Consider the following 144,179-nt stretch of genomic DNA (forward strand, 5'->3'; position numbering starts at 1 on the left):
CGAAGTATGAAGATAGGTTTAGCAAATTGAGGTCCGCTTACTAGATAGTAGGAAGACAGAAAAGGGAACTTCACGGTCAGCTGAAAACCCTTTCAAAATACCATCCTGAAATTACTTTAAGACTCTAATATCAACTCATGACACCAGAGTGGCAATTTCAGCTCACAAGAGCTTCCAGCCTCAGAAATATTCAATCACAGAGAACTGGAACAAAAATGCAAAACAAACTTAGGACTACAAGTCCAACTTAGCTGATAGTAGTCTAGGAGCAGGAACATGCAACAGAAAGGCTTCTGGTAACATTGTTGGCCGGCATAGAAATGACTGAGGAGCAAGGCTAAATAGAAAACTCCCACATCCTGATGGAAACAGGTGAACAGAGGAGATGAAGCACACAAGTGCAGTACCACCAGAAACCACCGGGGGAGCCCAGAAACCAAATTCACAACAGTATCCCCCCCTCAAGGAGGGGGCACCGAACCCTCACCAGAACCACCAGGGCGATCAGGATGAGCCCTATGAAAGGCACGGACCAAATCGGAGGCATGAACATCAGAGGCTGTCACCCAAGAGTTATCCTCCTGACCGTAGCCCTTCCACTTGACCAGATACTGAAGTCTCCGTCTGGAAACACGGGAGTCCAAGATCTTCTCGACAACGTACTCCAACTCACCCTCAACCAACACCGGAGCAGGAGGCTCAACGGAAGGCACAACCGGTACCTCATACCTGCGCAACAATGACCGATGGAAGACATTATGAATAGAAAAAGATGCAGGGAGGTCCAAACGAAAGGACACAGGGTTAAGAATCTCCAATATCTTGTACGGGCCGATGAACCGAGGCTTAAACTTAGGAGAAGAAACCTTCATAGGGACAAAACGAGAAGATAACCACACCAAGTCCCCAACACAAAGACGAGGACCAACACGACGACGGCGGTTGGCAAAATGCTGAGTCTTCTCCTGGGACAACTTCAAATTGTCCACCACATGCCCCCAAATCTGATGCAACCTCTCCACCACAGCATCCACTCCAGGACAATCCGAAGACTCCACCTGACCGGAAGAGAAACGAGGATGAAACCCCGAATTACAGAAGAAAGGAGAAACCAAGGTGGCAGAACTAGCCCGATTATTGAGGGCAAACTCCGCCAAGGGCAAAAAGGCAACCCAATCATCCTGATCCGCAGACACAAAACACCTCAAATAAGTCTCCAAGGTCTGATTAGTTCGCTCGGTCTGGCCATTAGTCTGAGGGTGGAAAGCAGACGAAAAAGACAAATCAATGCCCATCCTAGCACAGAACGCTCGCCAAAATCTAGACACGAATTGGGTTCCCCTGTCAGAAACGATATTCTCCGGAATACCATGCAAGCGCACCACATTTTGAAAAAACAGAGGAACCAGCTCGGATGAGGAAGGCAATTTAGGCAAGGGAACCAAATGGACCATCTTAGAGAAACGGTCACACACCACCCAGATGACAGACATCTTCTGAGAAACAGGGAGATCAGAAATAAAATCCATGGAGATGTGAGTCCAAGGCCTCTTCGGAATAGGCAAGGATAACAACAATCCACTAGCCCGAGAACAACAAGGCTTGGCCCGAGCACAAACATCACAAGACTGCACAAAACCTCGCACATCTCGCGACAGGGAAGGCCACCAGAAGGACCTAGCCACCAAATCCCTGGTACCAAAGATTCCAGGATGACCTGCTAACGCAGAAGAATGGACCTCCGAGATGACTCTACTGGTCCAATCATCAGGAACAAACAATCTACCAGGCGGGCAACGATCAGGTCTATCCGCCTGAAACTCCTGCAAGACCCGTCGCAAGTCTGGGGAAACAGCAGATATCACTCCATCCTTAAGGATACCTGTAGGTTCAGAATTACCAGGGGAATCAGGCTCAAAACTCCTAGAAAGGGCATCCGCCTTCACATTTTTAGAACCCGGTAGGTAAGAAACCACAAAATTAAACCGAGAGAAAAATAACGACCAGCGCGCCTGTCTAGGATTCAGGCGCCTGGCGGACTCAAGATAAATCAAATTCTTGTGGTCGGTCAATACCACCACCTGATGTCTAGCCCCCTCAAGCCAATGATGCCACTCCTCAAAAGCCCACTTCATAGCCAAGAGCTCCCGATTACCAATATCATAATTTCGCTCAGCGGGCGAAAACTTACGAGAAAAGAACGCACAAGGTCTCATCACGGAGCAGTCGGAACTTTTCTGCGACAAAACCGCCCCAGCTCCGATTTCTGAAGCGTCGACCTCAACCTGAAAAGGAAGAGTAACATCAGGCTGACGCAATACAGGGGTGGAAGAAAAGCGGCGCTTAAGCTCCCGAAAGGCCTCCACAGCAGCAGGGGACCACTCAGCAACATCAGCACCCTTCTTAGTCAAATCAGTCAACGGTTTAGCGACATCAGAAAAACCAGTTATAAATTGACGATAAAAATTAGCAAAGCCCAAAAACTTCTGAAGGCTCTTAAGAGAAGAGGGTTGCGTCCAATCACAAATAGCCTGAACCTTGAGAGGGTCCATCTCAATGGAAGAGGGGGAAAAAATGTACCCCAAAAATGAAATCTTTTGAACCCCAAAAACGCACTTAGAACCCTTTACACACAAGGAATTAGAGCGCAAAACCTGAAAAACCCTCCTGACCTGTTGGACATGAGAGTCCCAGTCATCCGAAAAAATCAAAATATCATCCAGATACACAATCAAAAATTTATCCAAATATTCACGGAAAATGTCATGCATAAAGGACTGAAAGACTGAAGGGGCATTTGAAAGACCAAAAGGCATTACTAAATACTCAAAATGGCCCTCAGGCGTATTAAATGCGGTTTTCCACTCATCCCCCTGCTTAATTCGCACTAAATTATACGCCCCACGAAGATCAATCTTAGAGAACCACTTGGCCCCCTTTATTCGAGCAAACAAATCAGTAAGCAGTGGCAAAGGATACTGATATTTAACCGTGATTTTATTCAAAAGCCGATAATCAATACACGGTCTCAAAGAGCCATCTTTTTTAGATACAAAGAAAAAACCGGCTCCTAAGGGAGATGACGAAGGACGAATATGTCCCTTTTCCAAGGACTCCTTAATATATTCCCGCATAGCAGCATGTTCAGGCACAGATAGATTAAATAAACGACCCTTTGGAAACTTACTGCCTGGAATCAGATCTATAGTACAATCGCACTCTCTGTGCGGAGTGTTGTGAATTTGCTTTTTGCTCCCTCTAGTGGTTACTAGTTTTTTGACTCTGGTTTTTCTGTCATTCCTTTTATCCGCACCTGGGTCGTTAGTTAGGGGTGTTGCTATATAAGCTCCCTGGACCTTCAGTTCTATGCCTGGCAACGTAGTTATCAGAGCTAGTCTGCTGTGCTCTTGTCTACTATCCTGGTTCCAGTTATATCAGCTAAGTCTGCCTTTTGCTTTTTGCTATTTGTTTTGGTTTTGTATTTTTGTCCAGCTTGTTCCAAAACTATATCCTGACCTTTGCTGGAAGCTCTAGGGGGGCTGGTGTTCTCCCCCCGGACCGTTAGACGGTTCGGGGGTTCTTGAATTTCCAGTGTGGATTTTGATAGGGTTTTTGTTGACCATATAAGTTACCTTTCTTTATTCTGCTATCAGTAAGCGGGCCTCTCTGTGCTAAACCTGGTTCATTTCTGTGTTTGTCATTTCCTCTTACCTCACCGTCATTATTTGTGGGGGGCTTCTATCCAGCTTTGGGGTCCCCTTCTCTGGAGGCAAGAAAGGTCTTTGTTTTCCTCTACTAGGGGTAGCTAGATTCTCCGGCTGGCGCGTGTCATCTAGAATCAACGTAGGAATGATCCCCGGCTACTTCTAGTGTTGGCGTTAGGAGTAGATATATGGTCAACCCAGTTACCACTGCCCTATGAGCTGGATTTTTGTATTCTGCAGACTTCCACGTTCCTCTGAGACCCTCGCCATTGGGGTCATAACAGCGGAGGTAGTGAACCAATTTTAGGCTCCTCAAAAACGTCACGATAATCAGATAAAAATTCCGGAATCTCAGAGGGAATAGATGATGAAATGGAAACCAAAGGTACGTCCCCATGAGTCCCCTGACATCCCCAGCTTAACACAGACATTGCTTTCCAGTCGAGGACTGGGTTATGAGATTGCAGCCATGGCAATCCAAGCACCAACACATCATGTAGATTATACAACACAAGGAAGCGAATAATCTCCTGGTGATCCGGATTAATACGCATAGTTACTTGTGTCCAGTATTGTGGTTTATTACTAGCCAATGGCGTGGAGTCAATACCCTTCAGAGGGATAGGAACTTCCAGAGGCTCTAAATCAAACCCACAGCGTTTGGCAAAGGACCAATCCATAAGACTCAAAGCGGCGCCAGAGTCGACATAGGCGTCCGCGGTAATAGACGATAAAGAGCAAATCAGGGTCACAGATAGAATAAACTTGGACTGTAAAGTGCCAATTGAAACAGACTTATCAACCTTCTTAGTACGTTTAGAGCATGCTGATATAACATGAGTTGAATCACCACAATAGAAGCATAACCCATTTTTTCGCCTAAAATTCTGTCGTTCGCTTCTGGACAGAATTCTATCACATTGCATAATCTCTGGCGCCTTCTCAGTAGACACCGCCAAATGGTGCACAGGTTTGCGCTCCCGCAAACGCCGATCAATCTGAATAGCCATTGTCATGGACTCATTCAGACCTGTAGGCACAGGGAACCCCACCATAACATCCTTAATGGCATCAGAGAGACCCTCTCTGAAATTCGCCGCCAGGGCGCACTCATTCCACTGAGTAAGCACAGACCACTTACGAAATTTTTGGCAGTATATTTCAGCCTCATCTTGCCCTTGAGACAGGGCCATTAAGGCTTTTTCAGCCTGAATCTCTAAATGAGGTTCCTCATAAAGCAACCCCAAAGCCAGGAAAAACGCATCCACATTGAGCAACGCAGGATCCCCTGGTGCCAAAGCAAATGCCCAATCCTGAGGGTCGCCCCGGAGCAAGGAAATTACAATCCTGACCTGCTGTGCAGGATCTCCAGCGGAGCGAGATCTCAGAGACAAAAATAATTTACAATTATGTTTGAAATTCTGGAAGCGAGATCTATCCCCGGAGAAAAATTCAGGTAAAGGAATTCTAGGTTCAGATATAGGAGCATGAATAACAAAATCCTGTAAACTTTGAACCTTCACAGCGAGATTATCCAAACCTGTAGCTAAACTCTGAGGATCCATATTAATCAGGTGAAATCAGAACCATTCAAGGATTAGAAGGAGAGAGAGACGAAAACTGCAGTAAGCAGAGATGCTAGTGAATCAACTAATGAGCAAACTCAGGAAAAAAAAAAAAAAAAATTCTCTGCAGACTTCTTTTCTCTCCTTTCTTCTGCCAATTATTTTAACCCTTGGCCGGCCAAACTGTCATGGTTCTCAATGGCAAGAGAACGTAGTAAAGCATACAAAAGGACTAGCTCTTGGAAGATGGGAACTCGAGCTGACCATGAGCTAAACCTACCGCACAACTAACAGTGGCCGGGTAGCGTGCCTACGTTTTATCCCTAGACGCCCAGCGCCAGCCGGAGAACTGACTGACCCTAGCAGAGGAAAATACAGACCTGGCTTACCTCTAGAGAAATTTTCCCCAAAAGGCAGACAGTAGCCCCCACATATATTGGCGGTGATTTAGAGGAAATTGACATACGAAGTATGAAGATAGGTTTAGCAAATTGAGGTCCGCTTACTAGATAGTAGGAAGACAGAAAAGGGAACTTCACGGTCAGCTGAAAACCCTTTCAAAATACCATCCTGAAATTACTTTAAGACTCTAATATCAACTCATGACACCAGAGTGGCAATTTCAGCTCACAAGAGCTTCCAGCCTCAGAAATATTCAATGACAGAGAACTGGAACAAAAATGCAAAACAAACTTAGGACTACAAGTCCAACTTAGCTGATAGTAGTCTAGGAGCAGGAACATGCAACAGAAAGGCTTCTGGTAACATTGTTGGCCGGCATAGAAATGACTGAGGAGCAAGGCTAAATAGAAAACTCCCACATCCTGATGGAAACAGGTGAACAGAGGAGATGAAGCACACAAGTGCAGTACCACCAGAAACCACCGGGGGAGCCCAGAAACCAAATTCACAACAACTTTCTAAATTTCTGGCAGTATACTTCTGCTGCTTCCTGACCCTGACACAGAGCCAGCAAGGTTTTTTCTGCCTGATCCACAGAATTAGGCTTGTCATACAGCAATCCGAGCACTTGAAAAAATGCGTCTACATTGAGCAATGCAGGATTTCCTGGCTCAAGGGAGAATGCCCAGTCCTGCGGGTCGCTAAGCAGCAGAGAAATGACAATCTTCACCTGCTGAATGGGGTCACCAGAGGAACGGGGTCTCAGAGCAAAAAACAATCTGCAGTTATTTTTAAAGTTCAAAAATTTAGATCTATCCCCAGAAAACAAATCAGGAATAGGAATTCTAGGCTCTAAAACCGGAGTCTGGACAACATAATCTTGGATACTCTGTACCCTTGCAGCGAGTTGATCCACACGCAAGGACAGACCCTGAACCTCCATATCAGCACCAGAATCCTGAACCACCCAGAGATTAAGGGGAAAAAAAGACAAAACAGACTACAAAGGAAAAAAAAAATGACTCAGAACTTTCTTTTCCCTCTTTTGAGATGCATTCAACACATTGCGGGCCAGCTGTACTGTTATGACCTGGTGGTTAAGGAGCAACACTGATATGACCTGGTGGTTAAAAAGCAACATGGGACGAGCTCTGAGGAGGTGGTATCTTTACTGACCGCAGTTCCTAATCCTAACACCAACACTAGTAATAGCCGTGGGATGTTCCTGACTGTTATGATCCTTAGTGGCTTAGGATCACAAATCTGACCAGCTAAGAATGCGAACATAGGACGAGCTCTGGGGATGTGGTAACTAGACTGACCGCAAACCTGATCCTAACCGCACACACTATAGGCAGCCGTGGAACGTTCCTAAAATCCTAGACGTCTCTTCACAGCCTGAGAAACTGGCTACCCCTAGAGAGAAATAAAAGCCTCACTTGCCTCAGAGAAATAACCCCAAAGTATAGAACAGCCCCCCACAAATAATAACGGTGAGCAAAGAGGAAAGCACGAATGTAGGAATGAAAACAGGTTCAGCAAAGGAGGCCCGTTAATCACTAAACAGAAAGAGGGTAGCAAAGAATCTATGCGGTCAGTAAAAAACCCTATCCAAAAATATCCACGCAGAGAATGCAAGAACCCCCACACCAACTAACGATGTGAGGGGAGAAACTCTGCACCCCAGAGCTACCAGCAAGCAAAAGATCACATACTAGCAAGCTGGGCAGAACTCATTGTATACTGAGAAACATATAGAACACAGATGAGCAAAATGAACGAGCAAAAAACTTAGCTTCTCTTGGAGAGACTGAAAACGACTGAAGTCAGGAGAGATCAGAACAGCACTGAATACAACGCCAGCAGGCAAAAAATGAAGGTCCAGGTGAGTTAAATAGGAAACCTGACTAGCAGGTAACGAGGCAGCTGATCCCAGCCACAGACCCGCAGAATGACAAAAGAGCCACCAGAGGGAGCCCAAAGATATAACTCACACAGTACCACTCACAACCACAGGAGGGAGTCCGAGAACAGTGTTCACAACACCTGACTCTCCCTAGACACCTCGTCACAGCCTAAGAACTAACTACCCCTAAAGGTGGAAATAGTAAGCTATCTTGCCTCAGAGAAAACCCCAAAAGGAAAGATAGCCACCCACAAATATTGACTGTGAGTGGAGAGGGAAAAGACGTACACAGAAATGAAATCAGATTTTAGCAAAGGAGGCCAATACTAATCTAGATAGACAGAATAGAAAAGGATACTGTGCGGTCAGTATTAAAAACTAAAAAATCCACGCAGAGTTTACAAAAATGATCTCCACACCGACTCACGGTGTGGAGGGGCAAATCTGCTTCCCCAGGGCTTCCAGCTAGCCTGAATATATCATAATGACAAGCTGGACAAAAAGAAACATAACATGAGCTGAGCAATAAAGTCCACAGCAAATGCACAACAAAAGAACTAGCAAGAACTTATCTTTTGCTGAAATGGACAGGCCATCAGAGAAATCCAAGGAGAGATCTGAATCCAACCCAGAACATTGACAGCTGGCCTGAACTAAAGCCCAGAGCCAGGTTAAATAGCAAATCCAGGAAAGACGATTAGTGAAGGCAGGTGCTACAGCTAACCTCAAGGAGCAGCAGTTCCACTCGAAACCACCAGAGGGGGCCCAAGGGCAGAACTAACAAAAGTACCATTCACAACCACAGGAGGGAGCCCCAGAACGGAATTCACAACAGAGAGCATCCCAATCCCTCCCGTCCTTATCTACCACCCTTTTCAACATTCCCTTCAGGGTTTTATTAAATCGCTCCACCAATCCGTCAGTCTGAGGGTGATATACTGAAGTACGCAAGTGGGAGATTTTTAGTAGTTTACATAAGTCCCTAAGTATACAAGACATAAAGGGGGTTGTCATGCAGCTGCAGTGCAGTACAGCGCAACCTCCACCAGGGGGAGCTTGGTAGAGAAGCGAGACTGCACACACAGAGCAGCTGAACAGATGCCACCTAGTGGCGAGAAAGAGGTCAGGATAGCCGAGTCAGAACACAAGATAGCACTGCAGTACAAAATGATTTAGACAGAATGGATAGTCAGGACATAGCAAGGGATCAGTAAACCAGGACGGGCAAAATACGGTACAATAGGGACAAACTGAAATGGAGTCAAAACGCCAAGCCAGGAGGTCAGAACCAGGGAGTCAAGCAGATCTACAGACAGACAAAGAGACACTGGGAAGGGGCAGGCAGGGGGAGATAACAGACACAGGGCAAGTCAGGGTTCACAGCAGGACAAATCAAGAGCTTCCAGAGTCAGGTTCACACGCCAAAGACAGAGCTATAGCTGACACCACCCTCAGGATACCTGGGAGCTAAATAGCAAACCCGAGCCCAGAATGAGGCAGAGCAAAGTTAACCCTAGACATGATCCACCCAGAGAAAGATCAGACAGGACTAAACTCCGGAATGGATCATGACAGGGGTCCCCTGATCCATTAGTATTTCCTTCGGAATGCCGGTGCGAGAAAACATATTAACAAGCTCCTTTGAAATTGCTTTCGCATTGGCATTCCGCAGGGGTACTGCTTCAGGGTAACGAGTGGCATAATCTAGTACTACCAAAATGTACTGATGACCCCTGGCAGATTTAACTAATGGATCAACTATATCCATTGCTATCCTCTCGAAGGGCACCTCTATTATTGCTAAGGGCACAAGGGGGCTTCTAAAATGTGACATAGGTGCGGTCAATTGAAACGTAGGACTGGACTGACAATACTGGTCACGTCTCCCCCTAGACCCGGCCAAAAGAAACGTTGCAGAATACGGTGTTTTGTTTTTTCTCCGGCCAGGTGTCCCCCCAAGGGATGTTTATGGGCCAGTTCCAAAACTACCTGGCAGAAGAACTTGGGCACCACTAGTTGCTCTACCACCACTCCTCGTACTTTGTCTATGAGATACAGCATACCCTGTTGCACCGCCACATGTGGGAACTCATTTTGAGCCCCTGGGTACAATGGTCTTCCCTCAGAGACCTTTATATTTTCCCATGCCCTTGCCAGAGTAGGATCTTGGTGCTGAGCGGTCCCGAACTTACCACGGGCCACCTCAAGACCTGGCATTTCTATAGCTTCCTCTAGTTCATCTGCCTCGCCTGCATATACAGCCAGAGGAGAGTCTACAGATCTGGGAGTTTCCTCTGAGATGGTCCCCCCTTCATCTTACTGCAATGGCTCAGGGGCTAGCCCCACGGCACCGTCCTCAACTAGAGTGTCCATGCCATTTTTAAGGCTCCACAAGTCCCAAAATAAGGGGAAGTCTCTCCCTAATATTATGTCATGTCCCATAGACTTTTGTTGTGAATTCCGTTCTCGGGCTCCCTCCTGTGGTCATGAGTGGTACTTTGTTGAGTTCTGTTCTTGGGCTCCCTCTGGTGGCTTTGAGTGACACGGCTGGTCTTTAGCTGGGCTCCCAGCTGCCTCGTTTTCTGCTATGCTGGCTGCCTATTTAACTCCACCTGGATCTTTACTTGTTGCCAGCTGTCGTTGTATTCAGTATTGGTTCAGATCTCTCTGGGACTTCTCTTGTGACCCCTCTCCTCCAGGAGAAGCTAAGCTCATGCTAGTTCATTTTTGCTCATTGGTTTTGGAAAATGTTTCTCTGTATATGATTAGTTCAGTCCAGCTTGCTTATATGCTATTTCCTTGTTGCTGGAAGCTCTAGAGTGCAGAGTTGCGCCCCTCACATCGTGAGTCAGTGTGGGGGTCTTTTTGTATTCTCTGCGTGGATAATTTTGTAGTATTTTATACTGACCGCACAGTTCCCTTGCTATCTTCTGACTATTTCGTTATTAGCGGGCCTCATTTGCTAAAACCTGTTTTCATTTCTATGTTTGTGTTTTCCCCTTAACTCACCGTTATTATTTGTGGGGGGCTGCCTATACTTTGGGGAAATTTCTCTGAGGCAAGTGAGGCTTTGTTTCTCTCTAGGGGTAGCTAGCTCTCAGGCTCTGAAGAGGCGTCTAGGCAGAGTCAGGAACGCTCCACGGCTGCCTATAGTGTGTGTCGATAGGATCAGGGTTGCGGTCAGTAAAGTTCCCACATTCCCAGAGCTTGTCCGATATTTCTGGTTTACCTATCAGGTAATTTGAAGTGTTCCTAACCACCAGGTCCATAACAGTACAGCTGGCCGAAAGGGTTAATGCATCGCAAAAGAGGGATAAGAGAAGTTCTGAGCTCATTTTTTTTCTCTGCAGTGTTTAGCCTCTCTCCTCCCCTTAATCTCTGGGTGGTTCAGGACTCAGCTGCAGATATGGGCATTCAAAGCCTGTCCTCTAGTGTGGATCATCTCACTGCAAGGGTACAAAGCATTCAGGATTATGTCGTTCGCAGTCCTATGTTAGAGCCTAAAATACCAATTCCTGATTTGTTCTCTGGAGATAGATCTAAGTTTTTGAATTTCAAAAATAATTGCAATTTGTTTCTTGGTCTCAGACCCCGCTCCTCTGGTGACCCTACTCAGCAAGTTAAAATTATTATTTCTTTGTTATGTGGTGACCCTCAAGATTGGGCATTCTCCCTGGCGCCGGGAGATCCTGCATTGCTAAATGTGGATGTGTTTTTTCTGGCGCTTGGATTGCTTTATGAGGAACCTAATTTAGTAGACCAGGCAGAAAAGATCTTCCTGGCTCTGTCTCAGGGTCAGGATGTAGGGGAGGTTTACTGTCAGAGGTTTAGGAAGTGGTCTGTGCTCACTCAATGGAATGAGTGTGCCCTGGCAGCGATTTTCAGAAAGGGTCTTTCTGAAGCCCTTAAGGATGTTATGGTGGGGTTCCCCATGCCTGCGGGTCTGAATGAGTCAATGTCTTTGGACATTCAGATTGATCGGCGTTTGCAGGAGCACACACCTGTGCACCATCTGGCGGTGTCTTCTGAGCAGAAGCCTGAGTATATGCAATGTGACAGGATTCTGACCAGAATTGAACGGCAAAATCACAGACATCAGAATGGGTTGTGCTTTTACTGTGGTGACGCCACTCATGTTATCTCTGATTGTTCTAAGCGCACAAAAAGGTTCACTAGGTCTGTCACCATTGGTACTGTACAGCCTAAATTAATTTTGTCTGTTACCTTTATTTGCTCTCTGTCATCCTACTCAGTTATGGCTTTTGTGGATTCAGGCGCTGCCCTGAATTTGATGGATTTGGCATTTGCCAGGCGCTGTGGTTTTATCTTGGAGCCTTTGCAATTCCCTATTCCACTTAAGGGAATTGATGCTACGCCATTGGCCAAGAATAAGCCTCAGTACTGGACTCAAGTGACCATGTGCATGACTCCTGCACATCAGGTTATTCGCTTTCTGGTGTAATAATAATTTGCATGATGTTGTCGTGTTGGGTTTGCCATGGCTGCAGGTTCATGATCCAGTCCTGGATTGGAAAGCAATGTCTGTATCTAGTTGGGGTTGTCAAGGGGTACATGGCGATGTTCCTTTGGTGTCAATTGCTTCTTCTACTCCTTCTGAAGTCCCTGAATTTTTGTCGGATTACCAGGATGTATTTGATGAGCCCAAATCCAGTGCCCTACCTCCTCATAGGGATTGTGATTGTGCTATAAATTTGATTCCTGGTAGTAAGTTCCCTAAGGGTCGACTTTTTAATTTATCTGTGCCAGAACATGCCGCTATGCGGAGTTATATAAAGGAGTCTTTGGAGAAAGGGCATATTCGCCCGTCCTCGTCACCCTTGGGTGCAGGGTTCTTTTTTGTGGCCAAGAAGGATGGTTCTCTGAGACCCTGTATAGATTATCGCCTTCTAAATAAAATCACGGTCAAATTTCAGTACCCTTTGCCTCTGCTGTCCGATCTGTTTGCTCGGATTAAGGGGGCTAGTTGGTTCACCAAGATAGATCTTCGAGGAGCTTATAATCTTGTGCGTATAAAACAGGGCGATGAATGGAAAACAGCATTTAATACGCCCGAAGGCCATTTTGAGTACTTGGTGATGTCATTTGGGCTTTCTAATGCCCCTTCCGTGTTTCAGTCCTTTATGCACAACATCTTCCGAGAGTATCTGGATAGATTTATGATTGTGTACCTGGATGATATTTTGGTCTTTTCTGATGATTGGGAATCTCATGTGAAGCAGGTCAGGATGGTATTTCAGGTCCTGCGTGCCAATGCCTTGTTTGTGAAGGGCTCTAAATGTCTCTTCGGAGTCCAGAAGGTTTCCTTTTTGGGCTTTATTTTTTCCCCTTCTACTATCGAGATGGATCCAGTTAAAGTCCAGGCCATTTATGACTGGACTCAACCTACATCGATGAAGAGTCTTCAGAAGTTCTTGTTAATTTCTACCGTCTCTTCATCACTAATTTTTCTAGTGTGGTTAAGCCTTTGACGGATCTGACCAAAAAGGGTGCTGATGTGACGAATTGGTCTTCTGCGGCCGTTGAGGCCTTTCAGGAGCTGAAACGTCGGTTTTCTTCGGCTCCTGTCTTGCGTCAGCCGGATGTTTCCCTTCCTTTTCAGGTCGAGGTTGATGCTTCTGAGATTGGAGCAGGGGCTGTCTTGTCGCAGAGAAGCTCTGATGGCTCTGTGATGAGGCCATGTGCTTTCTTTTCTAGAAAGTTTTCGCCTGCCGAGCGGAATTATGATGTTGGTAATCGGGAGTTGTTGGCAATGAAATGGGCATTCGAGGAGTGGCGACATTGGCTTGAGGGAGCCAAACATCGCGTGGTGGTCTTGACGGATCACAAGAATTTGATTTATCTCGAGTCTGCCAAGCGGTTAAATCCTAGACAAGCTCGATGGTCGCTGTTTTTCTCCCATTTCGATTTCGTGGTTTCGTACCTTCCGGGCTCGAAGAATGTGAAGGCTGATGCCCTTTCTAGGAGTTTTGTGCCTGACTCTCTGGGAGTTTCTGAACCGGCTGGTATCCTCAGAGAGGGGGTGATTTTGTCTGCCATCTCTCCTGATTTGCGGCGGGTGCTGCAGGAATTTCAGGCCGATAGACCTGACCGTTGTCCACCGGAGAGACTGTTTGTCCCGGATAGATGGACCAGTAGAGTTATTTCCGAGGTTCATTGTTCGGTGTTGGTGGGTCATCCTGGGATTTTTGGTACCAGGGATTTGGTGGCTAGGTCCTTTTGGTGGCCTTCCTTGTCGCGGGATGTGCGTTCCTTTGTGCAGTCCTGTGGGATTTGTGCTCAGGCCAAGCCTTGCTGTTCTCGTGCCAGTGGATTGCTTTTGCCTTTGCCTGTCCCAAAGAGGCCCTGGACGCATATTTCCATGGATTTTATTTCGGATCTTCCAGTCTCTCAGAGGATGTCTGTCATCTGGGTGGTTTGTGATCGTTTTTCTAAGATGGTCCATTTGGTGCCCTTGCCTAAGTTGCCTTCCTCCTCTGATATGGTTCCGCTGTTTTTTCAGAATATGGTTCGTTTGCATGGTATTCCGGAGAACATTGTGTCTGACAGAGGGTCCCAGTTTGTGTCCAGATTTTGGCGGTCCTTTTGTGCCAAGATGGGCATTGATTTGTCTTTTTCTTCGGCCTTCCATCCTCAGACGAATGGCCAAACCGAACTAACTAATCAGACCTTGGAAACTTATCTGAGATGTTTTGTTTCTGCTGATCAGGATGATTGGGTGACTTTTTTGCCATTGGCTGAGTTCGCACTTAATAATCGGGCTAGTTCTGCTACTTTGGTTTCGCCTTTTTTTTGTAATTCTGGTTTTCATCCTCGTTTTTCCTCAGGTCAGGTTGAGCCTTCTGACTGTCCTGGGGTGGATTCTGTGGTGGATAGGTTGCAGCAGATTTGGAACCACGTAGTGGACAATTTGACGTTGTCACAGGAGAAGGCTCAGCGCTTTGCTAACCGCCGTCGCTGTGTGGGTCCCCGACTTCGTGTGGGGGATTTGGTTTGGTTGTCTTCTCGTTATGTTCCTTTGAAGGTTTCCTCTCCTAAGTTTAAGCCTCGTTTCATCGGTCCTTATAAGATTTGGGAAATCCTCAATCCTGTGTCATTTCGTTTGGACCTCCCAGCATCTTTTACCATCCATAATGTGTTCCACAGGTCATTGTTGCGGAGGTATGTGGTGCCTGTGGTTCCTTCTGTTGATCCTCCTGCTCCGGTGTTGGTCGAGGGAGAATTGGAGTATGTGGTGGAGAAGATCTTGGATTCTCGTATTTCGAGCCGGAAGCTTCAGTACTTGGTTAAATGGAAGGGCTATGGTCAGGAGGATAATTCCTGGGTTGTTACCTCTGATGTCCATGCTGCCGATTTGGTTCGTGCCTTTCATTTGGCTCGTCCTGATCGGCCTGGGGGCTCTGGTGAGGGTTCGGTGACCCCTCCTCAAGGGGGGGTACTGTTGTGAATTCCGTTCTCGGGCTCCCTCCTGTGGTCATGAGTGGTACTTTGTTGAGTTCTGTTCGTGGGCTCCCTCTGGTGGGTTTGAGTGATATGGCTGGTCTTTAGCTGGCTCCCAGCTGCCTTGTTTTCTGCTATGCTGGCTGCCTATTTAACTCCACCTGGATCTTTACTTGTTGCCAGCTGTCGTTGTATTCAGTATTGGTTCAGATCTCTCTGGGACTTCTCTTGTGACCCCTCTCCTCCAGGAGAAGCTAAGTTCATGCTAGTTCATTTTTGCTCATTGCTTTTGGAAAATGTTTCTCTGTATATGATTAGTTCAGTCCAGCTTGCTTATATGCTATTTCCTTGCTAGCTGGAAGCTCTGGGGTGCAGAGTTGCGCCCCTCACATCGTGAGTCGGTGTGGGGGTCTTTTTGTATTCTCTGCGTGGATAATTTTGTAGTATTTTATACTGACCGCACAGTCCCCTTGCTATCTTCTGACTATTTCGTTATTAGCGGGCCTCATTTGCTAAAACCTGTTTTCATTTCTATATTTGTGTTTTCCCCTTAACTCACCGTTATTATTTGTGGGGGGCTGCCTATACTTTGGGGAAATTTCTCTGAGGCAAGTGAGGCTTTGTTTCTCTCTAGGGGTAGCTAGCTCTCAGGCTGTGAAGAGGCGTCTAGGCAGAGTCAGGAACGCTCCACGGCTGCCTATAGTGTGTGTCGATAGGATCAGGGTTGCGGTCAGTAAAGTTCCCACATTCCCAGAGCTTGTCCGATATTTCTGGTTTACCTATCAGGTCATTTGAAGTGTTCCTAACCACCAGGTCCATAACAGACTTTAGGACTGCCGCTTGATGTCTTTTGGTTCCTACTGGCGTGGCAAGGGTGACCCAGGCAGTGGGGTAGTTTTTTATATCGCCATAGATGCAACTAATGCCCACGGTTAAGTTCGTTAGGGCTCTAGGGTCCACCAAACTGGCATGTACCAGAGTTACTTGACTGCCGGCATCCAAGACGGCATTCACACTATGGCCGTCGACCTCAAGGCAACATGCGTGTCGTTCATTTCCTGTGAGGACCTCTGCAACACAGACTGACTGTACATATAACGAAAGTCACCTCATAGCGTTACAGTCCATTGGCTCTGTAGTCATTGGGCAGTTAGCTGCTACATGGCCAAGCCCGCGACATCGCCAACACTGTATAGGTCCTTGCCTCCTCGCCGGGGACCCCAGATTGGGTCTGCTGGCTTGCTGTGAGACCGTACCACCTACATAGTCCTTTATGGGTCTGCTAGCCTTCATTGCAACATTCTCTTCTTTTGAAGACGAAGTAGGTTTCGCAGGATTTTCTGGCAATTTCTTGGGAGCCCAGCGAGGTGATAATGTCCCTTGGAGTAGGCTTTCAGAAGCATTGTAGCGTTCGACCATATTCACCAACTGGTCGGCTGTAGATGGGTCACCCTGTCCAACCCACCTCTGTATCTTAGCGGGTAAGGACCGCAGGTACTTGTCTAGAACAACACGTTCCACCATCTGTGCGGATGTCAAAGTCTCTGGTTGCAGCCATTTTTTTACTAGATGGACGAGACCATGCATTTATGAGCGGGCTGGCTGATGCTCCACAAAAGTCCATAAATGTACCCTCTGTGCTTGTACATATGTGCTTACTCCCAGCCTCCCCAGGATTTCGCCTTTTAATTTGGTATAGTCCATAGCATCCACTCCACTTAGATCGTAGTAGGCCTTTTGTGGATCTCCGCTCAGAAATGGAGCAACCACTTCAGCCCATCTGTCCTCCGGTAAATGCTCACGTTCTGAAATACGTTCAAATACGGTGAGATACGCTTCTACATCATCATCAGCAGTCGTTTTAAGCAGAGTCTTTTGTACAGCTTTCCGCGCACTAGCAACACTTTGTGCACGATCCCCCTCATCTCGGGGCTGTCGAACCAAAGCCTGCTTTATTGCATTCAACTGCTCTTGCTGAATCTGGTTTTGCTGGTCCAGCGCTTGCTGGAAGTACGCATTGGTCTGCTGTTGTTGAACATTTGCCTGCAATAACTGTTTCACTAGTTCCTCCATATTACTGGACTCTTGGCTTTTCAAAAGCACAGGAGCTTTCAGCCAGGACATATACAGAGCGCTTTCTCTGCAGTCACAGTCCAATAGCCACAATTGCCCGCATTCGAACCACCATTTGTGGGAATATAGCTCAGCAGGGATCTTTGCTTTGACCCAAGCAGGTGGCTATGGAGTCACAATGGACAATAGCAGGCTGGTGAGTTCCACACAGACATGTGCCAGGCGTATTTATTGTGCACATTTGTCATACAAAACATGAAATAAAATGTCTAAGGCCGTCTGGCCGCTAACTAACAACAAGGTTCTAACTACAAAATAAACCTACACAACAATAAAGAAGTTCATGCAGCCTTACTGTGTCAGCTCCCAGACCAGCAGATGAGAGAGTGAGATCCCAGCAGCTCCTGATTATCAGCTGAAGCAGTCAGGAGACCAAAACCTGGACTGCATGTGTGGAGGGGAAGCACCAGTCCTTTCCACATTGATCACTAAAGAAACCAGGACCGGATTACAGTGAAATAAACAGCTTCACAATCAATACTGGGAGACATATGAAATAAAACTGGGAGAAACATATCTGTTTTCTAGTACTTCTCTCCTTGGCACCTCACAGTACTTTGAAACATAATTTTTGCAAATATAAAGATGCAGAATCTTTTGTGCCAATTTTCTGATAATTATTTAGCGGAAACTTAGCAATTTCAATAAGTAAAAAGTCTAAACACTATTGTGAACTATAAGCAGTTACAGAAATTGCTCTACAACATTTGCTCCGCATTCAGTGATGACCATTTCTTTTCTCTTGTGCTCCTGCATTGGATCATCTCTTACAATCGTCCAACAGTGATCTGCAGCATTGATGGATTCCATTTTCCCGGATATCTTTTCTCCATAGCCGCAATATGACGGAGAAATCTCTCACCATGCCCATCTCACTGCTCAAGTTTGGTGAAAAAAGGTCTAGGTGCGAAAATAAAGTGTCAGAATTCCCCCTCACTGTGTCTGAGATGCAGTTAATGTCAGCTCAGCCATCCTACCTGCTGAAGCCATCAGTACTTTGATTGACAGCTCAATGTCCTGTCTGGTACAGGGGCATGCTGAGCTATTATTTTTTTGATTGACAGCTTGGCCATCCAATCTGAGATTGGGAGGTGCTGGCTGTCCACAGGTGTTCACTGTCCCAGGTAATTGCCCGGCTACTTAACTGGGTTGTTAGTCCCAGACCTCTGCAAAATGTACATTAAGCTTTTGTGTGTTCTGTATGTTGATCTTCTGTTGCCTGACCTTGGATCTCATTCTGATCATCCATCTGTGTTGTGGATTCTGTTTGTGGGCTCCCTCTGGTGGTTACTGCTGGTACTGGGTGACTTTGGTGGGTTGCGGCCTTTGGTTTCCACCTGTCCATCAGTGGCTGGGTGTTTCCTATTTTACCTGGCCTTTCTGTCATTTCCCTTGCCGGCTATCAATGTGTTCAGATGTGCTCTGTTTGGTTCCTGCCTACCTGCTCCCAGATCTTTCAGGATAAGCTAAGTGCTGATTTTCAGTTGTTTGGTTTTTGGTCCAGCTTGCTTAGAATGTCTCTATGCTAGCTGGTTGCTCTAGTGGACTGAGGTTCTCCCCATGTGCCATGAGTTGGCACATGGGTTCTTGTAATCTCAGGATGGTTTTTTTGATTAGGGTTTTTTGCTGACCGCTCAGTCCCCTTTTGTATCATTCTGCTTTCTAGTTTTCAGCGGGCCTCTATTTGCTAAAGCTATATACATCATCTCTATGTGTGTGCCTTCCTCTCATTTCACCGTCAATACATGTGGGGGGCAACTATACCTTTGGGGTTAATTCCTCTGGAGGCAAGTGAGGTCTTTGTTTTCTCTGCAGTACTAGTTAGCTCTTAGGCTGGTGCGTGGCGTCTAGAACCAACGTAGGCACGCTCCCTGGCTATCTCTAGTTGCGTTTGTCAGGCGTAGGGCAGCGGTCAGCCCAGGTTCCATCACCCTAGAGCTCTTCCGATATTTGTTATACTTTGCTTGTCCTGTGCTATCCCTCGCCATTGGGGATTCATGACAGTATAGCCGGCCCACAAAGTGTTAATTGTTTGGGCTGAAGCAGGAGAAAAAGAAGTGTCTCAGGGAAATTTTTTTTTTTTTTTTTCCTTCAGAGTTTTGCTGCCTAGCCCTTAATTGCTGTCTAGCTGCTTCTTACCTCCTCTTAACCCTTGAATGGCTCTGATCTTAGCTGTTTATCATGGATGTCCAGAGTTTGGCTTCCAGCCTGAGTAATCTCGCGGCTAAGGTTCAAAACATACAGGATTTCGTTGTTCACACTCCCATGTCTGAACCTAGAATTCCTATTTCAGAGTTTTTTTCTGGAGATAGATCTACCTTCCTGAATTTCAGGAACAATTGTAAATTGTTTCTCTCTTTGAAATCTCGCTCCTCTGGAGACCCTGCTCAACAGGTCAAGATTGTTATATCGTTCCTACGGGGCGACCCTCAGAATTGGGCATTTGCATTGGCACCAGGGGATCCTGCATTGCTCAGTGTGGATGCGTTTTTTCTGGCATTGGGATTGCTCTATGAGGAACCTAACCTAGAGATTCAGGCTGAAAAGGCTTTATTAGCCCTCTCTCAGGGGCATGATGAAGCGGAAATATATTGTCAGAAATTTCGGAAATGGTCGGTGCTTACTCAGTGGAATGAGTGCGCCCTGGCTGCAAACTTCAGAAATGGTCTCTCTGAGGCCATTAAGGATATTATGGTGGGGTTCCCTGCGCCTACAGGTCTGAATGAGTCTATGGCTATGGCCATTCAGATTGATCGGCGTTTACGGGAGCGCAAACCCGTGCACCAGTTGGCGGTGTCTTCTGAACAGGCACCTGAGACTATGCAATGTGATAGAATTCAGTCCAGAAGTGAACGGCAAAATTATAGGCGGAAAAATGGTTTGTGTTTTTATTGTGGTGATTCAGCTCATGTTATATCAGCATGCTCTAAACGCACAAAAAGGGTTGATAAATCTTTTGCCATTGATACTCTGCAGTCTAAGTTCATTTTGTCTGTGACTCTGATTTTTTTCACTGTCTTCCATTTCCGTCGATGCCTATGTGGATTCAGGCGCTGCCCTGAGTCTTATGGATTGGTCATTTGCTAAACGCTGCGGTTTTAGTCTAGAGCCTCTGGAAGTTCCTATTCCTCTGAAGGGAATTGATTCTACACCATTGGCTATGAATAAACCGCAGTATTGGACACAAGTGACCATGCGCATGACTCCCGTTCATCAGGAGGTGATTCGCTTCCTTGTACTGTATAATTTACATGATATACTAGTGCTTGGTCTGCCATGGTTACAAACTCATAATCCTGTCCTGGACTGGAAAACAATGTCTGTGCTAAGCTGGGGATGTCAGGGGGTTCATGATGATGCACCTCCGATTTCTATCACTTCATCTACTCCTTCGGAGATCCCTGCGTTTTTGTCGGATTATAGGGATGTTTTTGAGGAGCCTAAGCTCAATTCGCTCCCTCCTCATAGAGAGTTTGACTGTGCTATAGAATTGATTCCTGGCAGTAAGTTCCCTAAGGGTCGTTTATTTAATCTGTCACTGCCAGAGCATACTGCTATGCGGAATTATATTAAGGAGTCCTTGGAAAAGGGACATATTCGTCCATCTTCGTCCCCTCTGGGAGCAGGTTTTTTTTTCGTGGCAAAAAAAGATGGTTCCCTGAGGCCTTGTATAGATTATCGCCTTCTGAATAAGATTACAGTCAAATACCAGTATCCATTGCCTTTATTTACTGATTTGTTTGCTCGCATTAAGGGGGCTAGGTGGTTCACTAAAATAGATCTTCGTGGTGCGTATAATCTGGTGCGGATAAAACAGGGTGATGAGTGGAAAACCGCATTTAATACGCCTGAGGGCCATTTTGAGTATTTGGTAATGCCTTTTGGACTCTCCAATGCTCCGTCAGTCTTTCAGTCCTTTATGCACAATATTTTCCGTGAATATCTGGATAAGTTTATGATTGTGTATTTGGATGATATTTTGGTGTTTTCTGATGACTGGGAGTCTCATGTTCTACAGGTCAGGAAGGTGTTTCAGGTTTTGCGGGCCAATTCTCTGTTTGTGAAGGGCTCAAAGTGTCTCTTCGGAGTCCAGAAGATTTCTTTTTTGGGGTACATTTTTTCTCCTTCTACTATTGAGATGGATCCCGTTAAGGTTCAGGCTATTTGTGACTGGACACAACCTACATCTGTTAAGAGCCTTCAGAAGTTCTTGGGGTTTGCTAATTTTTATCGTCGGTTCATTGCTAATTTTTCCAGTATTGTTAAACCTTTGACTGATTTGACTAAAAAGGGTGCTGATGTTGCTGATTGGTCTCCTGCGGCCGTGGAGGCCTTTCGGGAACTTAAGCGCCGGTTTTCTTCTGCTCCTGTGTTGTGTCAACCAGATGTTTCACTTCCTTTTCAGGTGGAGGTTGATGCTTCTGAGATTGGAGCGGGGGCGGTTTTGTCACAGAGAAGTTCTAATGGCTCGGTGATGAAGCCATGTGCTTTCTTCTCTAGAAAATTCTCGCCCGCCGAGCGCAATTATGATGTGGGTAATCGGGAGCTTTTGGCCATGAAGTGGGCATTTGAGGAGTGGCGTCATTGGCTTGAGGGTGCTAAACATCGCGTGGTGGTCTTGACTGATCACAAGAATCTCATTTACCTTGAGTCTGCCAGGCGTTTGAATCCTAGACAGGCTCGTTGGTCGTTATTTTTTTCTCGTTTCAATTTTGTGGTTTCATACCTGCCAGGTTCAAAGAATGTGAAGGCAGATGCTCTTTCCAGGAGTTTTGTGCCTGACTCTCCTGGAGACACTGGGCCTGCTGGTATCCTTAGGGATGGGGTAATATTGTCCGCCGTATCCCCAGACTTGCGACGCGCATTGCAGGAGTTTCAGGTGGATAAACCGGATCGATGTCCACCAGAAAGACTGTTTGTTCCGGATGATTGGACCAGTAGAGTCATCTCCGAGGTCCATTCTTCTGTGTTGGCTGGTCATCCTGGAATATTTGGTACAAGAGACTTGGTGGCCAGGTCTTTTTGGTGGCCTTCCTTGTCTAGGGATGTGCGTACCTTTGTGCAGTCTTGTGAAGTGTGTGCTCGAGCTAAGCCTTGCTGTTCACGGGCTAGTGGGTTGTTGTTATCATTGCCAATCCCGAAGAGGCCTTGGACGCACATTTCCATGGATTTTATTTCTGATCTCCCGGTTTCACAGAAAATGTCCGTTATCTGGGTTGTGTGTGACCGCTTTTCTAAGATGGTTCATTTGGTGCCCTTGCCTAAGTTGCCCTCCTCCTCTGAGTTGGTTCCTTTGTTTTTTCAGAACGTGGTTCGTTTGCATGGGATTCCGGAGAATATCGTTTCTGACAGGGGATCCCAGTTTGTGTCTAGATTTTGGCGGACGTTTTGTGCCAAGATGGGCATTGATTTGTCTTTCTCGTCTGCATTCCATCCTCAGACGAATGGCCAGACGGAGCGAACTAATCAGACCTTGGAAACTTATTTGAGGTGTTTTGTTTCTGCTGATCAGGATGACTGGGTTGCTTTTTTGCCACTGGCCGAATTTGCTCTTAATAATCGGGGTAGTTCTGCCACGTTGGTCTCTCCTTTTTTTTGTAATTCGGGGTTTCATCCTCGTTTTTCCTCTGGTCAGGGGGAATCTTCGGATTGTCCTGGAGTGGACGTGGTGGTGGACAGGCTACATCAGATTTGGAATCAGGTGGTGGACAATTTGAAGTTATCTCAGGAGAAGACTCAGCAGTTTGCTAATCGCCGTCGCCGCGTGGGTCCCCGACTTCTTGTTGGGGACTTGGTGTGGTTGTCTTCTCGTTTTGTCCCTATGAAGGTCTCTTCTCCTAAGTTCAAGCCTCGGTTCATCGGTCCTTATAGGATCTCGGAGATTCTTAACCCTGTATCTTTTCGTTTGGATCTCCCAGCATCGTTTGCTATTCATAATGTGTTCCATCGGTCGTTGTTGCGGAGGTATGAGGTGCCCGTTGTTCCTTCGGTCGAGCCTCCTGCTCCGGTGCTGGTGGAGGGAGAATTGGAGTATGTTGTTGAAAAGATCTTGGATTCTCGTGTTTCCAGACGCAAACTCCAGTATTTGGTTAAGTGGAAGGGTTATGGTCAGGAGGATAATTCCTGGGTGGTCGCCTCCGATGTTCATGCGACTGATTTGGTCCGCGCCTTCCATAGAGCTCACCCTGATCGCCCTGGGGGTTCTCGTGAGGGTTCGGTGACCCCTCCTCAAGGGGGGGGTACTGTTGTGGATTCTGTTTGTGGGCTCCCTCTGGTGGTTACTGCTGGTACTGGGTGACTTTGGTGGGTTGCGGCCTTTGGTTTCCACCTGTCCATCAGAGGCTGGGTGTTTCCTATTTTACCTGGCCTTTCTGTCATTTCCCTTGCCGGCTATCAATGTGTTCAGATGTGCTCTGTTTGGTTCCTGCCTACCTGCTCCCAGATCTTTCAGGATAAGCTAAGTGCTGATTTTCAGTTGTTTGGTTTTTGGTCCAGCTTGCTTAGAATGTCTCTATGCTAGCTGGTTGCTCTAGTGGACTGAGGTTCTCCCCATGTGCCATGAGTTGGCACATGGGTTCTTGTAATCTCAGGATGGTATTTTTGATTAGGGTTTTTTGCTGACCGCTCAGTCCCCTTTTGTATCATTCTGCTTTCTAGTTTTCAGCGGGCCTCTATTTGCTAAAGCTATATACATCATCTCTATGTGTGTGCCTTCCTCTCATTTCACCGTCAATACATGTGGGGGGCAACTATACCTTTGGGGTTAATTCCTCTGGAGGCAAGTGAGGTCTTTGTTTTCTCTGCAGTACTAGTTAGCTCTTAGGCTGGTGCGTGGCGTCTAGAACCAACGTAGGCACGCTCCCTGGCTATCTTTAGTTGCGTTTGTCAGGCGTAGGGCAGCGGTCAGCCCAGGTTCCATCACCCTAGAGCTCGTCCGATATTTGTTATACTTTGCTTGTCCTGTGCTATCCCTCGCCATTGGGGAATCATGACAGTGCAGTTCCCTGACTGACCTGAGGGTGAGGGGGGTGCCAGAGAGTTGCAAGTTCCAAACCGGAACTGGGAAGTGGAATATAATAAAATCCCTGAAGAAAGAACTGAGGCAACCAAACACCCCGGTTCATAACAGCGGTCCACAGTAAATCTGGGCACAAAACCTGCAACAAAGTAAGCAGCCACTTCCCACTGATCTGTTACTGATGTTATGATGTTGGTTCTCGCCAATGAGAACCAGTGCCCTGTCATCCCAGAGCTGTACCAGGTGACCAGTGCCCTGTACAGAGGAGAGGCTCTATTGCCCTGTGCTGTACTGATGAGAGGCACAATTCTTGCACAATGGTTTACAGATGCTCCTCCGCTGTCAGACGCTTTTCATTTTTCTCTCAGCATTTGAATAGATGATAAGTGTCAATAGTTGTGTCCCTACCATATGAGCTGGTTCCCCAATGCCCCAAGTTGTGGTACATCGGAAGAGCTAAAGGCCATTTTCTCAGACTCGTGATTTTTTTTTTCCACCACTGCAGCCGCGTCATTGCTTGTTGATAGTATGAAGCCATCGGGTTGCTGGTCTTAATCTTCTCCTTGTTCCTTCTATTATTCTGACCAGGATGTCCTTCTCCAGTGATTTGCTATCTTTACACGATGTGTCCAAAGTAGGCACAATATACCTCAGATGTGGAAAAAATGTAATTGTTTACACAGTCCAATGTTATAAAAGTGAATCACCTGTGGGTTTAAAATACTGACTACACCCCTAGATCAATTCAATGAGGGGTGTAATTTCTAAAATGGGGTCACTTGGGGGATTCTGTTCTTTTGGCTTCTCAGGGTATCTCTTAATGTAACTTGGCATCTGCAACTTAATTTATCGAAAATGTGCTACAAAAGTCACATAGCACTCATTCCCTTCTGAGTCCTGACATTTGCCCAAACAGTAGTCTACTGAACACATATCAAATATCAGCATAGTCAGGAGAAATTTCACAATAAGTGTAGAGTCCATTTTTACTTGATACACTTGAAAAAATGTGAAATTTGATGCGAAAACATTTTTTGTGGAAAAAAAATGAAATACTTAAGGCCCAATATTATACAATACTTATCAAGATGCTCATTACACACTTAGATGAATTCCATGAGGGATGCAGTTTCCAAAATGGGATCACTTGTGGGAAGTTTCTGCTGTTTTGGTAACTTGGAGGCTCTGTAAATGCGACATGGAATTCACAATTTATTCCAGACAACTTGGCACTCTAAAAATCAAATAACGCTACTTCTCTTACACACCCCGCCGTGTGCCCAAAAGGTAGTTTTCCACCACATATGGGGTATTGGTATACTCAGAAGAAATTGCACAACATAAAGTGAGGTCAAATTATTTCCTGTTACCCCTATCATAATGAGAAATCTTGAGCGAAAACATTTTTTGTACAAAAATCATAATATTTCAGTTACAGATATTATGAACTTGCAGAAATCAACTGTGGGTTACAAATACAAAATTATTTACCGGTAGTGTGTTTTTTTCAGAACCCATTAGAGCACCCTTATGTTCCCTCACAATAATAAGTTGTTCTTCTAGATGGTGGGTCTCACTCTTTGGGGGGTTTGTATATAATGTTGTGTAATTAACTATTGGAGGGCCTCTCATGCTCGGTATTCCAGCTGATGTGGAGAAAGGTGTCGTCCTTTTTATCCTGAAGGTTTCCTGTCCTTGAGGGGTGGATTCCCTCTATCATGGTGCGGTCATGGGTGACTGAGAAATGCTCACTACTAACCAGATACATTTCTGAAGGGGTGCAGTTTTGAAAATGAGGTTACTTGTTGGGGGATTATGCTGTTTTTGGCTCTCCAAATGAGGCATGGCATCTGTAATTTCTTCAATTAAAAATTGCACTCCAAAAGTTATAGCTCCATTTCCCTTCTGAGGCCTGCGGCTTGCTCAAACAGTAGTTTTTGACCACATGTGGGGTAGTACTCGGGAGATAATGGACCACAAAAGCCATTGTGCAATTTCTCCTGTTGCTCTTCTAAAAATGAGAAATTTTGGGATAAATCAGCACTTTAGTGGAAAACAATTCAATATTTAATTTTACGCCCCAATATCATAGCATTCTGTGAAGCACCTGTGGGTTCAAGATGGTCATCCGTCCTGTGAATGAATTCTTTGAGTGGAGTAATTTCCAAAATGGGGTAACATGTGGAGGCTTGTGATGTTTTGGCACTGAGGTGCTCTGAAAATGCAACATGGCATCTGGAGTCCATTTCAGTTACATATGAGCTCCAAAAATCAAGTAGTGCTTCTTTTCTTCTGAGCCCTACCGTGCCCCATCAGTAGTTTCTGAAACTATATGGTGTATCTGCATATTCAGGAGAAATTGCTTTTACCCTTGTGAAAATGAAAAATTTGGGGCTAAAGCAACATTTTAGCAAAAATAAGTAATTTTTCATTTTTTTCTTCCATTTGTATTAAGTCCTGGAAAGCACCTGAAGGGTTAAACTTTAGGAATGGAGCTTTGAATACATTGGGGGTGCAGATTTGAAATGGTGTTTTGTTTGCAGTTTTCTGACATATAAAGCTCTGGCAAAACTTAAGAGACCACTGCAAAATTTTCAGTTTGTCTGATTTTTCTCTTTATAGGTATATTTTTGAGTAAAATGTAAATTGTTCTTTTATTCTATAAACTACTGACAACATGTCTCCGAAGTTCCAAGCAATAAATTTTGTTTTTATTTTCTGAAAATGAGAAATGGTCAAAATAACCAAAAAAATGCTTTGCTCGCAGACCTCAAATAATGCAAAAAAAAACAAGTTCATAATCATTTAGATACAACAATGCTAATTTTTTACCTCAGGAAGAGTTCAGAAATCATGACTTTTAATCCCAGCTTTCATGCGTCTTGGCAGCTTTCCACCAGTCTTTCACACTGCTTTTGGGTGACCTTATGCCACTCCTGGTACAAAAATGTAAGCAGTTCTTTGTTTGATGGCTTGTGACTATCCATCTTCCCCTTGATTACATCCAAGAGGTTTTCAATGGGGTTCAGGGCTGGAGATTGTGCTGGCCATGACAGGGCTTTGATGTGGTGGTCCTTCATCCACACCTTGATTGACCAGCTGGGTGGCATGGCACATTGTCCTGCTGGAAAAAACAGTCCTCATAATTGGGGAACATTGCCTGAGCATAAGGAATCAACTGTTTTTTTCCAGGATAACCTTATATGTGGCTTCATTCATACGTCCATCGCAAAGATTAACCTTCCCAATCACCAATCCTCCACCAAATTTCACAGTGGGTGCAAGACCCTGTGTGTTGTGAATTCTGCTCTTGGGCTCCCTCTGGTGGTTTTAAGTGGTAGCGCTGCTGTCTTCGATCGAAGCATTTCATCAGGTGTGTCCACTTAATGTAATCCACTGGGCTATTTAGTTTTGCTTGACCCTTTAGTCAGTGCCAGTTGTCCATTGTTCCTGGAGGATTCACATCTCTGCCTGGTCTCTCCTGCTTTGCTGTTCATTTCAACAAAGATAAGTTCTGGCTTTGTTTTTGCAGTCCACATGCTGTGGGCCTTGTAGTTCAGTGCATTTCTATGTTTTGTCTTGTCCAGCTTAGTCTGTATAAGGACTTGCTCATCCAAGCTGGTATCTCTGGAGATGCAGATATACCCTCTATATCTATAGTTAGATGTGGAGATTTTGCATTTTCTGTGGTGGATATTTTCTAGTGTTTTAATTCTGACCGCATAGTACTCTGTCCTATCCTTTCTATTTAGCTAGAATGGCCTCCTTTGCTAAATCCTGATTTCAGTCTGTGTATGTTAATTCCCTCTCCTCTCACAGTCAATATTTGTGGGGGGCTGTCTATCCTTTGGGGATTTTCTCTGAGGCAAGATAGTTTTTCTGTTTCTTTCTCTAGGGGTATTTAGTCCTCCGGCTGCGTCGAAGTGTCTAGGGAGTGTCAGGTACATCCGACGGCTACTTCTAGTTGCGGTGTTAAGTACAGGGTCCGTGGTCAGTACAGGTACCACCTTCTCCAGAGTACGTCTCATGCTGCTCCTAGGCCACCAGATCATAACACCTGTGGCTTGTACGCCTTGCCAGGTCTTCATCTAACCATTAGATAACCAGGTGTTGAGCAAAGCTGAAAATTAGACTCATCAGAGAAGATTACATTGCCCCAGTCATCTTTGGTCCAATCCTCATGGTCTTTTGCAAACTTCAGCCTGGCTCTCCTTTTGCTTCTCATTGATGAAAGGCTTTTTTTCTAGCTTTACATACTTGATTCCTGCCTCTAGGAGCCTGTAACAAACTGTTCTTCCCGTGCACTTCACCCCAGCTGCCATTCCTTTTGTAGGTCACTTGATGTCATCCTGCGGTTGCTGCGTGACATTCGAATAAGATGATGGTCATCCCGGTCAGTGGAGAGTCGTTTTCACCCTCTGCAGGTCTGTAGCTTCGTTGTCCGCAATGTCTACTGCTTGACCTTGTTGTAATGGACTGCCATCTTGGAAATTTTAAGGATGGAGGCAACATGACGCTCACTGTGTCTCTCTGCTAGTAAAGCCAGAATTAAGCCCTTCTTTTCCTCACTCAAGACTTTTCTTTTCAACTCCTTTGGCATGGTTAAAAGTTATTTTATTCATTCCTATTACTTTTGGGATATTACTAGCACTTGTTTTGCCATGCAGCTTGTCCTCTTGCAAGAGGATTGTGAACACCACAGCGGTGTTTTTTATACTTTCCTTCGTTAAATAAGATTTGGTTCAGGTGATCACCTAATCAGAAGCACATTAAGTAGAATGAGGTGTACTCTGGTTGGAATTCAACTGACACTGGAATGGAATGTCTGTCAGATATGTAGAGAAGCGGATTTTTATAAAATTGTGCAGTGGTCTCTTAATTTTTGCCAGAGCTGTGTGTCCCCTCAAATTTACTTCAAAAGTGTAGTGGTCTATAGACATACAAGTTTTGTAAATGTAACCGAAAAAAAAAAAAGAAAGATCGCTGCTAAGCTTTTAGCCCTTCTAACATCATAAAAAGTAATTAAAAAAAAATTATGATGTAAAGTAGGCTCAAAAGTAAATACTAACTATTGTGTGGACTGTTTTAAGGGCATAAAAACTCAAAGCTTGAAAATTGCATTTTTATTTTTTTTTATTTTTTTAAGTCTGACAATTTTAAGATCTTTTCAAATATAAATGCAAACTCCATCAACATAAATTTTGCGAAACAACATTTCAACCTTTCTGGGGAGATCTAAAACAAATTATCTAAATTACAAGGAAATGGAGGCTCATGTTACACGATTCTACCAAGTATGGGATGCATTAAACTAGAAAATGTGTTCAGTGCACGGTCACCCTGAACGATAACGGATTAGCGGGTTATACCGCCATTCAATATAGTGCAGACTATAAGAGCATTGTCGGGAGAGGGAACGTGTGTGGGGTTGGGGAGGAGTAAGAGTGACAAGATGTACCCCAAAAAAGCAACAAGGGGGCAGCAGAAATCTTTATTCGGTCACCATGTTGTACATGTGTGTGTCCATTTCCGGAAAGACCTTCCCGACCATGATGTCTATGTACGAATGGGTAACGGTAGAAAATCAACTTAAGAAATTGACTTGGCAACAATTGAAAGAAATTTCGTACATGCTTTCATTAGGTTTAGTCTTTTTATGTTTCATATTCAAATATTAATGTTAACATACAATACAAAGTCTAGATAAAGTTTCACAACTTCTGACTCTCCTGCGCTGTATGTGATAATCTGAATACATTAACAAACAAAGTTCATGGTGACAATTCAGCTTTACAGCATTAAAAGTAAATAAGGTTCCTCTGCTCCTCCCTGTATTGCTTTTTTCTACAAATTTCAGATTATTGTAGATAAATAAACTTTTGATGTTTTGCAGATCCAGATTAATTCTACTCAAAAGACAATATTATTGGCAGATAGGGCTCATGCATATGGCCTTATTCTCGATCAGAGTGCAGTCTGAGAAAACATCAGATCGCGCTTGGACAAATGTTTTATTAGGAGTACGTGCAGAAGTTAAATTTGATCCATGAACTGAGCTGCTTGAAAAAAAAAAATCACTATAAGCAGAGTTTGATCCAATCTTTGGAGTCAATGAGTCTGTGTATGCTAATGGGCTCCATTAGGATGATATCTGAGTGCAGTCTGATTTCCACAGCCTAACAGAATAGAGATATTTATTTGTCCATCTTCTCCTCTTCCGAGGCAATCGAATCACACTATGTTCACACTCTGATCAGAGTTTGGATTGCATAATCGCACTGATTCTCCCGGATGAGAGAATACATAGTTTTCTGCACCTGCCCTTAGTGTTATGTTTATTCTTTGGGAATAACCTGATACATTAATCTTTTTTTTTGGTGCATTCACAACATTTTTCGCATTCTAAATAAGAATATGGTTTACTAGTAATGTAAATTCTTTAATAAGTTTAAAATTTTGATTTCCTTGTAAAACATTTTTCACATACAGAACATCAAAATGGCATCTCTCTTGTGTGACTTTTTTGATGATTCAGAAGATCTGCTTGCTGAGTAAAACATTTCCCACATTCTGAACATAAAAACGGTTTCTCTTCCTTGTGAATTTTCTGATGTTTAACAAGATCTGATTTATATGTAAAGCACTTTGCACATTCTGGACATGAAAACGGCTTCTCTCCTGTGTGGCTTCGCTCATGTGTAAGAAGATTTGATTTATTCACAAAGCATTTTCCACATAGTGAACATGGAAATGGCTTCTCTCCTGTGTGACTTCGATGATGATCTTTAAGTTTGGTTTTTGTCATATAATATTTCCCACATTCGGAACATGAATACGGTTTCTCCCCAGTGTGACTTTTCTGATGTTTAACAAGACTTGATTTATCTGTAAAACATTTCTTGCATTCTGAACATGAATATGGTTTTTCTCCTGTGTGAATTCGCCGATGTTTTGCAAGATCTGATTGATGTGTAAAACATTTCCCACATTCTGAACATGAATACGGCTTCTCTCCTGTGTGACTTCTCTGATGTTTAACAAGACTTGATTTATCAATAAATGACTTCCCACATTCTGAACAGGAATATGGTTTCTCTCCTGTGTGACTTCGCTGATGTCTAACAAAATTTACTTTCCAGATAAAGCATTTCCCACATTCTGAACATGAAAAAGTCTCTCCAGTGTGAGTCTGTTGATGTTTAACAAGATATGATTTATCTGTAAAACATTTCCCACATTCTGAACATGAATATGGCTTCTCTCCTGTGTGACTTCTCTCGTGTGTAAGAAGATTTGATTTATTCTTAAAGCATTTTCCACATAGTGAACATGGAAACGGTTTCTCTCCTGTGTGACTTCGATGATGAACCCGAAGTTGGGTTTTTGTAATAAAACATTTCCCACACTGGGAACATAAAAATGGCTTTTCTCCAGTGTGAATTTTCTGATGTCTTGCAAGACCAGATGAATGTGTAAAGCATTTCCCACATTCTGAACATGAAAACGGCTTCTCTCCTGTGTGAATTCTCTGATGTTTAACTAAATCTGATTTACCTGTAAAGAATTTTCCACAGTCTGAACATATATACAGATTCTCACCTGTATGAATTCTCTGATGTTTAACACAATCTGGTTGACAAGTAAAACATTTTCCACATTCGGAACAAGAATACGGTTTCTCCCCTGTGTGACTTTTTTCATGTCTAATGAGACCTGATTTTACTGTAAAACACTTACCACATACTGAACATGAAAATGGTTTCTCCTTCGTGTGACTTCTTTCATGTCTAACAAGACTTGATTTATCCGTGAATGACTTCCCACATACTGAACATGAAAATGGCTTCTCTCCAGTGTGACTTTGCTGATGTCTAATAAAATCTATTTTCCAGGTATAAGACTTCCCACATTCTGAACATGAAAACGGCTTCTCACCTGTATGAGTTTTCTGATGTTTATCAAAATGTGATTTACGTAGAAAACATTTCCCACATTCTGAACATGAATATGATTTCTCTTTTGCATGATTTCTCTGATGTTTAACAAGACCTGATTTATCTATAAATGACTTGTCACATAGAGAACATGAAAATGGCTTCTCTCCTTTGTGAATCCTTTCATGCACAACAAGAATTGATTTACCTTTAAAAGTTTTCCCACATTGCAAACAGGAGTATGGTTTCTCCCCTGTGTGAATTCTTCTATGTGTATGAAGACTTGATCTTCTTTTAAAGTATTTTCCATACTGACCACATTGAAACTTGTTGCCCACTTTCTGATCTGGACTTGTGGCAACAATCTGAGATTGGTGAGGAGAAGATTCCTCATGATTAGTGGGTTTATGTGTTACATCTGTACTGTAGAGTCCTAGATTTACATCAGGGGTAATTAGATTTTCTTCTGAAGAGTGCTGCTTCATGTAGTCATCTTCTAGCTTATAATTTAGCAGGAAAATGATGTTTCCCTCAGAATTCCTAATGAGATTTTCTGTTAAAATTAAAGGGAGATTTTGTAGGTGTCTTTAACCAAAGTAGATGTAACATTGCTATAAAGCTGGACAAACAATGGTAGTTTTTGATGCAGTCAGAGTTACAATTTTTGACCCGGCATGAAGGAGAAGTACACACCATTCTTTTTTAATACAATCCTAACTTTAAAACTACCCAAAAAAACCTGCATGTGTGATTTTATCCCTATAAAACCTTGTTTAGCATATTACAATGTATCAATGACAAAGGTTAAGATTCTGATCTATATCCAGCAACACCTTCATTACATAAATCTATAAACAATAAAACTCAAGGAATTGAGAAGTGCTTCACGAGACAGACTCAAAGATGTTGAACTTATTGTCATTTTATTTTTCTCTACAATAAAAACAATTGCACAAATCAACATTATTCATGCATGTTTTTAGATTTCATTTCTTTGTTGTTTCTTTCTAATGTGACAAAATTTAGATGGGCCGATTTTTTTCTTAAATACTCTCCTTTTAAAAGCCATAGCACTATTATTTTTCTATTTGCTTGGCTGAAGATTTATTATTTAGCTTTTATCATTTTAGGAGGAAAAGGAAGAGAATATGCAAAAAAAATGTAATGCTACCAATGTTTCTTACACTTTTAATTATTTTACTGCTTACAGTATTGTTAGGTTTTTGGACTATAGTTTTTTTTAAAATGCTTTTTACCTTCACAAAAAGAGGTTTTATTTTCAGGATTGTTATAAGTAAATAATCCACTTTCCATTTTTTCTTTATATTTTATTTTTTATATATATTTATAATTTCACAATTTTTTTCTGTCCTACTAGAGGATTTAAAGGGAAGCCATCATCAGAAAATGATCTATTGTTTAAATACTTTTTTGTGTTAAATGTATTTTTAGCAATTGTTTTTTTCCCGTATCATAATTCTGTAGTGAAAGAAAAAGAAGAAATCTTGCATTTTTCACACTGACCACTGGGGCTTTTAAGACTGTAACTTCCTGTTGCTTCAGCAAACACTACACGTACATTAGCCACAATGGTCGGATCCTGACCCTATCTTTTATATATCTAAGGATAGTGTTATTGTTAAAGGAGTGACACTGTGACGTCACCTAAGTAATAGGTCATTTTACATACCTGTGGAAACAACGACTGGAACTTCCTCTCTCTCGACAGTCAGACATGATTGATCTCCCTTACTCCTCTCTTCTTCATCCTCCACATTAATATTTGTCAGGTCTTTCCCCTGATATATCAGATGTAACATTCAGTACAATACAGGAGACAGGTAGGAAAAAAGAAAAAAAAGGAAGAGATCAAGATAAGAAATCAACAAACTTCCCCCTGCTTTATACAGATGCGGTACAGGGCTCAGCGCCGTCTACCTCATGATCCTCCGGGATGTTGTGATTCTCCTCTGGACAGTCCAGGGAATACAGAGGACGGGGACATCTCTCTGGTGGATTTATTTCCACTAGTCCATCTGTATGGGACACACAGTGATGGAATAGGTTGTGTCATGTGGTGATGAGATGATAGGAGTAGTAGCAGATGACCACAGCTCAGACATGACAGTCTCCCCTCCTCACCCTGCTGACCGGCCCATATTGTGATCGCCTCTTGTGTTCCATGTATAACCTCAACCCTAATATCAATCAGATCTTCACCCTAAAAAGAAAAATGTAAGATGAGCTCAGGTCCCATCACTTCATGGTCAGATGTTGTGGAGGCTTCAGTGTCATCTACCTGATGATCCTCCGGGATGTTGTGATTCTCCTCTGGACAGTCCTGGGGATACAGACGACGGGGACATCTCTCTGGTGGATTTCTCCTCCTGGATCCATCTGTGGAGACACACAGTGATGGAATAGATGACCTTCCATATATCTATATACCCGACACAGTGATCGAATACTTGACCTGCCGTGTATATATCAGACACGGCTCTAAACACCATTAACTCCTTGTTTCTATGATAGGGTTCTCTCCTCCTGTGTCTGAAAAACCTCCAAAGGTGTCACAGAAAGCAGCACATTAATATAACTCAACTTTCTTTTTCCTGTGAGTTATTCCCTTCTTCTAAGAAGGTGCTGTTATGGCAAATATATATATATATATATATATATATATTCAGAACGATGCAAAAACGTCAGGTGTGGAAAAAAATGCAGAGTAAGAAGCTTTCAAAGAAGTGATCAATTAGTTTTAGCAATTAATAGAATGCAAAGTGAATGAAGAAAAGAGAAATGTAAATCCGACCAATATTTGTTGACCGCCCGTCGCCTTCATTACTTCTCGGTCACTTGTACGGTTGGAGATTTTGTAGGATTACAGTCAAGTGTACAAGTAACCAATTGTACCAGATAGATGATTATGATCATTATTTTCATATGAGGGTTGAAGCCCAGTCATTAACTGAAAGAGACACAGCTGTGTGGGAGGCTTAATGCTGAATGAAGCACAAACCACTGCTACAAAAGGTGAGGATGTGGAAGACAGTTTCAGGACATACCTCATGACGAAATTGAGCACCGAAAGAAGATGCACAGTAGTTATACAACATCAGCAAGGTCTCTCCCAGTTAAAGAATTCACAGCAGAGTTTCAAAATGTGTTTCTCAACACATTTTGAAGAAACATCAAAAAATATAAAACGGTAAGAACCGTAGACGCAGTGGTCAGCCAAGGGAACTTAGTGCAGCAGATGAAAGATACATAATGAAGATGACCAGCAGTGCCATCAGCTCAGAACTGGCAGCAACCAGTGGAACCAGCTACTACTGTAGTAGTCTGCCCAGAATTGGTCTTCATGGAAAAATTGTGACCAAAAGAGCAAATCCTTCCACACTGAGGCAAGGCTAAGCTAAACTATGCAAAAGAACATAGGAATCGGTGACGCGGGGGTTGGGCAAGGCAGAAAAATAACAGATCTCAGGAATGAGGTGTAAAATGTGAAATATTCAGATGTAACATAAGGTCTGGAGAGCAGCACTATAATAATGATATAAGAATGAGGGTCTGCAGGAACAGTGACGCACAGTGGAGGACTTGTCTGCGGCTCCATCTCAGCACATGGAGTTGTGGATTTGGTCAGGATTAGTGGTGTCCTCAACGCTGAGAAATCCAAGAGATACTTCTCCATCATGTGATCCCATCAGAGAGGCGTCTGATCGGCTCCAAATTTATTCTCATCAAAAATAACAGGCAGAAGTCCTGAGACTGCTAACACAGCCTCAGCGAATGCACTCAGGCAAACATTCACGGTGGACTACCAGATATAGTGGTGCTCAGCGTGAGGTAAGATAGTAGAAAACTGTGAGGAAAAAGCATGAAAAGCTAAGTAACAGCATCACTCACCACCGCTACGTAAAAAAGCAGCACTTCGTCATGGTCGTCACATGAGGAGTCAAAGAGGTGAGTAAGCTACAGCTGTTCCAAGTAAACTACTAAAAGCTGAAGAAGAGCAGTTCACGTGAAACAGCTGTCGCTTACTTACCTCTTCATGTCTCCTCTCCTCATGTGACCACCACAATACAATGCGGCCAAATTTATTCTGCAGCCGGGCAATGACCCCCAACATCCAGCCAATGTCATTAAGAATGAAGAGTCCTATCTGTGATCCCGTCTGTCTGGGATCACATGAAGAGACAGAAGGATCTGCACAAGCCTCTTACACAGAAGATCTGGAGTCAGGTCTCCAAGATGTTTGGAGCAACCTTGATGCCTTGTTCACCAGATACAGAGGCAACTAGGGAGATCACCAAAAACTGATTATGGAGGCAGTGTCAGTCACCAGAAAATGATGATGGAGGCAACGGACAGTCACAATGTACGGATGATGGAGGTGAAGGGCAGCCACCAGATACTGATGATGGATGCGATGGGCAGTGATCACATAGCGATGATGGAGGCGACGAGCGGTCATTGGATACGGATGACGGAGGCAACAGGGGGTCACCAGATATCGATGATGGAGGTGACGGGCGGTCATTGGATACGGATGACGGAGGCAACAGGGGGTCACCAGATATCGATGATGGAGGTGACGGGCGGTCTCGAGATACTGATGGAGGTGACGGGCAGTCTCCATATACTGATGGAGGTGACGGGCATTCTCCATATACTGATGGAGGTGACGGGCAGTCTCCAGATACTGATAATGGAGGCGACGAGCGGTGACCAGATCCTGATGGGATTTACATTTCTCTTTTGTTCACTCACTTTGCATTTTGTTCCTTGAATGTAAGGCTTTTCCAGCAGAACAGCTTCATCACAAACACAGATGTCCATAATCACCAGACCGCATACTACTGATAATGCCGCCCGATCCTAGAGAACAGATTTCCACATGATCGTGGTGCTGCGCATAGTCCCACATGGAAAATCTATCTCACAAATTTCTGTGACTGCTCCACTCATATCAGACCGACAAATGCTAAAGGGACCGTCATACAGCGAATGGAAACATTTCACATGAATGGCAAAATTAGGGCTCTGATTTATTATAAAAGATACATTTTAAGTGTTTCTACATCACATGAAACTGCACATCGGCCTGTGCCCACAGTAATGGGAAACAACACACTACTAACTTATAAGTCACATGTCTCACCTCGTGGTGTAAGAGGCCGGAGCTCCTCCATCATCACGTCCTGGTACCGATCCTGGTGTCCTTCTAGATACTCCCACTCCTCCATGGAGAGATAGACAGCGACGTCCTGACACCTTATAGGAACCTGACAACAACCACACCATCATCACCCAGAATCCTCCAGTGCTGCATAATGTCCCAGCAGTCACCTCTCCGCTCATCACCCAGAATCCTCCAGTGCCGTCCTGTATAATCTCCCAGCAGTCACCTCTCTGCTCATCACCCAAAATCCTCCAGTGCTGTATACTGTCCCAGCAGTCACCTCTCCGCTCATCACCCAGAATCCTCCAGTGCTGCATAATGTCCCAGCAGTCACCTCTCCGCTCATCACCCAGAATCCTCCAGTCCTGTATAATGTCCCAGCAGTCACCTCTCCGCTCATCACCCAGAATCCTCCAGTGCTGTCCTGTATAATGTCCCAGCAGTCACCTCTCTGCTCATAACCCAGAATCCTCCAGTGCTGTCCTGTATAATGTCCCAGCAGTCACCTCTCTGCTCATCACCCAGAATCCTTCAGTGCCGTCCAGTATAATGTCCCAGCAGTCACCTCTCCGCTCATCACCCAGAATCCTCCAGTGCTGTCCTGTATAATGTCCCAGCAGTCACCTCTCCGCTCATTACCCAGAATTCTCCAGTGCCATCCTGTATAATGTCCCAGCAGTCACCTCTCCGCTCATCACCCAGAATCCTCCAGTGCAGTCCTGTGTAATGTACCAGCACTCACCTCTCCGCTCATCACCCAGAATCCTCCAGTGCCGTCCTGTGTAATGTCCCAGCAGTCACCTCTCTGCCTATCACCCAGAATCCTCCAGTACTGTCCTGTATAAGGTCCCAGCAGTCACCTCTCCGCTCATCACCCAGAATCCTCCAGTGCAGTCCTGTATAATGTCCCAGCACTCACCTCTCCGCTCATCACCCAGAATCCTCCAGTGCCATCCTGTATAATGTCCCAGCAGTCACCTCTCCGCTCATCACCCAGAATCCTCCAGTGCCATCCTGTACAATGTCCCAGAAGTCACCTCTCCGGTCATCACCCAGAATCCTTCAGTGCCGTCCTGTATGTCCCAGCAGTCACCTCTCCGCTCATCACCCAGAATCCTCCAGTGCTGTCCTGTATAATGTAACAGCAGTCACCTCACCACTCATTACCCAGAATCCTTCAGTGCCATCCTGTATAATGTCCCAGCAGCCACCTCTCCGGTTATCGCCCAGAATCTTCCAGTGCCCTCCTATATAATGTCCCAGCAGTCACCTCTCCGCTCATCACCCAGAATCCTCCAGTGCCATCCTGTGTAATGTCCCAGCAGTCACCTCTTTGCTTATCACCCAGAATCCTCCAGTACTGTCCTGTATAATGTCCTCGCAGTCACCTCTCTCGTCATCACCCAGAATCCTCCAGTGCCGTCCTGTATAATGTCCCAGCAGTCACCTCTCCGCTCATCACCCAGAATCCTTCAGTGCCGTCCTGTATAATGTCCCAGCAGTCACCTCTCCGCTCATCACCCAGAATACTCCAGTGCTGTATAATGTCCCAGCAGTCACCTCTCCGCTCATCACCCAGAATCCTCCAGTCCTGTATAATGTCCCAGCAGTCACCTTTTCGCCCATCACCCAGAATCCTCCAGTCCTGTATAATGACCCAGCAGTCACCTCTCCGCTCATCACCCAGAATCCTCCAGTGCTGTATGAACCAGCAGTCACCTCTCCGCTCATCACCCAGAATCCTCCAGTGCTGTATAATGTCCCAGCAGTCACCTATCCGCTCATCACCCAGAATCCTCCAGTCCCGTCCTGTATAATGTCCCAGCAGTCACCTCTCCGGTCATCACCCAGAATCCTCCAGTGCCGTCCTGTACAATGTCCCAGAAGTCACCTCTCCGGTAATCACCCAGAATCCTTCAGTGCCGTCCTGTATGTCCCAGCAGTCACCTCTCCGCTCATCACCCAGAATCCTCCAGTGCTGTCCTGTATAATGTAACAGCAGTCACCTCACCACTCATTACCCAGAATCCTCCAGTGCCATCCTGTATAATGTCCCAGCAGTCACCTCTCCGCTCATCACCCAGAATCCTCCAGTGCCGTCCTGTATAATGTCCCAGCACTCACCTCTCCGCTCATCACCCAGAATCCTCCAGTGCCGTCCTGTATAATGTCCCAGCACTCACCTCTACGCTCATCACCTAGAATCCTCCAGTGCCTACCTGTGTAATGTCCCAGCAGTCACCTCTCCGCTCATCACCCAGAATCCTTCGGTGCTATCCTGTATAATGTCCCAGCAGCCTCCTCCCCGCTCATCACCCAGAATACTTCAGTGCCATCCTGTATAATGTCCCAGCAGTCACCTCTCCGCTCATCACCCAGAATCCTCCAGTGCTGTATAATGTCCCAGCAGTCACCTCTCCGCTCATCACCCAGAATCCTCCAGTCCTGTATAATGTCCCAGCAGTCACCTTTTCGCCCATCACCCAGAATCCTCCAGTCCTGTATAATGTCTCAGCTGTAACCTCTCCGCTCATCACCCAGAATCCTCCAGTGCTGTATAATGTCCCAGCAGTCACCTCTCCGCTCATCACCCAGAATCCTCCAGTGCTGTATAATGTCCCAGCAGTCACCTGTCCGCTCATCACCCAGAGACCTCCAGTCCCGTCCTGTTTAATGTCCCAGCAGTCACCTCTCCGCTCATCACCCAGAATCCTCCATTGCTGTATAATGTCCCAGCAGTCACCTCTCCAGTCATCACCCAGAATCCTCCAGTGCTGTATAATGTCCCAGCAGTCACCTCTCCGCTCAGCAGCTCAATCATCTTGTTGCTGAGCTCCAGGATCTTCTTGTTCCTCTCATGTAGCAGGGAGTGTGGGGGAGGCTCTGTGATGGGGCCCGGGCTCCGCCCTCCTGACTCCTGGAGATGGATGATGGGAGTCACACCGTCCCCCGGTGTCTTCCTCACTATTGTGTAATCCTGTGTATGGAGAGAGACACTTAGGGAGAAGAATTCCTTCCCGACTCCAGATCTGACAATCAGCAGAAATCCCGGGATCAATAACCGTCTCCAGTAATCTGGGGCCATAACCGAGAATATTATTCCCCTCCGGACAGACATCCCGGCCCCTCTACAGCTCTTATAGGGAATCCCCATGACAACTCCTCCGGGCAGAGAGCTCCACACAATCACTGCTCTTACAGGAAAGAATCCTTCTCTCTATTCTGGATTTCCTCCTCCCGATGTCGGACTTGTCACAGAACACAATAAAGCTGATAGAAATGTAGAGGAGTTACCTCTCCGCTCAGCAGGGAGACGATCTCCAGGGCCAAGTGGAATAATCTTCTGGTGGTCTCATCCCTGTCCTCGTCCATCCTCGGGGTCATTCAGGAGGAGGAGGGATGAGCACTGGATCAGCTGGAGGGATCTCGTCCTGCCGGCGTCTTCATGATGAAGGAGAAGATGGAAATCACAGGGGACGAGAGAACGTGAGATACAGAACCGCGGTCACTGAGCAGCGAGAGGATCAGGTTCTCCGAGCCGTCACCACATGGATTATAGGAGGATTCACAATACGGACATTTATGTCATAGTAAAAGGATAATGAATAATGGACAGATGCAGAACCCCTCCACGGGATAACCCATAACTACCTGACAGACGTGGGTAGCACCGCTAGGTGGTGAGGCTCGGCTGTGGGGAGACTCCTATAGTGAATGGACAGATGCGCACACATGCAGCAATCTCTCTACTCATTCTCTGCTCGGATGCACCAACTTGCTCACAAGGAGCGCTGAGGACTCTGTTCTCCACATAGGTGCGGGTCTAATAACTATACATATACGGTATTGACAAAGTTTAGGCATTTTTATTTAGTGTGGTGAACTCCATTAAAAATGAATAATAAAGACACCGCCAAAATTGTTCCTGCCATTGTGCTTTGCAATGTTCGGAAGATCCATACAAATGAAGGGAGAAGAATGCGCAAACACCTCTTGTTTCTAGAGGCAGGTGACATGGACAGTTCTGGAGATAGAGGAGGGCTCCGCAGACTTAGGTAATATCCTGTGCATATGGCATCAATGTCCTAGATTGGAAAAACCTTATAGAAACTTATGAGTGACCTGAATGTAGTCGACCTCTAGAGAGTTTACTAGTCGCTGGAAGACACTAAGTCACAACAGTTACTCCGCAATCATATTATCCTGCCATACCATCTGCCCATGGTCAGCTAACTTCTCCAGAGAAATTTCTGAATTTCCCATCATACTCGATTCTACAATGCTGAGGACACATGGAAGGACATAAAATGTACCCTTGGGGGAATCATTACAGAGCGTAGGTCTTGCCTTAAACAGTTGAGGTCGGAGAAGCCTTTGGGGAAGAGGGTAATTATCAAATTTATAGGGCATCAACAATAGAGCCCCTTCTGACACATCGGCAGGGGAAAGGTGAGAGATAAAATCCCAATCATTTTGGATCAGAAAATACAGAGAAAACCTGAAAAATGCTTTACTGAATAAGGAGGCAAAAGCAAAGCTGGCTCAGTCAGTAGAGTCACTCTTGGCCGACATCTTGGGTCATATATTCGGTCTCTCATTTTCTCCGCAAACATGAACATCCATGATTAACAACATCCTAATCAAAATCATGTCTCAAACACATTACAATAATAAAATTCACTAACTATCTAACAGAACCTCTGCATAAGAAATTGGTCTCCTCTTTAACCCCTTCAAGACCTTGCCCTTTTTCGTTTTTGCGCTTCTGTTTTTCGCTCCTCTTCTTCCCAGAGCCATAACTTTATTCTTTTTCCATCAATATAGCCATGTGAGGGCTTGTTTTTTGTGGGACGAGTTGTACCTTTGAACGACACCATTAGTTTTACCATATCATGTACTCAAAAATGGGAAAAAAATTCCAACTGCGGTAAAATTGCCAAAAAAAAGTGCAATTGCACAACGTTTTTTTGGATTTTTTTTGTACCATGTTCACCAAATGCTAAAACTGACCTGCCACTATGATTTCCCAAGTTATTACAAGTTCACAGACACCAAACATGTCTAGATTCTTTTTTATTTAAATGGTGAAAAAAAAAATCCAAAGTTTGTTCAGAAAGATTTAAAAAATGCGCCATTTTCCGATACCCGTAGCGTCTCCATTTATCGTGATCTCGAGTTGGGTGAGGGCTTATTTTTTTGCGTGCTGAGCTGACGGTTTTGAGGATACCATTTTGGTGCAGATACGATCTTTTGTATCTTTTTATGTGTATGTTTGATTTTTTATTATTATTTTATTTTGAATGCGGCTAAAGGGGGGTGATTTAATCCTTTATGGTTTTTTTTAAAGCAATTTTTTTTTTACTTTTGCCATAATTCAATAGCCTCCATGGGAGACTATAACCTGCCATAACCCGATCGGCTCTGGTACATAGAAGCGATGATCAGATCGCCTGTATGTAGCAGAATTGCTGACTTGCTATGAGCGCCGAACAACAGGCGGCGCTCAGAGCAATCCGGCAGTGACAAGCATAGAGGCCTCCAGGAGACCGCTGGTTGTCAAGGCAACCCATCGGTAACCCACAATCACATGACGGTGGTCACTGATGGGCGGATTTCTGGCCCGATGGTCAGAAGCACGCATTAAATGCTGCTGTCAGAGTTTGACAGTGGCATTTAATGGGTTAATCGGCATCTACCCGTGGCTGTTCCGGGCATGTCGGCTGTTGCGGGCACGTCGGCTGTTCAAAGCAACTGACATGTGCCAGGAAAGATGTGGGCTCACCGCCAGAACACACATCAAAGGGAGAAAAGTGACATGCGCAATAATGTCACAAAGGGGTTAAAGGTGGATTTCATATCTGAAGGACTGGATACTATTGTGAAAAACGAGTAAAGGAATCCATCGGTCATACATTTTGCAAAGTTCTTTTCTGAGGCTTTGGCCCCATATTGAGCAAGGTCTCTGAAGAACTTCCTTTCCCAGAGTCAAGCCAACTAAGCTCAAATATTAGTTTTGCCAAAACCTGTCAAAAACCCTTATTTTCCAGCAATGTTAGGCCCATCTCTCTCTCAAGTGCGAATTTAAAATTCTACTTTACAAAATTTATCTTAGGCCACATATTTCTGTAAAAAGTAACGCCGGGCATAATAGAATTACAATAATGTTTGCTCTTGTCACGATAATGTAAAAAATGTCATATTGTGAGTTTAGTTTCAGAAGGTTGCATGGCTTTTCCAGCAACGCTGCGGGCCATTCCGACCCCACTCTTCTCTCTCTTCCTGCTGCTTGTAAGTGTGTAATTCAAAACCCTCACTAGAATCACTGAAGTTCTGTGGCTTAGCTGCAAATATCATTCTCTGTGAAAACTACTCATTTCCTCCTCCCAACCAATACCAGCCAAAACTGGCATAGCCACTTCCAACTGAAGGCATTTCTTTGTTCTATTAATGTGATATATATGGGCACCGATACTGGCTAGAAATATAAGAATTATATATTCCGGATGTCCATCGATAGCTCTATCACTCACTGAAAGCGCTAGAACCTAAACGCAACGAGTGCAAATGCGGATTTCTCAGTAAGCGGTTTACATAATTACTCCGCGTTCACACTTAAAAGAATGCCCCTGACGTCAGGAACATCATGAGCATGGTGTCGTACTTATGCAAGGTTCACACAGCAAGTTATGCATAATAGCTAACATAGCTCTAAGTAAAGGTGAGGTGTCAGCCTCTAAGTGATGTCACCAGAGGGGGAGTGCCTGGGTTTTGGGCTAGAACAGTGTTCCCCAACTCCAGTCCTCAAGAGCCACCAACAGGTCATGTTTTCAAGATTTCCTTAGTATTGCCCAGGTGATAATTGCATCACCTTCACAGGCAATAATTTCATCACATGTGTAATGCTAAGGAAATCCTGAAAACATGACCTGTTGGTGGCTCTTGAGGACTGGAGTTGGGGAACACTGGGCTAGAATAACTTAGTGAGACAGCATTCTTTCAATGTCCTTGTGTCCGGGGTCCTGCTGCTATATAGATGTGATATGCATCTAGATGTGTGTATACTCCTCAGCCTACTGCCAGCCATGATATGAAATGATCAGAATGCTATGTAAGTGTTTTTTCAATTTGAATCCTTCTTTTATTTGTAATTGCATTGTACATATATTTGCTCTGCCCTCAGATATTATAAAGAAGACAAAGTACTGCAGTGCGCAGTGTCGGGCTGCTCTGACCTTTCCCGGCGTCTGCGCACTGCAGTACTTTGCTCTGCCCTCAACAGGGAGATAAAGTACATCTGCACCACAGCTGCAGCATGAAGAGAAGAAGAGGACATCATCCTATGAAGATGGGAGGCCTTGGACCGGACTGCAACTCCCATCGGACCAGAACAGAACCGGGACCACCCCTGGGTGAGTAAAATTTAACCTCTTTTTCTTACCTTTCAGGTTGCATCGGGGGCTTATCTACAGCATTCCAGAATGCTGTAGATAAGCCCCTGATGCTGGTGGGCTTAGCTTATCCTCCATTTTGGGGGTGACAGGTTCCCTTTAATACTTGGTAAACACTGCCTACCTTTTTATGCAGTAAAATATAAAATTACTAGCTTGTCTCTTCATGCTATAAACGAACTGTCGCGTCCTCTGAAGTGAATTACGCTACTGATTTGGGTTGGCTCTGGACCCGTTAATCCTTAGGAAATCGGCGCTGGTGGCAGCATACTTTGTTCTGTGCGCTTGGGAATCTCTGTAGCGACCGGCGACGTTGATAATTATTGTTCCCACCTGTGTGGGAGTAGTTATATCGCCCTCGCTACACGGTGCCCAATAGCCAGTACATAGCGGGCAGCCTTGCTGGTGACTAATTACCCTAGGCGCAGTATCTGATCTGACCTGAGGGAAAAGGGGGCGCCAGAGAGCTGCTAGTTCCAATCCGGAACTGGGAAGTGGGATATAGATAAATCCCCTTCAGAAGGAACCAGGGGCAACCAAACCACCCCGGTTCATGATAAATTGGTGTGAGTAGTGGGGATGATAAAAGTATCCTCCACGGGATCCCTGACATATAGGTGGGATCCGTGACATATTGCTGTCAACATGGTGGGATCCATGACAGCTCTTGATGAATCCTCCAAGTTCTGATATCCAGTGATGTCAAAAAAAGTTTTTGAGAAAGCTAGTTGGGGATTTCTCGAGGAGACAATGAGAAGTATAGGACTGGGCTCCAAACTCCTACCCAGGACCGTAGTCTAATGCAGCTCCCACTACGCCCTGGTATGGAGCAATGGTCTCTGGTTTGACACATTGTCGTCGTGTGGATGCGGAGATTTTTTACTATTGTTGATTCACAGATCCTACATTCCAGGCACCTTTTTGTTACATCACCCTTATAGCATATGGACTAACCATTCATACAGATGGTTATAATATCATCGTAACCACATACAGTGTAAGTCAGACCCGTGATCACAGGGATATAACTACAGTGGGTATGGAAAGTATTCAGACCCCTTTAAATTTTTCACTCTTTCATTGCAGCCATTTGGTAAATTCAAAAAAGTTCATTTTTTTTTCTCTTTAACCCCTTTCCGACATGCCCCGTACTAGTACGGCGCATGTCGGGTCCCCTGCTTTGATGTGGGCTCCGGCGGTGAGCCCACATTAAAGTCGCAACATGTCAGCTGTTTTGTACAGCTGACATGTGCGCACAATAGCGGCGGGTGAAATCGTGATTCACCCGCCGCTAATAACCTGTTAAATGCTGCTGTCAAACACTGACAGCGGCATTTAACCGGCGCTTCCGGACGCGCGGCCGGAAATGAGCGCATCGTCGACCCCTGTCACATGATCGGGGGTCGGCGATGCGTCAGGATGGTAACCATAGAGGTCCTTGAGACCTCTATGGTTACTGATGCTGGCCTGCTGTGAGCGCCCCCCTGTGGTCGGCGCTCACAGCACACCTGCATTTCAGCTACATAGCAGCGATCTGATGACCGCTGCTATGTAGCGGAGCCGATCAGGCTATGCCAGCTTCTAGCCTCCCATGGAGGCTATTGAAGAACGGCAAAAGTAAAAAAAAAAAAAGTTTTTAAAAATATGAAAAAAAAAATAAAAATATAAATATATGTATATGTATATATATATATAAATATATATATATATATATATATATATATATATATATATATATATATATGTATGTATATGTATATAAATAAAAGTTTAAATCACCCCCTTTCGCCCCATCCAAAATAAAACAATAATAAAAAAAAAAAATCAAACCTACAGATATTTGGTATCGCAGAGTTCAGAATTGTCCGATCAATTAAAAAAAAAAAAAAAAGAATTAACCCGATCGCTAAACGGCAGAGCGAGAAAAAAATTTGAAATGCCAGAATTACGTTTTTTTGGTCGCCGCGACATTGCATTAAAATGCAATAACAGGCGATCAAAAGAACGTATCGGCACAAAAGTGGTATCATTAAAAATGTCAGCTCGGTACCCAAAAAATAAGCCCTCACCTGACCCCAGATCACAAAAAAACGGAGACGCTACGGGTATCGGAAAATGGCGCATTTTTTTTTTTTTAGCAAAGTTTTGATTTTTTTTTCACCACATAGATAAAAAAAACCTACACATGTTAGGTGTCTATGAACTCGTAATGACCTGGAGAATCATAATAACAGGTCAGTTTTAGCATTTAGTGAAGCTAGCACTAAAGCCAAACAAAAAACAAGTGTGGGATTGCACTATTTTTGCAATTTCATCGCACTTGGAATTTTTTTCCCGTTTTTTACTACAAGACATGGTAAAACCAATGGTGTCGTTCAAAAGTACAACTAGTCCCGTGTTATGATCCTAGTGGCTGAGGATCACAAAACGGACTAGCTAAGTTTATGAACATAAACACGAGCTCTAGGGAGGAGGTAACTGAACTGACCGCAAACCTGAACCTAACCAACACACTAAAGATAGCCGGTGAACGTGCCTAAAATCCTGGACGTCTCGACGCAGCCTGAGAAACTATCTACTCCTGGAGGGAAAGTAAGACCTCACTTGCCTCAAGAGAAATCACCCCAAAGATATAGGAAGCCCCCAACAAATAATAACGGTGAAGTAAGGAGAAAAGACACACGTAGAAATGAAAACAGATTCAGCAAATGAGGCCCGCTAATACTAGATAGCAGAAGACAGATAGGGAACTGTGCGGTCAGTAAAAAACCCTATGCAAAATATCCACGCTGAGAATACAAGAACCCCCACACCAACTAACGGTGTGAGGGGAGTAACTCAGCCCCCTAGAGCTACCAGCAAGCAAGGAAATCACATATTAGCAAGCTGGACAAGAAACAAAAATAAACCAAGAAACATATGACCACTGATGGTCAAAAAATGAACAAAGCAAAACTTAGCTTCTCTTGAAGAGACTGATAACGTAGGATTGCAGGAGAGCTCCAAAATAGCACTGAAGACATTGACAGCAGGCATCAACTGAGAGTCCAAGCTTAAATAGGAAACCAGCTAACAGATAACGAGACAGCTGATGCCAGTCAAAAACATGCAGAAAGACAGCACTCAAACAGTACCACTTGTGACCAGAAATAGAGTTCACAACAGTCCCGCAAAAAATAAGCCCTTATATGACCATATTGACAGAAAAATAAAAAAAAGTTATGGCTCTGGGAAGGAGGGGATCGAAAAACGAAAACACAAAAACTAAAAAGGGCCGCGGTGGGAAGGGGTTAATGTACACTTTGCACCCCATCTTGACTGAAAACAAAAAACAGAAATGAAGAAATTTTTGCATATTTATTAAAAAAGAAAAACTGAAATATCCCATGGTCATAAATATTCAGACCCTTTGCTTAGACACTTATATTTAAGTCAAAACCTGTCCATTTTCTTGTGATCCTCCTTGAGATGGTTCTACTCCTTCATTGCAGTCCAGTAGTGATGAGCGAGTATACTCGTTGCTCGGGTGATCTCCGAGTATTTGTTAGTGTTCGGAAATTTAGTTTTTGTTGATTCAGCTGCATGATTTACAGCTTCTAGCCAGCCTGAGTACATGTGGGGGTTGCCTGGTTGCTAGGGAATCCCACATGTAATCAAGCTGTTTAACCGTCATAAATCATGCAGCTGCGGCTAGGAAAATGAAATCTCCGAGCACTAACAAATACTCGGAGACCACCCGAGCAACGAGTACACTCGCTCATCACTACAGTCCAGCTGTGTATAATTAAACGGATAGGACTTGATTGCAGTAGGGAGATGGGAGAAAGTTCCACAAAGTCAACTATTACTGCAGACCTCCACCAGTCTGGCCTTTGTGGCAGAGTGGCCCAACGGAAGCCTCTCCTCAGTGCAAGACATATGAAAGCCCGCATAGAGTATACTAAAAAAGGTCTCTCAGTCTATGAGAAATAAGATTCTATGGTCTAATAAGAAGAAGATAGACCTTTTTGGTGATAATTCTAAGCGGTATGTGTGGAGAAAACCAGGAACTGCTTATCACCTGCCCAATATAATCCCAACAGTGAGACATGGTGGTGGCAGCATCATGCTATGGGGGTGGTTTTCAGCTGCAGGGACAGGAGAACTGGTTGCCATTGAAGGAAATATGAATGCGGACAAGTACAGAGATAGCCTGGATGAAAACCTCTTTCAGAGTGCTCTGGACCTCGGACTTGGCCAAAGGTTCACCTTCCAACAAGACAATGACCCCAAGCACACAGGTAAAATAACAAAGGAGTGTCTTCAGAACAACTCTGTGACCATTCTTGACTGGCCCAGCCAGAGCTCTGACCTAAACCCTATTATGCATCTCTGGAGACCTGAAAATGGCTGTCCACCAACATTCACCATCCAACCTGATGGAACTGGAGGGGATCTGCAAGGAAGAATGGCCGAGGATCCCCAAATCCAGGGGTCCTGTAACTAAGGCTCCGATCACATCTACAGACGTCACCGACCACGACCGATAGATCCTGTAACTAAGGCTCCGATCACATCTACAAGACGTCACCGACCACGACCGATGGATCCTGTAGATAAGGCTCCGATCACATCTACAAGACATCACCGACCACGACCGATAGATCCTGTAACTAAGGCTCCGATCACATCTACAAGACGTCACCGACCAAGACCGATGGATCCTGTAACTAAGGCTCCGATCACATCTACAAGACGTCACCGACCACGACCGATGGATCCTGTAACTAAGGCTCCGATCACATCTACAAGACATCATCGACAACGACCGATGGATCCTGTAACTAAGGCTCCGATCACATCTACAAGACGTCACCGACCAAGACCGATGGATCCTGTAACTAAGGCTCCGATCACATCTACAAGACGTCACCGACCACGACCGATGGATCCTGTAACTAAGGCTCCGATCACATCTACAAGACATCATCGACCACGACCGATGGATCCTGTAACTAAGGCTCCGATCACCTCTACAAGATGTCACCGACCACGACCGATGGCTCCTGTAACTAAGGACCGATCACCTCTACAAGATGTCACCGACCACGACCGATGGATCCTGATACTAAAACTGTAAAAATACAAATTCGGTCCTATAAAAATATATTTCAGTCTATGATAGTGCCCTATTTAGGGACATCTATCCTATCTGCCACTGATGCTAAACAGTTAGGATAATTTAATCAAACCTAATAATGGCTGTGGTCCATGAGTCGGCATGAAGTTATCAGGGTAAGTAGTACATTCACTGAGCTATAGGGACTCACAAGCTGTAAAATAGCTCATAGCCTCTCTAGGGGCTATAGGATAATGCACAATACCTGAAATAGGGGGATTTAATACGTAGTTGTTCATTCCTATAATTGTCTATTAATGACATCTCTGATAACCCCTGGCACAATCGTCAGCAGAGGACGGTCACCGTGGTAACTACACCGCCAGCAGAGGACGGTCACCGTGGTAATTACACCCCCAGCGGGGCCGTGAGATGAGGAGCAGACGCTGCACATCCCCCATACAATGCTGCCCGTCCCCAACACTGAGGAGCCGCAGTCACATGGAGCAGGAGCCTCCACAGGAACAGCTCTGATCTCACCCCACACTCTCCTCTCACAGATTTACCACAAGCACCAAAACTCCACCAAACCCTCCTGTAATCTCACCGGAATGGCGGGAAATCTGCTGCTGGCTGACACCAGAGAACACGAGCTGCACACAACCAGGACGGAGCTGCTGCACTGAGAGCTGAAGGACCTGTGGTGACGTCACCGTCATGTGATCAGGAGGCGGGGCTCAGGACGGAAGTGGTGAAGGACCTGTGGTGACGTCACCGTCATGTGATCAGGGGGTGGAGCTCTGGACGGAAGTGGTGAAGGACCTGTGGTGATGTCACCGTCATGTGATCAGGGGGCGGGGCTCAGGACGGAAGTGGTGAAGGCCCTGTGGTGATGTCACGGTCATGTGACCAGTAGTCATCAGCCATCCTTGTAGCCAGCCGTGTGGTAACAGCCCCTCTGTTCGGAGTCTCAGGGGTAACGTTTCTCCTTATGGACAGTGACACCGAGAGTGTCTCAGTTCGCAGACTCGGTGTTTTGGGCTGTTGGCCCTCGTCAGTGTGAAGCATGAGAACTGATTTGGCGAGGTGAGAGGCTCTGGACTGGGATCTGTGAACTGAGACACTGATTTGGCTTTTATCCTAAGTCCTATTACAAGACTCGTTACAGGGTTGATTGTGACTTGTAGGATCGCTACTTCCCACAGGTGGCGCTATAGAGGTAAGTCCTCTTTTTCTCTGAAGAGGCAATTTGCATCTTACATCTGTCAGGACACATTTTCCTCTCTCGGTCTGTGATGTTTTTCAGCTGGAGAGAAATGTTCGGATTATAAGGGTATGTGCACACGTCAGGATTTTGTCAGGATTTTGTCAGGATTTTTCCTCAGGTTTTGTAGCCAAAACCAGGAGTGGGTGATAAATGCAGAAGTGGTGCATATGTTTCTATTATACTTTTCCTCTAATTGTTCCACTCCTGGTTTTGGCTACAAAACCTGAGGAAAAATCCTGACAAAATCCTGACGTGTGCACATACCCTAAGGCAAGAAATCCCATTTATTAAACCTGACAGGGCACACCTGTGAAGTGAAGACCATTCCCGGTGACTACCTCTTGAAGCTCAGCAAGAGAATGCCAAGAGTGTGCAAAGCAGTCATCAAAGCAAAAGGTGGCTACTGTGAAGAACCTAGAATATAAGACATAATTTCAGTTGTTTCACACTTTTTTGCTAAGTATATAATTCCACATGTATTAATTCATAGTTTTGATGCCTTCAGTGTGAATGTACAATTCTCATAGTCATGAAAATACAGAAAAATCTTTAAATGAGAAGTTGTGTCCAAACCTTTGGTCTGTACTGTACATCATCATCCATCAGTCATCCATCATCATCCTCATCCATCATCATAATCTTCATACATCACCATCCTCATACATCATTATCCTCATCCATCATCATCATCCATCATCATCTATCATACATCAGTCACCCATCATCATCCTCATCCATCATCACCCATCCTCATCCACCATCAGTCATCCATCATCAGTCACCCATCATCTTCATCCATCATCATCCTCATCCATCATCTTCATCCATTCTCAAACATCATCATCCAGTCATCATCATCATCCTCATTATCTTCCATCATCTTTATCCATCATCTTCATCCATCATCATCCTCATCCATCCGTCATCCATCATGATCTTCCATCATCCTCATCCATCAGTCATCCATCATCATCTTCCTCCATCATCATCATCACTTCTCCCCCACCCTGATCACATGATGGTGACAACACTGATCCTTCTGGTCTCGCAGTGCAGCAGAGGGCAGATCCCATTTTTTGTTTCGTTCTCGCTCTTTATTTTAAAAAAAATCATTTTCATTGGAATTTTCCTAAAACATATTAACAATCCCGAGTGTAGAAGATAACGACGGCCGCACACAGACCGGGCCAGGAAGAACCACTCTCCCGAATCTCGCTGGTATTATAATAAAACCTTCTTCATCTTCCCCCTGAGCAGGTGAGCGAGCTGCCATTCTACACAGAAACCCACTGATTTCACCCCCCCTTTCTTTTAGTGTAAGGGTCCCAGGTTGTTTTTGGGGTCCTCTAGTATACACCAGGCTGTAGAAGGAAAGCGATCAAACATGTTCTTTTTTTTCCCTGAAGAGCAACAATTCACAATAAATTGCTTCCATGTCATAAGGGATGTGGCTGCTTGTGTTTCTGACATAGGACATCCGGCTGCTCCACCTCCATGAAATGCTTCACTTGTGCCATCAGCTCTGCGGTGGGGGTTCTAGCCGATATGTAAGAAGCAGTGCTTTGGCTAATATAACCAAGGTACGCAGCAGTTTGGGAGGACGGCCCGTCTACTTGCTAGGATTATCTGCGTTACTCCAGACGTGTAATAAGCGCTGAGATCTCATCTCCCGAGATCTTGGTAGAGAGATCTCCATCTGCACATGGCTACCCCCAGCAGCGATTTTCCCGGAGTCCACCGCATAGGAAACCATGTCACTGTGGGGGCTCTGGGCTTTCACAAAATGTCAGCAGAGCCCCCCAGAGCACCGGACACCCGCAATGGTGTGCTGCACCGCACATCCGAACACCCGCAGCATCAGTCACCCGCAGCACCAGACACCCACAGCAGCAGACACCCGCAAAACCGCACCGCACATCCAGACACCCGCAGCACCAGACACCCGCAGCACCGCACACCCGCAGCACCGCACATCCGAACACTCACAGCACCGCACCACACATCCGAACACCCGCAGCACCACACATCCGAACACTCGCAGCACTGCACCACACATCCGAACACCCGCAGCACCGGACACCCACAGCACCGGACACCCGCAGCACCAGACACCCGCAGCACCAGACACCCGCAGCACCACACCGCACATCCGAACATCCCCTCCTCCCAGCCTGCAGCCGGTAAGGTTTATCTGCATTGTAAGATGCACCCCGATTTTTCCCCCAAATTTGGTGGAGAAAAGTGCGTCTTATAATCCAAAAAAAGGCATATTGAAAGCACAGATGGCCCCGGGCATGATTTTATACGGAGTTTCTCTCCACTCTTCGTTTATAATCTGTCTCCTAAACAAGCTCCAACCTGCTCTGATCTTACAAGGAATCTCCACATCGTCCAACCGCTGCTTCCGATATTTAAAGAAGATGTCTGGGCGGACCCCCAATAGATTAGACTTCATTACAGAGTACAGGACCAATAATGAGGGGGCACCCATAGGAGATAACATCCAACTCATTCTCGACAACCTCAAAGTTACGTCTTTTAAGTTGGCCATAATGCAGAGTTTGATCTGTTCATATTGAAAGCAGTGCTGGGGAGGTGGTTATACTTATACTAGAGGGTCCTTATCTGGTTTCAGTAATAATTTAATGTAGGCCACATTCGCAGCAGGAAATACGGGAGATATTTTATTAAAAATTGATTTGAAAAAGGGGACTCAATACAAGCCGTCCATATAGGCAAGTATTATGTCAAGGTCACCATTAGCTTGGTGTCAGTTTTAAAGACAACGAGGAAGCAAAAATCAGAAGTTAGATGGCTACATGATATGAACGGGGTAGAACATAAGCGATAATTGGGATTCACATGGTCGGTGCCTAAGACTCACGGTCTCATATTTTGCAGCGGTGATTATCTTATGTTAAAGGAAATGAATATTACCAGAGCAGTCCACCTATTAGCCAGCGAAGAGCTCTGGCTGTAATACCGGTCACGGACACCAGGTGGCAGCAGAGTCCCAGGCCGAGATCATCAGGATCATGAAAGCAAAGACTGGAATATGCTCTATATGCAAATCGCTTCTTCAGAGAAAAAGAGGACTTGAGCTCTATAGCGCCACCTGATGGAATATGCTCTGAAACATGTAATGGAGAAAGATTCTCCAGGTGCACCAATGTGGACACAAACAACAGAATCTCCAACTGAGGGATATATTGATCAGATTGCAGTGTCGGAGTCACCTCCAGGCTTTGGCATCGCACAAGTGTTGGATTCAGAGCACATTGGCAGCCCCACCATTCTTATTTACACTGCGCAGATCTTCCCATGGTGATAGCTCCTAAGGGGAGAGGGACAGAGACTGAGCGCCGATCTTCAGCAAGTCTCCCCCCGCTCCTGGTGAGCAGAGACATATCAGGGCTCTCACTAGCATCGCACTGCCGTGTACAAGGTGGGAGACCCCGTTTATCTGCGCTGCAGGAGCTCGCAGGGGCCGCGGCACTCACACCACCACTCTTCTCACCGCCTCCGGTCCACAGTGAAGAAGAGGTAAGTGCCTCCGGTGAAGTGCCGACAAGTATCTTCGGCCGTGGAGCCAGACAGGAGCAGAGGTAGGAGTCGGGAAGCGCTCCCGCAAGTCTAAAATGGTGTCTACTAACAGTCTAAGCCTCGGTCCTCAGTCCGATCCTCCTCAACAAAGGGGTCCGGAGACCAAAGGCTCTCTGGGTGGGCAGCAGTCAGCGGAAGCAGTTTGGGAGGTGAAATCCTTTGCATTAAATCTCAAAATCTCCCGTAATTGTGTATTATCCAGGAGCTTTCGCTAGCACGTCCTGCTCCTTCAGCTTCCGGAGGGCAGGCCCATGTTGTGCTTTCTTGTTCTCTCTGTTGTCAGCCACTATGTAGCGTACACGATTGTGAGGAGTCCCTGACAAGTCTCACTGCGTAGCCAGCGAGTTATTCAGGACAGCCTTTATTTTTTCCCTTCGTGTCTCCCCTATTTCCTCACACACTGCAGCTTGCGAGCAGCGGGGCCCTCACTGCCCCTGTGACTGCTGCAGTAGGTGTTTAGTCGGTGATGTCCTTATTGTCTGACATGTAAAGTGCTACAGAATATGTTGGCGCCATAGAAAGGAAAATTACAATAATTACACTGTCCCGCGCATTTTCAGAATTTATCAGGTTCAGTTATGAATGAGCCATAAATGATTTCACCTCCTGAATTCAGATCGGACAATGACAATGTTTAGTTGCTCTGGTTTCTATGAGTTTTCTTTTTCCTGCTACATATCATCAACGTATGAAAGTGTCAGTACTTTGAAACATCATTTTTGCAAATATAAAGATGCAGAATCTTTTGTGCCAATTTTCTGATAATTATTTAGCGGAAACTTAGCAATTTCAATAAGTAAAAAGTCTAAACACTATTGTGAACTATAAGCAGTTACATAAATTGCTCTACAACATTTGCTCCGCATTCAGTGATGACTATTTCTTTTCTCTTGTGCTCCTGCATTGGATCATCTCTTACAATCGTCCAACAGTGATCTGCAGCATTGAGGGATTCCATTTTCTCCTGGTATCTTTTCTCCATAGCCGCAATATGACGGAGAAATCTCTCACCATGCCCATCTCACTGCTCCAGGTCTAGATGCGAATATAAGGTGTCAGAATTCCCCCTCACTGTGTCTGAGATGCAGTTAATGTCAGCTCAGCCGTCCTACCTGCTGAAGCCATCAGTACTTTGATTGACAGCTCAATGTCCTGTCTGGTACAGGGGCGTGCTGAGCTATTATTTTTTGATTGACAGATTGGCCATCCAATCTGAGATTGGGAGGTGCTGGCTGTCCACAGGTGTTCACTGTCCCAGGTAATTGCCCAGCTACTTAACTGGGCTGTTAGTCCTAGACCTCTGCAAAATGTACATTAAGCTTTTGTGTGTTCTGTATGTTGATCTTCTGTTGCCTGACCTTGGACCTCATTCTGATCATCCATCTGTTTAACCCCTTCTGCTCTGATCCACCATCTTCCTTGTATTTTGACCTTGGAAAGTAACCTGACTACACCTTTCTCTTTTCCTTCTGTTTATGACTTACCCTCTTAGATTTTGACCTCGGACTCCTTGACTATCCCGACTCATGGTTTATCCATGATAAGTGACTCAGCATCAAACAAGAAATAAAGGACATGTTATAGCCAATATCTTTTTAGATTGAGATTTCCCACCAACTCTTCATAGTTATCAGCTCTTGAGTTTCCCAAAAAATTAGTTACCACTAAGGTAAATGATACCCATGCAGCCTTTTCCTTGACATGCAACAAACGGAGAACCTCCTCACCTTGAATAAGGTTACGAATCTGATGTCCAATGGAGACTCCTTCCTTTGTCTTGGCTTCGTTCAACCTTGGAAATTTATCAATGAGATACTTGATGCTTTTGCATTTTTATCCATGACTGTACAAAGTTCTTCACTAGGCCCAACTTAATATGCAATGGTCTCTTTTACTGTTGTAATATTCTCTTGCACAACTATCACACACACACAAAAAGCAGCAGTACTTTGTGTGTCCACGCTGGTAACCAAGTAAGACGGAATCCACCTTTAAACCATCACAGAGTGGCCAAAAATGTTGGTCATAGTTGTCAGCTGTTTCCTGTTGTCATAGGTTTCTTTCATGTGGATGGTATAACCAGGTAATACATTGCCATTATGCAGCAAGATGGCTTTTAGGCTTGTTTAGACAAATCGATGAAGAGCTTCCATTCCTCTGGATTATGACTTCTCTTCAAAGGTTCCATTAAACTGTTGATGTTGCATGCCACAAGATCTCCCTCAGTGAAGAAGTTTGGAGATTCCACAGGTGTAGCCTGGAACCCAAGAGCTCAGCCTTATTCTTGGGCAGCTCAAAGCTCTAACAAGATCATTTAGTTCGCTTTGTGTTATAAGATGTGGTTCAGTTGAGGTTGCTGACAGAAAGTCTGGGTCAGAGAGGAAACACGATAGGTAAAGGTAAAATAATCATTCCAATGCTCTCATTAGTGTCTCAGGGGGCCTCAATTAAGCCATTGTTCTCTCAGTCACTAATCCCATTGTGTGGATGGGGGTAGCAGACCCAATGGATCCGTCATGACAGGGTGTGTCCAGATTTGCGGCTTGGTATATTTAGGACACTGACAAGAGATTGGGGTGTTGTTTCTGGCTGGAGCAGGATACATGTGCTACGGTTGTGTTATCCCTCATCTGGAGGAGCATGGACTGTGACTACTACTAGACTAGCTACTAACAATGCAATAACAAAGAGGAAATAATAAAGACTCAATTTTTCAATGAGCCTGCATGAAAGGTGTCATAAGTAATTACAACCTCCTCGATATTGAAAATTAGAGCCAATAAGCAAATTGAACCATCATATTCGTTTTCAGCACCATAAAATTAGTTGAGTTCAACTGTTTTAGTCTCTGAACCAATTTGGCTGTAGAACAGTGTTATTATTATTATACCGAACAGTTTGGGCCACTGATCTCTTGCCGCCGACCTAAATCTGTGATTGTAAAGGGCAGACGGACAATGTGCACTTAGCTGGATAAGTTATTATGGGAAGGGGAAGTCCAAAATAAAGGCAAATAGTCTTTAGCTCCTAAGTCCAGAGTCAGCTGCATCGCTGCTTTGGTAACAGTGATTAGCTGCAGCTGTGACGTTACATCAACAGCTCACATCACTGCTGCAGCCAAATACTGAAACCAAAGCAACAGTGTAGTTGGCCCTGGACCCAGGAGCTGAGGACCTTTGCTGTGAAACATTTGGGGTCCACAGCAGGTCCCCGCAGTAATACAACTCGCATGTAGTGGGGGCGCCATGGATAGACATGTTCATAGTGGTCACACCGAACCCAAAGGCTGACAGTAATGCGGCCGCCAATTATTCACTTCTGATTGGCAGAAATTGACTTTAATGGGTAATTTTCCTTAGACCTGTGACCTTACACTCTGCCTCATGGAAAGCAGGTGAGGTCGGTTATGAGGAAATATGACGTAATGTCTTATTGTTCGATCGCACACTGAGCTCTGCTATATCGTTTGGTTTTGCAGACACATGCTGCAGCTTTGATCCCCCTCACCACCCCTCCTCCTCTCTCTCTGCCTGCGTGTGTAATCCTATACTCCTTTCCCCCTCCCTCAAGAATCTGTTAATTAGCAGAACCCAGCTCTTTGTCTGCAACCATGTGCTCCATGTGTGTATGAGAAAGTTATTCAAGATGAAATATCTCGACCCCAAGTAGCGATATAGGTGTGAAAGTTACATGTTTGGGATGTGCGACAATAGGGCTACACACCAGTGTTTTTCTAAGCTCAGCGTCTGGCAGAATTTGAGAAACGCATTGCTGCTTATCCGAGTCACATAGCCAAGTCATGTTTGGACTCAAATGAAAGCCAATGTTTTGCTGAGAAAAATGATAATTTTGTCATCCGCCTATGAGCCTCACAGACCGTTAGGATGGCTATGAGCAATTAGAAAGTTTTACATACCTTTCCAAGGGGGGCATATCCAGTCCCTCAGTCATGTCACTAGAAGAGGGTATAAAATATGGGACCTCATTTTAAGAGTAGCTTTTTTCCAGGAGGTCAGGTAACAGAAACTCTGCAATCTGCCTGATGCATTGGGACTTATGCTCCTCCTCCTCTCTGCTGCATGGCTTACCATGGAATGACATAAGACAAATGTAAGTTTATTTTCATCTTTAATCCCTTTTATTTAGTAATCGTTCTGTACATACATAATTGTCTTATCTTGTAATATCGTTTTTATACCTTTTGTAAACACTGCCTATGACTTTTTGGAGTAAAAGTTATATTTACTAGCTTCGTTTCCTTGCTCTAAAACGTACCTCCAATGTTCTCTGTAAATTAAATTAAATTATGCTACGGATAGGGTTGTCTCCTGACCCGCTATTAATCATAGGAATAGGAGCTGGTGGCAGCGCAGCGTGCTGAGCTTGTGGGGCAAAGCTGGCGGTGACAGAAAGGGTTTTATAAGTGTATTGCCTGTCTGCGGCTGGGAATAATTATATCCCCCTTACTGAAGCGTGCCGGCTAGCCAGTACACGAGAAGGCAGCCTTTCTGGCGACTAATAATCCTAGGTGCAGTTCCCTGACTGACCTGAGGGTAAGGGGGGCACCAGAGAGTTGCAAGTTCCAAACCGGAACTGGGAAGTGGGATATAAAAAAATCCCTGAAGAACTGAGGCAACCAAACACCCCCGGTTCATAACAGCGGTCCACAGTAAATCTGGGCACAAAACCGGCAACAAAGCAGCCACTTCTCACTGATCTGTTACTGATGTTATGTTGGTTCTTGCCAATGAGAACCAGTGCCCTGTCATCCCAGAGCTGTACCAGGAGACCAGTGCCCTGTACAGAGGAGGCCCTATTGCCCTGTGCTGTACTGATGAGAGGCACAATTCTTGCACACTGGTTTACAGATGCTCCTCCGCTATGTCAGGCGCTTTGCAGTTTTCTCTCTCTGAGCATTTGAATAGACAATAAGTCTGTCAATAGTTGTGTCCCTACCATATGAGCTGGTTCCCCAATGCCCCAAGTTGTGGTACATCGGAAGGGCTAAAGGACACGTTTCTGTAGCCATTTTCTCAGACTCGTGATTTTTTTTTATTTTTCCATCACTGCAACCGAGTTATTGCTTGTTGATAGTATGAAGCCATCGGGTTGCTGGTCTTTATCTTCTCCTTGTTCCTTCTATTCTTCTGACCAGGATGTCCTTCTCCAGTGATTTGCTGTCTTTGCACGATGTGTCCAAAGTAGGCACAACATACCTCAGGTGTGGGAAAAAATGTAATTATTGACACAGTCCAATGTTATAAAAGTGAATCACCTGTGGGTTTAAAATACTCACTACACCCCTAGATCAATTCATTGAGGGGTGCATTTTCTAAAATGGGGCTACTTGTGTGGGGAGGTTTGTATATAATGTTGTGTAATTAACTATTGGAGGGCCTCTCCTGCACGGTATTCCAGCTGATGTGGAGAAAGGTGTCGTCCTTTTTATCCTGAAGGTTTCCTGTCCTTGTAGGGTGGATTCCCTCTATCATGGTGCGGTCATGGGTGACTGAGAAATGCTCACTGCTAACCAGATACATTTCTGAAGGGGTGCAGTTTCGAAAATGAGGTCACTTGTTGGGGCATTATGCTGTTTTTGGCTCTCCAAACGAGGCATGGCATCTGTAATTCCTTCAATTAAAAATTGCACTCCAAAAGTTATAGCTTCATTTTCCTTCTGAGGCCTGTGGCTTGCTCAAAGAATAGTTTGACCATATGTGGGGTATCAGAGTACTCGGGAGATAATGGACCACAAAAGCTATTGTGCAATTTCTCCTGTTACTCTTATAAAAATGAGAAATTTGGGATAAATCAGCACTTTAGTGGAAAACAATTCAATATTTAATTTTATGTCCCAATATCATAGCATTCAATGAAGCACCTGTGGGTTCAAGATGGTCATCCGTCCTGTGAATGAATTCTTTGAGTGGAATAATTTCCAAAATGGGGTAACATGTGGAGGCTTTTGATGTTTTGGCACTGAGGGGCTCTGAAAATGCAACATGACATCTGGAGTCCATTTCAGTCACATTTGAGCTCCAAAAATCAAATAGTGCTTCTTTTCTTCTGAGCCCTACCGTGCCCAATCAGTAGTTTCTGAAGATATATGGTGTATCTGCATATTCAGGAGAAATTGCACAAGTTATATATTTCATTTTTCTCCTTTTACCCTTGCGAAAATGAAAATTTGGGGTTAAAGCAACATTTTAGCAAAAATAAGTAAATTTAAATTTGTTTTTTACATTTGTATTAAGTCCTGGAAAGCACTTGAAGGGTTAATCTTTAGGAATGGAGCTTTGAATACATTGGGGGTGCAGATTTGAAATGATGTTTTGTTTGCAGTTTTCTGACATATAAAGCTCTGGCAAAAATTAAGAGACCACTGCAAAATGTTCAGCTTCTCTGATTTTTCTCTTTATAGGTATATATATATATTTTTTTTTTTTTCTTTTTCAAATTGTTTTTATTGGATTTTGTAAAATTTTTAATGGTAGGGTTAAAACGGGAAAATAAAAAGGTAGGAGAAGTTAAGTAAAAGCTACAGGAACAAATATAACTAGGAAAGGAAGGAAAAAGGAAAGGAGAGAAAAAGAGCAAAAACCCTATAAACAGAGGGGAGAGAAAAGCAAATATACAGTACCGTAAGTATACACATAATTAACTGCTGCTTAATATTACAGTCATGTAAATTCTCTGTATGTATAAACAAGAAACAACATTGGTGAGTAAACATATATATATAGGTTGAAAAAATAAAGAAATTATTGTTCGAAATGTATGAGTGCTTGTCAGGTCTGGGAATACACTCAAGTAACCCTAGAACTTAGTGGAGGGAAAGTTCGGCTCAAATATTGATAGGCTCGCTTCAGGGTCCTGACTGTCAGATGTGCCCAGCTGCTGCGGTGTTTTCCTGGTCTTGTTAATTATAATCCTGGGTGCTTTAATTTCCTCAAGCTTAGAGCCTCTCATTCCAGAAGTAAAGGATCCTCTGTGGGAAATCTTCTTCAAGCCTGGATAAGTAGCCATATTAGCTGAAGTCCTCCTCATGGCAAACGAAGATGATGAGTCACCATTCCTCACACATTCCTTTCTCCTAAGAGAGGCTTTTTCTTGAATATATCAGTTTCTTTCTTCATATTTCTCGGTCCTGAGATCTTCTAATAAGTTTCCTGAAACTTTAAATCCAAAAAATCCACTTTTTTAGTAGGCTAAAATAAGCTTTTTTAGGGGATTTACAGGAGCTCCTGTGGAACAGGACTGCTCAATCCCCTGCAAACCACGCCTCCCTATAGGTATATTTTTGAGTAAAATGTAAACAACAATACTAATGTTTTACCTCAGGAAGAGTTCAGAAATCAATATTTTGTGGAATAACCACGATTGTTAATTCCAGCTTTCATGCGTCTTGGCATGCTTTCCACCAGTCTTTCACACTGCTTTCGGGTGACCTTATGCGACTCCTGGTACAAAAATGTAAGCAGTTCTTCGTTTGATGGCTTGTGACTATCCATCTTCCTCTTGATTACATTCAAGAGGTTTTCAATGGGGTTCAGGGCTGGAGATTGTGCTGGCCATGACAGGGCTTTGATGTGGTGGTCCTTCATCCACACCTTGATTGACCTAGCTGGGTGGCATGGCACATTGTCCTGCAGGAAAAAACAGTCCTCAAAGTTGGGGAACATTGCCTGAGCATAAGGAATCAACTGTTTTTTTTCCAGGATAACCTTATATGTGGCTTGATTCATACTTCCTTCGCAAAGATTAACCTTCCCAATTCTAGCCTTGCTGAAGCATCCCCAGATCATCACCAGTCCTCCACCAAATTTCACAGTGGGTGCAAGACACTGTGGCTTGTATGCCTTGCCAGGTCTCCATCTAACCATTAGATGACCAGGTGTTGAGCAAAGCTGAAAATTAGACTCATCAGAGAAGATTACATTACTCCAGTCGTCTTTGGTCCAATCCTCATGGTCTTTGGCAAACTTCAGCCTGGCTCTCCTTTGCTTCTCATTGATGAAAGGCTTTTTTTCTAGCTTTACATACTTGAGTCCTGCCTCTAGGAGCCTGATACGAACTGTTCTTGCCGTGCACTTCACCCCAGCTACAATTTGCCATTCCTTTTGTAGGTCACTTGATGTCATCCTGCGGTTGCTGTGTGACATTCGAATAAGATGATGTCATCCCGGTCAGTGGAGAGTCGTTTTCGCCCTCTGCAGGTCTGTTGCTTTGTTGTCCCCAATGTCTGCTGCTTGACCTTGTTGTAATGGACTGCCATCTTAGAAATTTTAAGGATGGAAGCAACATGATGCTCACCGTCTCTCTGCTAGTAAAGCCAGAACTGAGCCCTTCTTTTCCTCACTCAAGACTTTTCTTTTCAACTCCTTTGGCATGGTTAAAAGTTATTTTATTCATTCCTATTACTTTTGGGATATTACTAGCACTTGTTTTGCCATGCAGCTTGTCCTCTTGCAAGAGGATTGTGAACACCACAGCAGTGTTTTTTATACTTTCCTTCATTAAATAAGATTTGGTTCAGGTGATCACCTAATCAGAAGCACATTAAATAGAATGAGGTGTACTCTGGTTGGAATTCTACGGACACTGGAATGGAATGGCTGTCAGATATGTAGAGAAGCGGATTTTTAGAAAACTGTGCAGTGGTCTCTTAATTTTTGCCAGAGCTGTGTGTCCCCTCAAATTTACTTCAAAAGTGTAGTGGTCTAGAGACATACAGGTTTTGTGAATTTAACTAAAAAAAAAAGAAAGATAGCTGTTAAGCTTTCAGCCCTTCTAACATCATAAAAAGTAATTAAAAAAATAGCTTCCCTGAGACCCCCGGAGCAACGCGATGTGATCGCGTTGCTGCGAGGGTCTCTTACCTCCTATCCCTGCAGGCCCTGGATCCAAAATGGCCACGGGGCTGCATCCGGGTCCTGCAGGGATTACTTCCGGGTGCAGACCAGGCTCTGGTAAGCCTGCAGCGCTGGAACTCAGATCGGTGATCTGACAGAGTGCTGTGCAAACTGTCAGATCAGCGATCTGTGATGTCCCCCCTGGGACAAAGTAAACAAGTTAAAAAAAAAATTTCCACATGTGTAAAAAAAAAAAAAATCCTAAATAAAGAAAAAAAAAAAAATATATATATATTATTCCCATAAATAAATTTCTTTATCTAAATAAAAAAAAATCAAACAATAAAAGTACACATATTTAGAATCGCCGCGTCCGTAACGACCCCACCTATAAAACTATATCACTAGTTAACCCCTTCAGTGAACACCGTAAAAAAACAAAACGAGGCAAAAAATGCTTTATTCTCATACCGCCAAACAAAAAGTGGAATAACAAGCGATCAAAAAGATGGATATAAATAACCATGGTACCGCTGAAAACGTCATCTTGTCCCGCAAAAAACAAGCCATCATACAGCATCATCAGCGAAAAAATAAAAAAGTTATAGTCCTCATCAGAATAAAGCGATGCCAAAATAATTATTTTTTCAATAAAAGTTTTTATCGTATAAAAGCGCCAAAACATAAAAAAATTATATAAATGAGGTATCGCTGTAATCGTACTGACCCGAAGAATAAAACTGCTTTATCAATTTTACCAAACGTGGAACGGTATAAACGCCTCCCCCAAAAGAAATTCATGAATAGCTGGTTTTTGGTCATTCTGCCTCACAAAAATCGGAATAAAAAGCGATCAAAAAATCTCCCGTGCCCGAACATGTTACCAATAAAAACGTCAACTCGTCCCGCAAAAAACAAGACCTCACATGACTCTGTGGACTCAAATATGGAAAAATTATAGCTCTCAAAATGTGGGAACGCAAAAAATATTTTTTGCAAAAAAAAAGCGTCTTTCAGTGTGTGACAGCTGCCAATCATAAAAATCCGCTAAAAAACCCGCTATAAAAGTAAATCAAACCCCCCTTCATCACCCGCTTAATTAGGGAAAAATTAAAAAATTTAAAAAATGTATTTATTTCCATTTTCGGTTAGGGTTAGGGCTAGGGTTAAGGCTACAGTTAGGGTTGGGGCTAAAGTTAGGGTTAGGGCTAAAGTTAGGGTTTGGATATTTACGGTTGGGAATAGGGTTGGGATTAGGGGTGTGTCTGGGTTAGAGGTGTGGTTAGGGTTACCGTTGCGATTAGGGTTAGGAGTGTGTTTGGATTAGGGTTTCAGTTATAATTGGGGGGTTTCCACTGTTTAGGCACATCAGGGGCTCTCCAAACGCGACATGGCGTCCGATCTCAATTCCAGCCAATTCTGCGTTGAAAAAGTAAAACAGTGCTCCTTCCCTTCAGAGCTCTCCTGTGCACCCAAACAGGGGTTTACCCCAACATATGGGGTATCAGCATACTCGGAACACATTGGAGAACAACTTTTGGGGTCCAATTTCTCCTGTTACCCTTGGGAAAATACAAAACTGGGGGCTAAAATATAATTTGTGTAAAAAATTTTTTATTTGCACGGCTCTGCATTATAAACTGTAGAGAAACACTTGGGTGTTCAAAGCTCTCACAAGACATCTAGATGAGTTCCTTAGGGGGTCTACTTTCCAAAATGGTGTCACTTGTGGGGGGTTTCTACTGTTTAGGTACATTAGGGGCTCTGTAAATGCAATGTGACGCCTGCAGACCATTCCATCTAAGTCTGCATTTCAAATGGCGCTACTTCCCTTCCGAGCCCTCCCATGGGCCCAAACGGTAGTTCTCCCCCACATATGGGGTATCAGCATACTCAAGATAAATTGGACAACAACTTTTGGGGTCCAATTTCTCCTGTTACCCTCGGGAAAATAAAAAACTGGGGGCTAAAAAATAATTTTTGTGGGAAAAAATTTTTGTTTTATTTTTACGGCTCTGCATTATAAACTTCTGTGAAGCACTTGCTGGGTCAAAGTGCTCACCACACCTCTAGATAAGTTCCTTAGGGGGTCTACTTTCCAAAATGGTGTCACTTGTGGGGGGATTCAATGTTTAGGCACATCAGGGGCTCTCCAAACACAACATGGAGTCCCATCTCAATTCCAGTCAATTTTGCATTGAAAAGTCAAATGGCGCTCCTTCGCTTCCGAGCTCTGTCATGCGCCCAAACAGTGGTTTACCCCCACAAATGGGGTATCGGCGTACTCAGGACAAATTGTTCAACATCTTTTGGGGTCCACTTTTTCCTGTTACCCTTGGTAAAATAAAACAAATTGGAGCTGAATTAAATTTTGTGTGAAAAAAAGTTAAATGTTCATTTTTATTTAAACAATTCAAAAATTCCTGTGAAACACCTGAAGGGTTAATAAACTTCTTGAATGTGGTTTTGAGCACCTTGAGGGGTGCAGTTTTTAGAATGGTGTCACACTTGGGTATTTTCTATCATATAGACCCCTCAAAATGACTTCAAATGAGATGTGGTCCCTAAAAAAAAAAGGTGTTGTAAAAATGAGAAATTGCTGGTCAACTTTTAACCCTTATAACTCCCTAACAAAAAAAAATGTTGGTTCCAAAATTGTGCTGATGTAAAGTAGACATGTGGGAAATGTTACTTATTAATTATTTTGTGTGACATATCACTGTGATTTGATTGCATAAAAATTGAAAGTTGGAAAATTGCGAAATTTTCAACATTTTGGCCAAATTTCCGTTTTTTTCACAAATAAACTCAGGTAATATCAAAGAAATGTTACCACTATAATGAAGCACAATATGTCACTAGAAAACAATGTCAGAATCACCAGGATCCGTTGAAGTGTTCCAGAGTTATAACCTCATAAAGGGACAGTGGTCAGAACTGTAAAAATTGGCCTGGTCATTAAAGTGCAAACCACCCTTGGGGGGTGAAGGGGTTAAGGGCAAAAAAATTCAAAGCTTGAAAATTGCATTTTTTTATTTTTTTTTAAGTCTGACACTTTTAAGATCTTTTCAAATATAAATGCAAACCCCATCAACATAAATTTTGTAAAACAACATTTCAACCTTTCAGGGGAGATCTAAAACAAAGTATCTAAATTACAAGGAAATGGAGCTCATATTACAAGATTCTACCAAGTATGGGATGCATTAAACTAGAAAATGTGTTCAGTGCACGGTCACCCTGAACGATAACGAAGAGGGAGACCAAGGGGTTATACTGCCATTCAACACAGTGCAGACCATAAGAGCATTGTCGGGAGAGGGAACGTGTGTGGGGTTGGGGAGGAGTAAGAATGACAAGATGTACCCAGAAATGCAACAAGGGGAGAGCAGAAATCTTTATTCCGTCACCATGTTGTTCGTGTGTGTCCATTTCCGGAAAGACCTTCCCGACCGTGATGTCTATGTACGAATGGATAAAAGGTAGAAGATCAACTTAAGAAATTGACTTGGCAACAATTGAAAGACATTTCGTACATGCTTTCATTAAGTTTAGTCTTTCTATGTTTCATATTCAAATATTAATGTTAACGATACAAAGTCTAGATAGTTTCACAACTTCTGACTCTCCTTCGCTGTATGTGATATTCTGAATACAGTAACAAACAAGGTTCATGGTGACAATTCAGCTTTACTGCTTTAAAAGCAAATAAGGTTCCTCTGCTCCTCCCTGTATTGCTTTTTTCTACAAATTTCAGGTAGGTAAATAAACTTCTGATGTTTTGCAGATCCAGGTTAATTCTACTCAAAAGACAATATTATTGGCAGGTAGGCCATGCGTATGGCCTTATTTTCGATCAGAGTGCAGTCTGACAAAACATCGGATCGCGCCTTGGACAAATGTTTAATTATGAGTACAAGCACAAGTTAAATTTGATCCGTGAACTGAGCTGCTTGAAAAAAAAAATAACTACAAGCAGAGTTTGATCCAACCTTTTGAGCCAATGAGTCTGTGTAAGCGAATGGGCTCCATTCGGATGATATCTGAGTGCAGTCCGATTTCCACAGCCTAACAGAATGGAGAACTGTATTTCTCCATCTTCTCCTCTTCCGAGGCAATCAAATCACACTATGTTCACACTCTGATCAAACTCTGATCAGAGTTTGATTTGCATAATCGCACTGATTCTCTCGGGTGAGCGAATACATAGTTTTCTGCACCTGCCCTTAGTGTTATGTTTATTCTTTGGGAATAACCTGATACATTAATCTTTTTTTTTTTTGGTACATTCACAAAATTTTTCGCATTCTAAACAAGAATATGGTTTACTATCAATGTAAATTCTTTAATGAGCTTCAAAATTTGATTTCCTTGAACAACATTTTTCACATACAGAACATCAAAATGGCATCTCTCTTGTGTGACTTTCTTGATGATTCAGAACTTAGATCTGCTTGCTGAGTAAAACATTTCCCACATTCTGAACATAAAAACGGTTGCTCTTCCTTGTGAATTTTCTGATGTTTAACAAGATCTGATTTATATGTAAAGCACTTTGCACATTCTGGACATGAAACCGGCTTCTCTCCTGTGTGACTTCTCTCATGTGTAAGAAGATTTGATTTATTCACAAAGCATTTTCCACATAGTGAACATGGAAATGGCTTCTCTCCTGTGTGACTTCGATGATGATCTTTAAGTTTGGTTTTTGTCATAAAATATTTCCCACATTCGGAACATGAATACGGTTTCTCCCCAGTGTGACTTTTCTGATGTTTAACCCCTTCCCGACCTGTGACACAGCGTATGCGTCATGAAAGTCGGTGCCAATCCGACCTGTGACGCATATGCTGTGTCACAGAATGATCGCGTCCCTGCACATCGGGTGAAAGGGTTAACTCAAATTTCACCCAACCTACAGGGACAGGGGGACTGGTACTCCAGCCCAGGGGGGGTGGCTTCACCCCCCCCCCCCGTGGCTACGATCACTCTGATTGGCTGTTTCACTTTCAACAGCCAATCAGAGCAATTTGTAATATTTCACCTATGAAAAGTGGTGAAATATTACAATCCAGCCATGGCCGATGCTGCAATATCATTGGCCATGGCTGGAAACCCTGATGTGCCCCCCTACCACCGATCTCCCCAGTCCTCCGTTCTGTCCCGTACTCCCCTCCGTCCACCTGTCCGCTCACCCGTCCTCCTGTCCGCTCCCCCGTGCTCCGATCTACCCCCCGTGCTCCGAACCACCCCCTCATACTTACAGAGCCTCCCGATGTCTGTCCGTCTTCTCCATGGGCGCCGCCATCTTCCAAAATGGTGGGCGCATGCGCAGTGCGCCTGCCGAATCTGCCGACCGGCTGATTCGTTCCAGGTACATTTTGAACACTGTGATAAAACTTATCACAGTGATCAAAATAAAAAAAATAGTAAATGAACCCCCCCTTTATCACCCCCATAGGTAGGGACAATAATAAAATAAAGAAATATTTTTTTTTCTGCACTAGGGTTAGGGCTAGGGTTAGCATTAGGGTTAGAACTAGGGTTAGGGCTAGGGTTAGAATTAGGGTTAGAATTAGGCTATGTGCACACGGTGCGGATTTGGCTGCTGCGGATTCATAGCAATTTTCCATCAGGTTTACAGTACCATGTAAACCTATGGAAAACCAAATCTGCTGTGCCCATGGTGCGGAAAATACCATGTGGAAACGCTTTGTATTTTCCACAGCATGTCAATTCTTTGTGTGGATTCTGCAGCGTTTTACACCTGTTCTTCAATAGGAATCCGCAGGTGAAATCCACAAAAAAAACCACTGGAAATCCGCAGTAAATCCGCAGGTAAAACGCAGTGCCTTTTACCTGCGGATTTTTCAAAAATGGTGCGGAAAAATCTCACACGAATCCACAACATGGGCACATAGCCTTAGGGTTAGGGTTGGAATTAGGGCTAGGGTTGGAAATAGGGTTAAGATTAGGCCTGTGGTTAGGGTTATGGTTAGGGGTGTGTTGGGGTTAGGGTTGTGGTTAGGGTTGGGATTCGGGTTAGGGTTGGGATTAGGGTTATGGGTGTGTCGGGGTTAGAGTTGTGGTTAGGGGTGTGTTGGGGTTAGGGTTGGAGTTAGAATTGAGGGGTTTCCACTTTTTAGGCACATCAGGGGTCTCCAAACGCAACATGGCGCCACCATTGATTCTAGCCAATTTTGCGTTCAAAAAGTCACTACTTCCCTTCCGAGCCCCGACATGCGCCCAAACAGTGGTTTACCCCCACATATGGGGTAACAGCATACTAAGGACAAACTGGGCAACAATTATTGGGGTCCAATTTCTCCTGTTACCCTTGCGAAAATAAAAAATTGCTTGCTAAAACATCATTTTTGAGGAAAGAAAAATGATTTTTTATTTTCACGGCTCTGCTTTGTAAACTTCTGTGAAGCACTTGGGGGTTCAAAGTGCTTACCACATATCTAGATAAGTTCCGTGGGGGGTCTAGTTTCCAAAATGGGGTCACTTGTGGGGAGTTTCTACTGTTTATGCACATCAGGGGCTCTGCAAACGCAACATGATGCCCGCAGACCATTCCATCAAAGTCTGCATTTCAAAAGTCACTACTTCCTTTCCGAGCCCCAACGTCTTCCCGAACAGTGGTATACCCCCACATATGGGGTATCAGTGTACTCAGGACAAACTGGACGACAACTTTTAGGGTCCAATTTCTCCTGTTACTCTTGTGAAAATAAAAAATTGTGTGCTAAAAAATAATTTTTGAGGAAAGAAAAATGATTTTTTATTTTCACAGCTCTGCGTTATAAACTTCTGTGAAGCACTTGGGGGTTTAAAGTGCTCATCACACATCTAGATGAGTTCCTTGGGGGGTCTAGTTTCCAAAATGGGGTCACATGTGGGGGAGGTCCAATGTTTAGGCACACAGGGGCTCTCCAAACGCGACATGGTGTCCGCTAACAATTGGAGCTAATTTTTCATTCAAAAACTCAAATGGCGCTCCTTCCCTTCCGAGCCCTGCCGTGTGCCCAAACAGTGGTTTACCCCCACATGTGAGGTATCAGTGTACTCAGGAGAAATTGCCGAACAAATTTTAGGATCCATTTTATCCTGTTGCCCATGTGGAAATGAACACATTGAGGCTAAAAGAAATTTTGTGAAAAAAAAAGTACTTTTTCATTTTTACGGATCAATTTGTGAAGCACCTGGGGGTTCAAAGTGCTCACTATGCATCTAGATAAGCTCTTTGGGGGGTCTAGTTTTCAAAATGGGGTCACTTGTGGGGGAGCTCCAATGTTTAGGCACACGGGGGCTCTCCAAAGTAACATGGTGTCCGCTAACGATGGAGCTAATTTTTCATTCAAAAAGTCAAATGGCGCTCCTTCCCTTCCGAGCCCTGTTGTGTGCCAAAACAGTGGTTCCCCCCACATATGGGGTATCAGCGTACTCAGGACAAATTGTACAACATTTTTGGGGTCCAGTTTCTCTTTTCACCCTTGAGAAAATAAATAAATTGTTGCTAAAAGATCATTTTTGTGACTAAAAAGTTAAATGTTAATTTTTTCCTTCCATGTTGCGTCTGCTGCTGTGAAGCACCTGATGGGTTAATAAACTTCTTGAATGTGGTTTTGAGTACCTTGAGGGGTGCAGTTTTTAGAATGGTGTCACTTTTGGGTATTTTCATCCATATAGACCCCTCAAACTGACTTCAAATATGAGGTGGTCCCTAAAAAGAATGGTTTTGTAAATTTCGTTGTAAAAATGAGAAATTGCTGGTCAAATTTTAACCCTTATAACTTCCTAGCAAAAAAAAATTTTGTTTCCAAAATTGTGCTGATGTAAAGTAGACATGTGGGTAATGTTTTTTTATTAACTATTTTGTGTCACATAACTCTCTTGTTTAACAGAATAAAAATTCAAAATTTGAAAATTGCTAAATTTTGAAAAATTTTAACCAAATTTGCATTTTTTTTCACAAATAAACGCAAAAATTATTGACCTAAATATACCACTAACATGAAGCCCAATATGTCACGAAAAAACAATCTCAGAACCACTAGGATCCGTTGAAGCGTTCCTGAGTTATTACCTCATAAAGGGACACTGGTCAGAATTGCAAAAAACGGCCAGGTCATTAAGGTCAAAATAGGCTGGGTCATGAAGGGGTTAACAAGACTTGATTTATCTGTAAAACATTTCCTGCATTCTGAACATGAATATGGTTTTTCTCCTGTGTGAATTCTCCGATGTTTTGCAGGATCTGATTGATGTGTAAAACATTTCCCACATTCTGAACATGAATACGGCTTCTCTCCTGTGTGACTTCTCTGATGTTTAACAAGATCTGATTTACCTGTAAAGCACTTTCCACATTCTGAGCACATACATAGTTTCTCTCCTGTGTGAATTCTCTGATGTTTAACACAGTCTGATTGATAGATAAAACATTTTCCACATTCTGAACATGAATACGATTTCTCTCCTGTGTGACTTCGCTCATGTCTAACAAGACTTGCTTTACAAGTGAAGCACTTTTTACATAGAGAACATGAAAATGGCTTTTCACCTGTGTGAATTCTTTCATGTACAACAAGACCTGATTTATCGGTAAATGACTTCCCACATAGCAAACATGAAAGCGGCTTCTCCCCTGTGTGACTTCTTTCATGTCTAACAAGACTTGATTTATCTATAAATGACTTCGAACATATCACAATGAAAATGTCTTTTCTCATTTGTGACGTTGTTGATGTCTAACAAAATCTATTTTCCAGGCAAAGCATTTCTCACATTTTGAGCATGAATACGGCTTCTCTCCTGTGTGAATTCTTTGATGTTTAAGAAAATTTGATTTATCTGAATAACTTTTTCCACATTCTGAACATGTATATGGCTTCTCCCCTGTGTGAATTCTCTGATGGTTAACAAGACTTGATTTATCTATAAATGACTTCCCACATTCTGAACAGGAATATGGTTTCTCTCCTGTGTGACGTCGCTGATGTTTAACAAAATTTTTTTTCCAGATAAAGCATTTCCCACATTCTGAACATGAAAAAGTCTCTCCAGTGTGAGTCTGTTGATGTTTAACAAAATGTGATTTATCTGTAAAACATTTCCCACATTCTGAACATGAATATGGCTTCTCTCCTGTGTGACTTCTCTCGTGTGTAAGAAGAGTTGATTTATTCACAAAGCATTTCCCACATTCTGAACATGGAAACGGTTTCTCTTCTGTGTGACTTAGATGATGAACCCGAAGTTCGGTTTTTGTAATAAAACATTTCCCACACTGGGAACATAAAAATGGCTTTTCTCCAGTGTGAATTTTCTGATGTCTTGCAAGACCAGAAGAATGTGTAAAGCATTTCCCACATTCCGAACATGAAAACGGCTTCTCACCTGTGTGAATTCTCTGATGTTTTACACATCCATTAGACCTTGTAAAACATTTCCCACATTCTGAACATGAAAAAGGCTTCTCTCCTGTGTGAATTCTCTGATGTTTAACTAAATCTGATTTACGTGTAAAAATTTTTCCACAGTCTGAACATATATACAGATTCTCTCCTGTATGAATTCTCTGATGTCTAACACAATCTGGTTGATAAGTAAAACATTTTCCACATTCGGAACAAGAATACGGTTTCTCCCCTGCATGACTTCTTTCATGTCTAATAAGACCTGATTTTACTGTAAAACATTTACCACAATGTGAACATGAAAATGGCTTCTTCCCTGTGTGATTTTTTTCGTGTCTAATGAGACCTGATTTTTCTGTAAAACACTTACCACATAGTGAACATGAAAATGGTTTCTCTCCAGTGTGACTTTGCTGATGTCTAATAAAATCTATTTTCCAGGTATAAGACTTCCCACATTCTGAACATGAAAACGGCTTCTCACCTGTATGAGTTTTCTGATGTGTATCAAAATGTGATTTACGTAGAAAACATTTCCCACATTCTGAACATGAATATGATTTCTCTTTTGCATGATTTCTCTGATGTTTAACAAGACCTGATTTATCTATAAATGACTTGTCACATAGAGAACATGAAAATGGCTTCTCTCCTTTGTGAATCCTATCATGCGCAACAAGAGATGATTTAAACATAAAACTTTTCCCACATTGCAAACAGGAGTATGGTTTCTCCCCTGTGTGAATTCTTCTATGTGTATGAAGACTTGATCTTCTTGTAAAGTATTTTCCACACTGACCACATTGAAACTTGTTGCCCACTTTCTGATCTGGACTTGTGGCAACAATCTGAGATTGGTGAGGAGAAGATTCCTCATGATTAGTGGGTTTATGTGTTACATCTGTACTGTAGAGTCCTAGATTTACATCAGGGGTAATTAGATTTTCTTCTGAAGAGTGACGCTTCATGTAGTCATCTTCTAGCTTATAATTTAGCAGGAAAATGATGTTTCCCTCAGAATTCCTAATGAGATTTTCTGTTAAAATTAAAAGGAGATTTTGTAGGTATCTTTAACCAAAGTAGATATAACATTGCTATAAAGCTGGACAAACAATGGTAGTTTTTGATGCAGTCAGAGTTACAATTTTTGACCCGGCATGAAGAAGTACACACCATTCTTTTTTAATACAATCCTAACTTTAAAACTACCCAAAAAACCCTGCATGTGTGATTTTATCCCTATAAAACCTTGTTTAGCATATTACAATGTATCAATGACAAAGGTTAAGATTCTGATCTACATCCAGCAACACCTTCATTACATAAATCTATAAACAATAAAACTCAAGGAATTGAGAAGTGCTTCACGAGACAGACTCAAAGATGTTGAACTTATTGTCATTTTATTTTTCTCTACAATAAAAACAATTGCACAAATCAACATTATTCATGCATGTTTTTAGATTTCATTTCTTTGTTGTTTCTTTCTAATGTGACAAAATTTAGATGGGCCGATTTATTTCTTAAATACTCTCCTTTTAAAAGCCATAGCGCTATTATTTTTCTATTTGCTTGGCTGAAGATTTATTATTTAGCTTTTATCATTTTGGGAGGAAAAGGAAGAGAATATGCAAAAAAAATGTAATGCTACCAATGTTTCTTACACTTTTTATTCTTTTACTGCTTACAGTATTGTTAGGTTTTTGGACTATAGTTTTTTATTTAAATGCTTTTTACCTTCACAAAAGAAGTTTTATTTTCATGATTGTTAGTAAATAATCCACTTTCCATTTTTTTCTTTATATTTTATTTTCTTTATATATTTATAATTTCACAATTTTTTTCTGTCCTACTAGAGGATTTAAAGGGAAGCCATCATCAGAAAATGATCTATTGTTTAAATACTTTTTTGTGTTAAATGTATTTTTAGCAATTGTTTTTTTCCCGTATCATAATTCTGTAGTGAAAGAAAAAGAAGAAATCTTGCATTTTTCACACTGACCACCGGGGCTTTTAAGACTGTAACTTCCTGTTGCTTCAGCAAACACTACACGTACAGTAGCCACAATGGTCGGATCCTGACCCTATCTTTTATATATCTAAGGATAGTGTTATTGTGAAAGGAGTGACCCTGTGACATCACCTAAATAATAGGTCATTTTACATACCTGTGGAAACAACGACTGGAACTTCCTCTCTCTCGACAGTCAGACATGATTGATCTCCCTTACTCCTCTCTTCTTCTTCATCCACCACTTTAATATTTGTCAGGTCTTCCCCCTGATATATCAGATGTAACATTCAGTACAATACAGGAGACAGGTAGGAAAAAAAAAAAAAAAGGAAGAGATCAAGATAAGAAATCAACAAACTTCCCCCTGCTTTATACAGATGCGGTACAGGGCTCAGCGCCGTCTACCTCATGATCCTCCGGGATGTTGTGATTCTCCTCTGGACCATCCTGGGGACACAGAGGACAGGGACTTCTCTCTGCTGGATTTCTTTCCACTAGTCCATCTGTATGAGACACACAGTGATGGAATAGATTGTGTCATGTGATGATGGGATGATGAGGTGATTACAGAACATGCATGACAGTCTTCCCTCCTCACCCTGCTGATCGGCCCATAAATACATTGTTTCTTCTCCTTCATCGATAATCTCAACCTTAATATCAGTCAGATCTTCACCCTAAAAAGAAAAATGTAACAGGAGCTCAGGTCCCATCACTTCATGGTCAGATGTTGTGGGGGTTTCAGTGTCGTCTACCTGATGATCCTCTGGGATGTTGACATTCTCCTCCGGACAGGCCTGGGGATACAGAGGACATCTCTCTAGTGGATTTCTCCTCCTGGATCCATCTGTGGAGACACACAGTGATGGAATAGATGACCTTCCATATATCTATATACCCGACACAGTGATCGAATACTTGACCTGCCGTGTATATATCAGACACGGCTCTAAACACCATTAACTTCTTGTTTCTATGATAGGGTTCTCTCCTCCTGTGTCTGAAAAACCTCCAAGGTGTCACAGAAAGCTGCACATTAATAAAACTCAACTTTCCTTTTCCTGTGAGTTATTCTCTTCTTCTAAGAAGGTGCTGTTGCGACAAAATTAAAAAATATATATATATATATATATATATATATATATATATATATATATATATATACACAACGATGCAAAAACGTCAGGTGTGGAAAAAAAAAAAGCAGTGTAAGTCAGACTCCTTCCCCTCTATGTTTGCCCCAATCTGCTCTATTCCATATCTATTGGACCCAAGCTATAGAGACCTGTTATGATCCGGTGGTAGGATCTCAAAACTGACCTGACACATATGACCAGGATATAGGACAAGTTCTGGGAATGTGGAAGCTATACTGACCGCAATCCTGATCCTATCCACACACACTAAAAGGTAGCCGTGGAGCGTTACCTGAAAACCTAGACGCCTCATCACAGCCTGAGAAACTGACTACCCCTAGAGAGAAAGCAAAAGACCTCACTTGCCTCAGAGAAATAACCCCAAAGTTTTAGATAGCCCCCCACAAATAATAACGGTGAGTTAAGGGGAAAATACAAACGCAGAAATGAAAACAGGTTTAGCAAATGAGGCCCGCTAACACTAGATATACGGAAAATAGATAGGAGTCTGTGCGGTCAGTACAAAAACTATCAAAAATAAACCACACAGAGAATACAAGAACCCCCACACCGACTCACGATGTGAGGGGCGCACTCTGCACCCCAGAACTAACCAGCAAGCGAAAAATCACATAAGAGCAAGCTGGACTGAACTCATAATATTCTGATAAACATTTTCAAGGAAATCATGAGCAAAATGAACAAGCAAACTTAGCTTATCCAGCAGGAGACAGGTCACAAGGATTATCCAGGAGCACTAAGTATCAGGACTGAATACACCGACAGCAGGCAACAAGTGAAGGTCAGGTGGAATTAAATAGGGCCCAGTCATAGCAGGAAATGAGGCAGCTGAGCCCTGCTACAGACCCGCAGTATCGCTAAAGGCCACCAGAGGGAGCCCCGACGGAATTCACAATAGTACCCCCTTACTTGAGGAGGGGTCACCGAACCCTCACCAGAACCCCCCGGCCGATCAGGACGAGCCGAATGAAAGGCACGAACCAAATCGGCCGCATGGACATCAGAGGCGACAACCCAGGAATTATCCTCCTGACCATAACCCTTCCACTTAACCAAGTACTGAAGCTTCCGTCTCGAAACACGAGAATCCAAGATCTTCTCCACCACATACTCCAATTCTCCCTCGACCAAGACAGGAGCAGGAGGATCAACAGAAGGAACCACAGGTACCACATATCTCCGCAACAATGACCTATGGAACACATTGTGAATGGCAAACGATGCTGAGAGGTCCAAACGAAATGACACAGGGTTGAGAATTTCCAAAATCTTATAAGGACCGATGAAACGAGGTTTGAACTTAAGAGAGGAAACCTTCATCGGAACATAACGAGAAGACAACCATACCAAATCCCCCACACGAAGTCGGGGACCCACACAGCGACGGCGGTTAGCAAAGCGCTGAGCCTTCTCTTGTGACAACGTCAAATTGTCCACCACATGGTTCCAAATCTGCTGCAACCTATCCACCACAGAATCCACCCCAGGACAGTCAGAGGGCTCAACCTGACCCGAGGAGAAACGAGGATGAAAACCAGAATTGCAAAAGAAAGGTGAAACCAAAGTAGCGGAACTAGCCCGATTATTGAGGGCGAACTCAGCCAATGGCAAAAAAGTCACCCAATCATCTTGATCAGCAGAAACAAAACATCTCAAATAAGTTTCCAAGGTCTGATTAGTTCGTTCGGTTTGGCCATTCCCCTGAGGATGGAAGGCCGACGAAAAAGACAATTCAATGCCCATCTTAGCACAAAAGGACCGCCAAAATCTGGACACAAACTGGGATCCTCTGTCAGACACAATGTTCTCCGGAATACCATGCAAACGAACCACATTCTGAAAAAACAGTGGTACCAAATCGGAGGAAGGCAGCTTAGGCAAGGGTACCAAATGGACCATTTTAGAAAAACGATCACAAACCACCCAGATGACAGACATCCTCTGAGAGACAGGAAGATCCGAAAAAAAATCCATGGAAATATGCGTCCAAGGCCTCTTCGGGACAGGCAAAGGCAAAAGCAATCCACTGGCACGAGAACAGCAAGGCTTGGCCCGAGCACAAATCCCACAGGACTGCACAAAGGAACGCACATCCCGCGACAAGGAAGGCCACCAAAAGGACCTCGCCACCAAATCCCTGGCACCAAAAATCCCAGGATGACCCGCCAACACCGAAGAATGAACCTCGGAAATACTCTACTGGTCCATCTGTCCGGAACAAACAGTCTCTCCGGTGGACAACGGTCAGGTCTATTGGCCTGAAACTCCTGCAACACCCGTCGCAGATCAGGAGAGATGGCAGACAAAATTACCCCCTCTTTGAGGACACCAGTCGGTTCAGAAACTTCCGGGGAGTCAGGTACAAAACTCCTAGAAAGGGCATCAGCCTTCATGTTTTTCGAACCCGGAAGATATGAAACCACGAAATTGAAACGAGAGAAAAACAGCGACCATCGAGCCTGTCTCGGATTCAACCGTTTGGTAGACTCGAGATAAGTCAAATTCTTGTGATCCGTCAAGACCACCACATGATGCTTGGCTCCCTCGAGCCAATGTCGCCACTCCTCAAATGCCCACTTCATTGCCAACAACTCTCGATTACCAACATCATAATTCCGCTCGGCAGGCGAAAACTTTCTTGAAAAGAAAGCACATGGTCTCATTACAGAGCCATCAGAGCTTTTCTGCGACAAGACAGCCCCTGCTCCAATCTCAGAAGCATCAACCTCGACCTGAAAGGGAAGAGAGACATCGGGCTGGCGCAAGACAGGAGCCGAAGAAAACCGACGTTTCAGCTCCTGAAAGGCCTCCATGGCCGCAGGAGACCAATTAGTCACATCAGAACCCTTCTTGGTCAAATCCGTCAAAGGCTTAACCACACTAGAAAAATTAGCGATGAAGCGACGGTAAAAATTAGCAAAACCCCAGAACTTCTGAAGACTCTTCACAGATGTAGGCTGAGTCCAGTCATGAATAGCCTTAACCTTGACTGGATCCATCTCAATAGTAGAAGGAGAAAAAATAAAGCCCAAAAAGGAAACCTTCTGGACTCCGAAGAGACATTTAGAGCCCTTTACAAATAAGGCATTGGCACGCAGGACCTGAAATACCATCCTGACCTGCTTCACATGAGATTCCCAATCATCAGAAAAGACCAAAATATCATCCAGGTACACAATCATAAATCTATCCAGATACTCTCGGAAGATGTCATGCATGAAAGACTGAAACACAGAGGGGGCATTAGAAAGCCCAAAAGGCATCACCAAGTACTCAAAATGGCCTTCGGGCGTATTAAATGCAGTTTTCCATTCATCGCCCTGCTTTATGCGCACAAGATTATACGCTCCACGAGGATCTATCTTGGTGAACCAACTGGCCCCCCTAATCCGGGCAAACAGATCGGACAACAGTGGCAAGGGGTACTGAAATTTGACCGTGATGTTATTAAGAAGGCGATAATCTATACAGGGTCTCAGAGAACCATCCTTCTTGGCCACAAAAAAGAACCCCGCACCCAAAGGGGACGAGGACGGGCGAATATGCCCCTTCTCCAAGGACTCCTTCATATAACTCCGCATAGCGGCATGTTCTGGCACAGATAAATTAAAAAGTCGTCCCTTAGGGAACTTACTACCAGGAATCAGATTTATAGCACAATCACAATCCCTATGAGGAGGTAGGGCACTGGATTTGGGCTCATCAAATACATCCTGGTAGTCCGACAAAAATTCAGGGACTTCAGAAGGAGTAGAAGAAGCAATTGACACCAAAGGAGCATCGCCATGAATTCCCTGACAACCCCAACTTGCCACAGACATTGCTTTCCAATCCAGGACTGGATTATGAGCCTGCAGCCATGGCAGACCCAACACGACAACATCATGCAAATTATGTAGCACAAGAAAGCGAATCACCTCCTGATGTGCAGGAGCCATGCACATGGTCACTTGCGTCCAGTACTGATGTTTATTCTTGGCCAATGGTGTAGCATCAATTCCCTTTAGTGGAATAGGGAATTGTAAAGGCTCCAAGATAAAACCACAGCGCCTGGCAAATGACAAATCCATCAAATTCAGGGCAGCACCTGAATCCACAAAAGCCATAACTGAGTAAGATGACAGAGAACAAATCAAAGTAACAGACAAAATGAATTTAGGTTGTACAGTACCAATGGTGACAGACTTGGCGAATCTTTTTGTGCGCTTAGAACACTGAAATAACATGAGCAGAATCACCACAGTAAAAGCACAACCCATTCTGACGTCTGTGGTTTTGCCGTTCAATTCTGGTCAAAATCCTGTCGCATTGCATAGGCTCAGGCTTCTGCTCAGAAAATACCGCCAGATGGTGCACAGGTTTGCGCTCCCGCAAACGCCAATCAATCTGAATGGCCAAAGACATTGACTCATTCAGAACCGCAGGCGTGGGGAACCCCACCATAACATCTTTAAGGGCTTCAGAAAGACCCTTTCTGAAAATCGCCGCCAGGGCGCACTCATTCCATTGAGTGAGCACAGACCACTTCCTAAACTTCTGACAGTAAATCTCTGCTTCATCCTGACCCTGAGAGAGAGCCAGCAAAACCTTCTCTGCTTGGTCTACCAGATTTGGTTCCTCATAAAGCACTCCAAGCACCAGAAAAAACGCATCCACATTTAGCAATGCAGGATCTCCTGGCGCCAGAGAGAATGCCCAATCTTGAGGGTCACCACGCAACAAAGAAATAACAATTTTAACTTGCTGAACAGAATCACCAGAGGAGCGAGGTCTCAGAGAAAGGAATAACTTACAATTATTCTTAAAGTTCAAAAACTTAGATCTATCTCCGGAGAACAGCTCAGGAATTGGTATCTTAGGCTCTGACATAGGACTGCGGACTACATAATCCTGAATGCCCTGCACCCTTGCAGTGAGATGATCCACACTAGAAGACAGACTCTGAATGTCCATATCTGCAGCTGACTTCAGAACCACCCAAAGGTTAAGGGGAGGAGAGATGCTAAACACAGTGCAGAGGGAAAAAAAAAAAAAAAAAAAATGACTTCAGGATTTCTCTTCTCCCTCTTCTGCTGCATTAACTCTTTGCGGCCTGCTGTACTGTTATGATCCGGTGGTAGGATCTCAAAACTGACCTGACACATATGACCAGGATATAGGACAAGTTCTGGGAATGTGGAAGCTATACTGACCGCAATCCTGATCCTATCCACACACACTAAAGGTAGCCGTGGAGCGTTACCTGAAAACCTAGACGCCTCATCACAGCCTGAGAAACTGACTACCCCTAGAGAGAAAGCAAAAGACCTCACTTGCCTCAGAGAAATAACCCCAAAGTTTTAGATAGGCCCCCACAAATAATAACGGTGAGTTAAGGGGAAAATACAAACGCAGAAATGAAAACAGGTTTAGCAAATGAGGCCCGCTAACACTAGATATACGGAAAATAGATAGTTTTTGTACTGACCACACAGACTCCTATCAAAAATAAACCACGCAGAGAATACAAGAACCCCCACACCGACTCACGATGTGAGGGGCGCACTCTGCACCCCAGAACTAACCAGCAAGCGAAAAATCACATAAGAGCAAGCTGGACTGAACTCATAATATTCTGATAAACATTTTCAAGGAAATCATGAGCAAAATGAACAAGCAAACTTAGCTTCTCCAGCAGGAGACAGGTCACAAGGATTATCCAGGAGCACTAAGTATCAGGACTGAATACACCGACAGCAGGCAACAAGAGAAGGTCAGGTGGAATTAAATAGGGCCCAGTCATAGCAGGAAATGAGGCAGCTGAGCCCTGCTACAGACCCGCAGTATCGCTAAAGGCCACCAGAGGGAGCCCCGACTGAATTCACAACAGAGACCCATACGGATTGTGGTCCTCTCTTCCTAAAGAACCTCTGAAGAACTTCTATAATGACACAATCTTATATAGAGGAACCTGGCCCCCAAACTCCCTGACTCAGTCAAAAAACTTTCTACAAATACAACATCTCAGACGTATGCTCCTTAACTTCAAAAAGAAGTTCCCCCACGGCTCTACTTGGTCATGGCTTGACATAATGTCTAAAATTCCACACCCCGAAATGAAAAGTGTCTCTCGTGTCTACGCCCAGCTTGGCTCTATCAATAATCAATCTAAGCCTGCATTTATTCATTCCTGGGAGCTAGAGATGGGAGTTGTTTTCACTGAGACGCAAATTTCTAAAATTCTTGCTTTTGCACGAGGGTTTTCCCGCTGCATACTACTTCATCAGGAAAACTACAAAATTTTGACCAGGTGGCACTTAACGCCTGCCAAATTGTTTAATCTAGGTCTGATAGAGGACAGCTCCTGTTGGCGTTGCCACAGGTCCCTAGGCCACCACACCCATATTTTTTGGGAGTGTCCTAATTTGTCAAAATTTTGGGGAGGGATCAATGGGATCCTTAAGAAACTTAATTTAATTAAGACTAATCTTCAGGCTTTCGAAGTCCTACTTTCCTGCCCATCTATTAATTTTAGACCTAAGAAACATAGACTCTTACCATTACTAATAAGTGCAGCCAAACATTTAATCACATTACACTGGAAAGATGCTGCCCCTCCAACCATGGCTGAGTGGTTTTCCAAAGTTGACCAAATCTCTAGGCTTGAGGAATTATCTTGTAGGGAAATGAGCAGTCATGAACTATATGTTAAAGTTTGGGCCCCCTGGAAAGAGTTCCGCGCTAACGGGAATACTTAATCCACTCTTGCTCCCCAACATATGCCCTTGATGCTATTGGTTATGACTGGATGTTTGTTCACAAAATATATTTGTCACCGGCTTTGACTCTATATACAGTACCATTTCACGATGTACTCGTTTAAATCCCCTCCGTTATTTTTCCTTCCCTGATTTTCCCTTTGTTTTTTCTTTCCCTTTCCTACCTTCACTACCCCCACCCCTAATCTCCCCTTTCATTCCTCTTGCCTCATTCCACCTAATGACGTGATATCTGAAGATTACATTACTGATTTTGAATGTATATGCCTATATTACGTGTTTATTTGTCATTGCTTCTATGTTTTTACATAAATAAAGAATTTGCAAAAAAAAATGCAGAGTAAGAAGCTTTCAAAGAGAAGTGATCAATTAGTTTTAGCAATTAATAAAATGCAAAGTGAATGAAGAAAAGAGAAATGTAAATAGAACCAATATTTGTTGACCGCCCATCGCCTTCATTACTTCTCGGTCACTTGTACGGTTGGAGATTTTGTAGGATTACAGTCAAGTGTACAAGTAACCAATTATACCGGTCAGAAGATTATTATTATTATTATTATTTATTGTTATAGCGCCATTTATTCCATGGCGCTTTACAAGTGAGGAGGGGTATACATAATAACAAGTACAATAATCTTGAACAATACAAGTCATAACTGGTACAGTAGGAGAGAGGACCCTGCCCGCGAAGGCTCACAATCTACAAGGGATGGGTGAGAATACAGTAGGTGAGGGTAGAGCTGGTCATGCAGCGGTTTGGTCGATCGGTGGTTACTGCAGGTTGTAGGCTTGTCGGAAGAGGTGGGTCTTCAGATTCTTTTTGAAGGTTTCGATGGTGGGCGAGAGTCTGATGTGTTGTGGTAGAGGGTTCCAGAGTAGGGGTGATACGCGAGAGAAATCTTGTATGCGATTGTGGGAAGAGGAGATAAGAGGGGAGTAGAGAAGGAGATCTTGTGAGGATCGGAGGTTGCGTGTAGGAAAGTACCGGGAGATGAGGTCGCAGATGTAAGGAGGAGACAGGTTGTGGATGGCTTTGTACGTCATGGTTAGGGTTTTGTATTGGAGTCTCTGGGCAATGGGGAGCCAGTGAAGGGATTGACAGAGGGGAGAGGCCGGAGAATAGCGGGGGGACAGGTGGATTAGTCGGGCAGCAGAGTTTAGAATAGATTGGAGGGGTGCGAGAGTGTTTGAGGGGAGGCCACAGAGCAGAAGGTTGCAGTAGTCAAGGCGAGAGATGATGAGGGCATGGACTAGGGTGAAGATGATTATGATCATTATTTTCATATGAGGGTTGAAACCCAGTCATTAACTGAAACAGACACAGCTGTGTGGGAGGCTTAATGCTGAGTGAAGCACAAACACTGCTACAAAAGGTGAGGAGGTGGAAGACAGTTTCAGGACATACCTCATGATGAAATTGAGCACCGAAAGAAGATGCACAGTAGTTATACAACATCAGCAAGGTCTCTCCCAGTTAAAGAATTCACAGCAGAGTTTCAAAATGTGTTTCTCAACACATTTTGAAGAAACATCAAAAAATATAAAACGGTAAGAACCGTAGACGCAGTGGTCAGCCAAGGAAACTTAGTGCAGCAGATGAAAGATACATAATGAAGATGACCAGCAGTGCCATCAGCTCAGAACTGGCAGCAACCAGTGGATCCAGCTACTACTGTAGTAGTCTGCCCAGAATTGGTCTTCATGGAAAAATTGTGACCAAAAAAGCAAATCCTTTACACTAAACGACTTACCAACGATCACGACCAGCGATACGACCTGGCCGTGATCGTTGGTAAGTCGTTGTGTGGTTGCTGGGGAGCTGTCACACAGACAGCTCTCTCCAGCGACCAATGATCAGGGGAACGACTTCGGCATCGTTGAAACTGTCTTCAACGATGCCGAAGTCCCCCTGCAGCACTCGGGTAACCAGGGTAAACATCGGGTTACTAAGTGCAGGGCCGCACTTAGTAACCCGATATTTACCCTGGTTACCATTGTAAAAGTTTAAAAAAAAAAAAAACAGTACATACTCACATTCTGATGTCTGTCACGTCCCCCGCCGGCGGCTTCCCTGCACTGAATGTGTCAGCGCCGGCAGTAACAGCGGTGACGTCACCGCTGTGCTCTGCTTTACGGCCGGCGCTGACAGTCAGTGGACGCCGGGGGACGTGACAGACATCAGAATGTGAGTATGTACTGTTTTTTTTAAAAAACTTTTACAATGGTAACCAGGGTAAATATCGGGTTACTAAGCGCGGCCCTGCGCTTAGTAACCCAATATTTACCCTGGTTACAAGTGAACAAATCGCTGGATCGGCGTCACACACGCCGATCCAGCAATGACAGCAGGTGATCAGCGACCAAAAAAAGGTCCTGAACATTCCCATCGACCAACGATCTCCCAGCAGGGGCCTGATCGTTGGTCGCTGTCACACATAACGATAATCGTTAGCGGGATCGTTGCTACGTCACCAAAAGCATGATGTTGCAGCGATATCGTTAACGATATCGTTATGTGTGACTCAGCCTTTAGGCTTTTCCAGCAGAACAGCTTCATCACAAACACAGATGTCCATAATCACCAGACCGCATACTACTGATAATGCCGCCCGATCTTAGAGAACAGATTTCCACATGATCGTGGTGCTGTGCATAGTCCCACATGGAAAATCTATCTCAGAAATTTCTGTGACTGCTCCACTCATACCAGACCGACAAATGCTAAAGGGACCGTCATACAGCGAATGGAAACATTTCACATGAATGGCAAAATTAGGGCTCGGATTTATTATAAAAGATACATTTTAAGTGTTTCTACATCACATGAAAGTGCACATCGGCCTGTGCCCACAGTAATGGGAAACAACATACTACCAACTTATAAGTCACATGTCTCACCTCGTGGTGTAAGAGGCCGGAGCTCCTCCATCATCACGTCCTGGTACCGATCCTGGTGTCCTTCTAGATACTCCCACTCCTCCATGGAGAGATAGACAGCGACGTCCTGACACCTTATAGGAACCTGACAACAAAGACACAGTCATCACCCAGAATCCTCCAGTGCTGTCCTGGATATTGTCCCAGCAGTCACCTCTCCGCTCATCACCCAGAATCCTTCAGTGCCGTCCTGTATAATGTCCCAGCAGTCACCTCTCCGCTCATCACCCAGAATCCTCCAGTGCTGTATAATGTCCCAGCAGTCACCTCTCTGCTCATCACGCAGAATCCTCCAGTCCTGTATAATGTCCCAGCAGTCACCGCTCCACTCATCACCCAGAATCCTCCAGTGCCGTCCTGTATAATCTCCCAGCAGTCACCGCTCATCACCCAGAATCCTCCAGTGCCGTCCTGTATAATCTCCCAACAGTCACCTCTCCGCACATCACCCAGAATCCTTCAGTGCCGTCCTATATAATATCCCAGCAGCCACCTCTCCGGTCATCGCCCAGAATCCTCCAGTACCCTCCTATATAATGTCCCAGGAGTCCCCTCTCCGCTCATCACCCAGAATCCTCCAGTGCCATCCTGTACAATGTCCCAGAAGTCACCTCTCCGCTCATCACCCAGAATCCTTCACTGCCGTCCTGTATAATGTCCCAGCAGTAACCTCTCCAGTCATCACCCAGAATCCTCTAGTGTTGTATAATGTCCCAGCAGTCACCTCTCCGCTCATCACCCAGAATCCTCTAGTGTTGTATAATGTCCCAGCAGTTACCTCTCCGCTCATCAACCAGAATCCTCCAGTGCTGTATAATGTCCCAGCAGTCACCTCTCCGCTCATTACCCAGAATCCTCCAGTGCCATCCTGTATAATGTAACAGCAGTCACCTCTCCGGTCATCACCCAGAATCCTCCAGTCCTGTATAATGTCCCAGCAGTCACCTCTCCGGTCATCACCCAGAATCCTCCAGTGCCGTCCTGTATAATGTCCCAGCAGTCACCTCTCCGGTCATCACCCAGAATCCACCAGTGCCGTCCTGTATAATGTCCCAGCAGTCACCTCTCCGGTCATCACCCAGAATCTTCCAGGCCTGTATAATGTCCCAGCAGTAACCTCTCCGCACATCACCCAGAATCCTCCAGTCCTGTATAATGTCCCAGCAGTCACCTCTCCGCTCATCACCCAGAATCCTCCAGTCCTGTATAATGTCCCAGCAGTCACCTCTCCGCTCATCACCCAGAATACTCTAGTCCTGTATAATGTCTCAGCAGTCACCTCTCCGCACATCACCCAGAATCCTCCAGTCCTGTATAATGTCCCAACAGTCACCGCTCCGCTCATCACCCAGAATCCTCCAGTCCTGTATAATGTCCCAGCAGTCACCTCTCCGCTCTTCACCCAGAATCCTCCAGTCCTGTATAATGTCCCAGCAGTCACCTCTCCGCTCAGCAGCTCAATCATCTTGTTGCTGAGCTCCAGGATCTTCTTGTTCCTCTCATGTAGCAGGGAGTGCGGGGGAGGCTCTGTGATGGGGCCTGGGCTCCGCCCTCCTGACTCCTGGAGATGGATGATGGGAGTCACACCGTCCCCCGGTGTCTTCCTCACTATTGTGTAATCCTGTGTATGGAGAGAGACACTTAGGGAGAAGATTCCTTCCCGACTCCAGATCTGACAATCAGTAGAAATTCCGGGATCAATAACCGTCTCCAGTAATCTGGGGCCATAACCGGGAATATTATTCCCCTCCGGACAGACATCCCGGCCCCTCTACAGCTCTTATAGGGAATCCCCATGACAACTCCTCCGGGCAGAGAGCTCCACACAATCACTGCTCTTACAGGAAAGAATCCTTCTCTCTATTCTGGATTTCCTCCTCCCGATGTCGGACTTGTCACAGAACACAATAAAGCTGATAGAAATGTAGAGGAGTTACCTCTCCGCTCAGCAGGGAGACGATCTCCAGGGCGAAGTGGAATAATCTTCTGGTGGTCTCATCCCTGTCCTCGTCCATCCTCGGGGTCATTCAGGAGGAGGAGGGATGAACACTGGATCAGCTGGAGGGATCTCGTCCTGCCGGCGTCTTCATGATGAAGGAGAAGATGGAAATCACAGGGGATGATATAACGTGAGATCCAGAACCGCGGTCACTGAGCAGCGAGAGGATCAGGTCCTCCGAGCCGTCACCACATGGATTATAGGAGGATTCACAATACGGACATTTATGTCATAGTAAAAGGATAATGAATAATGGACAGATGCAGAACCCCTCCACAGGATAACCCATAACTACCTGACAGACGTGGGTAGCACCGCTAGGTGGTGAGGCTCGGCTGTGGGGAGACTCCTATAGTGAATGGACAGATGCGCACACATGCAGCAATCTCTCTACTCATTCTCTGCTCGGATGCACCAACTTGCTCACAAGGAGCGCTGAGGACTCTGTTCTCCACATAGGTGCGGGTCTAATAACTATACATATACGGTATAGACAAAGTTTAGGCATTTTTATTTAGTGTGGTGAACTCCATTAAAAATGAATAATAAAAACACTGCCAAAATTGTTCCTGCCATTGTGCTTTGCAATGTTCGGAAGATCCATACAAATGAAGGGAGAAGAATGCGCAAACACCTCTTGTTTCTAGGGGCAGGTGACATGGACAGTTCTGGAGATAGAGGAGGGCTCCGCAGACTTAGGTAATATCCTGTGCATATGGCATCAATGTCCTAGATTGGAAAAACCTTTTAGAAACTTATGAGTGACCTGAATGTAGTCGACCTCTAGAGAGTTTACTAGTCGCTGGAAGACACTAAGTCACAACAGTTACTCCGCAATCATATTATCCTGCCATACCGTCTGCCCATGGTCAGCTAACTTCTCCAGAGAAATTTCTGAATTTCCCATCATACTGGATTCTACAATGCTGAGGACACATGGAAGGACATAAAATGTACCCTTGGGGGAATCATTACAGAGCGTAGGTCTTGCCTTAAACAGTTGAGGTCGGAGAAGCCTTTGGGGAAGAGGGTAATTATCAAATTTCTAGGGCATCAACAATAGAGCCCCTTCTGACACATCGGCAGGGGAAAGGTGAGAGGTAAAATCCCAATCATTTTGGATCAGAAAATACAGAGAAAACCTGAAAAAATGCTTTACTGAATAAGGAGGCAAAAGCAAAGCTGGCTCAGTCAGTAGAGTCACTCTTGGCCGACATCTTGGGTCATATATTCGGTCTCTCATTTCCTCCGCAAACATGAACATCCATGATTAACAACATCCTAATCAAAATCATGTCTCAAACACATTACAATAATAAAATTCACTAACTATCTAACAGAACCTCTGCATAACAAATTGGTCTCCTCTTTAACCCCTTCAAGACCTTGCCCTTTTTCGTTTTTGCGCTTCTGTTTTTCGATCCTCTTCTTCCCAGAGCCATAACTTTATTCTTTTTCCATCAATATGGCCATGTGAGGGCTTGTTTTTTGTGGGACGAGTTGTACCTTTAAACGACACCATTAGTTTTACCATATCATGTACTCAAAAATGGGAAAAAAATTACAAATGCGGTAAAATTGCCAAAAAAAAAGTGCAATTCCACAATGTTTTTTGGGATTTTTTTTGTACCATGTTCACCAAATGCTAAAACTGACCTGCCACTATGATTTCCCAAGTTATTACAAGTTCACAGACACCAAACAAGTCTAGATTATTTTTTATTTAAATGGTGAAAAAAAAATCCAAAGTTTGTTCAGAAAGATTTAAAAAATGTGCCATTTTCCGATACCCGTAGCGTCTCGATTTTTCGTGATCTCGAGTTGGGTGAGGGCTTATTTTTTTGCGTGCTGAGCTGACGATTTTAGGGTATGTGCACACGTCAGGATTTCTTGCAGAAATTTCCTGAAGAAAACCGGAAATTTTCTGCAAGAAATCCGCATTTTTTTTTTTGCGTTTTTTTTTAGCATTTTGCAAGCGTAATTAGCTTGCAGAATGCTAAAGTTTTCCAAGCGATCTGTAGCAGATTGACAGGTTGGTCACACTTGTCAAACATAGTGTTTGACAAGTGTGACCAACTTTTTACTATAGATGCTGCCTATGCAGCATCTATAGTAAAAGATAGGATGTTTAAAAATAATAAAAAAAAAATAAAAAAAATGGTTATACTCACCTGCAGACAGCCGATCTCCTCAGTGGCTTCCGTTCCTATAGATGGTGTGTGTGTGCAGGACCTTCGATGACGTCGCGGCTTGTGATTGGTTGTGTGAGCGGTCACATGAGGGGTCACGCGACCAATCACAAGACCGCGACATCATCGCAGGTCCTTCACACAGAGCATCTATAGGAACGGAAGCGGCAGCGTGCACCGGAGAGGTGGGAAGACTCCGGAGGCCATCAGAGGGTGAGTATATGACTATTTTTTATTTTAATTCTTTTTTTTTTTTTTTTTTTTTACCAATTATATGGTGCCCAGTCCGTGGAGGAGAGTCTCCTCTCCTCCACCCTGGGTACCAACCGCACATAATCTGCTTACTTCCCGCATGGTGTGCACAGCCCCGTGCGGGAAGTGAGCAGATCAATGCACTCCTAGGTGTGCGGAATCCCCGCATTTCTGCAAATTTAATGAACATGTTGCTTTTTTTTCCGCGATGCGATTTTTTTCGCGGAAAAAAATGCAACATTTGCACAAAAAAATGCGGAATGCACTGTAAATAATAGGAGGCATATGTTAGCGTTTTTTTCGCGTTTTTTTTCACGTTTTTATAGGGAAAAAACGCGAAAAAAACGCTAAAAATCCTGAACGTGTGCACATGGATTTAAGGGTACGTTCACACAGGACTTTTTTGCTGCTTTTTTTTGCTGCTTTTTTTTATGCTAATTTAGGTGCGTTTTTGGTGCGTTTTTTGGGTACGTTCACACAGGACTTTTTTGCTGCAGATTTTTGCTGCTTTTTTTATGCCAATTTTCAGCTGCTAGGACACCTCACAATGGCTCTTCACACCTTACTACCAGGAACTCCCTCACAATAGATCACAATCAGGACACCTCACAATGGCTCTTCACACCTCACAATGGCTCACAATGGCTCTTCACACCTCACTACCAGGAACTCCCTCACAATAGATCACAATCAGGACACCTCACAATGGCTCTTCACACCTCACAATGGCTCACAATGGCTCTTCACACCTCACTAACCACACCCCTAAGCTCTTGGCTGTGAGATCCCTTCCTGCTGGCCATGATTTTCTGCACAAAAAACGCAGCAAATAATGCTACATGCGTTTTTTCAGCGTTTTTGCAGCGTTTTTTTCATCACCCATTCAAGTCAATGGGTGAAAAAACGCTGCAAAAACGCAGCAAAAACGCTGAAAGAAGTGACATGCCCTATGTCCAAAAAAAGCAGCAAAGCAGAAAAAACTGATCAAACAAAAAACCAACGTGTGTGCATGAGATTTCTGAAATCTCATAGGCTTTACTGGTACTGTAAAAAGCAGCTGAAAATTAGCATAAAAAAAAGCAGCAAAAAAAAGCAGCAAAAAAGTCCTGTGTGAACGTACCCTAAGGATACCATTTTGGTGCAGATACGATCTTTTGTATCTTTTTATGTGTATGTTTGATTTTTTATTATTATTTTATTTTGAATGCGGCTAAAGGGGGGTGATTTAATCCTTTATGTTTTTTTAAAAACATTTTTTTTTTTAACTTTTGCCATAATTCAATAGCCTCCATGGGAGACTATAAGCTGCCATAACCCGATCGGCTCTGATACATAGAAGCGATGATCAGATCGCCTGTATGTAGCAGAACTGCTGACTTGTAATGAGCGCCGCTCAGAGCAAGCCGGCAGTGACCAGCGTAGAGGCCTCCAGGAGACCGCTGGTTGTCATGACAACCCATCGGTAACCCACAATCATATGACGGAGGTCAGCTGTTGCGGGCACGTCGGCTGTTCAAAGCAGCTGACATGTGCCAGGAAAGATGTGGGCTCACCGCCAGAACACACAAAGAGAGAAAAGTGACATGCGCAATAATGTCACAAAGGGGTTAAAGATGGATTTCATATCTGAAGGACTGGATACTATTGTGAAAAATGTGTAAAGGAATCCATCGTTCATAAATTTTGCAAAGTTCTTTTCTGAGGCTTTGGCCCCATATTGAGCAAGGTATCTGAAGAACTTCCTTTCAAGCCAACTAAGCTCAAATATTAGTTTTGCCAAAACCTGTCAAAACCCCTTATTTTCCAGCAATGATAGGCCCATCTCTCTCTCAAGTGCGGATTTAAAATTCTACTTTACAAAATTTATCTTAGGCCACATATTTCTGTAAAAAGTAATGCCGGGCATAATAGAATTAAAATAATGTTTGCTCTTGTCACGATAATGTAAAAAATGTCATATTGTGAGTTTAGTTTCCGAAGGTTGCATGGCTTTTCCAGCAACGCCGTGGGCCATTCCGACCCCCCCCCCCCCCCCCTTCTCTCTCTGCCTGGTGCTTGTAAGTGTGTAATTCAAAACCCTCACTAGAATCACTGAAGTTTTGTGGCTTAGCTGCAAATATCATTCTCTGTGAAAACTACTCATTTCCTCCTCCCAACCAATACCAGCCAAAACTGGTATAGCCACTTCCAACTGAAGGCATTTGTTTGTTCTATTAATGTGATATACATGGGCACCGATACTGGCTAGAATTATAAGAATTATATATCCTGGATGTCTATCGATAGATCTATCACTCACTGAAAGCGCTAGCAGCTAAACGCAATGAGTGCAAATGTGGATTTCTCCGTAAGCGGTTTACGTAATTACACCTTGTTCACACTTAAAAGAATGCCCCTGATGTGGGGAACATCATGAGCATGGTGTCGTACTTATGCAAGGTTCACACAGCAAGTTATGCATAATAGCTAACATAGCTCTAAGTAAAGGTGAGGTGTCAGCCTCTAAGTGATGTCACCAGAGGGGGAGTGCCTGGGTTTTGGGCTAGAATAACTTAGTGAGACAGCATTCTTGAAATGTCTTTGTGTTCGGGGTCCTGCTGCTATATAGATGTGATATGCATCTAGATGTGTGTATACTCCTCAGCCTACTGCCAGCCATGATGATATGAAATGATCTCAACGCTATGTAAGTGTTTTTTTCAATTTGAATCCTTCTTTTATTTGTAATTGCATTATACATATATTTGCTCTGCCCTCAGATATTATAAAGAAGACAAAGTACTGCAGTGCGCAGGTGCCGGGCCGCTCTGACCTTTCCTGGCGCCTGCACACTGCAGTACTTTGCTCTGCCCTCAACAGGGAGATAAAGTACGTAGCAGCATGAAGACAAGAAGAGGACATCATCCTATGAAGATGGGAGGCCCCGGACCAGACTGCAACTCCCATCGGACCAGAACAGAACCGGGACCACCCCTGGGTGAGTAAAATCTAACCTCTTTTACTTACCTTTCAGGTTACATCGGGGGCTTATCTACAGCATTCCAGAATGCTGTAGATAAGCCCCTGGTGCTGGTGGGCTTAGCTTATCTTCCATTTTGGGGGTGACAGGTTCCCTTTAATACTTTGTAAACACTGCCTACCTTTTTATGCAGTAAAATATAAAATTACTAGCTTGTCTCTTCATGCTTTAAAGGAACTGTCGCGTCCTCTGAAGTGAATTACGCTACTGATTTGGGTTGGCTCCGGACCCGTTAATCCTTAGGAAATCGGCGCTGGTGGCAGCATACTTTGTTCTGTGCGCTTGGGAATCTCTGTAGCGACGTTGATAATTATTGTTCCCACCTGTGTGGGAGTAGTTATATCGCCCTCGCTGCAGCGTGCCCAATAGCCAGTGTAACATAGCAGGCAGCCTTGCTGGCGACTAATTACCCTAGGCGCAGTATCTGATCTGACCTGAGGGTAAAGGGGGCGTCAGAGAGCTGCAAGTTCCAAACCAGAACTGGGAAGTGGGATATAGATAAATCCCCTTCAGAAGGAACCAGGGGCAACCAAAAACCCCAGTTCATGATAAATTGGTGAGAGTAGTGAGGGATGATAAAGGTATCCTCCACGGGATCCCTGACATATAGGTGGGATCCGTGACATATTGCTGGCAGCATGGTGGGATCCGTGACAGCTCTCGATGAATCCTCCAAGTTCTGATATCCATTGATGTCAAAAAAGTTTTTGAGAAAGTTAGTTGGGGATTTCTCGAGGAGACAATGAGAAGTATAGGACTGGGCTCCAAACACTTACCCAGGACCGTAGTCCAATGCAGCTCCCATTACGCCCTGGTATGGAGCAATGGTCTCTGGTTTGACACATTGTCGTCGTGTGGATGCGGAGATTTTTTACTATTGTTGATTCACAGATCCTACATTCCAGGCACCTTTTTGTTACATCACACTTATAGCATATGGACTAACTATTCATACAGATGGTTATAATATCATCGTAACCACATACAGTATAAGTCAGACCCGTGATCACAGGGATATAACTACAGTGGGTATGGAAAGTATTCAGACCCCTTTAAATTTTTCACTCTGTTTCATTGCAGCCATTTGGTAAATTCAAAAAAGTTCATTTTTTTCTTGTTAACCCTTTCCCGACATGCCCCGTACTAGTACTACGCATGTCGGGTCCCCTGCTTTGATGTGGGCTCCGGCGCTGAGCCCACATTAAAGTCGCAACATGTCAGCTGTTTTGTACAGCTGACATGTGCGCGCAATAGCGGCGGGTGAAATCGCGATTCACCCGCCGCTATTAACCTGTTAAATGCCGCTGTCAAACGCTGACAGCGGCATTTAACCGGCGCTTCCGGCCGCGCGGCCGGAGGTGAGCGCATCGCCGACCCCTGTCACATGATCGGGGTCGGCGATGCATCAGGATGGTAACCATAGAGGTCCTTGAAACCTCTGGTTACTGATGCCGGCCTGCTGTGAGCGCCCCCCTGTGGTCAGCGCTCATAGCAAGCCTGCATTTCAGCTACATAGCAGCGATCTGATGACCGCTGCTATGTAGCAGAGCCGATCAGGCTATGCCAGCTTCTAGCCTCCCATGGAGGCTATTGAAGAATGGCAAAAGTAAAAAAAAGTTTTTAAAAATATGAAAAAAAAATAATATATATATAAAAAGTTTAAATCACCCCCCTTTCACCCCATCCAAAATAAAACAATAAAAAAAAAAAAAAAATCAAACCTACACATATTTGGTATCGCAGAGTTCAGAATCACCCGATCAATAAAAAAAAAAAAAAAAAAAAAAAAAAGAATTAACCCGATCGCTAAACGGCATAGCGAGAAAAAAAAAGCCGGATTACTTACCGGTAATGCTCTTTTAATGAGTCCACGACAGCACCCCACATGAGAGAGAGGGATCCGCCCATAGGAACAGGAAACCTACAGAATAAAAGGAGGCAGTACCCTCTCCTCCTCAGTTTGGTTTACAGAGTATAAAAAGGGAACCGCAAAAGCTTTAATATTATTTCTTATCCAGCAACATCATTTTCTTAAACTCTATACAACCATTATTTGTGAACTTAAAAGAAAGAGCTGTGCATAATTTAGGGAGGGTAATAAATGGGTGCTGTCGTGGACTCATTAAAAGAGCATTACCGGTAAGTAATCCGGCTTTTTACCCTTCGCCACGACAGCACCCCACATGAGAGATTTTCAGAGAGTCATTCTTTGGGTGGGATTACTGTACTAAGAACAGCTCTACCAAAGGTTAGATCAGAAGATGTGGATAGATCAAGTCTATAATGGTTGTAGAAGGTGTAGACCAAGTTGCGGCCTTACATATTAAATGAATTGGTACATTCGACTGTTCCGCCCAGGAGGAAGCCATGGCTCGTGTTGAATGTGCCTTTATCCCCACTGGAGGAATTTCGCCCTTTGACGTATAGGCCAAACAGATTGCTTCTCTGATCCACCGAGATATGGTAGCTCTTGTAACCCCATGTCCTTTCTTGTGGCCCTGAAAGGAGATAAACAGAGCCCTACTCTGCCTCCATGTCTGAGACCTCTCTATGTAAGTCAGGATGACTCTTTTGACATCTAAGGTGTGGAACTTATGTTGTTCTGGGGTTACAGGGGTATCAAAAAAGGAAGGGAGAAAAAAATTCCTGAGATCTGTGGTAGGTGGATGCCACCTTAGGGAGGTATGAGGGATCAGATTTTAGGACTATCCGATCTTGAAATACTAGCAAGAAAGGTGGGTCTACTGATAGGGCCTGGCTGTCACTAACCCTCCTAGCTGAGGTTAGGGCTACCAATAGGGCTACTTTATATGTTAGAACATTTAGAGGTATGGAATCTAGTGGTTCAAATGGGGAGCCAGTTAAGGATTCTAGTACTAAATTTAAATCCACGGAGCTAGACGGGGAATATGGACAGGATTACTTCGTTCACAAGACTTTATAAATCTGGAGACCCACCTATTAGCTGCTATATTGCATCCATATAGGGCTCCTAATGCTGAGACCTGAACTCTTAAGGTGTTTACCGATAACCCTAATTCTCTACCTTTTTGTAGGAACTCTAGAATAGGTGTCACCGGAACTTGCTTAGTGAACGGTTTTGTATAAAAGTTTAAGAATTTATTCCATACCCTACTATAAATTAGGGTGGTAGATCTTTTCCTACTTAGTAACAGGGTGTTTACTAGTTGTTCTGAAAACCCCCTTGAACTTAATAACTGCCGCTCAAATTCCACGCCGTCAAGTGAAGCCCTTTCACTTGCGGGTGGAAGAAGGGCCCTTGGAACAGCAGTTCCTTGTCTAATGGAAGAATCCATGGATCGCACAGACACATGCTCTGGAGACAAGAGAACCACGGTCTCTTTGGCCAAAAGGGTGCAATGAGGATTACCTGTTGTGAAATTGGATTCTGGGCTCCCCCGGTGGCCACTTGTGGAATTGAACTTGTGTGCATCATCCCCTCTGTTCACCTGCTCCTATCAGGATGTGGGAGTCGCTATATAACCTTGCTCCTCTGTCAGTTTCATGCCGGTCAACAATGTAATCAGAAGCCTTTCTGTGCATGTTCCTGCTACCAGACAACTCCCAGCTAAGTTGGACTTTTGTCCTTGTGTGTTTTTGCATTTTGTTCCTGTTCACAGCTGCTGTTTCGTTACTGTGTCTGGAAAGCTCTTGTGATCGGAAATTGCCACTCTGGTGTTATGAGTTAATGCTAGAGTCTTAAAGTAATTTCTGGATGGTGTTTTGATAGGGTTTTCTGCTGACCATGAAAGTGCCCTTTCTGTCTTCCTGCTATCTAGTAAGCGGACCTCGATTTTGCTAAACCTATTTTCATACTACGTTTGTCATTTCATCTAAAATCACCGCCAATATATGTGGGGGCCTCTGTCTGCCTTTTGGGGAAATTTCTCTAGAGGTGAGCCAGGACTGTCTTTTCCTCTGCTAGGATTAGGTAGTTCTCCGGCTGGCGCTGGGCATCTAGGGATAAAAAAACGTAGGCATGCTACCCAGCCACTTCTAGTTGTGCGGCAGGTTTAGTTCATGGTCAGTATAGTTTCCATCTTCCAAGAGCTAGTTCTCATATATGCTGGGCTATGTTCTCTCGCCATTGAGAATCATGACAGTTTGACCGGCCTAAAAAAGGGTTAAATTTCTGGCTGAGAAAGGAGAGAAAAAAGAAGTCTGCTACAATTTTTTTTTTTTTTTTCCTCTAGTTCTGAGTGTGCTCTTAATTGAATCACTTGCTAGTTTGCCTATGCTGCAGCCTTCCTCTCTTTCTCTCCTTCTAATCCTTGAATGGCTCTGTGTTCACCTGTTTCAAATGGATCTTCAGAGTGTAGCTACAGGTTTGAATAATCTCGCCACAAAGGTACAAAATTTGCAAGATTTTGTTGTTCATGCACCTATGTCTGAGCCTAGAATTCCTTTGCCTGAATTCTTCTCGGGGAATAGATCTCACTTTCAAAATTTTAAAAATAATTGCAAGTTGTTTTTGTCCCTGAAGTCTCGCTCTGCCGGAGACCCTGCACAGCAGGTCAGGATTGTAATTTCCTTGCTCCGGGGCGACCCTCAAGACTGGGCTTTTGCATTGGCACCAGGGGATCCTGCGTTGCTCAATGTGGATGCGTTTTTTCTGGCCTTGGGGTTGCTTTATGAGGAACCTCATTTAGAGCTTCAGGCGGAAAAGGCCTTGATGTCCTTGTCTCAGGGGCAAGATGAAGCTGAAATATACTGCCAAAAATTCCGCAAATGGTCTGTGCTTACTCAGTGGAATGAGTGCGCCCTGGCGGCGATTTTCAGAGAAGGTCTCTCTGATGCCATTAAGGATGTTATGGTGGGGTTCCCTGTGCCTGCGAGTCTGAATGAGTCCATGACGATGGCTATTCAGATCGATAGGCGTCTGCGGGAGCGCAAACCTGTGCACCATTTGGCGGTGTCTACTGAGAAAACGCCAGAAAATATGCAATGTGATAGAATTCTGTCCAGAAGCGAGAGGCAGAATTTTAGACGAAAAAATGGGTTGTGCTTCTATTGTGGTGATTCAACTCATGTTATATCAGCATGCTTTAAGCGTACTAAGAAGCCTGACAAGTCTGTTTCAATTAGCACTTTACAGTCTAAGTTTATTCTATCTGTGACCCTGATTTGTTCTTTGTCATCTATTACCGCGGACGCCTATGTCGACTCTGGCGCTGCTTTGAGTCTTATGGATTGGTCCTTTGCCAAACGCTGTGGGTATGATTTGGAGCCATTGGAGGCTCCGATACCTCTGAAAGGGATTGACTCCACCCCATTGGCTAGTAATAAACCACAATACTGGACACAAGTGACTATGCGTGTTAATCCGGATCACCAGGAGGTTATTCGCTTTCTGGTGCTGTATAATCTACATGATGTTTTGGTGCTGGGATTGCCATGGCTGCAATCTCATAACCCAGTCCTCGACTGGAGAGCTATGTCTGTGTTAAGCTGGGGATGTAAAGGAACTCATGGGGACGTACCTTTGGTTTCCATTTCATCATCTATTCCCTCTGAGATTCCTGAATTCTTGTCTGACTTTCGTGACGTTTTTGAAGAACCCAAGGTTGGTTCACTACCTCCGCACCGGGAGTGCGATTGTGCCATAGACTTGATCCCGGGTAGTAAATACCCTAAGGGTCGTTTATTTAATCTGTCTGTGCCTGAACACGCTGCTATGCGAGAATATATAAAGGAGTCCTTGGAAAAGGGACATATTCGTCCTTCGTCATCTCCCTTAGGAGCCGGTTTTTTCTTTGTGTCTAAGAAAGACGGCTCTTTGAGGCCGTGTATTGATTATCGACTTTTGAATAAAATCACGGTTAAATATCAATATCAGTTACCACTGCTTACTGATTTGTTTGCTCGTATAAAGGGGGCCAAGTGGTTCTCTAAGATTGATCTCCGTGGGGCGTATAATTTGGTGCGAATCAAGCAGGGGGATGAGTGGAAAACCGCATTTAATACGCCCGAGGGCCATTTTGAGTATTTGGTGATGCCTTTTGGTCTTTCAAATGCCCCTTCAGTCTTCCAGTCCTTTATGCATGACATTTTCCACGATTATTTGGATAAATTTATGATTGTGTATCTGGATGATATTCTGATTTTTTCGGATGACTGGGACTCTCATGTCCAGCAGGTCAGGAGGGTTTTTCAGGTTTTGCGGTCTAATTCCTTGTGTGTGAAGGGTTCTAAGTGTGTTTTTGGGGTTCAAAAGATTTCCTTCTTGGGATACATTTTTTCCCCCTCTTCCATCGAGATGGATCCTGTCAAGGTTCAGGCTATTGGTGATTGGACGCAACCCTCTTCTCTTAAGAGTCTTCAGAAATTTTTGGGCTTTGCTAACTTTTATCGTCGATTTATTGCTGGTTTTTCTGATGTTGTAAAACCATTGACTGATTTGACTAAGAAGGGTGCTGATGTTGCTGATTGGTCCCCTGCTGCTGTGGAGGCCTTTCGGGAGCTCAAGCGCCGCTTTTCTTCCGCCCCAGTGTTGCGTCAGCCTGATGTTGCTCTTCCTTTTCAGGTTGAGGTCGACGCTTCTGAAATCGGAGCTGGGGCGGTGTTGTCACAGAGAAGTTCCGACTGCTCCGTGATGAGACCTTGTGCTTTTTTTTCCCGTAAATTTTCGCCCGCCGAGCGGAATTATGATATTGGGAATCGGGAGCTTTTGGCCATGAAGTGGGCTTTTGAGGAGTGGCGTCACTGGCTTGAGGGGGCCAGACATCAGGTGGTGGTATTGACTGACCACAAAAATTTAATTTACCTTGAGTCTGCCAGGCGCCTGAATCCTAGACAGGCGCGCTGGTCGTTGTTTTTCTCTCGGTTTAATTTTGTGGTGTCGTACCTACCGGGTTCTAAGAATGTTAAGGCGGATGCCCTTTCTAGGAGTTTTGAGCCTGACTCCCCTGGTAATTCTGAGCCCACAGGTATCCTTAATGATGGAGTGATATTGTCTGCCGTTTCTCCAGACCTGCGGCGGGCCTTGCAGGAGTTTCAGGCGGATAGACCTGATCGTTGCCCACCTGGTAGACTGTTTGTTCCTGATGATTGGACCAGTAGAGTCATCTCTGAGGTTCATTCTTCTGCGTTGGCAGGTCATCCTGGAATCTTTGGTACCAGGGATTTGGTGGCAAGGTCCTTCTGGTGGCCTTCCCTGTCACGAGATGTGCGAGGCTTTGTGCAGTCTTGTGACGTTTGTGCTCGGGCCAAGCCTTGTTGTTCTCGGGCTAGTGGATTGTTGTTACCCTTGCCTATCCCGAAGAGGCCTTGGACGCACATCTCGATGGATTTTATTTCGGATCTGCCTGTTTCTCAGAAGATGTCTGTCATCTGGGTGGTGTGTGACCGTTTCTCTAAGATGGTCCATCTGGTTCCCTTGCCTAAGTTGCCTTCTTCTTCCGAGTTGGTTCCTCTGTTTTTTCAAAATGTTGTTCGTTTGCATGGTATTCCGGAGAATATCGTTTCTGACAGAGGGACCCAATTCGTGTCTAGATTTTGGCGGGCATTCTGTGCTAGGATGGGCATAGATTTGTCTTTTTCGTCTGCTTTCCATCCTCAGACTAATGGCCAGACCGAGCGGACTAATCAGACCTTGGAGACATATTTGAGGTGTTTTGTGTCTGCGGATCAGGATGATTGGGTTGCTTTTTTGCCTTTGGCGGAGTTCGCCCTCAATAATCGGGCCAGCTCTGCCACCTTGGTGTCCCCGTTTTTCTGTAATTCGGGGTTTCATCCTCGATTTTCCTCCGGTCAAGTGGAATCTTCGGATTGTCCTGGAGTGGATGCTGTGGTGGAGAGGTTGCATCAGATTTGGGGGCAGGTGGTGGACAATTTGAAGTTGTCCCAGGAGAAGACTCAGCTTTTTGCCAACCGCCGTCGTCGTGTTGGTCCTCGGCTTTGTGTTGGGGACTTGGTGTGGTTGTCTTCTCGTTTTGTCCCTATGAGGGTTTCTTCTCCTAAGTTTAAGCCTCGGTTCATCGGCCCGTACAAGATATTGGAGATTCTTAACCCTGTGTCCTTCCGTTTGGACCTCCCTGCATCCTTTTCGATTCATAATGTTTTTCATCGGTCATTGTTGCGCAGGTATGAGGTACCGGTTGTGCCTTCCATTGAGCCTCCTGCTCCGGTGTTGGTTGAGGGTGAGTTGGAGTACGTTGTGGAAAAGATCTTAGACTCTCGTGTTTCCAGACGGAAACTCCAGTATCTGGTCAAATGGAAGGGATACGGTCAGGAGGATAATTCTTGGGTCACTGCCTCTGATGTTCATGCCTCCGATCTTGTCCGTGCCTTTCATAGGGCTCATCCTGATCGCCCTGGTGGTTCTGGTGAGGGTTCGGTGCCCCCTCCTTGAGGGGGGGGTACTGTTGTGAAATTGGATTCTGGGCTCCCCCGGTGGCCACTTGTGGAATTGAACTTGTGTGCATCATCCCCTCTGTTCACCTGCTCCTATCAGGATGTGGGAGTCGCTATATAACCTTGCTCCTCTGTCAGTTTCATGCCGGTCAACAATGTAATCAGAAGCCTTTCTGTGCATGTTCCTGCTACCAGACAACTCCCAGCTAAGTTGGACTTTTGTCCTTGTGTGTTTTTGCATTTTGTTCCTGTTCACAGCTGCTGTTTCGTTACTGTGTCTGGAAAGCTCTTGTGATCGGAAATTGCCACTCTGGTGTTATGAGTTAATGCTAGAGTCTTAAAGTAATTTCTGGATGGTGTTTTGATAGGGTTTTCTGCTGACCATGAAAGTGCCCTTTCTGTCTTCCTGCTATCTAGTAAGCGGACCTCGATTTTGCTAAACCTATTTTCATACTACGTTTGTCATTTCATCTAAAATCACCGCCAATATATGTGGGGGCCTCTGTCTGCCTTTTGGGGAAATTTCTCTAGAGGTGAGCCAGGACTGTCTTTTCCTCTGCTAGGATTAGGTAGTTCTCCGGCTGGCGCTGGGCATCTAGGGATAAAAAAACGTAGGCATGCTACCCGGCCACTTCTAGTTGTGCGGCAGGTTTAGTTCATGGTCAGTATAGTTTCCATCTTCCAAGAGCTAGTTCTCATATATGCTGGGCTATGTTCTCTCGCCATTGAGAATCATGACAATTACCCTTGCTTGTTCCCTCCTGATCTTCCTGATCACTAGTGGAATCAGAGATATTGGAGGAAAGGCGTATGCCAGTTTGAACTTCCAAGGATGGTGGAGAGAGTCCAACATGTCTGGATGATCCATGAAGTTCAGGGAAGCGAACCTTTTTACCTGTCTGTTGCCTCTTGTGGCAAACAGATCTATTTGAGGTATACCCCATGCTCTCATTATTACTCGGAATACGTTTCTGTTTAGGGTCCATTCTCCCTGGCGTAGCATGTTTCAACTGAGGTAGTCTGCTTTGGTATTTTCTACCCCTCTGATGTGTAGGGCTGTTAAGGATGCAAGATCAGTCTCTGCCAATTGGAAGATCTCTGCTGCTATGGTCATCAGACTTCCTGACCGTGTACCACTTTGACGGTTTACATATGCCACTGTGGTGGAATTGTCCGAGAAAACTCTTACATGTGCTCCTTGAATCTGTGGAAGAAAATGATTTAAGGCATTTTCTACTGCTCTTAATTCTTTCCAATTGGAAGAACATGTTAATTCTGCCTGATCCCAAGTATCTTGGGCCAGATCATTCTCCATATGTGCACCCCACCCCATAGGGCTGGCGTCGGTGGAAATTATCTTAGAAGGGTCTATTATCCATGGTACACCCCCTGAAAGGTGTTCCATATCTAGCCACCAGGATAGAGATCTTATGACATCCCTGGAAAGAGTTAGTTTACTCTCCAGATGTCGTTTTCTTCCCTGGACTGATAATACTTCATACTGTAACTGGCGGGTATGAAATTGAGCCCACGGTACCGCTGGAATACATGAGGATAATGATCCTAGTAAGGACGTAGCCTTCCTTAGTGTCATGTGGGTATTTTTTATTGTCTCTGACACCTTTGACTGTATAGTTACTTTTTTTGAATGCGGGAGGAAGCTTTTTTGACTTACGGAGTCTAGCTGGATCCCTAGAAATATTTGAACGGTCTCTGGGTTCAGTCTGGACTTTTCGAAGTTGACGATCCAACCCAACTCCTGTAGGGATGAGATCGTATTACACAATCGTATTTTACATTGAGCTATAGAATCTCCTACCACCAGAAAATCATCCAGGTAGGGTATTATCAAAGTGTCCCGTTGGCGTAGATGAGCCATCACTTCTAATATCACCTTTGTGAAGATGCGGGGAGCCATAGAAAGCCCAAAGGGCATTGCTACATATTGAAAGTGACGAACCTGTCCTGACAGGATGACTGCAACCCTTAGGTACTGCTGGTGTTCGGCATGTATGGGAAGATGATAGTAGCCATCTTTTAGGTCTATCCCGGCCATGACACACCTAGGGAACAAAAGTTTGATGGCAGAACTAATAGATTCCATCTTGAAAGTATGGTTACGCAAAAAGGAATTTAATTTTCTGAGATTTATGATGGTTCTAAATGAACCATCTGGTTTATTGATCAAAAACAAAGGGGAATAGAACCTCTTTCCTTTTTGATCCCGGGGAACCTCTATCAATACTTTTTTAGATAGAAGAGATAGGATCTCTGATTCTACAGCTTCTTGTTGTTCCCGTCCTTTTGGAGATGTTACTATAAAAGAATCCCAAGGGATTCTATCAAAAGCTAATTTTAATCCGCATTTAATAATGTCCAGAATCCAATGGATAGATGTTATTTGTTTCCATTTAGAAAAGAAATATTTTAATCTGCCGCCCACTTCATAGTTAGCGGTACTTGCTACGCTTTGAATTATAGGATCCGGTAAACAGAGCACCTGTGTGTTTTGGATCCTTTGTCTCCCAGCGCTCCCTTTGCTCAGACGGTTTGCTCCTGGTAAAGGGGCGTCTTCTGAAGGCTCTCCTGTAAGGCCGGCGTCACACTCAGCGTAAGACAATACGGTCCGTATTTTACGGCCGTAATACGGAGAAATGTTCCCAAAATAGTGATCCGTAGTCAGGGTGTGTGGCGCATTTTGCGCATGGCATCCTCTGTATGTAATCCGTATTGCGATATTTTCTCGCAGGCTTGCAAAACCGATATCTAATGGATTTATGTGCTCAAATGTTCGGGAAAACATATATACAGTATATATATATATATATATATATATATATATATATATATATATATAGTCTGTATTTATATTTACTACAGCGCGATATCTGTGAAAAGCCGGTAATTCAATTGCCGGCTTTTCATTTCTCCTTCCCAAACCCGACAGGATATGAGACATGATTACATACAGTAAACCATCTCATATCCCCATTTTTTTTGCATGTTCCACACTACTGTTAGTAGTATGTGTATGCAAAATTTGGGCGCTGTAGCTGCTAAAATAAAGGGTTAAATGGCGGAAAAAATTGGCGTGGGCTCCCGCACAATTTTCTCCGCCAGAGTGGTAAAGCCAATGACTGAGGGCAGATATTAATAGCCAGGAGAGGGTCCATGGTTATTGGCCCCCCGTGGCTAAAAACATCTGCCCCCAGCCACCCCAGAAAAGGCACATCTGGAAGATGCGCCTATTCTGGCACTTGGCCACTCTCTTCCCATTCCCGTGTAGCGGTGGGATATGGGGTAATGAAGGGTTAATGCCACCTTGCTGTTGTAAGGTGACATTAAGCCAGATTAATAATGGAGAGGCGTCAATTATGACACCTATCCATTATTAATCCAATTGTTTGAAAGGGTTAAAAAACACACACACGATTTAAAAGTATTTTAATGAAATAAACACAGCGGTTGTTTTAATAATTTATTGCTCTCTCAATCCATTTGCAGACCCTCGCTTGGCAAAACAATAAACCCACAATATACATACCTTCTGCTGACCCGTCACGTCCCACGAGGTAATCCATCTGAAGGGGTTAAAATAATTTACAAGCAGGAGCCCTGCTAATGCAGCTGTGCTCGTGCTTGTAATTCCCCGGCGAATGAAGGAAATGTAGGTCATTGACCTACATTTCCTTCAGTCGCGGTGATGCGCCCCCTGGTGGATGTCCTCATATGACCTGGAGCGTGGGAAAAAGTTCCCAGGCTGCAGTTCATGAGAACATCCAGCAGGGGCGCATCACCGCGACTGAAGGAAATGTAGGTCAATGAAGGGATACAGGAGGAATATACAGTGCCTACAAGTAGTATTCAACCCCCTGCAGATTTAGCAGGTTTAATAAGATGCAAATAAGTTAGAGCCTTCAAACTTCTAACAAGAGCAGGATTTATTAACAGATGCATAAATCTTACAAACCAAAAAGTTTTGTTGCTCAGTTAAATTTTTATAAATTTTAAACATAAAAGTGTGGGTCAATTATTATTCAACCCCTAGGTTTAATATTTTGTGGAATAACCTTTGTTTGCAATTACAGCTAATAATCGTCTTTTATAAGACCTGATCAGGCCGGCACAGGTCTCTGGAGTTATCTTGGCCCACTCCTCCATGCAGATCTTCTCCAAGTTATCTAGGTTCTTTGGGTGTCTCATGTGGACTTTAATCTTGAGCTCCTTCCACAAGTTTTCAATTGGGTTAAGGTCAGGAGACTGACTAGGCCACTGCAACACATTGATTTTTTGCCTCTTGAACCAGGCCTTGGTTTTCTTGGCTGTGTGCTTTGGGTCGTTGTCTTGTTGGAAGATGAAATGACGACCCATCTTAAGATCCTTGATGGAGGAGCGGAGGTTCTTGGCCAAAATCTCCAGGTAGGCCGTGCTATCCATCTTCCCATGGATGCGGACCAGATGGCCAGGCCCCTTGGCTGAGAAACAGCCCCACAGCATGATGCTGCCACCACCATGCTTGACTGTAGGGATGGTATTCTTGGGGTCGTATGCAGTGCCATCCAGTCTCCAAACGTCACGTGTGTGGTTGGCACCAAAGATCTCGATCTTGGTCTCATCAGACCAGAGAACCTTGAACCAGTCAGTCTCAGAGTCCTCCAAGTGATCATGAGCAAACTGTAGACGAGCCTTGACATGACGCTTTGAAAGTAAAGGTACCTTACGGGCTCATCTGGAACGGAGACCATTGCGGTGGAGTACGTTACTTATGGTATTGACTGAAACCAATGTCCCCACTGCCATGAGATCTTCCCGGAGCTCCTTCATGGTTGTCCTTGGGTTAGCCTTGACTCTTCGGACAAGCCTGGCCTCGGCACGGGAGGAAACTTTAAAAGGATGTCCAGGCCGTGGAAGGCTAACAGTAGTTCTATAAGCCTTCCACTTCCGGATGATGCTCCCAACAGTGGAGACAGGTAGGCCCAACTCCTTGGAAAGGGTTTTGTACCCCTTGCCAGCCTTGTGACCCTCCACGATCTTGTCTCTGATGGCCTTGGAATGCTCCTTTGTCTTTCCCATGTTGACCATGTTTGAGTGCTGTTCACAAGTTTGGGGAGGGTCTTAAATAGTCAGAAAAGGCTGGAAAAAGAGATAATTGATCCAAACATGTGAAGCTCATTGTTCTTTGTGCCTGAACTCCTTCTTAATACTTTAGGGGAACCAAACAGAATTCTGGTGGGTTGAGGGGTTGAATAATAAATGACCCTCTGAAAAAACTTTTCCCAATTTAAAAAAAAAATAAACAAAGAAATAACATTCTTTTTTGCTGCAGTGCATTTCACACTTCCAGGCTGATCTACAGGCCAAATGTCACAATGCCAAGTTAATTCCAAATGTGTAAACCTGCTAAATCTGCAGGGGGTTGAATACTACTTGTAGGCACTGTACATCAGCATACAGGATTTTAAAAACTCACCCAGTGAAGCTGACAGGTACCAGTTCTGGAGGTGGATTCTTTGATAAAAGATCTCTCTGTTTGGTGGTAGATCGTTTTTCCTGAGGTCGGCCCCCACTCTTAGTGCTGCTCCTGGCGCTTGTCTCCTTGCTGGGAGAACGCTCTGTCGCAGGCAAGTGCGCTTCGTCGGCCGGTGAAGCCATACTTACACACACCGGCCGATGCTAGCGCTGCATTTTTAAATCTGGTGCCGAATCTCCTGCCTCCCCGGACCTAACCCGGAAGTGCTCTGGCGACTTCCGGGTTAGACGCACCGCTCCTCCTCACCATGCGGCGGCTGCTGGATAAGAAGCCGGCCCCTGAGCGCGCGCGTCCTCATGGAGCCAGGCGGACCAGCAGTGACCGGACCCGGACCATGGCGACTGACCAGACGAGGAGGGAGGCTGCAACAGTGGCTCCCCCGCCGCTGCCTCTGGAACCGCAGCCCCTGCCGTTCCCACGGACACCGACGCAGGCGGGTGCATGGCCCAGGAATCCTCTTGAACTGCAGGTACTTCGGATTCCCATAGAAACAGGAAACCTAAACTGAGGAGGAGAGGGGACCGCCTCCTTTTATTCTGTAGGTTTCCTGTTCCTATGGGCGGATCCCTCTCTCTCATGTGGGGTGCTGTCGTGGCGAAAGGTAAAATTTGAAACGCCAGAATTACGTTTTTTTGGTCGCCGCGACATTGCATTAAAATGCAATAACGGGCGATCAAAAGAACGTATCTGCACAAAAGTGGTATCATTAAAAATGTCAGCTCGGCACGCAAAAAATAAGCCCTCGCCCGACCCCAGATCACGAAAAATGGAGACGCTACGGGTATCGGAAAATGGCGTTTTTTTTTTTGTTTTTTTTTAGCAAAGTTTTGATTTTTTTTTCACTACTTAGATAAAAAATAACCTAGACATGTTAGGTGTCTATGAACTCGTAATGACCTGGAGAATCATAATATCAGGTCAGTTTTAGCATTTAGTGAAGCTAGCAAAAAAGCCAATCAAAAAACAAGTGTGGGATTGCACTTTTTTTTGCAATTTCATCGCACTTGGAATTTTTTTCCCGTTTTCTACTACAAGACATGGTAAAACCAATGGTGTCGTTCAAAAGTACAACTAGTCCCGCAAAAAATAAGCCCTCATATGACCATATTGACGGAAAATTAAAAAAGTTATGGCTCTGGGAAGGAGGGGATCGAAAAACGAAAACACAAAAACGAAAAAGGCCCGCGGCGGGAAGGGGTTAATGTACACTCTGCACCCCATCTTGACTGAAAACAAAAAACAGAAATGAAGAAATTTTTGCATATTTATTAAAAAATAAAAACTGATATATCCCATGGTCATAAATATTCAGACCCTTTGCTTAGACACTTATATTTAAGTCAAAAGCTGTCCATTTTCTTGTGATCCTCCTTGAGATGGTTCTACTCCTTCATTGCAGTCCAGTAGTGATGAGCGAGTATACTCGTTGCTCGGGTGATCTCCGAATATTTGTTAGTGTTCGGAAATTTAGTTTTTGTTGATTCAGCTGCATGATTTACAGCTTCTAGCCAGCCTGAGTACATGTGGGGGTTGCCTGGTTGCTAGGGAATCCCACATGTAATCAAGCTGTTTAACCGTCGTAAATCATGCAACTGCGGCTAGGAAAATGAAATCTCCGAGCACTAACAAATACTCGGAGACCACCCGAGCAACGAGTACACTCGCTCATCACTACAGTCCAGCTGTGTATAATTAAACGAATAGGACTTGATTGCAGTAGGGAGATGGGAGAAAGTTCCACAAAGTCAACTATTACTGCAGACCTCCACCAGTCGGGCCTTTATGGCAGAGTGGCCCAACGGAAGCCTCTCCTCAGTGCAAGACATATGAAAGCCCGCATAGAGTTTACTAAAAAAGGTCTCTCAGTCTATGAGAAATAAGATTCTATGGTCTAATAAGAAGAAGATAGACTTTTTTGGTGAAAATTCTAAGCGGTATGTGTGGAGAAAACCAGGAACTGCTTATCACCTGCCCAATACAATCCCAACAGTGAAACATGGTGGTGGCAGCATCATGCTATGGGGGTGTTTTCAGCTGCAGGGACAGGAGAACTGGTTGCCATTGAAGGAAATATGAATGCGGACAAGTACAGAGATATCCTGTATGAAAACCTCTTTCAGAGTGCTCTGGACCTCAGACTTGGCCAAATGTTCACCTTCCAACAAGACAATGACCCTAAGCACACAGGTAAAATAACAAAGGAGCGGCTTCAGAACAACACTGTGACCATTCTTGACCGGCCCAGCCAGAGCCCTGACCTAAACCCAATTATGCATCTCTGGAGACCTGAAAATGGCTGTCCACCAACATTCACCATCCAACCTGATGGAACTGGAGAGGATCTGCAAGGAAGAATGGCCGAGGATCCCCAAATCCAGGGGTCCTGTAACTAAGGCTCCGATCACATCTACAAGACATCACCGACCACAACCAATAGATCCTGTAACTAAGGCTCCGATCACATCTACAGAGGTCACCGACCACGACCGATAGATCCTGTAACTATGGGACCAATCACATCTACAAGAAATCACCAACCGCGACCGATGGATCCTGTAACTAAGGCTCCGATCACATCTATAAGACATCACCGACCACGACCGATGGATCCTGTAACTAAGGCTCCGATCACATCTACAAGACGTCACCGACCACGACCGATGGATCCTGTAACTAAGGCTCCGATCACATCTACAAGACGTCACCGACCACGACCGATGGATCCTGTAACTAAGGCTCCGATCACATCTATAAGACATCACCGACCACGACCTATGGATCCTGTAACTAAGGCTCCGATCACATCTATAAGACATCACCGACCACGACCGATGGATCCTGTAACTAAGGCTCCGATCACATCTACAAGACGTCACCGACCACGACCGATGGATCCTGTAACTAAGGCTCCGATCTCATCTACAAGACGTCACCGACCACGACCGATGGATCCTGTAACTAAGGCTCCGATCACATCTACAAGATGTCACCAACCACGACCGATGGATCCTGTAACTAAGGCTCCGATCACATCTACAAGACGTCACCAACCACGACCTATGGATCCTGTAACTAAGGCTCCGATCTCATCTACAAGACGTCACCGACCACGACCGATGGATCCTGTAACTAAGGCTCCGATCACATCTACCAGACGTCACCGACCACGACCGATGGATCCTGTAACTAAGGCTCCGATCACATCTACAAGACGTCACCGACCACGACCGATGGATCCTGTAACTAAGGCTCCGATCACATCTATAAGACATCACCGACCACGACCTATGGATCCTGTAACTAAGGCTCCGATCACATCTATAAGACATCACCGACCACGACCGATGGATCCTGTAACTAAGGCTCCGATCACATCTACAAGACGTCACCGACCACGACCGATGGATCCTGTAACTAAGGCTCCGATCTCATCTACAAGACGTCACCGACCACGACCGATGGATCCTGTAACTAAGGCTCCGATCACATCTACAAGATGTCACCGACCACGACCGATGGATCCTGTAACTAAGGCTCCGATCACATCTACAAGACGTCACCGACCATGACCGATGGATCCTGTAACTAAGGCTCCGATCACATCTACAAGACGTCACCGACCACGACCGATGGATCCTGTAACTAAGGACCGATCACATCTACAAGACGTCACCAACCACGACCGATGGATCCTGTAACTAAGGCTCCGATCACATCTACAAGATGTCACCAACCACGACCGATGGATCCTGTAACTAAGGCTCCGATCTCATCTACAAGACGTCACCGACCACGACCGATGGATCCTGTAACTAAGGCTCCGATCACATCTACAAGACGTCACCGACCACGACCGATGGATCCTGTAACTAAGGCTCCGATCACATCTACAAGACATCACCGACCACGACCGATGGATCCTGTAACTAAGGCTCCGATCACATGTACAAGACGTCACCAACCACGACCGATGGATCCTGTAACTAAGGCTCCGATCACATCTACAAGACGTCACCAACCACGACCGATGGATCCTGTAACTAAGGCTCCGATCACATCTACAAGATGTCACCGACCACGACCGATGGATCCTGTAACTAAGGACCGATCACATCTACAAGACGTCACCAACCACGACCGATGGATCCTGTAACTAAGGCTCCGATCACATCTACAAGACGTCACCGACCACGACCGATGGATCCTGTAACTAAGGACCGATCACATCTACAAGATGTCACCAACCACGACCGATGGATCCTGTAACTAAGGCTTCGATCACATCTACAAGATGTCACCAACCACGACCGATGGATCCTGTAACTAAGGCTCCGATCTCATCTACAAGACGTCACCGACCACGACCGATGGATCCTGTAACTAAGGCTCCGATCACATCTACAAGACGTCACCGACCACGACCGATGGATCCTGTAACTAAGGCTCCGATCACATCTACAAGACATCACCGACCACGACCGATGGATCCTGTAACTAAGGCTCCGATCACATCTACAAGACGTCACCGACCACGACCGATGGATCCTGTAACTAAGGCTCCGATCACATCTACAAGACGTCACCGACCACGACCGATGGATCCTGTAACTAAGGCTCCGATCACATCTACAAGACGTCACCGACCACGACCGATGGATCCTGTAACTAAGGCTCCGATCACATCTACAAGACATCACCGACCACGACCGATGGATCAAGTAACTAAGGCTCCGATCACATCTACAAGACGTCACCGACCACGACCGATGGATCCTGTAACTAAGGCTCCGATCACATCTACAAGACATTACTGACCACGACCGATGGATCCTGTAACTAAAACTGTAAAAATACAAATTCGGTCCTATAAAAATATATTTCAGTCTATGATAGTGCCCTATTTAGGGACATCTATCCTATCTGCCACTGATGCTAAACAGTTAGGTTTGATTAAATTATCCTAATAATGGCTGTGGTCCATGAGTCGGCATGAAGTTATCAGGGTAAGTAGTACAGTCACTGAGATACAGGGACTCACAAGCTGTAAAATAGCTCATAGCCTCTCTAGGGGCTATAGGATAATGCACAATACCTGAAATAGGGGGATTTAATACGTAGCTGTTCATTCCTATAATTGTCTATTAATGACATCTCTGATAACGCCTGGCACAATCGCCAGCGGAGGACGGTCACTGTGGTAACTACACCGCCAGCAGAGGACGGTCAGCGTGGTAACTACACCGCCAGCAGAGACCGGTCACCGTGGTAACTACACCGCCAGCAGAGACCGGTCACCGTGGTAACTACACTATCAGCAGAGGCCGTGAGATGAGGAGCAGACGCTGCACATCCCCCATACAATGCTGCCCGTCCCCAACACTGAGGAGCCGCAGTCACATGGAGCAGGAGCCTCCACAGGAACAGCTCTGATCTCACCCCACACTCTCCTCTCACAGATTTACCACAAGCACCAAAACTCCACCAAACCCTCCTGTAATCTCACCGGAATGGCGGGAAATCTGCTGCTGGCTGACACCAGAGAACACGAGCTGCACACAGCCAGGACGGAGCTGCTGCACTGAGAGCTGAAGGCCCTGTTGTGACGTCACCGTCATGTGATCAGGGGGCGGGGCTCAGGAGAGAAGTGGTGGAGGACCTGTGGTGATGTCACCGTCATGTGACCAGTAGTCATCAGTCATCCTTGTAGCCAGCTGTGTGGTAACAGCCCATATGTTAGGAGTCTAAGGGAGCTGTCACACAGTCAGCTCTCCAGCGACCAAGGATGCCAAAGTCCCCTGGTAACCAGGGTAAACATTGGGTTACTAAGCGCGGCCCTGCGCTTAGTAACCCGATGTTTACCCTGGTTACCAGTGAAGACATCGCTGAATCCGTGTCACACACACCGATTCAGCGATGTCAGCGGGAGATCCAGCGACGAAATAAAGTTCTGGACTTTCAGCAACGACCAGCGACATCACAGCGGGATCCTGATTGCTGCTGCCTGTCAAACACAACGATATCGCTATCCAGGACGCTGCAACGTCACAGATCGCTAGTAATATCGTTGCAAAATCGTTTAGTGTGAAGGTACCTTAAGGCTACTTTCACACTAGCGTCGGGCTCAGCCCGTCACAGTGCGTCGGGCTGAGGTTACCGACGCTAGCGTTGTATACGCCGCACAACGGGGGCAGCGGATGCATTATTCCAGCGCATCCGCTACCCCATTGTGAGGTGCGGGGAGGTGGGGGCGGACACGTCGCACAAAAAAACGTTACATGTAGCATTTTTTTGTGCCGACGGTCCGCCAAAGCACGATGCATCCGTCGCACGACGCATCCGTCGCTAATGTTAGTCAAGGGGGAAAAAACGCATCCTGCAGACAACTTTGCAGGATGCGTTTTTTCCCCAAAACGACGCATTGCAACGTATTGCAAAAAACGCTAGTGTGAAAGTAGCCCCAGGGTATGTGTCCACGTTCAGGAAACGCTGCGCTTTTGACGCAGGGTTGAGCAGCATGCATAAAAAACGCAGCGTCCAGATGTTACAGCATAGTGGAGGGGATTTCATGAAATCCTGTCTCCACTATGCAGTAAAAGACGCATGCGGCACACCCGAGAAAACTCACATGCGGCGCGTCTTTTAAAAACGCAGCATGTCCTTACATTGCAGAAAAAACTCAAGGACAACGCAGGTGACCTGCCAGTGACCTCAGGTGCAGATTTGGTCAGGATTTTACCTGCATAAAATCCTGACCAAATCCTGAAGCAAAACTGAACGTGGACATGGAGCGCCCCCACACCGCCGCAGGGCCGAGGGGTACCCGGAGCCGGGCCTCTAGGTCTCAGTCCTGGGGTTGTCACGGTGGCTAGACCCGGTCCGTGGCCCTGTCTGTCAATGGGGGACGTCCGGTGCAATAAGTGATGTTGTAGCGGTGCAGTTGTGGGGTGCAGGTCGCGGTAAATAACGAGGACACCAGGTTGCAGTCTCTTTACCTCTTTACTGAAGCTCTCTGGGTCCTCAGTCCGGAATACGGCTCACCAGGCTGCGCAAGTCCGGCCGGTCCAATGGCACTTCCAGAGCTCTCCTTGCAGGTGGAAATCGGTGCCTTCCTTCTAGCGCTATGTGTTGCAGTCCTTCCCTGCTGTGCTTACGGAAAGTACCCCACAACTGTTGTGTCTGTTTCTCGTGTTCCCTCACAACAACTTAATTCGCAATGATCTTCCTCGTCCCTCCAGATACTATGGTAGGAACGCACCCGTATGACGGGGAGGCTCGGAGATCTTCCGGGACTCTATCTGCGCCCCTCTCCTGTTGGTACCCCCCTTTGCCTTCCTGGGTGATGCGTGAGACAGTCCGCCTCAAGCTAACTGCCCTGCCGTAGGTCTGAGGTATGGCTTGAAACTCTTTACCTCCTCGGCGTTCCGGCCACCGGTAGTGCGCCTCAGTAAGGTGCTGCCTCTTTCAGCACAACCCTCACTGGTATCTCCTTTCGCTTGATTTCGTTTCTCACTCAGCACAATCTATCTCGCTTCTTAGTCCTTCCTTGGGCACCGCCGCTATGCTGAGCAGGCACGGTCCCTTTACGTTCTTTCCATGCCAAGCCTCTGCCAGGATCCCACCCCTGGCAGAGACCCTACAGTCTCTCCCTTCACAACACCCTCTGCCACCAGGTGTTGCTCCGTTCAATCCCGTCAGCGTTCTCTCTAACTTCCTGCCTGACCCCCAGTTTACCCACTATGGTGGGGAGTGGCCTAATGAATAGCACCCTTAGCTCCCCCCGGAGGCCCAGCTGTGAAATGTCTTGGTGACTGTGATACCTGCTCAGAGAACTCCTTCCGTGCCATCGAACGCAGCATGGCCCCCCTTAGTGGCTGAACCATGCTACTGCAACGACCAGGACTCTGGGGCGCTGCACTCCCCCCTGGTTAAACACAGTACTCCGGGACTGGGAAGAAAAACAACAATACAGGTTAGCAAAAAGACATACAATTTTGTTGAGTGCAAATAACAATAAGTATACTTAAGTAGGCTTCCCTTTATGGGAGGTGAGGACACTTGTAACGTTACAAACATAATTAACCTTATAATTTACAGAGTATAAATAACTTCTGTTACCCAACCGGGTATTCTATTTAGTGCAATTTTTGAAATAATAACTTAACATTGCCTTTAAGAAACTCACACTCTTAGTCTATCAAAGGCCTTCCTATAATCACATTATAAGGCATTTCAACTTTACATTCTCCTTCTTGTGAACCTGCAGGACCGCCTGTCCCTACGGCACCAGACCTACTGCCTCTCCTTTCTTCTACAGGACCGCCCTGTTCAGCCAGGGCCTACTGCCTTTCGCTACTATACACAGTATAGACATAACATTCCTTTCGGTTGAAGAACTCTGAGCCAGCTCTACTCGGCCCCTTTAAGGACTCACTCTCTAACCCCTACGGGTTCACTCTCTGTCCTTAGCAACAAAGTAACTTTTCAATGGGGACGCGGGGTTTACCTTCTATCCTCACCCTCATTATTACTTCTCTTACTTTCAACTATGCAGACCTCCACTTCTACCCCTACGGGCTCTCTGCATCCTTCCTGTCTTCAAAACATTATTCAAATTTCACATTTTAACAAATTCAACACATATAACTCGGCATGTAAAACAGTTACATTTTCTTTTCAAGGCATCATTACCACATTACTATTCTGTAACAGTATCGCTTTCAAGTACAATTCTTCACATCCCCTTTAAGAGGGGACCAGGTCTCTCTGAGGTAGCTCGTCTTCTCAGCCTACCAGTCTCATGCAAAGTTCCGGTCCGGTATCTTCACAAAGTGTCTTTAACTAGGACCAGTAGGAACGGTTTCTTCGCAAAGTGTCTTTTGACTAAAACCAGTAGGGAGCACCTTTAAGAAAGTGCAAACTATTTACAAGGGAAAGTTTGAATCATGCGCAGTTCATGATTTCTGCAGTTCTCTTTTTTTTAAAACTGTATAAACTTCAGGAAAACAACAGTGACCCCGGGTCAACAAAGGGGTCACCTTTAACCCTAGACGGGTTTAGCAGCAAACAGGAACAGTTAAAGGAATGAACAGTTAACTATTTACATTTTCCATCCAATGATAGTACTTTCAAAACTTTCCACGAGGCGCCACCCGGCAGGTGGATCCCTGCTGTTCAGGGTTCAGGTCCACTCCTACTGCCAGGTACACCCCATGTGTTCGGGTCTGTTGTATGACCAGATCGTGCGCAGCGATGAAGGTCTGGGTTCCCACTGCTCTCTGCGCTGGCTCCTCAGGAGTCTCAACCACCCGAAGAGGCACTCCCTTGGCCACTGCTGTGGTGGCGGTGATCAACCTGCGGGCTCCAGGTTCCGCAGCCAGGCAGGTGGAGGCGACCGGAGTGGCTTCAGATCGATCACACGGTGACACCTTGGCTACAGGGGCTGGCCTCTCCTGCTTGTGCACATTCAGAGCAAACCACCCCTTTTCTCCAAAGTGCCGGGTGTAGGTAACGCTGTCCCCCGGGTAGAGGTCCCGATCCGGGTGACCTTCTCTGAGGTGCGACTCCACATCCCGGCGATTGACAAAGACCTCCGCATACAGCCCCGGTTCCTTGATAAAGCCCCAGCCTCCTCGGAGCTTGAAGATGGTGACAATGCCCTGCCTGCGCGGGGCCTGATGGGTGGTGGGGTCCTTGCGGGCCCGATCCTTAACCGCCAAATCTTTTTGATGGTAGGCCTCCCGTTTGACCTGATGTATTCTCTCTTCCTCTTGCCACCGCTGTTCTAGCTGGGTCTGATATTCTTCCCAGCTTAGGGCCTGTACCATTTCTCCCTTCTGGGTCTCCACCCCGGGGAACCCCATGAGATTGGATCCAGGGTTCACCCAGCGGCACACCGTGCGCTCCGCACTGACCTCACACGGCAAGGGAGTAGGGGTGATAGGGGCTCGCATACGGTGTTCCATGCACGTGGCTTCCTCCCATGGTAACAGGCGCTGAAGTCTATGGGTCCCCGGGAGAGGCGGTGCTGCTACGGGACCCACTAACACACCCTCGGCTGGTGGGGCAGGACCGGGGGACTCACCCACCGGTACGAATCCACTTTCCGCAACAGGTCCCGCTGGTTCCTCCGATGTCCGGGAACCCGCTGCCGGCACCGCCTGATGCGGGGCCTGGATTCTCACATTCAGTTGGAGGAGCCGGGTATATAAATCCTCCATCTCGGCTCTCAGGAATTTGGTGTTATCCACAGAGGACAGGCTGCTGGGCTCGTCCGGGTAGTCAGGGGAGACTTCCACTTCAACCCCGCTGTCGGGTTCGGAGCTGCTGGCCATAGCGTCCTCCACGTGGGTCGCTTCCTGGTCTTTTTCCCGCTCTCTCCTGCGTGAGCAGTTTCGTTTTCTCTGCCTCCGCCCCCCATTAAGGATCAGGAGGCGGATCTCTGCTGCTGACGGACACGTCCTCACTGCACAGAAATATTTAGACTGGGCGGCCATTATTCTTCGCGCTCTCCAGCTTGTCTACGCCCACTCCACGCCCTTCTTCTCTTCCTGCGCTCTCCTCAGCGCTGCAATGGCGGCGGATTTTGGCGGCAACTGGCACAGCACACAGTCTTGCAATAAAGTTCAGTCCACACACAATAAATCGCAGTCTCTAGGCACACATGACCTGATTCTTCAGGCTTAAGTAGATCCTGTTCGTGACGCCAAGTTGGAGCGCCCCCACACCGCCGCAGGGCCGAGGGGTACCCGGAGCCGGGCCTCTAGGTCTCAGTCCTGGGGTTGTCACGGTGGCTAGACCCGGTCCGTGGCCCTGTCTGTCAATGGGGGACGTCCGGTGCAATAAGTGATGTTGTAGCGGTGCAGTTGTGGGGTGCAGGTCGCGGTAAATAACGAGGACACCAGGTTGCAGTCTCTTTACCTCTTTACTGAAGCTCTCTGGGTCCTCAGTCCGGAATACGGCTCACCAGGCTGCGCAAGTCCGGCCGGTCCAATGGCACTTCCAGAGCTCTCCTTGCAGGTGGAAATCGGTGCCTTCCTTCTAGCGCTATGTGTTGCAGTCCTTCCCTGCTGTGCTTACGGAAAGTACCCCACAACTGTTGTGTCTGTTTCTCGTGTTCCCTCACAACAACTTAATTCGCAATGATCTTTCTCGTCCCTCCAGATACTATGGTAGGAACGCACCCGTATGACGGGGAGGCTCGGAGATCTTCCGGGACTCTATCTGCGCCCCTCTCCTGTTGGTACCCCCCTTTGCCTTCCTGGGTGATGCGTGAGACAGTCCGCCTCAAGCTAACTGCCCTGCCGTAGGTCTGAGGTATGGCTTGAAACTCTTTACCTCCTCGGCGTTCCGGCCACCGGTAGTGCGCCTCAGTAAGGTGCTGCCTCTTTCAGCACAACCCTCACTGGTCTCTCCTTTCGCTTGATTTCGTTTCTCACTCAGCACAATCTATCTCGCTTCTTAGTCCTTCCTTGGGCACCGCCGCTATGCTGAGCAGGCACGGTCCCTTTACGTTCTTTCCATGCCAAGCCTCTGCCAGGATCCCACCCCTGGCAGAGACCCTACAGTCTCTCCCTTCACAACACCCTCTGCCACCAGGTGTTGCTCCGTTCAATCCCGTCAGCGTTCTCTCTAACTTCCTGCCTGACCCCCAGTTTACCCACTATGGTGGGGAGTGGCCTAATGAATAGCACCCTTAGCTCCCCCCGGAGGCCCAGCTGTGAAATGTCTTGGTGACTGTGATACCTGCTCAGAGAACTCCTTCCGTGCCATCGAACGCAGCATGGCCCCCCTTAGTGGCTGAACCATGCTACTGCAACGACCAGGACTCTGGGGCGCTGCACTCACATACCCTAAGGGTATGTTTCCACGTTCAGGAAACGCTGCGTTTTTGACGCTGCGTTTTTCCGCAGCGTCAAAAATGCAGCGTCCAGATGTTACAGCATAGTGGATGGGATTTCATGAAATCCAGACTCCACTATGCGTTAAAAAACGCATGCGTTTTTGCCGCGAAAACGCATGCGTGGTGCGTTTTTTCTAAACGCAGCATGTTGCTACTATGAGCAAAACACGCAGGCACACCACAGGTGACCTGCCAGTGACCTCAGGTGCAGTTTTGGTCAGGATTTTACCTGCATAAAATCCTGACCAAAGCCTGAAGCAAAACTGAACGTGGACACATACCCTAAGGGTGCGTGTCCATGTTCAGGATGACCGGCAGTATTGTCGGAGCGGCTAAGCCCCGCCCCCTTCTGGGACGCGATGATGCCGGATGTGTTAACTCTTCACATCCGGGATCATCGCTTTCTCCCATAGGGCCCTGTGATATACCTTGCGGGGACGCAGCGTCCCCGCAAGGTATACGGACATGCTGCGATCTGAAAAGACGCGCAGCATGTCCGTAGTCGCAGGTCCGCCGCGTGCGGGTTTCCATGCATAGTGGAGACGGGATTTCATAAAATCCCCTCCACTATGCTGGAACATCTGGACGCTGCGTGTTTGATGCTGCAGCTCTGCGCAGCGTCAAACACGCAGCGTTAACTGACCGTGGAAACATACCCTAAGGGGTATCGTTTCTCCTTATGGAGAGTGACATACCGGCTCTGGCTTGTCGAGGTAAGGAGGCTTATTCTCCGTACAATGCTCCTCTAGAAATTTAAGATGCAAATTGCCTCTTCAGAGAAAAAGAGAACTTACCTCTATAGCGCCACCTGTTGGAAGTAGCGATCCTACAAGTCACAATCAGCCCTTTAACAAGTCTTGTAATATGACTAAGGCCGGAGACACACTGGTGCGAGATACGGCCGAGTCTCGCTGGTTAAAAGCAAGCTGTGGCACCGGCACTCCGGAGCGGAGCGTGCAGCTGCATAGCAATACATGGAGCTGCACGCTCCGCTCCGGAGTGCCGGTGCCACAGCTTGCTTTTAACCAGTGAGACTCGGCTGTATCTCGCACCAGTGTGTCTCCGGCCTTAGGATAAAAGCCAAATCAGTGTCTCAATTCGCAGACACGGTGTTTCGGGCTGTTGGCCCTCGTCAGTGCGAAGCATGAGAACTGATTTGGCGAGGTGAGAGGCTCTGGACTGGGATCTGTGAACTGAGACACTGATTTGGCTTTTATCCTAAGTCCTATTACAAGACTCGTTAAAGGGTTGATTGTGACTTGCAGGATCGCTGCTTCCCACAGGTGGCGCTATAGAGTTAAGTTCTCTTTTTCTCTGAAGAGGCAATTTGCATATTACATCTGTTAGGACACATTTTCCTCTCTCGGTCTGTGATGTTTTTCAGCTGGAGAAAAATGTTCGGATTATTCTGATCCTGGCATTCTCTTGATGAGCTTCAAGAGGTAGTCACCGGGAATGGTTTTCACTTCACAGGTGTGCCCTGTCAGGTTTAATAAGTGGGATTTCTTGCGTTATAAATGACAGCCAATTTTGCATTCAAAAAGTCAAATGGTACTCCCTCCCTTTTGAGCGCTGCCGTGCACCCAAACAGTGGTTTACCCCCACATATGGGGTACCAGCATACTCAGAACAAATTGTACAACAACTTTTGGGGTCCAATTTCTCTTGTTACCCTTGTGAAAATAAAAACTTGGGGGCTAAAAAATCTTTTTTGTGGAAAAATTTTTATTTTTTTATTTTCATGACTCTGCATTATAAACTTCTGTGAAGCACTTTTGTGAAGCACTTGGGCATTCAACATCTAGATAAGTTCATTGGGGGTCTAGTTTCCAAAATGGTGTCACTTGTGGGGGGTTTCTACTGTTTAGGTACATCAGGGTCTCTGCAAATGCAACATAACGCCCGCAGACCATTCTATCAAAGTCTGCATTCCAAAACGGCGCTCCTTCCCTTCCGAGCTCTGCTCATTTCCAAAATTGTGCTGATGTAAAGTAGACATGTGGGAAATGTTATTTATTAACTATTTTTCGTGACATAGCTCTCTGATTTAAGGGCATAAAAATGCAAAGTTTGAAAATTGCTAAATTTTAAAAATTTTCGCCATATTTCTGTTTTTTTCATAACTAATCGCAAGTAATATCAAAGAAATGTTACCACTAACATGAAGTACAATATGTCATGAAAAAACAATCTCAGAATCAGCGGGATCTGTTAAAGTATTCCAGAGTTATAACCTCATAAAGGGACAGTGGTCAGAATTGTAAAAAGTGGCTCGGTCATTAAGTACCAAATTGGCTCTGTCACTAAGGGGTTAAGAAATGAAGGTCAGTCAGTCTGAAAAATTTGGAAAACTTTGAAAGTGTCCCCAAGTGCAGTTGCAAAAACCATCAAGCGCTACAAAGAAACTGGCTCACATGAGGACCGCCCCAGGAAAGGAAGACCAAGAGTCACCTCTGCTTCTGAGGATAAGTTTATCCAAGTCACCAGCCTCAGAAATCGCAGGTGATCAGCAGCTCAGATTAGAGACCAGGTCAATGCCACACAGAGTTCTAGCAGCAGACACATCTCTACCACAACTGTTTAGAGGAGACTTTGTGCAGCAGGCCTTCATGGTAAAATAGCTGCTAGGAAACCACTGCTAAGGACAGGCAACAAGCAGAAGAGACTTGTTTGGGCTAAAGAACACAAGGAATGGACATTAGACCAGTGGAAATCTGTGCTTTGGTCTGATGAGTGCAAATTTGAGATCTTTGGTTCCAACCACCGTGTCTTTGTGCGAAGCAGAAAAGGTGAACGGATGGACTCTACATGCCTGGTTCCCACCATGAAGCATGGAGGAGGAGGAGGTGTGATGGTGTGGGGGTGCTTTGCTGGTGACACTGTTGGGGATTTATTCAAAATTGAAGGCATACTGAACCAGCATGGCTACCACAGCATCTTGCAGCGGCATGCTATCGGTTTGTGTTTAGTTGGACCATCATTTATTTTTCAACAGGACAATTTTGCAAGTGCATTTGAACAGCAAGGTGGATTGCTGTTAAGGGGAAATAGAGAAAAAAAAATCTTTAAATCTTCAGCATAGCGAGTGTGAGCGAGCTGAGTGTGTCCTGAGTGTAAGTGTGAACGGCGGTAAGTGTGACTTGTGATTCAGTGACTTTGGAATCAGGGAGTTTCCAAGGGAGGAATTGCTGTCTGTTTTTTATTATTAATACTTTGTATTTATTTTTAAATTAACGTTTGTGTGGTGCAATCCCCATTAGGAAATGTGCTCCACTATTGTTAATGCCATCCAGTGCACATCTTGCCACATGTATGTAGTCCTTGATCAGCTGGTCGAGGGTGCATACTGCTGTGCGAGATGTGAGCACGTTGTGCATTTGGAAGCCCAGATTTTGGATCTAAATGTGCAGCTGGCAACACTGAGATCCATAGACAACATGGAAAGGAGTCTTCTGCTCACTGAGCAGACGCTCAATGGGATAGATGAGGAGGGGGATGGTAGGATGGAGCTGCAGGACAGTGAAATAGCAAGCTGGGTGACATTCAGAAAGCGGGGTAGAGGGAAGAGTGCCAGGGAGGCTAGTCCTGATCGGGCTCACCCCAATAAGTTTGCTAAGTTGGCAGATGAGGGGGGTGCCAGTACAGGGGTAGCACTGCTGCAGCCAGGCATGTCCTCTGAACGCCGGAGGAGTGACTGCTACAGTAAAGAGGGAAATAGGAGAGCAGGGCAGGCCAGACAGGTGCTGGTAGTGGGGGACTCAATTATTAGGGGAACAGATAGGGCAATCTGTCACAAAGACAGGGATCGTCGGATGGTGTGCTGCCTACCTGGCGCTCGAGTCCGACACATCGCTGATCGGGGGACAGATTACTGGGAGGGGCTGGTGAGGACCCAGCGGTCATGGTGCACATTGGCACAAATGACAAAGTTAGAGGTAGGTGGAAGGTCCTTAAAGATGATTTGAGGGAATTAGGCTGCAAGCTGAAAGCAAGGACCTCCAACGTGGTATTTTCCGAAATACTGCCTGTACCACGTGCCACGCCAGAGAGGCAACGGGAGATTAGGGAGGTTAATAAGTGGCTCAAGAATTGGTGTAGGAAGGAGGGGTTTGGGTTCCTGCAGAACTGGGCCGACTTCTCAGTGGGCTACAGGCTCTACGCTAGGGACGGGCTGCACCTCAATGGGGAAGGTGCAGCTGTGCTGGGGGAGAAAATGGTTAGAAGGTTGGAGGAGTGTTTAAACTAGGGATTGGGGGGGAGGGTATTCAATTTATAGGAGGGGAAGATAGTGCAGATAGAGACCTGGGCACAAATAAGGAAGTTGGGGGCGGTGGCATGGGGGGTGGGGTTAGAACAGTTAGTAATTTAAGAAAGAATAGAGGTACAGAGAGGAACATCAAGTGCATGTATACTAATGCCAGAAGCCTCGCCAACAAAATGGATGAATTAGAACTAATGTTGTTGGAGCATAATTATGACATGGTGGGGATATCTGAGACGTGGCTGGATGAGAGCCATGACTGGGCTGTTAACTTGCAGGGCTATAGCCTGTTCAGAAATGACTGTACAGATAAGTGAGGGGGAGAGGTGTGTCTATATGTAAAATCGACCTTAAAACCCATCCTGCGTGATAATATAGGTGAATCTAATGAAAATGTAGAGTCCCTGTGGGTGGAGATAAGGGGAGGGGGAAAAATAATAAATTACTGATAGGGGTTTGTTATAAATCTCCAAAACTAATGGAAGCAATGGAGAATATCCTCGTAAAGCAAATAGATGAAGCTGCGACTCAAGGAGAAGTCATTATTATGGGGGACTTCAACTACCCTGAAATAGATTGGGGAACAGAAACCTGCAGTTCCAGCAAAGGTGATCGGTGTCTGACAACTAGGAGAGACAATTACCTCTGACAACTGGTTCAGGACCCAACAAGAAGGGGGGCACTGCTAGACCTAATATTAACCAACAGGCCAGACCGCATATCAAATATAAGGGTTGGGGGTCACTTGGGGAATAGTGATCACAAAATAATAAGTTTTCATGTAACCTTTAATAAGATGGGTAGTAGGGGGGTGACAAGGACACTAAACTTCAGGAGGGCAAATTTCCAACGGATGAGAGAGGATCTTGGTGCAATTAACTGGGACGATATCCTGAGACACAAAAATACACAAAGAAAATGGGAGACGTTTATTAGCATCCTGGATAGGACCTGTGCACAGTATATACCGTATGGGAATAAACATACTAGAAATAGGAGGAAACCAATATGGCTAAATAGAGCTGTAAGGGGCGCAATAAGGGACAAAAAGAAAGCATTTAGAGAATTAAAGGAAGTAGGTAGTGAGGAGGCATTAAATAAATACAAAAAATTAAATAAATTCTGTAAAAAGCAAATCAAGGCAGCAAAGACTGAGACAGAGAGACTCATTGCCAGAGAGAGTAAAAATAATCCCAAAATATTCTACGTAAATAGTAAGAAACTAAAAAATGGTAGTGTTGGCCCCCTTAAAAATAGTCTGGGTGAAATGGTGGATGAGGATGAGGAAAAAGCCAATCTGCTAAATGACTTTTTTTCATCAGTATTTACAAAAGAAAATCCCATGGCAGCCAATATGACTAGTGATAAAAATTCCCAATTTAATGTTACCTGCTTAACCCAGCAGGAAGTACAGCGGCGTCTAAAAATAACTAAAATTGACAAATCTCCGGGCCCGGATGGGATCCACCCCCGAGTACTGCAGAAATTAAGTACAGTCATTGATAGACCATTATTTTTAATCTTTAAAGACTCCATAATAACAGGGTCTGTACCACAGGACTGGCGTATAGCAAATGTGGTGCCAATATTCAAAAAAGGGGACAAAAACTGAACTCGGTAATTATAGGCCAGTAAGCTTAACCTCTACTGTGGGTAAAATCCTGGAGGGCATTCTAAGGGATGCTTGTTATGACCCCAATGGCGAGGGTCTCAGAGATATCAGCAAGTCTGCGAAGTACAAAAATCCAGCTCATAGGGCAGTGGTAACTGGGTTGACCATATATCTACTCCTAACGCCAACACTAGAAGTAGCCGGGGAACATGCCTACGTTGGTCGCTAGATGTCTCGCGCCAGCCGGAGGACTAACTACCCCTAGAAGAGGAAAACAAAGACCTCTCTTGCCTCCAGAGAATAGACCCCAAAAGTAGGATACAAGCCCCCCACAAATAATAACGGTGAGGTAAGAGGAAATGACAAACACAGAGATGAACTAAGTTTAGCAAAGAGAGGCCCGCTTACTAATAGCAGAATGTAGTAAGATAACTTATATGGTCAACAAAAACCCTAACAAAATTCCACACTGGAGATTCAAGAACCCCCGAACCGTCTAACGGCCGGGGGGAGAACTCCAGCCTCCCTAGAGCTTCCAGCAAGGAAAGGATACAGATAATGAACAAGCTGGACAAAAATGCAAACAAAAACAAATAGCAAAAAGCAAGAAAGCGGACTTAGCTTAATCACGCAGGAACCAGGATCAGTAGACAAGAGCACTACAGATTAGCTCTGATATCAACGTTGCCAGGCATAGAACTGAAGGTCCAGGGAGCTTATATAGCAACACCCCTGACCTAACGACCCAGGTGAGCATACAAGGGATGATAGACATACCCAGAGTAAAATCACTAGTAGCCACTAGAGGGAGCCAAAAGGTAAATTCACAACAGTACCCCCCCCCCCTTAGTGAGGGGTCACCGAACCCTCACCAAGACCACCAGGGCGATCAGGATGAGCGGCGTGAAAGGCACGAACTAAATCGGCCGCATGCACATCAGAGGCGACCACCCAGGAATTATCCTCCTGACCATAGCCCTTCCACTTGACCAGGTACTGAAGCCTCCGCCTGGAGAGACGAGAATCTAAGATCTTCTCCACCACGTACTCCAACTCGCCCTCAACCAACACCGGAGCAGGAGGCTCAGCAGAAGGAACCACAGGCACAACGTACCGCCGCAACAAGGACCTATGAAATACGTTGTGAATGGCAAACGACACCGGAAGATCCAGGCGAAAGGACACAGGATTAAGGATCTCCAATATCCTGTAAGGACCAATGAATCGAGGCTTAAATTTGGGAGAGGAGACCTTCATAGGAACAAATCGAGAAGACAGCCATACCAAATCCCCAACACGAAGTCGGGGACCCACACCGCGGCGGCGGTTGGCAAAACGTTGCGCCTTCTCCTGTGACAACTTCAAGTTGTCCACCACATGATTCCAGATCCGCTGCAACCTATCCACCACAGAATCCACTCCAGGACAGTCAGAAGGCTCCACATGTCCCGAGGAAAAACGAGGATGGAAACCGGAGTTGCAGAAAAATGGCGAAACCAAGGTGGCAGAACTAGCCCGATTATTAAGGGCAAATTCAGCCAACGGCAAGAAGGTCACCCAATCATCCTGATCAGAAGAGACAAAACACCTCAAATACGCCTCCAGAGTCTGATTAGTTCGTTCCGTTTGTCCATTAGTCTGTGGATGAAAAGCGGAGGAAAACGACAAATCAATGCCCATCCTACCACAAAAGGATCGCCAGAACCTGGAAACAAACTGGGATCCTCTGTCCGACACAATATTCTCAGGAATGCCGTGCAAACGAACCACGTTCTGGAAGAACACAGGAACCAGATCAGAAGAGGAAGGCAGCTTAGGCAAAGGAACCAGATGGACCATCTTGGAGAAACGATCACATATCACCCAGATGACAGACATGCCCTTAGACACCGGAAGATCCGAAATGAAATCCATAGAGATGTGTGTCCAAGGTCTCTTCGGGACAGGCAAGGGCAAGAGCAACCCGCTGGCACGAGAACAGCAAGGCTTAGCTCGAGCACAAGTACCACAGGACTGAACAAATGACCGCACATCCCTTGACAAGGAAGGCCACCAAAAGGACCTGGCCACCAGATCTCTGGTGCCAAAAATTCCCGGGTGCCCTGCCAACACTGAGGAATGAACCTCGGAAATGACTCTGCTGGTCCATTTAGCAGGCACAAACAATCTGTCAGGTGGACAAGAGTCAGGCCTACCAGCCTGAAATCTCTGCAACACACGTCGCAGATCTGGAGAAATAGCTGACAAGATAACTCCTTCCTTAAGAATACCCTCAGGTTCAGCGACTCCAGGAGCATCAGGCACAAAGCTCCTAGACAGAGCATTGGCCTTCACATTCTTAGAACCTGGTAAATACGAGACCACAAAGTCAAAACGGGAGAAAAACAATGACCAGCGGGCCTGTCTAGGATTCAGGCGTTTAGCAGACTCGAGATACATCAAATTTTTGTGATCAGTCAAGACCACCACACGATGCTTAGCACCCTCGAGCCATCTGGACGCTGCGTGTTTGATGCTGCAGCTCTGCGCAGCGTCAAACACGCAGCGTTAACTGACCGTGGAAACATACCCTAAGGGGTATCGTTTCTCCTTATGGAGAGTGACATACCGGCTCTGGCTTGTCGAGGTAAGGAGGCTTATTCTCCGTACAATGCTCCTCTAGAAATTTAAGATGCAAATTGCCTCTTCAGAGAAAAAGAGAACTTACCTCTATAGCGCCACCTGTTGGAAGTAGCGATCCTACAAGTCACAATCAGCCCTTTAACAAGTCTTGTAATATGACTAAGGCCGGAGACACACTGGTGCGAGATACGGCCGAGTCTCGCTGGTTAAAAGCAAGCTGTGGCACCGGCACTCCGGAGCGGAGCGTGCAGCTGCATAGCAATACATGGAGCTGCACGCTCCGCTCCGGAGTGCCGGTGCCACAGCTTGCTTTTAACCAGTGAGACTCGGCCGTATCTCGCACCAGTGTGTCTCCGGCCTTAGGATAAAAGCCAAATCAGTGTCTCAATTCGCAGACACGGTGTTTCGGGCTGTTGGCCCTCGTCAGTGCGAAGCATGAGAACTGATTTGGCGAGGTGAGAGGCTCTGGACTGGGATCTGTGAACTGAGACACTGATTTGGCTTTTATCCTAAGTCCTATTACAAGACTCGTTAAAGGGTTGATTGTGACTTGCAGGATCGCTGCTTCCCACAGGTGGCGCTATAGAGTTAAGTTCTCTTTTTCTCTGAAGAGGCAATTTGCATATTACATCTGTTAGGACACATTTTCCTCTCTCGGTCTGTGATGTTTTTCAGCTGGAGAAAAATGTTCGGATTATTCTGATCCTGGCATTCTCTTGATGAGCTTCAAGAGGTAGTCACCGGGAATGGTTTTCACTTCACAGGTGTGCCCTGTCAGGTTTAATAAGTGGGATTTCTTGCGTTATAAATGACAGCCAATTTTGCATTCAAAAAGTCAAATGGTACTCCCTCCCTTTTGAGCGCTGCCGTGCACCCAAACAGTGGTTTACCCCCACATATGGGGTACCAGCATACTCAGAACAAATTGTACAACAACTTTTGGGGTCCAATTTCTCTTGTTACCCTTGTGAAAATAAAAACTTGGGGGCTAAAAAATCTTTTTTGTGGAAAAATTTTTATTTTTTTATTTTCATGACTCTGCATTATAAACTTCTGTGAAGCACTTTTGTGAAGCACTTGGGCATTCAACATCTAGATAAGTTCATTGGGGGTCTAGTTTCCAAAATGGTGTCACTTGTGGGGGGTTTCTACTGTTTAGGTACATCAGGGTCTCTGCAAATGCAACATAACGCCCGCAGACCATTCTATCAAAGTCTGCATTCCAAAACGGCGCTCCTTCCCTTCCGAGCTCTGCTCATTTCCAAAATTGTGCTGATGTAAAGTAGACATGTGGGAAATGTTATTTATTAACTATTTTTCGTGACATAGCTCTCTGATTTAAGGGCATAAAAATGCAAAGTTTGAAAATTGCTAAATTTTAAAAATTTTCGCCATATTTCTGTTTTTTTCATAACTAATTGCAAGTAATATCAAAGAAATGTTACCACTAACATGAAGTACAATATGTCATGAAAAAACAATCTCAGAATCAGCGGGATCTGTTAAAGTATTCCAGAGTTATAACCTCATAAAGGGACAGTGGTCAGAATTGTAAAAAGTGGCTCGGTCATTAAGTACCAAATTGGCTCTGTCACTAAGGGGTTAAGAAATGAAGGTCAGTCAGTCTGAAAAATTTGGAAAACTTTGAAAGTGTCCCCAAGTGCAGTTGCAAAAACCATCAAGCGCTACAAAGAAACTGGCTCACATGAGGACCGCCCCAGGAAAGGAAGACCAAGAGTCACCTCTGCTTCTGAGGATAAGTTTATCCAAGTCACCAGCCTCAGAAATCGCAGGTGATCAGCAGCTCAGATTAGAGACCAGGTCAATGCCACACAGAGTTCTAGCAGCAGACACATCTCTACCACAACTGTTTAGAGGAGACTTTGTGCAGCAGGCCTTCATGGTAAAATAGCTGCTAGGAAACCACTGCTAAGGACAGGCAACAAGCAGAAGAGACTTGTTTGGGCTAAAGAACACAAGGAATGGACATTAGACCAGTGGAAATCTGTGCTTTGGTCTGATGAGTGCAAATTTGAGATCTTTGGTTCCAACCACCGTGTCTTTGTGCGAAGCAGAAAAGGTGAACGGATGGACTCTACATGCCTGGTTCCCACCATGAAGCATGGAGGAGGAGGAGGTGTGATGGTGTGGGGGTGCTTTGCTGGTGACACTGTTGGGGATTTATTCAAAATTGAAGGCATACTGAACCAGCATGGCTACCACAGCATCTTGCAGCGGCATGCTATCGGTTTGTGTTTAGTTGGACCATCATTTATTTTTCAACAGGACAATTTTGCAAGTGCATTTGAACAGCAAGGTGGATTGCTGTTAAGGGGAAATAGAGAAAAAAAAATCTTTAAATCTTCAGCATAGCGAGTGTGAGCGAGCTGAGTGTGTCCTGAGTGTAAGTGTGAACGGCGGTAAGTGTGACTTGTGATTCAGTGACTTTGGAATCAGGGAGTTTCCAAGGGAGGAATTGCTGTCTGTTTTTTATTATTAATACTTTGTATTTATTTTTAAATTAACGTTTGTGTGGTGCAATCCCCATTAGGAAATGTGCTCCACTATTGTTAATGCCATCCAGTGCACATCTTGCCACATGTATGTAGTCCTTGATCAGCTGGTCGAGGGTGCATACTGCTGTGCGAGATGTGAGCACGTTGTGCATTTGGAAGCCCAGATTTTGGATCTAAATGTGCAGCTGGCAACACTGAGATCCATAGACAACATGGAAAGGAGTCTTCTGCTCACTGAGCAGACGCTCAATGGGATAGATGAGGAGGGGGATGGTAGGATGGAGCTGCAGGACAGTGAAATAGCAAGCTGGGTGACATTCAGAAAGCGGGGTAGAGGGAAGAGTGCCAGGGAGGCTAGTCCTGATCGGGCTCACCCCAATAAGTTTGCTAAGTTGGCAGATGAGGGGGGTGCCAGTACAGGGGTAGCACTGCTGCAGCCAGGCATGTCCTCTGAACGCCGGAGGAGTGACTGCTACAGTAAAGAGGGAAATAGGAGAGCAGGGCAGGCCAGACAGGTGCTGGTAGTGGGGGACTCAATTATTAGGGGAACAGATAGGGCAATCTGTCACAAAGACAGGGATCGTCGGATGGTGTGCTGCCTACCTGGCGCTCGAGTCCGACACATCGCTGATCGGGGGACAGATTACTGGGAGGGGCTGGTGAGGACCCAGCGGTCATGGTGCACATTGGCACAAATGACAAAGTTAGAGGTAGGTGGAAGGTCCTTAAAGATGATTTGAGGGAATTAGGCTGCAAGCTGAAAGCAAGGACCTCCAACGTGGTATTTTCCGAAATACTGCCTGTACCACGTGCCACGCCAGAGAGGCAACGGGAGATTAGGGAGGTTAATAAGTGGCTCAAGAATTGGTGTAGGAAGGAGGGGTTTGGGTTCCTGCAGAACTGGGCCGACTTCTCAGTTGGCTACAGGCTCTACGCTAGGGACGGGCTGCACCTCAATGGGGAAGGGGCAGCTGTGCTGGGGGATAAAATGGTTAGAAGGTTGGAGGAGTGTTTAAACTAGGGATTGGGGGGAGGGTATTCAATTTATAGGAGGGGAAGATAGTGCAGATAGAGACCTGGGCACAAATAAGGAAGTTGGGGGCGGTGGCATGGGGGGTGGGGTTAGAACAGTTAGTAATTTAAGAAAGAATAGAGGTACAGAGAGGAACATCAAGTGCATGTATACTAATGCCAGAAGCCTCGCCAACAAAATGGATGAATTAGAACTAATGTTGTTGGAGCATAATTATGACATGGTGGGGATATCTGAGACGTGGCTGGATGAGAGCCATGACTGGGCTGTTAACTTGCAGGGCTATAGCCTGTTCAGAAATGACTGTACAGATAAGTGAGGGGGAGAGGTGTGTCTATATGTAAAATCGACCTTAAAACCCATCCTGCGTGATAATATAGGTGAATCTAATGAAAATGTAGAGTCCCTGTGGGTGGAGATAAGGGGAGGGGGAAAAATAATAAATTACTGATAGGGGTTTGTTATAAATCTCCAAAACTAATGGAAGCAATGGAGAATATCCTCGTAAAGCAAATAGATGAAGCTGCGACTCAAGGAGAAGTCATTATTATGGGGGACTTCAACTACCCTGAAATAGATTGGGGAACAGAAACCTGCAGTTCCAGCAAAGGTGATCGGTGTCTGACAACTAGGAGAGACAATTACCTCTGACAACTGGTTCAGGACCCAACAAGAAGGGGGGCACTGCTAGACCTAATATTAACCAACAGGCCAGACCGCATATCAAATATAAGGGTTGGGGGTCACTTGGGGAATAGTGATCACAAAATAATAAGTTTTCATGTAACCTTTAATAAGATGGGTAGTAGGGGGGTGACAAGGACACTAAACTTCAGGAGGGCAAATTTCCAACGGATGAGAGAGGATCTTGGTGCAATTAACTGGGACGATATCCTGAGACACAAAAATACACAAAGAAAATGGGAGACGTTTATTAGCATCCTGGATAGGACCTGTGCACAGTATATACCGTATGGGAATAAACATACTAGAAATAGGAGGAAACCAATATGGCTAAATAGAGCTGTAAGGGGCGCAATAAGGGACAAAAAGAAAGCATTTAGAGAATTAAAGGAAGTAGGTAGTGAGGAGGCATTAAATAAATACAAAAAATTAAATAAATTCTGTAAAAAGCAAATCAAGGCAGCAAAGACTGAGACAGAGAGACTCATTGCCAGAGAGAGTAAAAATAATCCCAAAATATTCTACGTAAATAGTAAGAAACTAAAAAATGGTAGTGTTGGCCCCCTTAAAAATAGTCTGGGTGAAATGGTGGATGAGGATGAGGAAAAAGCCAATCTGCTAAATGACTTTTTTTCATCAGTATTTACAAAAGAAAATCCCATGGCAGCCAATATGACTAGTGATAAAAATTCCCAATTTAATGTTACCTGCTTAACCCAGCAGGAAGTACAGCGGCGTCTAAAAATAACTAAAATTGACAAATCTCCGGGCCCGGATGGGATCCACCCCCGAGTACTGCAGAAATTAAGTACAGTCATTGATAGACCATTATTTTTAATCTTTAAAGACTCCATAATAACAGGGTCTGTACCACAGGACTGGCGTATAGCAAATGTGGTGCCAATATTCAAAAAAGGGGACAAAAACTGAACTCGGTAATTATAGGCCAGTAAGCTTAACCTCTACTGTGGGTAAAATCCTGGAGGGCATTCTAAGGGATGCTTGTTATGACCCCAATGGCGAGGGTCTCAGAGATATCAGCAAGTCTGCGAAGTACAAAAATCCAGCTCATAGGGCAGTGGTAACTGGGTTGACCATATATCTACTCCTAACGCCAACACTAGAAGTAGCCGGGGAACATGCCTACGTTGGTCGCTAGATGTCTCGCGCCAGCCGGAGGACTAACTACCCCTAGAAGAGGAAAACAAAGACCTCTCTTGCCTCCAGAGAATAGACCCCAAAAGTAGGATACAAGCCCCCCACAAATAATAACGGTGAGGTAAGAGGAAATGACAAACACAGAGATGAACTAAGTTTAGCAAAGAGAGGCCCGCTTACTAATAGCAGAATGTAGTAAGATAACTTATATGGTCAACAAAAACCCTAACAAAATTCCACACTGGAGATTCAAGAACCCCCGAACCGTCTAACGGCCGGGGGGAGAACTCCAGCCTCCCTAGAGCTTCCAGCAAGGAAAGGATACAGATAATGAACAAGCTGGACAAAAATGCAAACAAAAACAAATAGCAAAAAGCAAGAAAGCGGACTTAGCTTAATCACGCAGGAACCAGGATCAGTAGACAAGAGCACTACAGATTAGCTCTGATATCAACGTTGCCAGGCATAGAACTGAAGGTCCAGGGAGCTTATATAGCAACACCCCTGACCTAACGACCCAGGTGAGCATACAAGGGATGATAGACATACCCAGAGTAAAATCACTAGTAGCCACTAGAGGGAGCCAAAAGGTAAATTCACAACAGTACCCCCCCCCCCTTAGTGAGGGGTCACCGAACCCTCACCAAGACCACCAGGGCGATCAGGATGAGCGGCGTGAAAGGCACGAACTAAATCGGCCGCATGCACATCAGAGGCGACCACCCAGGAATTATCCTCCTGACCATAGCCCTTCCACTTGACCAGGTACTGAAGCCTCCGCCTGGAGAGACGAGAATCTAAGATCTTCTCCACCACGTACTCCAACTCGCCCTCAACCAACACCGGAGCAGGAGGCTCAGCAGAAGGAACCACAGGCACAACGTACCGCCGCAACAAGGACCTATGAAATACGTTGTGAATGGCAAACGACACCGGAAGATCCAGGCGAAAGGACACAGGATTAAGGATCTCCAATATCCTGTAAGGACCAATGAATCGAGGCTTAAATTTGGGAGAGGAGACCTTCATAGGAACAAATCGAGAAGACAGCCATACCAAATCCCCAACACGAAGTCGGGGACCCACACCGCGGCGGCGGTTGGCAAAACGTTGCGCCTTCTCCTGTGACAACTTCAAGTTGTCCACCACATGATTCCAGATCCGCTGCAACCTATCCACCACAGAATCCACTCCAGGACAGTCAGAAGGCTCCACATGTCCCGAGGAAAAACGAGGATGGAAACCGGAGTTGCAGAAAAATGGCGAAACCAAGGTGGCAGAACTAGCCCGATTATTAAGGGCAAATTCAGCCAACGGCAAGAAGGTCACCCAATCATCCTGATCAGAAGAGACAAAACACCTCAAATACGCCTCCAGAGTCTGATTAGTTCGTTCCGTTTGTCCATTAGTCTGTGGATGAAAAGCGGAGGAAAACGACAAATCAATGCCCATCCTACCACAAAAGGATCGCCAGAACCTGGAAACAAACTGGGATCCTCTGTCCGACACAATATTCTCAGGAATGCCGTGCAAACGAACCACGTTCTGGAAGAACACAGGAACCAGATCAGAAGAGGAAGGCAGCTTAGGCAAAGGAACCAGATGGACCATCTTGGAGAAACGATCACATATCACCCAGATGACAGACATGCCCTTAGACACCGGAAGATCCGAAATGAAATCCATAGAGATGTGTGTCCAAGGTCTCTTCGGGACAGGCAAGGGCAAGAGCAACCCGCTGGCACGAGAACAGCAAGGCTTAGCTCGAGCACAAGTACCACAGGACTGAACAAATGACCGCACATCCCTTGACAAGGAAGGCCACCAAAAGGACCTGGCCACCAGATCTCTGGTGCCAAAAATTCCCGGGTGCCCTGCCAACACTGAGGAATGAACCTCGGAAATGACTCTGCTGGTCCATTTAGCAGGCACAAACAATCTGTCAGGTGGACAAGAGTCAGGCCTACCAGCCTGAAATCTCTGCAACACACGTCGCAGATCTGGAGAAATAGCTGACAAGATAACTCCTTCCTTAAGAATACCCTCAGGTTCAGCGACTCCAGGAGCATCAGGCACAAAGCTCCTAGACAGAGCATTGGCCTTCACATTCTTAGAACCTGGTAAATACGAGACCACAAAGTCAAAACGGGAGAAAAACAATGACCAGCGGGCCTGTCTAGGATTCAGGCGTTTAGCAGACTCGAGATACATCAAATTTTTGTGATCAGTCAAGACCACCACACGATGCTTAGCACCCTCGAGCCAATGACGCCACTCCTCAAATGCCCACTTCATGGCCAACAACTCCCGATTGCCCACATCATAATTTCGCTCTGCCGGCGAAAACTTCCTAGAGAAAAAGGCACAAGGTCTCATAGTAGAGCAACCAGGGCCTCTCTGCGACAAAACGGCCCCTGCCCCAATCTCCGAAGCATCCACCTCAACCTGAAAGGGAAGTGAGACGTCAGGCTGGCACAAAACAGGCGCCGAAGTAAACCGGCGTTTCAACTCCTGGAAAGCCTCCACGGCAGCAGGAGCGCAGTTAGCTACATCAGAGCCTTTCTTGGTCATATCCGTCAGCGGTTTAACAACGCTAGAGAAATTTGCGATAAAACGACGGTAGAAGTTAGCAAAACCCAAGAACTTCTGAAGACTCTTAACTGACGAGGGTTGAGTCCAATCATGAATAGCTCGGACCTTGACTGGATCCATCTCCACAGCAGAAGGGGAAAAAATGAACCCCAAAAAGGGAACCTTCTGTACACCAAAGAGACACTTTGAGCCTTTTACAAACAAAGAATTTTCACGCAGAATCTCAAAAACCATCCTGACCTGCTCCACATGCGAGTCCCAATCATCAGAAAAAAACAGAATATCATCCAGATAAACAATCAAAAATTTATCCAGATACTTCCGGAAAATGTCATGCATGAAGGACTGAAAAACTGAAGGTGCATTAGAGAGCCCAAATGGCATCACCAAGTACTCAAAATGACCTTCGGGCGTATTGAATGCGGTTTTCCATTCATCGCCCTGCCTAATGCGCACAAGGTTGTACGCACCACGAAGGTCTATCTTGGTGAACCACTTGGCACCTTTAATCCGGGCAAACAAATCTGACAACAGCGGCAAAGGATACTGAAATTTGACAGTGATCTTATTTAAAAGCCGATAGTCAATACAAGGCCTCAAAGATCCGTCCTTTTTGGCCACAAAAAAGAATCCCGCACCAAGAGGGGAAGAAGAAGGACGGATATGCCCCTTCTCAAGAGACTCCTTGATATATGAACGCATCGCGGTATGTTCAGGTACCGACAGATTAAACAGTCTCCCCTTAGGAAACTTACTGCCAGGAATCAAATCTATTGCACAGTCACTTCCCCTATGAGGAGGCAGTGCACTGGACTTAGACTCGCTGAAGACATCCTGATAATCAGACAAATACGCCGGAACTTCCGAAGGCGTAGAAGATGCAATAGACAAGGGCAGGGAATCTCCGTGAATTCCATGGCAGCCCCAGCTTGACACTGACATAGCCTTCCAGTCCAAGACTGGATTATGGGTCTGTAACCATGGCAAACCCAAAACAACCAAATCATGCATTTTATGTAGAACAAGAAAACGTATTACCTCCCGATGTTCGGGAGTCATGCACATGGTAACCTGTGTCCAAAACTGCGGTTTATTTTTTGCCAATGGCGTAGAGTCAATACCCCTAAGAGGGATAGGATTTTCCAATGGCTCAAGCACAAATTCGCAGCGCTTGGCAAATGACAGATCCATAAGGCTCAGGGCAGCACCTGAGTCCACAAACGCCATGACAGGATACGATGACAGTGAGCAAATCAAAGTTACAGATAGAATAAATTTAGGTTGCAAATTACCAATGGCGACCGGACTAACAACCTTAGTAAGACGTTTAGAGCATGCTGAGATAACATGTGTAGAATCACCACAGTAGTAACACAAGCCATTCTGGCGTCTATGAATTTTCCGCTCATTTCTAGTCAGGATTCTATCACATTGCATTAAATCAGGTGCCTGTTCAGACAACACCATGAGAGGATTTGCGGTTTTGCGCTCCCGCAACCGCCGGTCGATTTGAATAGCCAGGGCCATAGAATCATTCAGACCTGTGGGAATGGGAAAACCCACCATCACATTCTTAATGGCTTCAGAAAGGCCATTTCTAAAATTTGCAGCCAATGCACACTCGTTCCACTGGGTCAGCACGGACCATTTCCGAAATTTTTGGCAATACACTTCGGCCTCGTCCTGGCCCTGAGACATCGCCAGCAAGGCTTTTTCTGCCTGAATCTCAAGATTGGGTTCCTCATAAAGCAAACCGAGCGCCAGAAAAAACGCATCAATGTCAGCCAATGCCGGATCTCCTGGCGCCAGCGAGAAGGCCCAATCCTGAGGGTCGCCCCGTAAAAAAGAAATAACAATTTTTACTTGCTGAGCGGAGTCTCCAGATGAACAGGGTCTCAGGGGCAAAAACAATTTACAATTATTCCTGAAATTTCTAAATTTAAATCGGTCTCCGGAAAATGGTTCAGGAATCGGTATCTTAGGTTCTGACATAGGATTTCTGATAACATAATCTTGTATGCCCTGCACACGAGCAGCAAGCTGGTCCACACTTGTAATCAAGGTCTGGACATTCATGTCTGCAGCAAACACAAGCCACTCAGAGTTAAAGGGGAAAAGAAAAAAAAATGAGAGAGAGAAAAAAAAACTCAGAACTTTCTTTCTTATAATCCCGCTTCTGCAATGCATTTAACATTTAATACAGGCCTGGCAAACTGTTATGACCCCAATGGCGAGGGTCTCAGAGATATCAGCAAGTCTGCGAAGTACAAAAATCCAGCTCATAGGGCAGTGGTAACTGGGTTGACCATATATCTACTCCTAACGCCAACACTAGAAGTAGCCGGGGAACATGCCTACGTTGGTCGCTAGATGTCTCGCGCCAGCCGGAGGACTAACTACCCCTAGAAGAGGAAAACAAAGACCTCTCTTGCCTCCAGAGAATAGACCCCAAAAGTAGGATACAAGCCCCCCACAAATAATAACGGTGAGGTAAGAGGAAATGACAAACACAGAGATGAACTAAGTTTAGCAAAGAGAGGCCCGCTTACTAATAGCAGAATGTAGTAAGATAACTTATATGGTCAACAAAAACCCTATCAAAAATCCACACTGGAGATTCAAGAACCCCCGAACCGTCTAACGGCCGGGGGGAGAACTCCAGCCTCCCTAGAGCTTCCAGCAAGGAAAGGATACAGATAATGAACAAGCTGGACAAAAATGCAAACAAAAACAAATAGCAAAAAGCAAGAAAGCGGACTTAGCTTAATCACGCAGGAACCAGGATCAGTAGACAAGAGCACTACAGATTAGCTCTGATATCAACGTTGCCAGGCATAGAACTGAAGGTCCAGGGAGCTTATATAGCAACACCCCTGACCTAACGACCCAGGTGAGCATACAAGGGATGATAGACATACCCAGAGTAAAATCACTAGTAGCCACTAGAGGGAGCCAAAAGGTAAATTCACAACAGATGCTATGCTGGAGTATCTGAAGAGGAATAACCTCATGACCCAGTATCAGCACGGGTTTACTAGGGACCGTTCATGTCAGACTAATTTGATCAGCTTCTATGAAGAGGTACGTTCCGGACTGGACCAAGGGAGCCCAGTAGATGTAGTGTATATGGACTTTTCAAAAGCTTTTGATACGGTGCCACACAAAAGGTTGTTACATAAAATGAGAATAATGGGGATAGGGGAAAATATGTGTAAGTGGGTTAAGAGCTGGCTCAGGGATAGGAAACAGAGGGTGGTTATTAATGGAGCACACTCGGACTGGGTCGCGGTTAGCAGTGGGGTACCACAGGGGTCAGTATTGGGCCCTCTTCTTTTTAACATATTTATTAATGACCTTGTAGGGGGCATTCAGAGTAGAATTTCAATATTTGCAGATGACACTAAACTCTGCAGGGTAATCCATAGAGGGAGGGACAATTTTATATTACAGGATGATTTATGTAAACTAGAAGCTTGGGCTGATAAATGGCAAATGAGCTTTAATGGGGATAAATGTAAGGTCATACACTTGGGTAGAAGTAATAAGATGTATAACTATGTGCTTAATTCTAAAACTCTGGGTAAAACCGTCAATGAAAAGGACCTGGGTGTATGGGTGGATGACAAACTCATATTCAGTGGCCAGTGTCAGGCAGCTGCTACAAAGGCAAATAAAATAATGGGATGCATTAAAAGAGGCATAGATGCTCATGAGGAGAACATAATTTTACCTCTATACAAGTCACTAGTTTGACCACACTTAGAATACTGTGCACAGTTCTGGTCTCCGGTGTATAAGAAAGACATAGCTGAATTGGAGCGGGTGCAGAGAAGAGCGACCAAGGTTATTAGAGGACTGGGGGGTCTGCAATACCAAGATAGGTCATTACACTTGGGGCTATTTAGTTTGGAAAAACGAAGACTAAGGGGTGATCTTATGTTAATGTATAAATATATGAGGGGACAGTACAAAGACCTTTTTCTGATGATCTTTTTAATCATAGACCGGTGACAGGGACAAGGGGGCATCCTCTACGTCTGGAGGAAAGAAGGTTTAAGCATAATAACAGACGGGGATTCTTTACTGTAAGAGCAGTGAGACTATGGAACTCTCTGCCGTATGATGTTGTAATGAGTGATTCATTAATTAAATTTAAGAGGGGACTGGATACCTTTCTGGAAAAGTATAATATTACAGGGTATATATATTAGATTCCTTGATAAGGCGTTGATCCAGGGAACTAGTCTGATTGCCGTATGTGGAGTCGGGAAGGAATTTTTTTCCCCATGGTGGAGTTACTCTTTGCCACATGGGGTTTTTTTGCCTTCCCCTGGATCAACATGTTAGGGCATGTTAGGTTAGGCTATGGGTTGAACTAGATGGACTTAAAGTCTTCCTTCAACCTTAATAACTATGTAACTATGACCCCAAACACACCTCCAGGCTGTGTAAGGGCTATTTGACCAAGAAGGAGAGTGATGGGTGCTACGCCAGATGACCTGGCCTCCACAGTCACCAGACCTGAACCCAATCGAGATGGTTTGGGGTGAGCTGGACCACAGAGTGAAGGCAAAAGGGCCAACAAGTGCTAAGCATCTCTGGGAACTCCTTCAAGATTGTTGGAAGACCATTTTCGGTGACTGCCTCTTGAAGCTCAGCAAGAGAATGCCAAGAGTGTGCAAAACAGTAATCAAAGCAAAAGCTGGCTACTTTGAAGAACCTAGAATATAAGACATATTTTCAGTTGTTTCACACTTTTTTGTTAAGTATATTATTCCACATGTGATAATTCATAGTTTTGATGCCTTCAGTGTGAATGTACAATTTTCATAGTCATGAAAATACAGAAAAATCTTTAAATGAGAAGTTGTGTCCAAACCTTTGGTATGTACTGTACATCATCATCATCCAGCATCACCATCCATCAGTCATCCATCATCATCTTCATCCATCAGTCATCCATCCTCATCCATCATCATAATGTTCATACATCACCATCCTCATACATCATTATCCTCATCCATCATCCATCAGTCACCCATCATCATCCTCATCCATCACCCATCCTCATCCACCATCATCATCCATCAGTCATCCATCATCAGTCACCCATCATCTTCATCCATCATCATCCTCATCCATCATCTTCATCCATTCTCAAACATCATCATCCTCATCCAGTCATCATCATCATCATCCTCATTATCTTCCATCATCTTTATCCATCATCATCTTCATCCATCATCATCCTCATCCATCTGTCATCCATCATGATCTTCCATCATCTTCATCCATCAGTCATCCATCATCATCTTCCTCCATCATCATCATCACTTCTCCCCCACCCTGATCACATGATGGTGACAACACTGATCCTTCTGGTCTCGCAGTGCAGCAGACAGAGGGCAGATCCCATTTTTTGTTTCGTTCTCGCTCTTTATTTAAAAAAAAATCATTTTCATTGGAATTTTCCTAAAACATATTAACAATCCCGAGTGTAGAAGATAACGACGGCCGCACACAGACCGGGCCAGGAAGAACCACTCTCCTGAATCTCGCTGGTATTATAATTAAACCTTCATCATCCCTCCGAGCAGGTGAGCGAGCTGCCAACACGGCCATTCTACACAGAAACCCACTGATTTCACCCCCCCTTTCTTTTAGTGTAAGGGTCCCAGGTTGTTTTTGGGATCCTCTAGTATACACCAGGCTGTAGAAGGAAAGCGATCAAACATGTTCTTTTTTTCCCTGAAGAGCAACAATTCACAATAAATTGCTTCCATGTCATAAGGAATGTGGCTGCTTGTGTTTCTGACATAGGACATCCGGCTGCTCCACCTCCATGAAATGCTTCACTTGTGCCATCAGTTCTGTGGTGGGGGTGGGGGGGATTTGGTTCTAGTCGATATTTAAGAAGCAGTGCTTTGGCTAATATAACCAAGGTACGCAGCAGTTTGGGAGGACGGCCCGTCTACTTGCTAGGATTATCTGCGTTACTCCAGACGTGTAATAAGCGCTGAGATCTCATCTCCCGAGATCTTGGTAGAGAGATCTCCATCTGCACATGGCTACCCCCAGCAGGGATTTTCCCGGAGTCCACCGTATAGGAAACCATGTCACTGTGGGGGCTCTGGGCTTTCACAAAATGTCAGCAGAGTCCCCCAGAGCACCGGACACTCGCAATGGTGTGCTGCACCGCACATCCGAACACCCGCAGCACCAGACACCCGCAGCAGCGGACACCCGCAGAACCACACCGCACATCCAGACACCCACAGCACCAGACACCCACAGCAGCGGACACCCACAGCAGCGGACACCCACAGCAGCGGACACCTGCAGAACTGCACATCCAGACACCCACAGCACCGGACACCCGCAGCACTAGACACCCGCAGCACTACACATCCGAACACTCGCAGCACCGCATCACACATCCGAACACCCGCAGCACCAGACACCCACAGCAGCGGACACCCACAGAACCGCACCACACATCCAGACACCCACAGCACCGGTCACCCACACCACCGCACATCCGAACACCCGCAGCACCGGACACCCGCAGCAACACACATCCGAACACTCGCAGCACCGCATCACACATCCGAAGACCCGCAGCACCAGACATCTGCAGCAGCGGACACGCGCAGCACCTGACACCCGCAGCACCAGACACCCGCAGCACTGGACATCCACAGCACCAGACACCCGCAGCACTGTACACCCATAGGACCAGACACACACAGCACCAGACACCCGCAGCACCGCACCACACATCCGAACACCCGCAGCACTGGACACCCGCAGCACTGGACACCCGCAGCACCAGATACCCGCAGCTCCAGATACCCGCAGCGCCACGCCGCACATCCGAACATCCCCTCCTCCCAGCCTGCAGCCGGTAAGGTATATCTGCATTGTAAGACACACCCCGATTTTCCCCCAAAATTTGGTGGAGAAAAGTGCGTCTTACAATCCAAAAAATAAGGCATATTGAAAGCACAGATGGCCCCGGGCATGATTTTATACTGAGTTTCTCTCCACTCTTCGTTTATAATCTGTCTCCTAAACAAGCTCCAACCTGCTCTGATCTTACAAGGAATCTCCACATCGTCCAACCTCTGCTTCCGATATTTAAAGATGATGTCTGGGCGGACCCCCAATAGATTAGACTTCATTACAGAGTACAGGACCAATAATGAGGGGGCACCCATAGGAGATAACATCCAACTCATTCTCGACAACCTCAAAGTTACGTCTTTTAAGTTGGCCATAATGCAGAGTTTGATCTGTTCATATTGAAAGCAGTGCTGGGGAGGTGGTTATACTTTTCCGGACACTCTGTGCCTGTCAGCCATCTCTGACATGACAGACATTATCAACCTTCAATTAACATCCATTATCCTTTTAAAGAATTATTGCAGCATTTCTTCCAGCAGTATAGGTCAGCACAAACCATAATAACCCTGTATAATTATAGCTACATAGGTACTGTAATTCACATCTATCAGTGCTGTCCTATGCATTAGCAGCAATCTTAGACCGAATAAAAATAAAGTGCTTAGTGCATAGTAACTGGTCCAGAATAAACCGCTGGAACACACAATCCAAACATAGCAGAGAAATGCGGCATACTTACTAAATATGAGAAGGCGATGTGCCGGTAACAAGCCGTCCCCGCTGCCCCAACGCACGTTTCGTCAAGACTTCCTCAGGAGGCTAATGGATGTGCTGGTTGCATCCTGTCCCTGGATGAGTGCTGTCCAGTAGTTCTGATTTTAATAATTTTTGATTCTGTACTTTATCAGTAAAGATTTGAATGTAAGGATTATACTCGATTTGTGGTCTTTATGCACCATGTTTTTTGATGTGAATAAACAGAATGAAGTCATCCGCAAAAAAAAGGCCGCCTGAATTGATTTCTTGGTAAACTGGATCCCAGAAAAAGTATTTGGATCCGATAAAATTCAGACTGAGGGATCCAACGCTAAGCTGAAGAGGAGGGGGACAATGGACAACCCTGAACTGGTTCCCTTTTTGAGGAGAAAGGGAGTGGACAAAAAACCCGGAGAGTAAACCTGAGCCCTTGGAGAAGAGTGTAAGTTGTGAATGTAATTAATGAAGGGGCCTGCTAAAGACATTTTTACCCTTCGCAACGACAGCACCCCACATGAGAGAGAGGGATCCGCCCATAGGAACAGGAAACCTACAGAATAAAAGGAGGCGGTCCCCTCTCCTCCTCAGTTTAGGTTTCCTGTTTCTATGGGGAACCCGAAGTACCTGCGTCGGTCTCCGTGGGAACGGCAGGGGCTGCGGTGCCAGAAGCAGCGGCGGGGGAGCCACTGTTTGCAGCCTCCCCCCTCGTCTGATCATCGCCATGGTCCGGGTTCGGTACCGCTGGGCCGCCCGGCTCCATGAGGACGCGCGCGCTCAGCGGTCGGCTTCTTATCCAGCAGCCGCCGCATGGTAAGGAGGAGCGGCGCGTCTAACCCGGAAGTCGCTGGAGCACTTCCGGGTTGGGTCCGGGGAGGCAGGAGATTCGGCGCCAGATTTAAAAAGTGCAGCACTAGCGTCGG

The 144,179-nt window shown here is 45.2% G+C and overlaps 1 protein-coding gene across 1 annotated transcript; it reads right to left on the bottom strand.

Moving 5' to 3' along the window:
• Positions 1–29,280: 29,280 nt before the first annotated feature.
• On the bottom strand, positions 29,281–112,847 carry LOC143793582 (uncharacterized). The gene is given in 12 exon segments (XM_077280658.1): positions 29,281–31,908; positions 32,329–32,429; positions 71,776–72,304; positions 72,307–74,031; positions 75,164–75,275; positions 75,415–75,512; positions 75,608–75,686; positions 75,765–75,856; positions 85,823–85,946; positions 87,303–87,482; positions 87,799–87,945; positions 112,727–112,847. Coding segments are annotated over 11 exon segments (4,347 nt in total). The 5' UTR covers positions 87,877–87,945; positions 112,727–112,847; the 3' UTR covers positions 29,281–30,679.
• Between the last annotated feature and the right edge of the window lie 31,332 nt (positions 112,848–144,179).

Source organism: Ranitomeya variabilis, chromosome 1 (genome assembly GCF_051348905.1).
Source record: "Ranitomeya variabilis isolate aRanVar5 chromosome 1, aRanVar5.hap1, whole genome shotgun sequence".
Lineage (NCBI taxonomy): Eukaryota > Metazoa > Chordata > Amphibia > Anura > Dendrobatidae > Ranitomeya > Ranitomeya variabilis.